At 41.8% G+C, this 110,920-nt stretch overlaps 5 protein-coding genes and 1 non-coding gene across 11 annotated transcripts; 3 read left to right on the plus strand and 3 right to left on the minus strand.

The window, feature by feature from the left end:
* Positions 1 to 1,642: 1,642 nt before the first annotated feature.
* Positions 1,643 to 8,223, minus strand: znf346 (zinc finger protein 346). Of its 2 annotated transcripts, none has more exons than XM_061703185.1 (7): positions 8,138 to 8,223; positions 6,611 to 6,714; positions 6,403 to 6,498; positions 5,822 to 5,969; positions 4,636 to 4,875; positions 4,461 to 4,560; positions 1,643 to 4,217 (listed from the first exon to the last, which is right to left on the minus strand). In XM_061703185.1, exons 1-7 carry the CDS (start codon positions 8,196 to 8,198, stop codon positions 3,944 to 3,946), a joined length of 1,023 nt encoding a protein of 340 aa, XP_061559169.1. In that variant the 5' UTR covers positions 8,199 to 8,223; the 3' UTR covers positions 1,643 to 3,943. The 2 variants fall into 2 exon arrangements, with proteins under 2 accessions (XP_061559169.1, XP_061559168.1); XM_061703184.1 differs by having other exon boundaries at positions 4,636 to 4,878.
* Positions 8,224 to 8,841: 618 nt separating this feature from the next.
* Positions 8,842 to 8,914, plus strand: trnav-aac (transfer RNA valine (anticodon AAC)). The gene has a single exon. It is a non-coding gene; the product is annotated as a tRNA-Val (tRNA).
* Positions 8,915 to 9,400: 486 nt separating this feature from the next.
* zgc:56585 (uncharacterized protein LOC393297 homolog) lies at positions 9,401 to 16,438 on the minus strand. The gene is made up of 7 exons (XM_061702679.1): positions 16,286 to 16,438; positions 15,093 to 15,216; positions 11,731 to 11,837; positions 11,478 to 11,574; positions 10,566 to 10,642; positions 10,303 to 10,460; positions 9,401 to 9,651 (listed from the first exon to the last, which is right to left on the minus strand). The coding sequence occupies exons 1-7, from the start codon at positions 16,376 to 16,378 to the stop codon at positions 9,522 to 9,524; spliced, it is 786 nt and encodes a 261-aa protein (XP_061558663.1). The 5' UTR covers positions 16,379 to 16,438; the 3' UTR covers positions 9,401 to 9,521.
* A 6,064-nt stretch (positions 16,439 to 22,502) lies between these two features.
* Positions 22,503 to 58,822, plus strand: larp1 (La ribonucleoprotein 1, translational regulator). Of its 3 annotated transcripts, none has more exons than XM_061702202.1 (21): positions 22,503 to 23,104; positions 37,734 to 37,798; positions 38,752 to 38,817; positions 40,696 to 40,767; positions 45,021 to 45,174; positions 46,888 to 47,010; positions 47,114 to 47,260; positions 48,171 to 48,333; positions 48,562 to 48,706; positions 49,507 to 49,675; positions 49,861 to 50,030; positions 50,198 to 50,296; positions 50,390 to 50,716; positions 52,942 to 53,065; positions 53,173 to 53,378; positions 53,493 to 53,599; positions 53,879 to 54,036; positions 54,116 to 54,260; positions 54,383 to 54,492; positions 54,572 to 54,699; positions 54,851 to 58,822. In XM_061702202.1, exons 1-21 carry the CDS (start codon positions 22,786 to 22,788, stop codon positions 55,019 to 55,021), a joined length of 3,168 nt encoding a protein of 1,055 aa, XP_061558186.1. In that variant the 5' UTR covers positions 22,503 to 22,785; the 3' UTR covers positions 55,022 to 58,822. The 3 variants fall into 3 exon arrangements, with proteins under 3 accessions (XP_061558186.1, XP_061558187.1, XP_061558185.1); XM_061702201.1 differs by having other exon boundaries at positions 22,504 to 23,104; positions 49,861 to 50,045; XM_061702203.1 differs by lacking the exon at positions 40,696 to 40,767 and having other exon boundaries at positions 49,861 to 50,045.
* faxdc2 (fatty acid hydroxylase domain containing 2) lies at positions 57,320 to 66,781 on the minus strand. The gene is made up of 9 exons (XM_061702207.1): positions 66,705 to 66,781; positions 65,642 to 65,673; positions 64,412 to 64,509; positions 63,993 to 64,096; positions 62,544 to 62,665; positions 59,775 to 59,980; positions 59,178 to 59,283; positions 58,672 to 58,838; positions 57,320 to 58,457 (listed from the first exon to the last, which is right to left on the minus strand). Exons 2-9 carry the CDS (start codon positions 65,669 to 65,671, stop codon positions 58,301 to 58,303), a joined length of 990 nt encoding a protein of 329 aa, XP_061558191.1. The 5' UTR covers positions 65,672 to 65,673; positions 66,705 to 66,781; the 3' UTR covers positions 57,320 to 58,300.
* Positions 66,782 to 69,934: 3,153 nt separating this feature from the next.
* Positions 69,935 to 79,950, plus strand: LOC133415797 (core histone macro-H2A.1). Of its 3 annotated transcripts, none has more exons than XM_061702204.1 (9): positions 69,935 to 70,374; positions 72,035 to 72,243; positions 73,404 to 73,510; positions 74,273 to 74,464; positions 74,523 to 74,630; positions 76,121 to 76,220; positions 78,072 to 78,161; positions 78,515 to 78,689; positions 79,026 to 79,950. In XM_061702204.1, the coding sequence occupies exons 2-9, from the start codon at positions 72,072 to 72,074 to the stop codon at positions 79,189 to 79,191; spliced, it is 1,110 nt and encodes a 369-aa protein (XP_061558188.1). In that variant the 5' UTR covers positions 69,935 to 70,374; positions 72,035 to 72,071; the 3' UTR covers positions 79,192 to 79,950. The 3 variants fall into 3 exon arrangements, with proteins under 3 accessions (XP_061558188.1, XP_061558189.1, XP_061558190.1); XM_061702205.1 differs by lacking the exon at positions 76,121 to 76,220 and adding an exon at positions 76,667 to 76,757 and having other exon boundaries at positions 70,170 to 70,374; XM_061702206.1 differs by lacking the exons at positions 78,515 to 78,689; positions 79,026 to 79,950 and adding an exon at positions 76,667 to 76,757 and having other exon boundaries at positions 70,170 to 70,374.
* Positions 79,951 to 110,920: the final 30,970 nt, after the last annotated feature.

The raw sequence follows: 110,920 nt of genomic DNA on the forward strand, positions 1-110,920 counted from the left end.
GCCTATTACGTTTTTTTTTTTTTTTGGTCAGGAACACCAATACTGTTGCTGGGTCATTTTGACCCGGCATATTTTTAATAAAATAAACTGCCAGAAAATCCCAATGAATATTGTTTATATCTAATTATTAGCCTTCCTGTTAAGTTTATTTCTCAGCAACAACAGTAATGTCCCTGGGTCAGTTTGACCCGAGCATGTTGAATTAGCTTTGTATTGAGGATTTGTATTGAAGTGTTGTTGTTTTTGACAAAAAAATAAATAAATAAATAAATAAATTACAGTTAATTAAGTATACCAGAGGTTTCGCACCTAAAAAACTTTTTTGGGGTCGTTAAACTGGGTCAGTTTGACCCACAACGCCACAGGAGGGTTAAGTCAGGAAAATTGGCATTGACATCATTGCACACATATTGCAGCTAACCAGAGGATTACAAACACTCACTTAGGAATTCATTACTGACTTTTAAGAGCAATTTGTGTCTTTGGTTGGGTGGGGGGGAATAAGAGGGGAACAAACCACCTTTCTATTCGATTAGTGACTTTGTATCCTGTCTCCTCTACAGGACAGCATAGTGTAACCATTGTGTGTGCGTGTGTGTGTTCTGTGTGGAATTTAGCCCAAAGCTTTCCATTCCGGGGGTCAGCCTGGGAGATTTAAAGCTGTCATGGTGGGGGGGGGGGTGTCAAGAGACATGAAACCTCAGCCAGTAAATTTACTGCCGCCGAAGTGAACCTGCGTCAACACCCACTGTGTTTGTGTTTGCGTAACACAGACATTCAAGCTTTAGCGTTACACTTTTAAAACTCATTCATCTCTCTGCCGTTTAGTTAATAGTGCAGTGGTGATGCATTCCTGTCTGCAGTTATTTTCAGTGTCCACAACAAGCGTTAAAGTAGACTTGCCATTGTCTTTGATCGCTTCTGGGGAGGTGCGAGGACGCCACCGTGTGGTTCTCATAGTCTCAGCTCTATGTACTACTACTGTATTTATTACACGAGGGGAATTAATCATACTAAGTCATGATATGACATCACATCATAATGCTACGAAACTACAAATAAGCAATGATCAAAACATTTGAGGAAATCTGACCTGACTACAAAAAGTCAGACATCCCTCACCATTTTACAGTTAAAAATAGACACATGCTTCTCAATACAAATATAGTAGAAAGGTTCAGTAGCGCATTTATAAAAAAAAAAAAAAAAAAAAAAAAAAAAAAAAAAAAAAAGATATATACTGTTTTACAATAATACTTAATATTATTCATAATTTGATTATGTACCTATGGCCAAAAAGTGAAGCTTGGCGTCTCTGTCAACAAAATGTACGAACGCAGTCAAATACAGCCTCTTAAATATCCACAATCTCCTTTATTTCTCGCCCGTTTACTCTTTTTCTTTTTTTTTTTTTTTTGTATAATAAGACAGCTACAGCGATCACGGCAATCAGCATCTTCCTTGGCAGTCGCGCCAGGCCGTTTGTTGTTCGGCAAAAATACAAAAAAATACAGTTCAGTGCGTGAAGCCTCACAATGTTGTTTCCCAGAAGAACTTTAGGAAGTCAGTTTTTCCAATGGAAAACCCAAAACGTACATTTTCAAGAATTACATAAGGGACAATCAAAACGATTTGATTATAATTGGCCTTTTGAAAAGTATTTTCCTTTGCGTTTAATGAATCGGTATAGTTTGAGTTTCACTTTGTAACTGAAATAAAAAAAACAATTCCACCATAGTTTAATGTATTGCGATGCAACTGTATATACAGAACCTTTCCAAAAATAATGAACATCATGGAAAAGTTTACTTTTGAATGGAATTATGGATATAAAATTTTCCATATTACATTTTTTTGGAAAGGGTCTGTATAATTATCAGTACACTGATATTCTTATCACATAAGTGGGAAAACCTATAATATATTCCAACGAAATCAAGTCAGGCCAGCAAACTGTGAGAAAGGATGTATTTTTTTTTTTTTAATGTAACGGATGCACAACTTGCAACTTTGCAGAAAGTAAGAGGACCAAAATATCACTACCAACGAGGATGACAACAACCTGTACAGCAGGGGGTGGGGGGGCACTTTTTGTTTTTTTGTATAAAGCAAACATTCGATAATAAAATATTCAACCAGTCGATGACAGATAAGACTTACTTGAATGATACTCACTGACATCACTTGTCTATTTTGACATCACTTGAAGACGCTATGAAACGCAGGACTCTGTGTTATTGACCGCCATTTACTGCAAAAGCGGAATTAAAACAAGTCAACGGTCCAGGAAAAACTACAGTAGAAGAGGAGCTGCTTCAAACTACTTTTCTTCTCAGTGACAACGATACTTCCAGTGTGAGGAAATTACAATTGACAGCAGGACGCGCCATGATCTATACCACCTGACATCTTTCGGCGATTCCCACGCGAGAGTGCTCGAAAGCACGAGTGGTTAATGCTGCTTCTCCACTGCCCCAATCCCCGTTGATGCTTTTCCACTGGGAAAAGCTGGTACTAGAAATAGTACCTGCTCAGCCAGGGTTCCGAGCATGTTCGCGCAAGCCGCAGTCTCTTTAAGCGGTGGTTCGCACATACCGATATTCGGAATGATTATCCTGTGGTGTGTGCCAAGTGAGATTTTTCCTCCCCAATCTGCTCACAAACCAGTCAAGGTCAACAATCGCCAATGTTAAAGCGGTGTACATCCATACCGATATTAAGGGCCAATTTGAGCAATCCAACCCCTTCACCAATCAGTTTGGACAGAGTACACACTGCATGTGTACTGATAATCAGGCAGAACGAGCAAAGTCAGCAAAATCCCGATTATTGCTGAAAGATTATCCGATGGTGTGTGTGAAGAGCCACTGGTTGTGTTGAGTGTTCGTTACAACTTCCAAGCTGCTTCCATTTCTTCTTCGTATTTTCCAGCAATCCGGATGCCCTGTGGCACTGTGCTGCCTTTCACAGGTCACTCTAGGTACTACAACAGACATCATTATTATGCCCTGCTTTGTTTCACTCGTCTGTTGCCAGGTCAGCATTGCAAATGAGAATCTGTTGCCTTACCTGGTTGAATAAAGGTCAAATAAAAATCAATCTGTGTTGCAGATTTTGTTCACCATGTGTGGAGTTTCTCACACTTTAAGAAATCCATCGAGGTGTTAAAAATCAGTGTGTGTATCCCACTTTAACAATATAGAGAAGACCCTTGTCTTGTCGCGACTGATTCATTCAGTGCAGCGTGGTTTTTGCAGTTTCCCACAATCTGAGGGGGGGGGAGCAAGTTGATAGAGTGGAGTGGAAAAGCAGCATTCAAGTGTAGTCGCGTGACCTAGTAGGGAAGTTGTAAATGTTTGTTTTGTTTCTTAACTGAATTGGTTAACTGAAAAGTTTACAAAATAATAATAATTTTTATTTTTGCATTTTAGCGAAGATTCTCAAGCACTGTTAAAAAAATGTGTAAGATGGATAAAAGCATTCCACAACTATAAATCCAAGCTATGCTGTGGTACGACGACAGTAGCCGCTTTGGTAAAAGTAACAACTTCCACCAAGTTTAGCGTTTGATATGTGTGGATTTTTGGGTTCCTCACTGAAGCTCTTGTGATTTTTCAAGGGCAATGTTTCTAAATTCATCGCATGCTGAAAGACAGTCGCAGCTGTCAGAAGCTTTTTTTATTTTTGGGCTCGAAAAGGGAAAGAGGTTTTAAAGAATTAGGATTTAAAACGATGAAACTTCACATTGGGGTTCAGCCTCCTATTGTAAGAAAAAGCTGCTTTTGTGTGTGTGCGAGTGTGTGTGTGTGTGTGTGTGTGGTGGTGGGGCGTGGGGTCTTGTGGTGGGGTTAGGTTTTGCTATTGTTCTGGGTCCTGACTGAATCCTCCATAGTCCGGCGCTAAACCCAGTCTCCTGGTTCTAGTACTTGTTAGTAGTGGCGTACTAGCTGCTTTCGTTGTATTGGTCGTCTGCAGCGGGAAACGTGTTGCCTCCGATCCCGAAGAAGTTCTCTTCCGTCTCGAAAAGGTTTTCTTCCGTCACAAACTGGTCCTCCCCCGACGCCAACTGCTCGCTCGATGAGCGGAACTGGTATGCGCCGTTGTCGGGCTGCTCGTCGTAGTTGTTTTCGGCAAGCTCTTCGTCTTCGTCAGCGCTCTTGTTCTGGGGAGCCGATGACTGCTGGCTGTCGGACGGGCTCTGGCCAGATTTCTTCATTCTGTAACCAAGTTAGGAGGAGTGTAATTTGGAAGGAACCATCTGCAATTGTTGACATTATTCTTACTACGAGTAGTAGTAGCACGTATGGTTGAAATTTAAGTTAAATTTTGATTGTGTGCGATACAATCAAAATGCAATACATTTGAATAGAATCAATATTTTTTTGTTTTTTTCCCCCCAATATTTAAGTTGGGTGTTAATGTTTAAACTGTGCATAGTGTTCCATTGGTGGTGTACATACTGGTTCTTATGTTTGGCCCCGCTGATGTGAGACTGGTACTGATCCACAGAGTTGAGCTCAATGTTGCAGAGGGTACACGGCAAGCCCTTTGCTGTGGACGCTGCAATTAAAAAAAAATAATGATGCGAAGTTATATAAAGAGGTGATAATGGGGACACTGAGTTCCGGCACTGACCCGGTGTGGCGGGCGCGCCGTAGATCTTCATCAGGTCCTGCTTGGTCAGTTGCTTCTTGTGCTTCTTGCCCGAGTAGTGCTGCTGGGCCATCAGCGCGTTGTTGAAGGACGCCTGGCAGATGGAGCAGAAGCGGTTGGGGTCTTTGTCGCTCCCCTCGCCGCCCTCCCCAGTCGCCGTCGCCGCCGCCGCCTCGGCCGCCGCTGCTTTCTTCTTGGATGGAGCCGGTGCGGCCTGTTGGCCTACTGTCCAAGAATGGCAAAGCCGCAAGTCAATGAGAAAGCTTACCAATAAGTTATTCAACTCCAGAGAGGCCCAGGTGTCTTTTCGGGATGGGCCATTTCTTACGTTTTTACAAATGTATCTGATAAAACAAAATCATATTTCCAATATTTTTTGTTGATTTTTTTGAACAAAACATTTTTTAGACATAAACTTAAAAATATGTAAAAAAAAAAAAAAAAAAAAATTATATTTATTTTATTTATTAATAACATTGCTGAAAATAAACTCATTTACTACCGTGGATGTTTATATTTGTCAACTGGAATCCAACTGTTAAATGCCACCCACATATACACTGGTCAAAAAACGGTCAAAAGTTTTAGAACACCCCAATTTCGCCAGCTTTTTTTCTTTTCTTTTTTTATTGAAATGTATGCAGTTCAATGTCTTATTCACTCTGAAATGAAAGCACAGCACAACTATTAAAGTTACATAAGAAATCATGGACTCAATCTACACACAAAAATGAATTCTAAACCTTTGACTCATTAAAGTCAAACTTATAACCGCTAACACACTTGTGGTAGTATCTCTAAAATGGAAATCAAATATTCTTTAGAAAGCTCTTCCCAACTCAATTGTAGAAGTTCCCATTTCTGTGTGGCTATTCATTGGACTTGAACTACGTGACTTTCAAACGTTCTGTTTTTTTTAACTGGAAAAAATCTCGTGTTCTAAATTTTTTGTCCGGTAGCCCTTAGCAGTCATGTCGGTGTCAAGGTAATTGGACAGTTCAGTGGCACCACGCATTGTGTTTTTAGTAGGCCACCACTTGGAGTACGGCGTCTAGTTGAGTGGAGTGCAGTTTGAGGAAAAATATAGTCTAACACTAACGCTGTATTAAATTCATAATTACAGTAAATGTTTGAAAAACACTTCTTGACCTAAACTCAGTGTACGTACGCATCAGAGGATCCACCGATTTGAGTTTCAGGTTCTTGGCGTGGATCTTTCCCTGGTAGTGAGAGTGCGCCATGACAGCGGACGTAAAGGTCATCTTGCAGGTGTCACAAATCTTCATCGGGTCCGACTCGCCATTGTTGGCGTCGTACTGACAGATGAACACACACAGAAACAACAGTCACTCACCATCCACAGCCAACGCCTTAGCCCTATGACGGCAACATGACAAGCCTAGCATGTTTGATTATTTTCATGGGGGGACATCTTGCGTGTAGCGTGACATTACGAACGGCAACCCTCCGACATAGCATCTTGAGGTCGACCAATAATAGGATTGCGTCTCGCAACACATCGCACGCAAACCGATGTTTACCGAAGCTTTAAGAGCACGAATCGACAGAACGTCGGCACTGTTTACTACCGATATTAAAAAGTATGCAAACATTACCTCTAGCTCTCCTTGAAGAATAAACACGACACATGTTTTTGCCTCTTTGTTTTCCCTATCTTAACTCTCAATGGAAATTTTCCGGCCCTTGGCAACCTCGTGTCAACTAAAGGTATGGGGTGGCTTGACTTACACTGTCAGAGGATGTAGACTTGAGCTTTTTTGAGTCTGGCTCCTTCTCGTTTTGGATCGAAAGGTAACGTCGCACCTTGTTGCCATGTTTCTTGCTCTAAAAGAGACAGAAAACAAAAGCAAAAACTATACAACAATACCAGCAATAAAATACGACAAAAAGCAACGAGTGACCATTGAGTCCGCCGAGCAAAAAAAACAATACCAACCTGATAGTGAGCCAACTTCTGCGACTCAGAGATGAGGACAGCATTGCAGACACTGCACAGGTTATCTGTGAACAGGTCGCCGTGCTCCTTGATCATCTTATTGACTGTGGCAGGGAGGACAAAATAGAGTGAAATTAAACATCAAGACAATTTCATTGATTGAACATGCCATCTCTGACAAAATGGCTTTTTGATTCACCTTTGCAGTAAATTCACATCTGCAAATGACGGTTTTGGCTGTCGGGTCAACCGATCGCCATTAACACCAATCACATGGCAGATATTGACAACAACAACAAAAACACCCCACTTCAGGAGTGTCCGTGGGGATGGAGAACACATGAACTGCCATTAAAAAAAGCAACTATTGTTGCTAATTTTGTCCACTTACCACTGAAATGACATTTTGAACTTGGCTGCGACTCACAATTTGACACGTGATATAAATGGCACTGGTGAAGGCTAAACGATGCCAAAATTCATAAGTACATTAAGCCTACGTCATATAAAATGCTGTGTCACCTTTGCACTGTGAAGAAGACAGTTCCTGGAAAATGAATACCTCAGGTGGAAATATTTTAAGAGCCTGAAAATTGCTAAATATCAGTCAACAGTTTCAGTTTAAATGAGGTTGGTTTGGTTGAATCCTTTTGTGTTTTGTTTTTAGCCAGGCACTGTACCATTGAGTATAAATTTACTAAGTTGGTGGATAACTACAGCCTCTCCCTGAATAGTTATCACTTTATTATGTACGGTGCGATGAGTCAGTATAAGTCAAGATTTCCAGATGGATGCGGAAATTTTTTATTTATTATGATTTCTGTATCGAAGCAAGTTGTCTTGTAAACGGTACATATATAGATCGACTTTGATCTCAAGTTTCACGTGTAAATTAAAAAACTGATCATAATACTGTTGACATTGTAGTCGTTTTTTTTTTTTTTAGAATGTTCAGATTGCTCATATGATTTGATATGAACGTGTAATTTTTCAGAATGTACTTGTAATTATTTCCCCCAAAACAATGGGAACAATTCAGATTAGTCGTTATTTATAGCTTATCGGTCCACTTGAGATCAAATTGGAGTGAATGCGGCCTTGCGAACTAAAATGAGTTTGACACCCCTGCTCCAAAATATCCGTAAACGTGAATTTGAATGTGAATAGTTGCATTGCACCAAAGGTAATCTAGGCTAAATCCAGCGTGCCCGCTAGCTCCGAGCTAACGAGTTCAACGTGGGGGGAAGCTAACCCGTGCAATCGGCCCACAAGTAGCACGTCACTTGGGAGCACATGTTTAAAACGCCAATGTGAGTGGACGCCGAAGCCCCACCGGCAACGTCATTCATTATCATTGTGCAAAAAGGTGCAACGCGGACGAGCTTTCGTCGACCTTGGAGACGACTCGGCGGCCGTTAGCTTAGCCTAAGTTAGCAACTAGCTACGCGTGTTCTTTCGGAAGCCGATAAAAAAAATCGCAGTATAGGGAAGGTGTTCCCTCCCCATTTTAAACAAGAAAGTACGTACCTTGATCAAGCCCAGAAGGCAAGTAAGGGAATTGTTCAGTCTCCATCGCGACCGCCATCATACCTTCGTCTCTAGCTTCAGCTTTCTTTTTTTTTTTTTTTTTTTTTTTTTTTTTGCCGCCAGTGCGCATGCCCATTCGCTTACTTTGGCAGCGCCGGGGGAAGTTTGAAAAGGGGGCGGAGTTTCGGATGAGAGCTCACTCTGTTTGAAATTTCGCATACCGAGCCATCATCCTGCCACCCGCCCACAACAGACGATCTTTGTGCCTCAACAGAACATCTTTGTGCGACGTCAGACGATCTTTGTGCGACGTCAGACGATCTTTGTGCCACTAGACCTAAACACCTCGAATTCGCAAGAGTTAAGTTTTTCTCTTCGAGCCACATTCTCGTTAGACTTCCGTTATGTGTGTGGCCCTCTGTGTTTTTTCCAACTAGTTGACACGTCATTTGTTGCGGAAAAAACACATTCCGCAGGAACACCCACAATCCTTTGCGCATGCAGCAAAATGCTTTTAAAAATTAGAGCTGCAGGTGTCACCGTTGTCAGACTTGGCTGCGGTCTGTGTAAATCGAACTAACGCACTCTAAATCCTATTTGAAACGGCAATTTACGATCAGAAATGTGCTGCTCGGGGAATCATTGTCACGTATATATTGATTGTTTATTAAAATGTAAATACCTTAACCTGGCTATTAAGACCAGTTTCCGTAGTGTAGTGGTTATCACGTTCGCCTAACACGCGAAAGGTCCCCGGTTCGAAACCGGGCGGAAACATTTTTTCCCACCCCCAATCTTGTGCTTCATTCTTGTTTAAAAAAAATGTTTTAGGAAACTGAGTCACAAAAAAAAATACATTAAAAACAATTTTAAAAAACATCAACTCAGGAAATGGATGGATGAATCCTATATATTCAATGACTTGACACAACAGCAACTCAAACACACACACAAAAACACAGTCCAATTGGAGTGCAAAAAAATAAATAAAATAACTACCTCCATAATTCCTTTTATAGTCCACTTACTGCATGCATACTCTCTCACATCTGTATGTAGTCATATCCTGTACATACCTTGATGAAAATCTAAAACTTTTCAACAATGGGTTGTTGAAAATCTAAAACTTTTCAACAATGGGTTGTATTTTGAATAGAAGAGGCAAAAATATATATTTGAACCTTTACCATAAAACGTCTTTTTGCACAACAGCACTAAAGGTTGAAGTTGTGTTGAGTGAAATTAAAATCCAATGATGCGCGCTGTCCGGTTAAGCTTTATTTGATACAGCATTTGAATACATTTAACATCCATTAAACTTGAAAGCCATGTGCGGATATATTGTACAGTACTCAAGCAGACAAATCCAGATCAGATGAGAAAACTATTTGGGCTCCTGTTCGATGGAAGGGAACGTGGTGTACAGCTTTCCTTTGGAGGACACCATGAGGGCCTCACCATTCTTGCTCTCATCTGTCACCAGCTCCAGAAGGCACTCTGCGACCTCTGAGGCGCTGAAAACGAAAAGTGGCATTTGGTTGTGGAAAAATGGTGATTTGAGGCACCCACCCCCAAACACACTTTATCCCCACTTTTTTTGTCAGCAAATTGGAGGAGCATGCAAATGAGCTACTGATCATGTCGAACGAATGTTACCATGATTACTGAGATGAGGGTAGCGAGGGTGTTGCAACTAAGCTAACTAAACTAACATTCAAGTGCACGTGTCACTTACCGGAAGAAAACATTAACACTGTCACCCAATTACACTTAGTTTCACGTATCAGTGAATGCGGCAAAAGCAGCAGACACGTCGACAAATAAAACATTGGAACATTGAGTATGTGCCCGTTTATCAGAAGCTGTGTGCGAATGCTAATCTGTGCTAACACCGCAGTTCTGCTTAGCCTTGAGACCATCAGAACAGAATGACTGTCACTTAAAAATGGCTCTGGATCTTTGCCCAACTTAGCTGTCAAGTCATGTAAATTGGTCCAATTGTGACATAATTCAGAACGACGTCACTTTTCTTTTTTTTTTTTAAATAGGCAGCTCAAAAAAGCTCAGTTTTGCTCATCTTTGACATGATAGCGTTTTTATGTAGTTGCTTGAAAATTGTGGATATTCACACAGCCTAGCAAAAAAAAAAAAATCCTGTCACTCACTTTAACACGCCATGCTTGTCTAGAAGTTGCCGGGTGGGCTCCTCCAGTAGGGTGAATTGGCCCAGTTTTTCACTTAAGCTTGCAAGCAACTCAGTTTGCACCAAAGTTGGGCAGAGGGCATTAAAGCGAATGCCGAAGCCCGCCATGGTGGAAGCACCCTAGCACACACACACACACACACACACACAGACACACACACAAAATGTAGAATTGCACATTCATTGTAGAGCGTTTCACATTTTGTGTCGTCGAAACAAGCTCACCGCCATGGCTCTGGAGAAGCCGATCACTGCGCTCTTGGTGGCGCTGTAGACCGGGCAGCTCAGCAGAGGTTTGATACCTATGATAAAGTGTAACACATTGTGATTTGACACTTTCATTCGACAAGGAAACATTTCTGGAAATTAATGGCCGATATAAATTGTACATCGAAATATTCTATTCTACTGCAGCGCCTCCAACGTGTCGTAATCCAAACTGTTACAGTCTTAGGTTGGCCAGAGGAGGGAGGTGAAACGACATTGTGGAATCTTCATGCCAAGGAACTATGTTGAATTGAGGGTCTTCATTTAGACCAAGGTAGTGCTTTGCTGCCATCTTGTGAGGAACTATGTTGGAGTTAAAGAGCTTCATTTGGCCAAAAGTAGGGCTTCGTTACCATCTTGGTGACAAGGAACTCAGAAGTGATTTGAGGAGCTTCATTCGACAAAAGTAATAATTTGCCGCCACCTTGTGGCATCTATAGGCAATTCCAAACCCTTTTTCGGTGGGCTTCGCAGGGCTCTATCCATTTGGATATACTTAAAATATTTAGACTAATTAGCTTTGTTATTTATGATACAATCTGATACAGTATATTAAGATAATGTTAGATTTTAGTCATTTTCATAGTGATTTAATCATAATCACTGAGCTGGACCTTATGCAAGGTGTTACATAAAGTTCTAAAATGTCTAAATGACATGTGGCTTTTATTTCATAACTAAAAAAAAAAAAGACTATCTTGGAGGAACAGAATATGCAATGGCAACAAGTATGCGTTCATTTTTATTTGTTCATAACCTGAATGTTAAGCCGCAATTGGCTGGCATCTAAAGTTCCAAAGTCATCATCATGCATTATGATGATGAACATATATATATATTTTTTTCATAAAATCAAGTCTGCGCCTTCACCTGCCATGGAAGCAGTGTTGATAATGACTCCTCCTCGACCACCGTTCAACTTGTTCATGTGCTCCAGGGCTGCGTAAGTCCCCTTGATGACACCTACCTATCGCAATCAAAAGGCAACAACAGTTATTTGACATAAAGCACGCGTTGTTTTTTTTTTTCTTTTGGGAGCGGGGGGGAATACAGAAGCCTGACGCAACCTCATCTTGACAAAAATCACATGAAGGCCAGCAGACCCATCTCGCTGTGTTCTTACAAGGTTGATGGCCACCGTTCGCTCCCAGTCACACTCATTCAGGATGCCGGCGTTGTTGCACAGGATGTCTATACCTCCAAAGGTGTCAACGGTCGTCTTGAAAGCAGCTTGGCCGCGTGGAAGGGGGGTGGGGGGGGGAGAGAAGTGGTATTCAGTAGATGTTTTTTTTTTAAACCCTTTCAAATTGTGAAGTGGAAGGTTTTAGACAGACCAAGTCAATTTCCAGACTTAGTCTCTATAGAAGAGTGATTCCAACCACAATGTGTCATAAGAGATCAGTTTGAATGTCATTAAGCACTAACAATACCAAAACTCTGCAAGTTACAGTATACTGCATGTGCTTCCTGTATTAAAAGGCAGTGATGCATCTAGAAAAATTACAAGTCCATTTCAAAGTCACTAGTTTTGGCTAAGATCCTAGAAATACTTGAAAGCAACAAGTTAAGGAATTCTTTGTCATACATTGGATTCTCACATCAATCTGGTTTCAGAAAGCGTACCACATTCACAGCTACCATGAAAGTGTTAAAATATATCTTGGTCCTTTTGAATAAAAGGCAGAACTGTGCGACACTATTAAGTTTGTCACATCTAAAATAGCTCAATTTAGAGTTCCTCTGGGCTCAATCTTAAACCCACTACTATTTTCTATATACTGCATGTTGAATTAGGTCTCATGGTTTGAGACAATATATTTTATGCAGATACTGTATTTTATTGCCCCGTCCCCTCCGGCTCAGAAGCTTTTGCCAACTTGAAGGATGTTAGTGATTTTTCAGAATCAGCTCTCTCGGCTAAATTTGACTAATAATGTTAAAACAAAGGTGATTCTTCTCTGTCATGCCAAGAGGCGGCCTGAGATTCTTCCTGTAGAGGGGAAGAATTCAATATGTGTTTTGTTGAAAGTATGACAGTGTTTGGCTTGATAATTCCATCATTTAAACCACACGTCAATTAGCTTTAAAAACTGAGGTTGAAATTTGGATTTAATTTCAGAAGTCTTTGAAACCAAAAAGATACCTGGGCTTGGATAAAAAAAAATTGTTTTATTTGAATAACTTTATGGTGACCTTTTGGACGAATGCACCTGCCCATTGTTTTATCACCAATTTTAAAACTTACACCACCGTTTATTATATCAGAATCATCTTTATTTTGCCAAGTATGTCCAAAAAAAACAAGGAATTTCCCTCTGGTAGTTGGAGCTGCTCAAGTATGACAACAGACAGTCAATTGACAGAATACTTTTGAGAAAAAGACATTGAGGGAAAAAATGTCACTGAGCAATAAAAGGTGGCTCTTTCTCGCTGTACAGAGCCGAAACCACTGTCACACTATTAATCTAGGAGGCCATCATAAGTATGAAGTTTAGGTATATTTAACATAGTTGAGGGAGGCCGTGTGAACAGTGGCTCATCTGCATGAGACATGACCACCCACTCAAAACGAGCGGAGTTCGGTTAGACTGCAAAGTGTGCTGTAATTCTTGGGGTCATTTGACCAAAGCAAATTTTAAGAAACCTGTAAACTGTTAAACAGTGAAAAATGCAGTGTCATTAATAATTTACAACCCCAATTCCAATGAAGTTGGGACATTGTGTTAAACAAATAAAAACAGAATACAATGATTTGCAAATCATGTTCAACCTATATGTAATTGACTACACTACAAAGAGTGGAGATTTAATGTTCAAACTGCTAAACTTGATTGTTTTAGCAAATAATCGTTAACGTAGAATTTTATGGGTGCAACACGTTCCAAAACAGATGGGACACGTGGCAAAAAAACTGAGAAAGTTGAGGAATGCTCATCAAACACCTGGTTGGAACATCCCACAGGTGAACAGGCTAATTGGGAACAGGTGGGTGCCATGATTGGGTTGAAAAGGAGCTTCCCGGAATTGCTCAGTCATTCACAAGCAAAGATGGGGCGAGGTTGACCTCTTTGGGAACAAGTGCGTGAGGAAATAGTCGAACACTTGAAGGACAATGTTCCTAAAGGTACAATTGCTATGGGGCTCTGTTAGTGCCAATAGCATGAGTAAGTTACACATCTCTGAAGGCACCATTAATGCTGAACGGTACATACAGGTTTTGGAGAAACATATGCTGCCATCCAAGCAACGTCTTTTTCATGGACGCCCCTGCTTATGTCAGCAAGACAATGGCAAACCACATTCCGCACACGTTACAACAGCGTGCCTGCAGTCCAGACCTGTCTCCCATTGAAAATGTGTGGCGCATTATGAAGCGTAAAATACGACAACGGAGACCCCGGACTGTTGAACAGCTGAAGCTGTACATCAAGCAACAATGGGAAAGAATTCCACCGACAAAGCTTCAACAGTTAGTGTCCTCAGTTCACAAAGGCTTATTGAAAGTTGTTAAGAGAAAAGGTGATGTAACACAGTGGTAAACATGACCCTTTCCCAGGTTTTTTGGAATGTGTTGCAGCCATAAAATTCTTAGTTAATGTTTATTTTCTAAAAACAATACAGTTTATCAGTTTGAACATTACATATCTTGTCATTGTAGTGTATTCAATTAAATATAGGTTGAACATTGATTTGCAAATCATTGTATTCTGTTTTTATTTATGTTCAACACAACGTCCCAACTTCATTGGAATTGGGGTTGTAGACGGCAAAGGCCTGCAATCCGGACCTGTCTCCCATTGAAAATGTGTGGCGCATTATGAAGCGTAAAATACGACAACGGAGACCCCGGACTGTTGAACAGCTGAAGCTGTACATCAAGCAAGAATGGGAAAGAATTACACCTACTAAACCGTCAACAATTATTGTCCTCAGTTCACAAACGCTTATTGAATGCTGTTAAAAGAAAAGGTGATGTAACACAGTGGTAAACATGACCCTGTCCCAGCTGTGTTGGAACGTGTTGCAGCCATAAAATTCTAAGTTAATGATTATTTGCTAAAAACAAAGTTTATCGGTTTGAACATTAAATATCATGTCTTTGTAGTGTATTCAGTTAAATGTAGGTCGAACATGATTTGCAAATCATTGTATTCTGTTTAACACAACATCCCAACTTCATTGGAATTGGGGTTGAACATTGAAATGTTATATACAAAAGAATCCAGACTAAATATGCCTTCAGATTTGTTTGTTTTTGAATGCTAATCACTGACTCACAAGGCGCTCTTTCTGCAGACTGCATGGTTGGTTTAATACAACATGGGTAAAATTTGGCAGGCAGGTTTAGACAAGGGGAAGAATGCAAACCAATCAAACGGACTCTTTTCATTCCATTCTAACACAATAGACCGTTGACATACACGTCCTACGGCCGGTCATGCAGCTACGTACTTCCTTTCGCAATGCAAAGTGCGTGGACGTTACCTTTCAGCTGCTCCTCTGATTGGACGTCGCAGCTCAGGAAAAGAGTTCGTTCTTGCCCATCCTCCTTGTTGAGAGCTTCCATCAAACTCTTTCCTGCGCTTTCGTTCACATCCAGCAGAACAACCTGTAGCACAAATATGTGGTGGGAAAAATACTGTAATTTTCCAGTGACATATGCATCTCTGGACACAGCCACCATGCGGTCTATGCATTGATTTGTTGTGGTGCTTTGAGTGCTTGAATATATTCATAGAAGATTTGAATTCTGGAATCAGGGCGAGAAGACTGAACATTTGTCAACAAAAAGTGAGATCGTGGCTTCCATGAATCAGAGCCGTTCTTCATTTCAGCCTTCACGCCATTTACTACCCCGGGTCATCAAGTGAAACAGATTTCCACTCATCTTCACAAACAGGCAGTGAAAGATGTTTGAATTGCGTAGGGATCGTAGTTGTTTATGATGGCCCAATTGTCAACGCGTCTTTGTCTCAGCATCCAAAGTTCCTCCGTACTTTTTAGGCCTCAAAGAAGATTGGAAAATGTATAACATAGCTGATATTAACCGGCCAAGGTTAAACAAACTACATTTTGCAACTTAAAACTAAAAACAACAAATGACATTTAATCACAAGTCAAACGATGAAAGTATTCACAGCGCACATTTTGCTCATCTTATTTCCTCAAAATTCAACACAACTCCCCATAAAAAAAAAAAACACTTTTTCGCTTTACAACCAATAAAAACGAAGACATCACCTCATATAAATACTATACAAGGTTTCACAAAAATATAGCGTTTAGTGATCATAATCATCCCTTTGTGGTCTTCAGGAAGTGGAACGTTCAAAGAGAGCGAGAGGAGAGAGAGCGCGAGAGAGAGAGAGAGAGAGAGAGAGAGAGAGAGAGAGAGAGAGAGAGAGAGAGAGAGAAGGGGGTAAAAAGGGTTTCCCCATCTAAAAAGGGCCATTTCTGTTGTTGTGAAGTCCTCAGAGGGAAGAATATTCCATTTCGTTGCCTTAAACTTTTACTCGACTTGGGGAGGTCGATATTACTTCTTTGTTGCATTTTAGTGAAAAGTTACAGAAAAGCTGTTAACTTTTTTTTTTTAAATTAGTCGCTTTACGCAAGTCGAGTAGCTGCAGTCTAAAACCCCCCCCAAAAAACGAAAGCTCTTATTTTTTTTGGACGCTTACCTTTGCTCCATTCTTGAAGAGAATCTCGCTGAATGCTTTGCCAATTCCTGCTGCAGCGCCTGTCACCACAGCCACTTTTCCCTTGAGTGACATTTTACGTGGCTCTGGTAGAAAGTGTATTTCTGACTTGTCTGTCTTAAGGTGTGCGCGTTAATGATTGGATGCTTGCATGTGTGTGCATATAAGTATGTACGCTAGGCACCACCCACAAGGCCAAACATGTTGGTTTGATGATTGCTCAATAGGAATTTTTTTTTTTTTTTTTTTTTTTTTTTGGGGTAGAAAATGAGCTAATTACTGTATAGGTTGCAGAGTTCAGGAGGTAGGACTTAGGTTTGACCAGCTGTACTTATGCCGAATTTAGGATATTTTTTTACGTTTGAGGAATATTGTAAAATCATGAAATAATATCAAGCAGTGTGGTGTACAGCGTTGAAACATGTGATCTTTCCAATGGAGTTTGGTTCGTCTTGTGGGGTCACTGGATGCTATTCCACGAGCGGACCCTAGAGGGTAATAGAGCGTCGCAACGGATTACACATTGTGGACTTGAAATGACCACGAAGCTCAGCCTTGGGAAAGTCTGTTTAGTTTTATTAACAAACAATACAAAACCCCATAGACGGGCTAACAAATAGCATCGGTGTCACACTGTTATTACTCTTTCAGCAACAGATATTTGAACAGAGCAACACATGCGGAAAGATAATATAAGAATTCTCAGAGGCATATCATCTTTATTCTGTGGAAAGAATGACGAATATTACTGCAACTGGCTGGACAACTGGTTAGCACATCTGCCTCACAGTTCTGAGGACCCGGTTTCAAATCTGTGTAGAGTTTGCATGTTCTCCACTTTATGGGTTTTCTCCAGGTATTTCGGTTTCCTCCCACATTGCAAAAACATGCATGGTAGGTTAATTGACGAGTCAAAATTGGCCATAGGTGTGCATGTGTGTGTGAATGATTGTTTGTCTACATGTGCCTTGCGATTGGCCGGCGACCAGTTCAGGGCGTACTCCGCCTCTCGCCCAGAGTCAGCTGAGATGGGCGCCAGCACGCCCGCGACCGCTTATCCTCATAACTGGGGAAAATGGATGCATAGATGCATTATACTGCCCCCAGGTGGCCAAGGCGCACACACAAGATGGAGCAGCACAATGTCCATTGAATTGAAGGCATCACTCTAACAAAAATAAAAATTGTACCTAGAAAAATGTTTAAAAACAAATAATTCTTAAATATGAAATGTAAATGTATTGAACCTCAAAGTTAAATACAACAGAACTGTACTTAGGCAGTGAGCCTTTGGCGTACCACTAGAGAGAGTCCATGTACCACAAGTGGTACGCTCACCACTCTTTGAGAATGGTCTATGGTCCACGGGTGCCAACCACAGGGCAAAAGAGAAATGAAAAGTCATTGAATTCATAGAGTGCTTTTCTGTGTGAGGTCACACCATGGCGTCTGTGTGGGGAGTTGGACCTGAACTCCTATCAGCTGCTCTCAGGGAGGACACGCCCTGTTCCAACGCTCCCTCGATGTTGCACATCACTTTAACTCAGTTTGACGATACAACTTGCAACGGCGATGTGCTTGCAAAAAGTGTGGGTGTTGAACATTTTCACTGGGAAACGTGCGGGTGTTAAGACACCCAGCCACAACCCGCAGGCGGAACGAAAAGTCTAGGTGTTGAAACAAACACAACCTCCAGAGGTGTGACGAGAAATGCGGGTGCTGAACCTTTTCACCGAGAAATATCTGGGTGTTGAACCATTTCACCGAGAAAAGTGTGGGTGTTCAAACAACCATATCCTGTGGGTGTGATGAAAAGTGTGTACGTTGAAAACCCACATCCCCTGCAGGTGTGACAAAGTGTCGGTGTTGAAACCTTTCACTGACAGATGTGTGGGTGTTGAAACACCATATACCCACAGATGTGACAAAAAAGGTGTGGATGTGACAAAATGTGGGGGTGTTGAAAACCTCCACCAGAAAAAGTATTGGTGTTCAACCACAACCTCCACGCGTGTGAGAAAAAAATCTTTGTTGAAACATTTTACTGGCAAAGGTGTGGATGTTAAAACACCCACATCCCCCGTGGGTGTGGTGAAAAGTGTGATTGGTGGAACCTTTCACCGACGGATGTATGGGTGTTCAAACACCATATTACCCGCCGGTGCGTTCAAATGGGTGGGTATTGAAACCTTTCACCGGGAAGAGCTAAAAAGTGTGACAAAAAGTGTGGGTGCTCAACACGTTCACCAAGATAAGTGAGAGTGTCCAAACACCCACATTTCCTGCATGTGTGACAAAAAGTGTGGGTGCTCAACACGTTCACCAAGATAAGTGAGAGTGTCCAAACACCCACATTTCCTGCATGTGGGACGAAAATTGTGGATGTTGTCGCGAGCTTGCAAGCAACTTTTTGTGTGCGAACTCTGCCGAGGACGAGTGGCTTCGAAGGCCCCGGAGAAACATACTTGGCAAGACCGCACACGACCGCGGCAGTAGAGCCGCGCGGCGTCGTGGAAGCGCGGCCAACTTTTAGCACAGCTCCAATATGACAGGTCACATGTCCTCTTCATCGGAGGGTGTGGAACAAAACCTGCTGGCCAATCACAATGCTGTTCATCTGCATCTGCAGGGTGTGACTTGTTTCTTGATGAATTCATCATTTTACATGCCAGGCCGCAACAATCACTTCGAGGTGCTTTTCATAGCTGGACGACCACTCAAACGCGCAACAATGCCTTCAAACCCTGACAGGGAACATCGTTGAAATACATGATTTGTAGGAATGTATGGAAAGGTGCAGATGCAGGAATTTATTTTCACTGTATAGTCATTTTCCACTTCAAAACACTGTAAATACCACACTGCATTGAACGCATCAGTTGGAATGAGACGTATTACTGTTGAAACCTTTCACGAGCAAAAGTGAAGGTGTTGAACCACCCGCACCCGCCGCAAGGGTGACATAATGAAATTCTTACCCTGGAAAAAGTATGGATATTGAAGCATCCACATCTCCCGTGGATGTGACTGTTGTAACATATTGCTGAGAAAAGAATGGGTGTTGAAACAGCCATATTCCACGCAGGTGCGACCAAAAGTGCGGGTGTTGAAACCTTTTGCTGTGAAAAGCGTGGGTGTTTCCAAAGGCGCAAATACAAGTGTGGGTGTTAAAACCTGTCACTGGGAAAACTGTGGGTCTCGAACACCCACATCCTGCGCAGGTGTGACAAAAAGTGCAGGTGTTGACACCTTTCGCTGTGAAAACCGTGTTTCCTATTGAAGCATCCACACCTCCCGTGGATGTGTGTTGTAAACCTTCACTGAGAAAAGAGTGGGTGTTGAAACACCCATATACTGCGCAGGTGCGACCAAAAGTGCGCGTGTTGAAACCTTTTGCTGTGACAAGTGTGGGTGTTTCCAAAGGCGCAAATAAAAGTGTGGGTGTTAAAACATGTCACTGGGAAAACTGTGGGTCTTGAAACGCCCACATCAGGTGTGACAAAAAGTGTGGGTGTTGACACCGTCCATTGACAAAGGTGTGTGACTAAAAAGTGTGGCTTGGCCTTGGCTTTTTGTCCATAAAGATGAGACAAAGTTACCCACCATCCATGCCCACCCAAATGGGCACATATACGTACCCCCCCCCCGAGCTGGTCCTGCTTACAGGGCAAATGTTCCATTTAGTGGCTTTCAACTGTGACTTGCTGACCAGCTGCTGACTTGTTGTGTTTTCACTGGTGATTACGGCGCCAAAAGGGTGCGGCTCGATGGACAATAGCGCGGAGATTTACGTGTCCCCGGTGCAGTCGCACACAAAGAGTATAGCCCGCCGCCATTGAGGCCGACGGCGACCTGTTTACAGTTCGGGGGGCCTCAGTGGGCCGCGGTGGGAGAAGGAACAAACTGGAGGATAAGTGGAGAATAAGTGTGTCTGCAATGTAAGGGTGATTATTGATTATCTCAGATCAGCTGTCTTTATTATCCTCAATGCGCCATTCGTAGTGAAACAGAACAATGGCATGGACAATACTGACAGAAAATAAGGATCAACAATAAATCACTACATGTGGGTACGCATTGTCTATAAAAAGAAAGGGTAATTGATTTTTTATTTTTTTTTTAAAGTGCACACGAATGAACCAACAAAAGAGAAAATGCTGCCGGTACATGAATGCATCACCATCATGTGACTTCTATTGTAAGGGCTGTGGAGGATTGATGTATTCTGTGTATAGATACCCACATTTAAGAAAAAAAATTCACCCCCAAAAAAAAAAAAGATTCCCCTGGAAAAGCGTGGGTGTTGACACGCTCACAACTGCCTCTGGTTCGCCCTAAAGTGTGGGTATTGTAAGTGTTGAAACCTTTCACCGGGAAAAGTGTAGGTGTTGAAACACCCACAGCCCTTGCGACAAAACGTGTATTCCTCGGTAGAAAACTGTATGTCGAAACCATTCACCGGCAAAAGTGAGGGTTGTTGAAACACCCGCACACCTAGAGATGGAATAAATGTGGGTGTTGAAACATTTCAACGGGAAAATCTCGGGTTTTGAAACACTCCAATTCCTCAAGGAAGAAATGAAAGGTGTGGCTGTTGAAACCTTTCACCGTGAAATTGTGGGCGTTTTTGTGGGTGTGATTGTATTCCCCACAGGTGCCACGAAAAGTGTTAATGAAACCTTTCATCAGGCAAAGTGTGGGTATTGAAACACCCAAATTCATTTATGTTATGTGTAAGTGTTGAAACTTTTCACCGGCAAAAGTGGGAGTTGTTAAACACCCACAAGCGCACGGATGCAACAAAATGTTGAGTGTTGAAACCTTTTACCGGGAAAACTGTGGGTGTTCAAACAACAGCGTGACTTATTTTGACACCTGTGTGACTTTTCTGTCAAACTGTTACTCAAGACATTGTACGGCTAATATGTCCCCATATCATTGGCCTAACGTGCAACACCTGCCTTTCTTTATTTAATGATAATTTGCGGTACAGGTCGGACGAAACGCGTCCTAGATGGATTCACGCACTCCACCCAGATACTGTGTGACACCCTCTCTCCTAATCCAACAGTTACTGACTCAGCCGGAGGCAAACGAGGCAGTCTTGAACAACTTTCCTCCAGCTACCATGCTGCATTCCACATTAAATCTACTTTAATAACAGTGGGGGGGGGGGAAACAACAAAAAATATGTTCTACTTTATCACTTCCCGAGTCAGACTTGTAACCTCTCTGCACATTATACATATTACATAATCACCTGACTTCTCACTGAATTACGCTTTTTAACGCCGAAACACTCTTTACATTGAATACATATGGCAGTGCTTTGTTGCCATTATATTACTGGTGATTACTCCATGCAAGTACATCAAAAACATCACAACGATAATAATACTATTACTTTTAGAGACATGCGCACACGGCGTGGACACGTGCAGGGGGAGGGGGTCGCAAAAGATGCATTCAAGGGCACGCTACTTCCAGATAGGCCAACTCAAGTCACGTCTGTTTCCCACTGTGCTATGCACATTAGTGAGAAGTGTGTATTATGCGATGAAAGTTTAAAGAGTTCAAGTAATTTAAAGGCGACGTGAGGTTGAAAAACGAAGGTTTGGTGCTCCGTTTAAAACAACGGGAAAATACAAAGTTAAATAAATTACGATTAGTTTTAACACGATTACATGCCACTACTTTCACGTTACTGGAATTAATTATAATATACGATGTAAATTGTGATTTGAAATTACAGTTACGGTATTCATAAAACGGTGTGACTAATTGGAATCGAAACTTCCAGTAAAAAGGGTCGCTATTCGAAATGGAAAACAGGTTCATCTTTTTGCCTGAAGACACTGAATGCAGCATTACTATGACGTACAGAAGATTTTGTGCTACATTCACGCTATCGGGATAATACAAAGTCAAACCAACTACGATTGGTTTAACACGATTACGAGTCAATAAGTATATTGTTTAATCGCAATTCGAAATTATTGGTGCACTATTCATGAAACAGTGTTTGAAATTGGAATCGAAACTCTCTGTATAAAGGCTCAATGTTCGAAATGGAAAATACGTTCACTTTTTGCCTGAAGACCTAAACGCAGCATGACTCTGACGTGCCACGGATGCGCGCTCCCGATTGTACGTGCCTACCCTCTACGTCGTACGTGCGCGCCCCCTCGCATCGCGTGGTGGAGAGCGACCATATTGCTGCTAGTGGCGGAGGTAGGGTTGTTCTCCCCCCCGCCCCCCCACCGTAAAGGCCAATCGAACGCCGTTCTTTTTACATTTTTGTTTTATATGTTTAAACCAAACGTGGACGTCTGTGCCTTGGGCGGAAGCTCGTTTGGAATTTAAGCGACAGAGGAGCGGGCGAACAACTTCACTTTTCCCCATTCGAGCGAATTCAGACCGGGGGGGAAGAAGGCGGAGGACTGGTAATCCCGAAGGGGGTGGGAGAACGACGGAGGTTGGAAATGGCCACTCAGGTGGAGGCTCCTCTCCTGCCGGGCAACTCGCTTATCCAAGCGGAAGAGCACGGCAAAGTGATCCGCGGCCAGCCAGAGCTGGAGGTCGACGGGGCCAAGCGGGGCCAGGCGGCGGGTGTCGCCGGGGAGGAGGAGGAGTGCTTCGGGAGCCCGACGGAGGCGGACTGTGACAGCGAGGCCAAGTCCGACGACGAGAGCGTTAAAAGCCGGAAGGAGTTTACCGACGCTCCCCCGCCCAAGGTGAACCCGTGGACTAGGAAAATGAACGCGGTGACCGTGGTCAGCGTCAACGGACAAGCACATCACGGTGGGTACCCCCCTTGCCCTTTCTCCTCCTTCTCGCCCCCTCCCCCCACGTTTGTTCCTCGGTGGGTCCGTCCAGCAGCTGCAGCTGTCTGTCTGTCAGGTGGGCCAGGTAGCGTTCATTTTGTCCAAATGTCAAGCCATGCCGGATCTATTCGGAGTCCATAAATGCACCCCTCCTCCACCTCCCCTGCTCGGGCAGGCTATTCCTGGAATCCAGGGTGGCCACGAGTGTCTCGTTGCACACGCACCCTTTGAGTAGTGACATTTTCTTTTTCGCGTTAAAAAGTTGTGATGCACGAAAGTGCAACGTCACATCAGTGCATGGGGGGGAAAAAATCGATAAAGCGCCGATTCCGCTGGTCATTTGGGGTGTTAAACGTACACGTCACGGGACTTTTAAAATGTCCACCACGTTGAGTTTTCGTAACTGATACACCGGCCGAGCTAAAAGTGTCTGTTGGTGCGCATACACCTTCTTCAAAGTGGCATTTAGCCAAAAAAAAAAAAGTGGAGACGCCCGCCCAGCGTCTCACATATCAAGCCGAAAAGCTAGCCGGCTAACAATAGCACGGGCCTAGCTCACCGCCCCGGCCTTTTCTTTCGTTTCTACATTCTACTTTAAAAAAAAACAACAACAAAAAACGCCCTCCGTCTTTAAACGCACACAATTCTGTGTAAGTCTTTCGAAACATTCGCTTTAAAAATGCGAGCAGGTTTGTTATGAGACGTCACGTGTTCACTCCACGTGTAGAAGGCATGGTTAGCCTAGCTCGCCGGCTAATTGTAACGCTGGTCAAATCAAATCACGCCCTTGTTACGTTCCTTGTGGCATCCCCCAGTGTTTTGTTTAGCCGGTTGTCATGTCGCCCGTGCGTCGTCAACCGCTTCTCGTGCTACCAGTTAGCCGTGGAAGATAACCAGGCTGCGTGCAAGTCATCGTGCTTTCGCCCTTAAACGCACCAAGTTCTGCTTGATGTTTTTGTCATCGGGAGTAACGTTAATCAAAAAAAAAAAAAAAAGAAAATGATGTTGTGCAGATCGAGATTAGGCGTTTTTAAACCCGCCCAAGAGGGCCTGGTGAGTGGAACGACAACGTGTCTTTCAGCCATTTGTGACCCCCCCCCCCCCCATCGCCATGGTGCTTGTTGTGTTTTAAATTGCACAGCTGTTTCACGAAGCTTCTGGAAGTTTGGTGTACGTTTAACTCTAAAATGACATTGGACCGAACTGTTGCAACATCAGCAAGTAAAGCTGATTTATTCACGTGGTGTATTCCACTGTGATAAACAACTATGCTGACTGTGTTTTGACACCAGCAACCCCCCTCCCTACTCCTTGGGCCACTGTTTCTCAACTGGTTGATCGGGATCCAAAAGTGGAATTAAATGTACAGATTCATTCACATTCGGATGTTAGTAAAACTTTTGTTTGCCTTACGTACACGCCTCTACTAGCTTTCTGAAATACTAACAGATCGCAGTGTGCGTAAAATTAGTTAGTTATACAGATACTACCGAACTTGCGAACATTTGGACATACAGACTGCTGTGGTTGTTAAAATTCTGTTTGCAAGACCAACACGAGCCTACTTATGAACATTCAAGTTCAGAATATTTGGATTTAACAAATACACTGCCACGTTAGTGAAAATCATGTTTGCTACACGGACACAACCTTGTGTAGGAACATTCAGACATGTTATTTAACATTTTGTTCGCAATACAGTACAGACACAATATACGAACATTTGAGTAGAGATGTCATAGTTAATCGATAATCAACAATCAATCGACAACTATTTTGACCGATTAATCGCTTAGAGCCATTGTTTAACTGATAATTTTCCAAATTGTCTGATTTCAGCCTTTCAACAGTAAATATTCTCTGATTTCTGAAGTCCTTCATTAAAGCAGACTGATTATCTTTAGTGTTTAATCAAAATAAGGCATTTGCAAACATTACTTTGGAAAACAATGGTCAACAATTTTCCATGTTTTTTGGATGTTGGGGACCAAGCAAGTAACTGAATAATTTATGGGGAAACAATATTAGTCACTTTAATGTATGATGGAAATTAACCTTATTTGAAGCCATAATATGAATAATCTGTAATTGACATGGAGTTGACCCTGAATCACTGTCAGAAGTGTGTATCAAACTAGTAGCCCTTTACATAAGTACCCAAGAAGTAGCTCTCCGTTTCAAAAAGGTTGCTTAGTACTTCACTCGCTCTCATATAATATTGTTTAATCATTAAACATTACCAAATAAACAATAATCAGTTCATAAACTGTAATCAAAAAAGATTTTGTTTTTTTATTCGATTGATATTTTTATAATCTATACTATAGTCTATTATAAAAATATTCAATACTGACAGCCCTAATGCTGACCGTATGTTTTGACACCTAGCTGTTGTTAACATTTGTTTTGTCGAGTGTACCAAAGTTGGCAATCTTCCAGGGCGTGGCGTGTCAAAATAACGACTTGCAAACAATTCAAGATGTGAACAGCGTTCGGGAACATCACTTGTTAATAAGTAGGGAATCGTCTTCTGTGAGTTTGTATATTGAGTTGCGCGCCTTCGGTGTTGTACGATGTTTTTCTGAAACACATGCTGTGCAGCACCGTCTACTCCGCCAAATCCCGCACCACAGCATCATCATAGTGTCAGTTTAGTAAGAGGTTTTTACCTGTTTGTACCATTTATTTGTGTTTCAACTAAGTCCCAAGATAGTGTTATGGCAAAAAAAACAAGCCAGTCCCCACTAAATTTAAAGCAACACATAGTCTAGCACAGTTACAACGTATATCCGCAGATTAGCCGCTTTGCAGTCAGTATCTGTATACTTGCGTTAGTTTGCTGTACTTAACATGTTGAGATTCACAATCGCATAGTTTTTGAATGGTTCTAAAACCAGCCTCTGCACGCCGTGTATTTGTGGGTTGCCACTTTGTTTGGCTTGCGCTCACTCTGTCGATTCTCATGAATAACAAGTCTTCCACAAGTTCAAGCAAAGCAAGTCCTAAAACTGTCGACTTATGTCATACTCGAGTCCCCCACCTCGGCATACGATAGATGGGTGGAAATGTCTTTGGGGGTTTAAAGGTTAAGGCTGGGGACGACGACACTGTCGATGAAACCTTTTCAGCAAGTTATGGCTGGTGTCATCGGCTGAGAAACTTGTCGGTTTGCACCACATGTCGGTTAGTGGTGAGGATAAAAAAAAAAAATAGCAAAACTGATAATGTTCCTACCAATAGAAAATTTGCTAAATATCGACTTTCAACCAATTCAAGATACGAACAGCCTTCCGGAAGGTAACTTGTTTGTAACCAGGGTAACGTCTGTATTTGTAATCAGATTTTTTTTGTAACGTACAAAAGCGTACCGAGTTCCCACACGTAACATTAGGTAAGGGACATGAATTAGTAACTGGTACTTGGTAAACAAATGGCCTCGTGATGTGCTTTTGACGGTTCGTCAAACTCATTTGAAACATATCACCGCAGCACGAATGAAATGTAGCGAGGCGATGAAAACACAAGGCGGAGCAGCATTTGAACAGCCTCTCGTGGACTCGTCAGTTGACACAAATGGGGGGATAACTAATGCTGTTGGTGTTTTTTTATTGCACAGTCATTCAGACTCATAAAACTATTAACTGTTGCACTTGTTGACATCGTTGATGTTTCTGATCGGTAAGACTCAATTGTGCGTTTATTAAAAAAAAAAAAAAAGTGACACACTTCTGCCATTTAACTTTTGGGAACATTAGGCCTGACAACGTTTCCCCCCCACTCCCTACCAAAGTAAAGGGGTGGTAGTGGACATAAAAGCGATGATGCGGCGACATTGCATCAAAGCACTCAGTTCGCATCCAATCTGATTGCGTCTACTGCGTCCACACAGAAACGGAGCTGATCTAAACGGAATCATTTCAAGAATTGTGTGCGTCCACACGAAAACGCTGAAACGTTGTGGTGTGTGTGTATATGTGTGTGTATATATATATATATATATATATATGTGTGTGTGTGTGTGTGTATGTATATATATATATATATATATATATATATATATATATATATATATGTAGATATATCTATATATATCTCTCTCTATATATATATCTCTCTATATATATCTCTATATCTATATATCTCTATATATACATCTATATATCTCTCTCTCTCTCTCTATATATATATATAGATATATATATATATAGATATATATATATCTATATATCTCAGACCTGTGTGGCACTCTTTAACGCTGCCACGTGAAGTAATCAAAAACAAAGAAGTAGAAGCCGCGTTGCCATATCATATCTGTTGCTCCCGCGTCCATCCTTTGACTGCATCCGATTTAGCATCTTAGTTTGCTCGACGGCCGGTTTATTTCTGGTGCTGCCACATCACAAAGCAGATCTCCCAAGTTAAAAAAAATATATAAAGAATATATGGAGGGACAAAAGTTGAGTAAAAGAACGCGTTCAAAAGAAAACACGGAAGTCAACCACAAGTAGTCCGACACAGCAAAAACTAACGTGTGGAACACATGAGTTGGCCCTTAGTTCTGTACGGGAATTACGTCAACCCACCACCACAGTACTTTCATTCCAATGTGATCAGGAATGTCTAATGTTACAAATGTGTATATACAGTAATACGGTAACTTTTTGCTGCACACAATCATGACATCCTCGCATCACTGCCATATCAATATTTTATCTCTCTGGATGGACCTCTGGGTCAAGGACGGAGTGGGATGTCATTGCCACGCCGCTCGCTAGCTACTTTTTCCCAATATGTCTGGTAAATTACAGCTTATTTTCCACCGCAGGTTAGTTACCTCTTAAATGTTTCACTCTGAACTAATTCCTCCTTGCTTCGCTACTCTTTGTTGCTACATAAGCTTGCTAGCTCCTGCCGCTAGCTCCCACGGCTAGCTGACTGCTCGCAGCAAATAGATGGTTCGCATTATAGATAGAAGAGAGGGTTTTCCTGATATTTAGAGTTAATTTTGGTGTTGCGCATTATACTCGAGTGTAGTATACACGAGGAATTACAGTAAGCAGGGATCTGATAAAAAATAGTGTGAATACGGGGGTTTCCGCGAATAACTGATAATGTTCCCCCCAAAAATAAGCAAATAGATGAACCTGTGAATGCCAAACTGCGAGTATGCAGGGGTCCACTATTATTTGTTTTATGTTTGATTTTGATCTATGTAAAGCACTTTGTTTTAGCTGTTTTTCTTGTTTTAAAAAAAAAAAAAATTGCTCTATAAATTGAGTTGAGCGTTCCGTTACTACGGCCGCGGCATAACCCGAATTTGCAGCCTAGTTGATCACACCGTAGTCCATCACGGCAGGGTAAAGCAGTAGTAAGGTCGTGATTACAGTAAATATGAAAAACTCTTGTAGGTAGGGCTGGGCTAGTTATCATTTTAATTGATAAATCATTTTAAGGGTCACATCGCTATAGTCCACGTGCCTTAGGTCAGTGTTTCGAATGGAACTCATCTTTGAAAGAAGTGAGTCATTCCAGACAGTAAGTAGAGCTACATATGGGTAAAACAAGAAACCAAAGAACCCACAAAATTTCCCAGTTTTCCAACTAATGCCAGTGCAAGTTTGGGAGTTTTGACTTGAGCATAAGGTTAAATTTAACTCTTATCAGTTTTGGATGTAATCCAGTCGTGGATAAGTGGACTCCATAAAGAGTGGAAATGTATTTCAACATCCCAGGTGGCCTGTTTTAAGGATTTCAGCGCCAATATGTTGTAGGATGTGACCACCACTACACCCAAGCATTCTTATTTAGAATGTGAACTTTATGTACAGTTTACATTATTTTTTTATTTAAACGCGTTGCATAGTCATGCTCTACCTCCCAAAAAAGGGTGCAACCAAATCATGTGCTGGTGCGACCAACTGAAAAAGTTGGTTGCACCAGTGCAACAAAAGTTAGTGTAGAGCCCTGAGTGCGTATTATACATAGATATAAGGAAAATGATATATATATTTTTTTATGTCGCATTGTATGGACTTATATCGGTACGAAGGGGTTGTGAAAAAGGTTTGCTTTTATTCCAATATGATATGTAATGTTTAATGTTACAAATTACATGTATTTAATATGGTAACATTTTCACTGCTCACCCGAGAATCATGTTGTCCTACGAGATTACCCTAGCTCAGTGATTCCCAACCATTATTGAGCCAAGGCATATATTTTACATTTGAAAAATCTTCATGGCACACCAACAAACAAAAATGTCACTGAAAGTGGATACACAAGTCAATTGTACACTTTCTGCCATCTAATAGAATAGCATTTATTTGTTCTGTCTGTCTTTATATGCCGCTGGCATAGTTAATGAACAAAGATGCATTTGTTATAAAAAAAAAAAAATATTTTGACCAATTAAGTGAAATTTGATAATTTCCCGCGGCACACCAGAAGCGCTCTCACGGCACACTAATGTGTCACAGCACACTGGTTGGGAATCACTACCCAAGGTGCACACCAGAAGGAGCAGCACAATGTCCATTGAATTGAAGCAAAAAATCTGGTTTAAACAGTTTCTTTACATTTTATGTAGTTATGCCGTTATTGTATGTTTTTGTAAAGTACAATGTTATAGAGTGATTTTTTTTTTTTAATTTTTATTTATTTTTTTAAATTAAAAAAACACATTCCAAACATTTTTTGGGGGGGGTTAAGGCTGGAAAGGTTCCATGGCATTTCCATTCGTTTCCATGGGGAAAGATGATTTATGAGACGTTTTGAATTACGTGTGTGGTCAAAGAACAAATGAAACTTGGATCTCAAGGCACTGTTGTATGTAGTAATATTGGCACTAAATAAGAATTGGCCTGCAGTGTGACTGCCTCTTTAGCATTCGTGCTAACTCCAAACGCTTTCATTCCATTTAGAAAATGTCACTCGACTCCACCTTTGCCTACACACCCACTCGACACACACACACACACACACACACACACACACGCATACGCATACGCATAGTGACACGCACATACTATCAGCTGTTTGAGATGAGCCACTTGTCTTGAGCGAGCCAGCTCGGGATGCTTTATCTCGGGCTGCGTCTGCGCTCGGTGATAGAGCTCGGCAGGGTGTGGACCCTTCACACCGACGGCGTGTCCAGTCGGCGCTGTATCAGTGTCAAGGAGCCTCGAGGGCTCTCTCTTTAGAGACCTCATGTCCAAAACAAGCCAAACTTTGCAATAGCAGGGTTTGTCCTTTTTGACCGAACTGCAAGGTGATTGGATTAGCCTGTGAGTCATTCTCAATACAGTGAACACCCGCTATATTGTGGTTCATCTTCGTTTTGCAGATTTTCTCTTTTTGTATGTTTCACACTCCATGTATGTTAAGTAACAGTTGTTTGAAGGTTTGTAATTAACGTAAAAGCTATACCAGAGGTCACCAACATGGTGCCCCCCAAGGGCCACATGAGGAGCCTGCGGGCTTGTGTTAAAAATTAGCTCACCAGTGGTAGTACCATGTGATTTCCTAGGAATATGGTCGAAGCGATCATTTGAAAATGTAAATACTTGGAGAGAATTATTGAAATAAATTGTTATACATTGATGTTATGTTTCCTACATTGTTAAATCAGTATTAATTATTGAGAAATAACGTGATCAGTGCCTTGACAAAAATGAATATTATAAATTAGTGATAAAATAATTAGTTAATTTGAGCAAATTTGTTATTCCAGAAGTGTGCATCAAACTGGTAACTTTGCATTATTGATCACTCACGTTTAAAACGGTTGGTGACTCCGATCTATCCTCATTTATGTTAGCCCGTCATGGTATTTTGCCTTATATGTGAGCATAAAGCTAGCAGACTTTTTGCTACACAAAATTATATGGTTTGGTTAAACATTTTGGTGTTTAAATATACAATGTTTACTTCTCTTTTGTTTTTATATCTCCGTTTTACAAATGGGAGTGAAAAACAGCTTTAGCCAAGCACGTTGGGACTCTTATTTGGAGAACTGTGCCTCCCAGTCTTTTCATTTACTCAGTGATGCTATACAATAGTCTCCTATTTTTTGACAGCGAGAACGTGTGAATGGAACCCAAGGAATAGTTTCAAGTTTGTTTTAATAAGTATTAGTTTGTTATAAAAAGTTTGTGTTAAAAGGCTGTGGGGTAGGGTAACCCCCCCCCCCCCCACACACACACACACACCTGTCAGGTGTGGTTGTGAATGGTTCCCCCGTGATAAACGGGGTGAACACGCACAACTGTTGAAGTCCATGCGTCTTCGTCACTGTCGTTTGACGCACCCCGCTTTTGGAAATGACTTGAATGGCTACTGCTACTGAGCATCAAATTCATCAATATGTTGGCGCAGTTTCACATGGAAGCCTTGCAGCCAAAGCCGTTGTCACCAAAGCCTGCATTGCCAGCTGGGATTTGTCTCGCGTGACCCCCCCCCCCCCTCCCCCCTCCCCCACCACCTCAAACAACTCTCAGCTTGCCGTTGAATCTTTGCGCCACATTTGTACACAAAAGGCAGACGAGAAGTGATGAGGTGATGTCGTCATGTGACTCTGGCGTAACAGCCTGCAGTAGCTCGTTGACCGTTTCCTCCATATTTGGATCTTGCAAGGCAGGGAGAGCGGCTTCCCTCCTGTCGTCACTCGGGTAGAGTCTGTCATTGCGGCGCCTGCTCACTTAAATTCAGTTTTAAATTCACACTCTTGTTTGCCTTAAATCCGGCCCACAAACAAGTCTGGCACGTTTGCGTGTTAACGCTGGGTAGCATAACGTCAGTGTAAACCTGGCTGATATAGCTTGACGGTCCCATCTTGTTTTGGGGCTGCTTATTACATCCAGCATGCCACAAAACATTTAGGGGCCCTTTCAAACTTTACAGCCTGAAAACGTTTTCCCAACAGTGTTCAGTGCAGACATCAGAACCGAAAATACAGTGACGGACCGCAGTGCTGTTCTGTTGCTTGTGTGTAGAATGCTTATCCAACAAAGCTTAGTGTAGGGTTGCAGCTATCGAATATTCTGAGAATAAATTATTACTGACTCATGCCAGCAGACTGTGTTGGGTACAATTATTTCCCTGGCTACAATTTACATCCAGTTTGCATACAGACATCAACAAAAAGCCAACATTAAACACGGGTTTCCCAAAGATGTAGTTGGAGCCATAGATCGCACCCACATTTCAATTAAAGCGCCGTCATACAATAATTTCAGCTACGTGAGCAGGAAAGGATTTCATTCAGTCAATGCACAAATCTGCTATCCAGATCGTCTGGAGGAATTAGCGCTCGATTAATTCATTCTACAGAATAGCTCTTCCGCAGGAGCTGCCTTGGAGGATGGATGGCTGTACCTACAATGAAGTGTCCTCAATAATGCTTACAAGTATCCATAATTGTTTTTCCTCCTCCTGGGTAATTAAATATAATTCTCATCTGTGTCTCGCTCACATTTTTTAGCATTGAGTTTGATGTCAACCCATTTATTTGTATTACAGAGACTGCTCTTTTCTCTGATTGATAGAACAGCAGCGGTTAAATTCTACCAATGTCATTGTTTTCTTTTTGTTTGTAACGCCTCCTAACTTCTCAGACAAGTTCCTCAATGTAGGTCTCAGAGGTAATACTTTTGTCCACCCTCCTTGCCATGACTTTGGAGTTAGTCCATCCACATATTTTTAAAGCCTTGTCATAATTCGCCGAGCCGATCAAAGACGTCATTGATCGGCTCCGCAAAAGACATTTACTCGGCGTCGCTGCGTGGACAGTATATTTGAATCCAAAAGCTAGTTTATTTTTAGCCTTGTCGCATGTCTTTTGACATATTACTGTAAATATCTGACGGCCAAAAAAATTATTCCAAAGAAATAAAATAAATAAATTCATTAAACAAACTTGGCGGTGTGGGACAGACAACACGTCGGCGACAGGCAACACGTAATTCCCCGCTCAGACTAAAAGACAAATTTGCTCTTTCATGATTGCACTGTCAGACTACTGCAATAAAATCTTGTATTTCGCATCCTGTTTTTTATGATCATTGGGCTTTATCTTGTCAACTCAAATGTGACCGGTACACTCGTTACGATGGCGACGACAACAAGAGTGGAGCGAGCCGACGTTATTATAAGGACAAAATGGGGGAAAATCCTGATCGTGTAAAGCCTACTGATAAATGAGCCCCCTGATCTTTACCATAGCATTCAGAACAGTTGTGTGGTACTTAGAAGGTAAGCTAGATAGTTGATTGGTGGATTTTCCATTTCCAGGACAGAAGCCACATCAGCATTTACTGTTTCCAACTGTTTCGTGGTGAAGTGAACTGGATTGTTGCACTTCATTCCCAACACTGATTTATCTAAGACCGCGAACTCAAAAGCCGATGTGGCACCAGCGATTACCCACATGGCCCTGGAGTCATTTTCGGCAATGGAGGTGGGGGGCTTTGCAGGTCACCTTGGCAGCATGTTCCTGCCGCTCCGTAGATGAGCTGGGGATAATGCTAAGTAGATGATGAATGGAATATTGCTACAAACGGTAGGGGGGGAGAGGGAGTGGCTGAATTGAATTGCCGACGGGATGGTGCTAACAAATGGTAATGGTCGCCTCTGGTTTATGACAACTAGCTCTTGCTGTGCTGCGGAGACAGCCCAAAGCCAGTTAAAGGCAGCATGAGGAAGACGAGAGTGATGGAGTAAGCCAGTACAAGCTTGTGTCTGTGATATTAGCGACATAGGTCATAGATGTACCCGTATCAATCATCTAATGAGATCCAATACTATAACTGTATTAAAAGCTTTTTTTTTCCTACAAGAACATTTGGCACCTTGATACACGGGTTTAATTTGTTCCGTGACCCAGCTCCTAACTCAAGTTTACTGGGCTATCAAAAAAAAATTCCATATGGAAACGTTCATCCTTTTCAGCCTCTGAAAACATTTTTTAATCGAGAAGTGGTTCTGTGTAGTATGAAAACATGATAAACAAGAATGTCAGTAAATAAACTGGTTTTATGAAGTGTAATTACTGTTCATAGTGTCGTATTCGTTAATTTGATGTGGGTCTTTAAGGGGCGTGGCCTGGTGAGTGACATCAGGAGCTGGACTCTGGTTGGCTAGGTACACCCTCTATGTGAGTGTCTGGGCGTGAGTTGTGGAACAAAGCAGCTCTTTGCGAGTGTTCTCATTTGCATGTTAATGAGTTTGACTGGTTTTTCGATTCAGTATTGCATCAGCGACTTTCTATCCTTGCCCACATGCTTTAAAGTAACTTTAACTCATTGACTGCCGGCCATTTTGAAAGCAGAGTTCCTCATGTTCCCGGCTATTTTAGAGCATTTTGATTGATCTTTCAAGACCTACACGTTGTTCTGTGTCATTAAGCACCAAACCTACCAAAAATAAAGAGTAGACTCTTCTTTCACCAGAAAACAGTTTGTTTTAGCTTTTCTGTTCTTTCGTAATCAGTAGTAAATGTGGGGTATACCATGCAGTACCTGCGTTTCTATGACTGAGATGTCTAAACCTGCTCGACTTCCAGCGTGTTGGCATTTCTCGCCCTCATTATCGACATGAGCTGAAATTCACGCCCGAATCTTGATCTTCTACTCAAAAGCCATGATCATCTCATCTGGCAACTTCCTTGTCACCCTCTTGTTTCGTCAAATTTTAGTCTTGCTTTGCATGACTGAAAGCCGTGTTGCAGGTAAGGCAAGTGCCACCTCTATTTGTTTAAAACTGTCCCTGTTTGCAGCGTGGTTTACTGGAGGAACTAACCCTGAGTTAACAGCTCATTAACAACACATCATCATACCGCTCGTTGGGAGAAAAAAAAATATTTAACAGGACCTCACAAGGCTGTGCGAAAACTAATTAGACTTGTCGTTGCATAGCCGGATTGTGCTACTAAAAACAAGCACTTCATTAGTTTATCATTTTAAAACCCAGTGGCCCTTTACATGTGAACTTCTGGCAACGGCCTGAGAGAATTGTGCATAATAGTGGGCCGAGTTTATTTGGCGGGTTTATGAAAAAGATCATTCCAGTGTTTCTAAGCTGAGACCTGCGGGGATTCGGTGACACAAAGCTCTCGTTTGTTAACCGCTGCGTTGTGGAATGTGCGCTTGTTGCCAGCAGCCGGCATTTAATACTTTGACGTGGATGCGTAGCTCTGACGTCACGTTTTTAGCTGCGTCGCCCTGTAGTTTTGTAATGTCACCTGTTGTTCTTTCGAATGAGCTACAAATAGGGCATAGCGCCATTTATGGTCGTGGAAGCGAACATGCTATACGGCGGCCAATAATCAGATTCTCCGCCTGTGCGTGTACGCCACCGACCTTGCAAGCAATCCCTGAAGTCCCAAAGAGTCAGAGCATCATATGCTGCTCTGCCACAGGAGGTCCGAGTTTGTCCGACATGCTGACCGTTTGACCTTAAAGCCGCCGTCATCCGATCTGAGCGGCCAACGTCAGCGGAGTACAGTCTCCCTCCGGCTAGTCAATTAGTTTAATGATGCAGACAGTCAACAAGGCTGTATACATATTTCATATGACGGCTCACACAAAGCACTCTTAAGGTGTAGTCAGGCTACTTTTTACAGGAACCTATTTTCACTAAACAGCAATGGATTAAAAAAAGCTTGTGGAATCTGAGACTGATAATGGATAATAATGGATTCTCAACAGTAAATATTCTCAGTTTTCTGCAGTCCTTCATGAAAACAGACTGATTTAAGATATTTGCATATATTTGTGTTTACGTTTGAAAATAATGATCAACATTGTTGCCCATTTTCTGAAATGCTACGGACCAAACCATGAACTTAATTGTAATCAATTTGTTTGTCCATTTTCTCCACTGTTTTTTTTGCCAAGAAAGGCATTATGTAGACTTAATTCCATCTGTGAGGGCGGGATTCCATTTAAAAAAAAAAAAAAAAAAAAGTTTTAAAGTGATGTTTGTGATGTCACTCGTGGTTAAGTCAACACCTTTCAGGAATTGACAGAGGTGAAAGTCACGATCTTTGACCCGGTGATGAATGATGCTCAAACACCTTTGATTTCCACCACAATAAACGTTGAGCGATTCTCAATGTGACCTGCATTACTCATTCTGTCAGGGCGTTTGTAACAAACAAATCACCGTTTCCTGCTATTTAAATGTGTGTTGCAGCACATTTAATTTTCGCTGTCACATCCTTAAAAGTTCATTCAATGTTTCCTCCCACTTGCCTTCACAGGCGCCTTTGTAATTTAACTCTTTATGGAAATCCACAAAACGAGACTCGTATACTCTGAAAACCTGCAACTGTTTGAAGTTGTCAAATGTAAACACACTTGACATAAAGCCCCGTTTGTCCGTGCCTCATTCTCCGTGTCAGGAAAATGAGTTTCCTGTTATTCGCATCTGGATTATTGAAACGGCAGTGACAGCATCTTTAACCGGCCTGCCCTTTATTTCATGTTTTGCGCTGGAATGTGAGGAATGATTGAGCCCAATATGCTGATGAAGAAACAAGTGTACTCTTAAAACTGCAAACCTAGTCATGTTGCAGCTAAATGTGTTTTTATACATCAACCTTCCAAAGAATTTGATTGTGTTTCTTTGTAATAGTCATATTTTGAGAGCTATTATGAATTACTCTGTCGCCCCTTCGTCAGTGCAAAAACCAGACCCATATCCAACACATCTCGTCTGAGATCGGCCTGTAATATTTGAGGCCAAAGAGCATATTTGTACATTTTCTCTGTAGCCAGAACAGACTTTCAGCCTAAAGCTAGTACGTCAGCGGGAACTGAGCCGCTTTTGTATTTTATTTTATCTTGTCTTGTAAAATTGGCAGCGGAAAAAACCCCAAACATTTCAGGGATTTCCCAAAATGTCAATACTAGTAACATTTGCAGGTCCTTTGTGTGTTTGTATCATTAAACTTTTATCGGATCCAAAAGAAGACCCTGCTATGGTTGTAGTACTTTATAGAGGGCAAAGAACCAGAAATATAATCGGCACGCCGAAAACATAATTAGAGCCGTTTAGTTCCAGGACCTACAAGTACGAAGAACTCACAGTTCCTGGAACTTGTACAGTTTATTGTATTTCCCAAAATTGATTGGATTTGTTGTTCAGTTTTATATGGAATAACTTATGTTTGTAAAAGTACTTTCCAAATTGAAATGAATTGAAATGCCATTAACAATATAATAAAATACAGCTGCTTCTTTTTTTTTTTTTTTTTTTTTTGTCAAAGCCTTTGAAAAGCTGAGGAAAATCTCCCCACTTTGTAGCTCATTGTGGTCATGCATTTCTGGTTATAGACCATGTTGAATTGCAGCAAAAAAAAAATTTTACACTCAAACTTGACATCTGTGTTAATGCATTTTGTGCATTCATTGCATTGAAATTTGCAACTGAAAGCCATCGTATTATTTTCTGATTCCAAGTTTCAGGTATTTTTGTCTACGCTTGTGTGGAACGAGAAAGCCAGATCGTTTCGTGGGTTATATGTGTCCTCTTCTGACTGTGTTCTGCTGTCATCAGCTGATTTCACATTTCAGCTGAATTGTTTTATTTATTTTTTGTCTCCACAGAGTCTACGGGTCTCGCCAAGGTGGTGAAAGCAGGCAACCCCCCCAAGGCCAGACGTGGAGGAAAGGTAAATGCTCTTTATTTATTTGTTTATTTATTTATTTTTAATTGTACAAGGCTGTTCTAAGTCCTCTGTAGTCTGCATGCCATGCAAGTATGTGGTGTTTTAAGTGGTAACTATACTACAGAATGGCACAAAATTAATTTTTTCCATCGCTTTTTTTTTCTGTAGAAACAAATGCTTTGTAACCGCCAATCACATTACTTCAATGGCCATAATGTAAGCCAAGACTCTTAACTGCCAAAATTAAGAACCAAATTACATTTAGCATTGTAAATATAGTGAAGTATTGTTGTTAACCACAGCACATTTATGCTTTTATATGCTGCATTTATTTGTATGGCTTGGCGGCCGCTGCCCAGCTGGATCGCTTGCGCCGAACCTGGAAATGCACTTCCAGCAGTGTTGAAAACTTATGTTTACAAAGTCGTCCTCCACGAAATGGGCCCAAACACAGCACAATTCTGGTTCCGAATGTTTAGGAATATCTCTCAAAATAAATTGAAGCCATTTATTTCTCCTTTTCAAACATGTGAACGAATACAATTCACATAAGACGGTCTACAGTCTTCATAAAACTTGCTAGTTGTTAGCGAGGGATGGGGTCCCAAAATACGAAAACACATTGTGAGGGTTTGTAAAAGTATTGACTTTATGGTTTTCTTCCACATTTCTTGAGGCACAATTCTAATTTCAGCTGCTAAACTGAAGCATTAAAATTTGAAGACATGAAAGTCAAATTGTCATTCTCGTTTCCACCGAATTGCAGGTTTTACCAAAGGTTGTACAGGTGTTAATTTGTAAACACTAAGATTACATACTGTACTAAACTACACCTAACGGGATGTGGACTGTGTTGAAACTTAAAAAGGTGTGATCTTCGGAGCTTATCCTCACTGGATGCTTCGTTACCACCCATTAACGATGCATTCAGGCCCCGCTCTGCTGTGTTTGCTCAGGTCGGGGACTTTTGCGACGCCAATAGCTGGCCCACCCCGGGGGAGATCGCAACTAAAGACATGCAGGTAGGTGTGTTTTGTCTGAATGTGGTGTCGAGGAGATGCGGTTTATTGGGCGAGATAAGGGGGGCGAGGAACACCAGACGGGCTAGTGTCTGATGGGTTTTACTGTCCTTGCCAAAACATTGGTGGAAGGAGATCCAAACAACCACCTTCTGTTTCAGCTTGTATTGAAAGGGCCCAGTACATCACTTTACTCTTCTCTTTACAGCTCTGCATCAACGTTGAATGCTTAAAGTCGACTAATCGTGAAACACTTGTTTGTGGTATCGTGTCTTCTAAACTGCCTTTTTACAGAGGATTTTCGATGTGCAGATCTACTGCCATCACCAGAATATAACGCCCTGTGGAGCAGCAAATGTCCGGCCAACAAGGCGACACAGTCGTAATACATCTGCGCAAGTTTGAGAGTACGAAAATGAGCGTGTTAGGCGTGAGAATAGCGGTTAGGCTCAGTAGCGTTGACTATTCTAATCGCTAGTTTTGAAATATTCATACAAGCGGGTGTGAGGACCGATGGCAAGAAACGAGGGCAGCGGGGTGAAATGAAATCTCGAAACACATGAAACCATCCTCCTCGTGACAATGTTTTTTAATAATGCGCAGACGGACATAGTTGTTTGATACAACACATTCCAACATCGCGACAGACCGGTAGCAAGTCCCAGCCTCCAGTACCACAAAAACATAAGTCAACTTGAAACAGAGAAAATGCTGAATTTTCTCGGGAGCCTGCCTACGATATCATGTCTTACAAGATAAAGACCGACCGGTTGGTTGAGAGAAACAAAGAACTATCTCGACTTTAATCATATTATAGTCAACTACAAAACAACTTTGTAGTTGTTCAATCCCTAGTTCTGTGTCCTATTGCTGAACATATTTGCTGGAACGGACTTAAGGTATGCATCTACATTCATTAAGTGCTTCTGTTGCATAATAAACACGTAAAAGATGACCTCAAAAGCCCTCTCTCAGCACCAAGCACCTGTCGTGTCAAAGCTGCTCGGTTCGTTCGAGCACACGTCACGACACAGTGACCCCGACCCCCCTCCTTTCCCCGAGCAGCTTCAGAGCTGTCGGCTATTTCTGATCCCTGTATTGGCTAATGTGTCACCAGCCGCATGGCCCGCTAACCTCCCCTAATTTAGACACCCGGATCCCTCCGAACACAATGGAGCGCATACGTTGCTCAGCAGGAAAATGTGGGTCAACGTCATCAGAGACTGGAATAAATTGCACGATAGGGAGGGCTGGACTTTTGGATGTGGTGGCCAGTGCCTGGGAAGGGAGGTCCTTTTAGGGATCCCCTTTTGGTAATCCGGCCCCTGGATCGGTGATGCTGCTGTTGCTGCTGCTGCTATTCTTGGGGGACTGTCCAGCATCATGTAATACGAGTCGACACTTTCTGTGATTTTAAAATGTTGATCTTAGGAATCTCAACTCATGTTTTCCGTATTGGCTATTGGACTGGCTGTGTTGTCTTTGTCTGGAGAGTCAGAGTCCAGAGTTTGGTCTTTGGATTGTTGTGGCAAGTTAATATTGTTCCGTCACCACCAAAGAATTCAGGATTCCCTCTCCTTTTTGTCAACAGTTTCTCTACCATCCCACCGCATACATTCACCAACAGCGTACTTGCATACCTTGCATATCTTAATCCCCAGCAGTTGTCCTAATCACCATTTCCAAACAGTGTCCCATAACAATCAGGCTTAGGCTTATTCTCCCCCCCCCCCTCCACACCCCCCCCCATCTCATTTATGTCTGTGAACTGTTTTTTTTAAATTTTTTTAATTTTGCGTTTTCATCTCTGTCCACGTCACTGTCTCCGCTAAACTGCTCTGCCCTCCCTCCCTCCCTCCCTCCCTCCCTCCCTGTGTTCAGATCGAGGCAGTGACACGGACCGTGTCCTGCCCACCGACTGTCAGGCAGGTCAAAGACACGTGGAGATCCACTGTAAGTTTCATCTGGCAGCCCCGTAATATGCCCTGAATGCCTGCTACTCGCCTGCCTGGTCGCTGTATTCGATTAGTATGCCAGTATTAGACTCAAGTGGGGCTGCAACAACGAATCAATGTCAATACAAATTGCCAATTAAAAGTGTTGGCAACGAATTTCATAATGGATTCGTTGTCGCGCGATTATTACATCAGTCACCTGCTGTGTTCCGCGGTTATTACGAGTGTTAATACACTGGTCAGTAAAACACCGCAGAAGAAGAGCAGCGTGTGGCAGAAGTACTGTATACCCGGTGGATAGAGCGGAGCATTTTTTTTTCTTTCAACGTGACTGGGGCAGAGAGAGTCATCTAATGTGTTTGCGCATTTCGTTCTACACAATGCTAGATAATGTGTTGCTTGCAAGCTTTGCGATAAATGTCGGAGTCACTGAGGAGGCGAGCACTAGGGGAAGTCACACGGTTGATGTGTGCAGTCTGATAGCGATAGAAACACATCGATCAATTCTCCAAACAGGCAAAACTTTCTTGCTTGAAGCTATTTTTCACTTCCAGTTGTAGTTTATTGTAAAACGGGCACGTAAAACAAAATGAAACATCCACTACCGTTGCTAATAGAGATACCTATGCTTACAAAACATTTGTACCAATGCTACAGTAACTATAGGGGGCGCGGGGGTGGGTGACGACGGCATTTAGGAAGAGACAAACTTAATATGTACCACAATGTGTCACATTACCTAATGGAGATAATTATGCATTTTATCCTAAAATGTGTATAAAAAAACTGATTGATCAAATTAAAAGAAATGATTCGTGTTAAGAATGTACTAATTGCTGTGCGTACTGCAATATAACTGGGCATGAAAAGTATTTTTACTTGAAGTCTGGTATGATTGGTATTGAGCAGTTTAACCTGCTCAGTTTTTGTGCAATTTAATTAAAAAATATATAGATTTGGCAGATTTGTGTGGCCTATTGTAAAGCATTTTGACATTTAGTGGTTTAGAAAAAAATAACTTTAGATCTGGAAACCAGTAGTGTAGCTAGCTTGTTAGCTGTGCTGAGTCACCGACGAGACATCCCTCTTCTACTTGAATGTTTCGACAGCATTTATAGTCATAAAAACCCATTCACTGTTTCTCCTCACCCTCATTACATCTATGTACCATATGTCATTGAAAGCCTGAACAGTTACAGCTGGGTTAAATGGATTAGGTATAATGGACACGTGCTGCAGTTAATCTGTGTTTTGTTGGGAAATAAGACTGACAGAGTGCTAATCCTGCTTGTTCGGTTTTCACTTCAGGCCTCCAGTTTAGTGAAAATGGTGTTTGACTAGATCATAAAATAAACTTTTCGTTAGTATGGTTGTTGATGGATGGAAAAAAAGGGAAGTGTTTTCAAATTTTGGTGAAAATACATTTGTCACGCGATGATGTGTTGAATGTTATTTCTGGAAGTGGATATTTGACTTTAGTTTTTTTAATACAATGAGGTTTGTGTACGTTCAGTGGCATGGAACACTGTTCTTGAATCCACTTGTTGCAAATGCTTTGCATGATTTCCTGTGCGAAAAACTCTCAGCATTGTCGTGTTTCTGGTGACTTTCGCTTTATTTTCATCCTGAATGGATTCATCCAAATACAACCCCAATTCCAATTAAGTTGGGACGTTGTGTTAAACAAAAATAAAAACAGAATACAATGATTTGCAAATCATGTTCAACCTATATTTCATTCAATACACTACAAAGACAAGCTATTTAATGTTCAAATTGATAATCTTGATTGTTTTTAGCAAATAATCATTAACTTGGAATTTTATGGCTGCAACACGTTCCAAAAAAAGCTGGGACAGGTGGCATAAAAGACTGAGAAAGTTGAGGAATGCTCATCAAACACCTGTTTGGAACATCCCACAGGTGAACAGGCTAATTGGGAACAGGTGCATGCCATGATTGGGTAGAAAAGGAGCTTCCCTGAATTGCTCAGTCATTCACAAGCAAAGATGGAGCGAGGTTCACCTCTTTGTGAACAAGTGCGTGAGAAAATAGTCCAACAGTTTAAGGACAATGTTCCTCAATGTAAAATTGCAAGGAATTGAAGGATTTCATCATCTACGATCCATAATATCATCAAAAGGTCCAGAGAATCTGGAGAAATCACTGCATGTAAGCGGCAAGGCCGAAAACCAACATTGAATGCCCGTGACCTTCGATTCCTCAGGCGGCAATGCATAAAAAAACGACATCAATTTGTAAAGGATATCACCACATGGACTCAGGAACACTTCAGAAAACCGATGTCAGTCAATACAGTTCGGCGCTATATTCGTAAGTGCAACTTGAAACTCTACTATGCAAAGCAAAAGCCATTTATCAACAACACCCAGAAACGCCGCCGGCTTTTCTGGGCCCGAACTCCTCTACGATGGACTGATGCAAAGTGGAAAAGTGTTCTGTGGTCCGACGAGTCCACATTTCAAATTGTGTTTGGAAATTGTGGACGTCGTGTCCTCCGGGCCAAAGAGGAAAAGAGACATCCAGACTGTTATGGATGTAAAGTTAAAAAGCCAGCATCTGTGATGGTATGGGGCTGTGTTCGTGCCAATGGCATGGGTAGTAACTTACATGTCTGTGAAGGCACCATTAATGCTGAAGGGTACATACAGGTTTTGGAGAAACATATGCTGCCATCCAAGCAATGTCTTTTTCATGGGCGCCCCTGCTTATTTCAGCAAGACAATGCCAAACCATATTCTGCACGTGTTACAACACCGTGGCTTCGTCGTAAAAGAGTGATGGTACTAGACTGGCCTGCCTGCAGTCCAGACCTGTTTCCCATTGAAAATGTGTGGCCCATTATGAAGCGTAAAATACGACAACGGAGACCCCGGAATGTTGAACAGCTGAAGCTGTACATCAAGCAACAATGGGAAAGAATTCCACCTACAAAGCTTCAACAATTAGTGTCCTCAGTTCCCAAACGTTTATTGAATGTTGTTAAAAGAAAAGATGATGTCACACAGTGGTAAGCTTTTTTGGAATGTGTTGCAGCCGTAACATTCTAAGTTAATGATTATTTGCTAAAAACAATACAGTGTATCAGTTTGAACATTAAATATCTTTGTAGTGTATTCAATTAAATATAGGTTGAACATGATTTGCAAATCATTGTATTCTGTTTTTATTTAACACAGCGTCCCAACTTCATTGGAATTGGGGTTGTATTATAAAACATATTTTGTTTTTTTGTTTTTCCTGATCAATTAACCTGTTATGTTTCTTTGCTACACCATGAAATAATCACACTGCATGTAATTTTTCCTTTATAAAATGAAAATTAAAGCAGACACACTTATCCATGCGTTGTGTATGACATATGAAATGCACAGTGAAATAGGCCTATAATAATCAAAAGAATTTGATCACAGAAAAGGTCAACGCAAAATCTCCGCAGGGTAATTTTTCCGCACAGACTAGCGTTGCTGCAGACACACGCGCCACTGCGTGTAGATAAAGATTGGTGAGATGGCAGCGAGCCAGGAGGAAAGAGTGTGGCGCGTAAAAGTCTTGGGATTATTTCACATCTGCTGCAAAGGAGAAATGTCTTAAACAACAGCATGTCTACACTTGGTAAATATCGCTCCTTTTGTTTGCCTGATGGTCACTCACCAGGCCAGGCCCTTTTAAAGCCATACACACTTAAAGTCAATGGTGCTACAGTGTAAAATGTGCGAATGATGACCCCAAGTGAACAATAATAATCATACCTGCACCTCACATGCAGAATACATTTTTATCGAATTAAGGGATGGGATGGTTGTTTGCTTCTATGTGCGCTGCGATTGGCTGCCGACCAGTTCAGGGTGTACCCCGCCTCTCGCCCAAAGATAGCTGGGATAGGCTCCAGCACGCCTGCGACTCTACTGAGGAGAAGCGGTACAGAAAACGGATGGATGGATAGGCGATGGGATAATCGGTATAATGATCAATTCTTAAAAATATTGACTAGCCCAAAAAAAATCTCCTTGCATTTTATATATTATTTTTCGAGGTTTTTATGTTTAATTTTTATTATATATATTTTTTTAACTTGAACATAACAGGAGGGTCAATCCATAAATTCTGGTGTTGGTTCTGTTCGTACCGTCAACTTACTAACACACCAGCACACGCCAATATTTGATGACTAGCAGCATGCTTGGTGGTCAGTGTCTCTCTTGTCATGTCAACGCGTCATGCGGTTAGGCCTACAAGAGGACGTCCACCAAGAAGGATACGAAGGAGAAGCGCGAGAGCAACGAGGAGAGCAAGGAGAACCTGAAGACCAGCAAGTCGGACGACTCTGGAGAGGAGAAGAACGGAGACGACGACTCCCAGAAGAACGGGCAGAAGAAAAAAGGTGAAATTGCTGTTTCGTTTTCTGTTCTGGGGTCAAATTTCTATTGTACCTTTTGGAAGAATATTCCATAGTCAACATGATGACATTCTGATGAAATACCAACTGACATAAATTTCTGATTCCGGCTTTCGCTTTTTTTTTTTTGTCACTACGTGGTGAACCGCAGACTCTCAGGCCAACTTCCTGTTCCGTTATGTCCTCTTGACTTTCACCTCATTCCCGTGCCTGCTGGCTTCGTAGACAAACGGAGCGCCACGTCACTTTAAAGTAGCTGTGTCATTTCCCCATGCACAGTCATTCACATTTGTCCTCAAACAAGCCCGCAGCGCACAGCACAGCAGATCACTAACGCTGCCTGCTGGCCATCAGAGTTACTGCAGCCAAATAAATGCTTGTTTTTTTTTCTAGTCCAGTCTGTCTGGTGTCAACTAATCCATGCATCCATTTTCTATACCGCTTATCCTCACCAGGGTCACAGGTCAGCTGGAGCCTATCCGTTAGTTTTCTGTTTGATTTTCCAAAATAAGACTTTTGATTGAGTGAATGCTGAGAAGCCTCAAACAGCACCCAAAATCTTTATTTTTATTCCGTGCACTTTTTTACTGCGCTTTCGCCTTCCACATTTCTCAACAGGTACAAACTTCAAAAGATTCCCCAAAATTTTGTAAATACGAGGAATTACTTTCCACATTCCAAAAATTACCCACTTTTCTCAGAATTCCACATTTCCACACCAAAATCCCATTCAAGTGAATAACAAAAAGTTTTCAATTTTCCCGTTCTAAATTTCAAACTGTTCAGCTCATTCAGGCCTACTTTCCACATTGCCATTATTCCCACATTTCACACAATAAAATCCCCAAATTTAAGAGATTTTACATTTTTACCTCTTCCTTCCGCATTTCTTGACCGATTCAAACCATTCCAACTTCAAAATATTCAACTCATTCAGGACATCCTGGAAACTATTTATCACATATCCAAAATTCCTTAATTTTCACCAAATTAAGAGATTTTATGTATTTCTCCTTCCACTTTTCTTGACCGATTCAAACCATTCTAATTTCAAGTTTCACTTTCGACATTTCAACAATTCAATTAAAATTTCAACAGCATTTCATTTCACGGTAACTCTTAAGCATTCAGTCATTTCTACACAAATTAAAATCTCTAGTTATCCTTAAAAATAACCTCAAAAAGGCACACTCCTCTACCACTGTACTCACTGGTTTTCTCTTTGGGTGTTCTATATTTATGGCCCAGAAGTGATTTTCATGCAAATATTTCTGTAATTAACAAATTTCAAAGTTACCACTGGCGGGCCATGAACTAATTTGCTAAACGGCGCAAGACATCATCATCACACAGCTCAAGACGTTATGTTCATGGCCTAATTTTTCATACAAATTTTTGCTGTAATTATGACTTCATCGTTGAAATTCGGGTTACGTGACCACCATAGAAACGGAACTCTTCTGTCAACTCAGGACCAGCTGTATTATTGATGCCAGACAACGCACTCGTATTGGTCACATTTGATGATCGAAGTGGCCTTAAAACTTCTTAGTTTTACATTTTTCATTTTCCATGGTATGCCCGACAGTTATTACAGCAGGAGTTGAACATAAACCATGTTAACGGTGAAAGAAAATTGCTTTTTGTCACCAAATCAGTAATTCTTCATTCATCGTTCACCTCTGTGATCACAAACAGGAAACAAACAAAAGTGGGTTCCCCTGATGATCGAAGGTCCCCGGGAGCGCTCGGCCTCCCGGAATAACAGCAGGCAGAATGAAAATCCACGCCTGCCGCCCAACGCCAGGAACGACCTCCGAGGTGAGCGCTCAGCCGTGCATTTGAAACTCCGCAGCGAGACTAAAATGAAATTGAACTTGCGAGAAAGTTTAGCACACGATGGTCATTTGTCTTGTTGTTTCAGACTGGCACAGTCAAAAGTACGAGCGGGAGTGGCGCGACGACCACGACGAGGTGTCGAGCGTGAAGAGCGAGGGGGCGCCATTCCGCGGCGGCTTCAGGGGCCGCGGGCGCGGACGTGGAAGAGGCCGAGGCCGAGGACGAGGCCGAGGTACGAGAAGTGCGATGCAAGGATATAAATATATTTTTATAACCACCAGTTTGCTGACCTCAACATTTTTCTACGTAGTTTCTTTTCTTAGCGTCTCTTGTGTGGTTTATTTAGTCTAAAACAAATACTCTTTTTTTTGTATTCATGCCTCAGTTTCATACTTGAGGGGGCGGGGGGGGGGGAGTTCAGGGCTGGAATGGCGCTTGAAGCAGCAACTTCAAGTTTTTACTACATTTACAGATATGCTGTGGATATGATGAGATGTTCATGTCTCTTCTCTGACTAAAAATCAATGGAGAGGACTTTAACAACTCTGAACTCCGTATTGAAGCTGCGACACACACACAAATGATTTTTGTTGTTGTTGTTGTTGTTTTTTTAAAAAAAGGTTATTGGAGCAAAGCACATAATGTGCACATCTCAGTAAAATAGTAAAATAAATGTTTTCACAATGTTGAACAGGTGAACAATCTCGAAATGTGATTGAAATAATAGGAAAAAACGAAATAATCATGAATATGTGAAAAGAACAATTCTATTAGTGGACATATCATGCTTAATAGTGCTATTCGTTGCAAAAATGCGAATATCTTGCCCTAAATAAAGCTCTTTGCGAGGTGAAAGGACAAATTGGCTTCAGAACAATTATTTTGTAATAACATATACTATTTTGTTTATAAAATTCAAGTAACTTCCAAAAATGTATTACATTTTCACAATAACACAATGTAGGAAACCACATGGCCTCTTTTATAAGTCAAAATCCCTAGTTTTGAGGTTACACTGAATTTCTAGGCTGCTCCATTCAATGTAGTTTTACCCCCCTTGTAATTGGACTTTTTGTTTGTTTGTTTTAGTAAATTTATTGAACACAAAGAATGTGATTCAGGGGCTTTCTCTGCCCCCTCAGGCCACTACGACTACCACCAAAGCTACAAGTTCTACGATATGAAAGACGGACCCTACGGCCAGAAGTACAGCAATTCTGTCACCTACTACTACGACAACATGAGCAGCAGCGACCTGTACTCTGTGGACCAGCACCTGCTCAAGGACTACATCAAGAGGCAGATGTGAGTTTTGACCAGCCGACGCTTTAGAGCTACGGAGATGATGAGCCTTTCATGTCTCTTCTCTGATGAAAGCAAAATGGAGAGAACTTGTTCGACTCTGATCTCAGAATGACACAACAGAGAATACATTTTATTTAGCAAACAAGCATCACAACTTCAGCTTTAATTATGAATATTTTCTGCGGTATGTAATCATGTTTTGTCCATTCTCATTTGGTTTTCCTGCAGTGAGTATTACTTCAGCCTAGACAACCTGGAGCGCGACTTCTTCCTGCGCCGGAAGATGGATCAAGAAGGCTTCCTGCCTATCGGACTGATCGCCAGCTTCCACAGAGTGCAGGCCCTCACCACCGACGTCAACATCATTCTGGAAGTACGGACACTTTTCCTCTTCTTCCTCTGTTCGTTTTCTCTCCGGTGGGCCTTCAGTTGGAATAGCAAAAGTGGATGTTGCGAGCCCTTTATGGTGCGCAGCCTGTCAGTTTACACGCTTGAAGAACTGATGAGATGTTCATGTCTCTTCTCTGACATCACTGGAGAGAACTTACACAACTCTGATCTCAGCATGGCAACAAAAACGGCAAGCTGCCATTGATAATTCTGTGCAAATTATAGTTGTCTGTTTTTCGAGTAGCTATACAGTGGTGCCTTGAGCGATACGAGTGACCGAACTTCAGATTTTTTTGAGATGCGTTCCATCAATTGGCTGATTTATTGATTCATTTGTTTTTTTTCTTTGCCTTCTGAGCAAGATATTTGGATGCGAGTGTTCTATGGTGAATGCTGCTCACTTCATAACAAGCAAACAAGCTGTGTATTGCCGCTCCTAGTTAGATTTACTCTCAAACGAGGCATAAAACAGAATTACACATTGTGTATTTAAAACGACCACATAATTTTGCCTTAGAAAAGTCAGTTTAGCTTACTGCTAACAAACAATGCAAAACGCCATAGACGGGCTAATGAATACAATCGGTCTCGGGCGTTAAACCCTTTATGCAAGGGATATTTGAACACAAATGGTGCAGCAACACACGTAAACAGTTTAATTTAGCCTGTGAAGAATCACTACGAAGAAACATCAATTTCTCATAAGTTGATGAGTTAAGTTGCGACGTTCGTGTCGCGAAGGCTGTTCCTCCCTGAAACACCTCTGTCCCTCGCTCCCGGCAGGCTCTGAAGGACAGCAAGGAAGTGGAAGTGATCGACATGAAGATCCGTCGGAAGGTGGAGCCCGAGAAGTGGCCTCTGCCGGGCCTCACTGTGCCCAACCACACCGACTTCTCCCAACTCATCAACTGCCCCGAGTTCGTCCCCAGGCAGCCCACCGAGGAGCCTACAGGTGAGGATGCCTGCCACCACGTTATTAGGACAGTCACCATTATTGATCAGGCATTACTTTAGCTTTGTTACCGGAATAATTTCAATAGTTGGATTTGGATTCAATTTAGTGTTGATGTCGATATTTCCCATTTTAAAAGATTAATGCAGAAATGAATCTCAATGAATCTTGCAATTGTCTTTCAGGGTCTCGCAGGGCCTCGACACAGACGCAACACCCACCCAAGCCCGAATCCGACACGCCCTCCAACCTGAAGACAATGCCCAAGGGCCTCTCCGCCAGCCTCCCTGACCTAGACTCTGAGTCCTGGATCGAGGTCAAGAAGAGGCCCAGACCTTCGCCAGCTAGGCCCAAGGTCAGCCCAGAGAAGGTGACATCATTCATTCATTCATACCGTGACACCAACTATCATCTTGTTTTACTTTTGACATTGATGAACAAACATTCCATCATTCTGCATCGTCCTGCCACCGCACCGCCATCCTCATCTTCCTCCTCAATCGCGGCGGTGCACTAACGCAGGCGCCCTCCTCACAGCAGCAGAGGGAAAAAGACGACGCCAGCCGCTCGCCACTCCCTCAGTCTGGCTCCTCGCCCTCTCCCGCCACCCCAGGAAACAAGGTAAAGATGTCACACGCTCACCTAGGCTTGAGCGGTACTAGAAAAGTACCGATACCTCATCGTCAAAAATTAAACGACGCCACGTATATTTAGGAGGGCGGCGAGCAGGACGAACCCGAGGAGCTGGACTTCATGTTCGACGAGGAGATGGAGCAGATGGACGGTCGGCGCAACACCTTCACCGACTGGTCGGACGAGGACACGGACGGCGAGATCAACGACCACGACGTCAACAAGATCCTGATCGTGACGCAGACGCCGCCCTACCTGCGCAAGCATCCCGGCGGCGACCGCACGGGCCACCACACGTCGCGCGCTAAGCTCTCCAGCGAGCTGGTCAAGGTGATCAATGACGGCCTCTTCTACTACGAGCAGGACCTGTGGGACGACACGTATGAGCCCGAGTACGCCACCATCAAGGTAAGGCCATTTTGTGTACACCGCTTCTGAACCAGATATGGTCATGTGTATGGAATCCCAGAAGAAGCTTGAATACTTTTTAAGTATTACGTGTCGTGTTTCACATAGCTAACTCAATTCCCAGTCAGTCCAGAGTGTAGTGTGACATTCCCATCCTGGTGATGGATTTTGATCATGTTTGACCACCCACATTAACACAGCACCAAATATACTCGGGGTTGAAGTGGAACATTTTGGGCTGGGATATGAAGTAAAGAATTTGTTGTAACTTCTCACAGCTCTGCACGAGGGAGACATTCGTTGCTTGAAGTTCTCTGTGTCGCTTAAAGGAGCCGTACAGTGCAGTAGTGGTGCCTTGAGATGCGCGTTTAATACGGCCCGTGACCACGCTCATAACTCAAATAGTCTTTTTGATTGACCCCGCCAAAAAAAAACCCAACACAAATATTTGTAATGTTTTTTGTAAAGAAAATGGCACTCTATAATACTTATATTATACTGCCCCCAAGTGTCCAAGGTGTGTACACCAGAAGGTGTGTTTTTTCTTATTAAAAACCACATTACAAACATTTGTTTTTTGAGGAGGCTGGAACGGATTAATGATATTAAGATACATTTCAATGGGAAAAAGATGATTTCTGACATTAGAGCCTTTTGGGTCAGCAGTGTGGTCAACAGAATGAATTAAACTTGTATCTCAAGACACCACTGCAATGCCATATGAAGCAAAGTAGGCCTGATTCTGTCAGCCCTGAACCGCACAAGTCACATGGACAGACACTTTGGTTATGTTAAAAAAATACTTCTAGTTGTGGGGAAAACATCCCCACAAATCTAGTAAAAATGTGTTTTTACCAAAATGGAATGCGTTGTTTTTGTTTCAGCGCTTCTGTGCTGCGTTCTAGTCAAACCCAAACAAAGCAAAGCCCACGTCAAGGTAGCTTCTGCGCAATTCCACGTTGTCACCGCCGCATTGGAGACGATTCTGCCCTAAATTCGAACGTTGGAGCAGAAAGATTCTCCTTCGTTTTGGGCCGTTTCTGGATGCAGAAACAGAGACTTTTGTTTTGGGCCGCTTTCCTTTTGTTGTCGGGCTCTTTTGTGAGGCCTTCACGTGCTCATCCAGTGCCGTGTGGAACAGTTAGTTTGAGTAAATAAAGCACACGTCTGAGGCCTGAGCTGACCGGGGCTGACGGGGGGCTAGGCAAAGATGGACGCTCAACAACCTGAAGCCACTTGCGGCGGAGCATCAAGCGTGAGTTCTTCTTGTTTGTGACGCTGTCACGAGCGGCCGTGCTTGTGAGCCAGGCTTGTTTTTTTGGGTTTTTTTTTTTTAAAGGACCGGCAGCTATTGTTGTCGTTATTGAAGGTTCATGTTTGAGTGTTGATGCGTGTTGGCCGGTCGACGGTCCAGTACACGCTAGGAGCACCGAGGCGACAAGGTGAAGCGAGCGTTTCTGGCAGCCATGTTATTTTGCTGCGGTTCCATCTCCAGACTCCGACAGATCAGTCGGAGTCGTGTAGGCGCGTTTGTAGTTTGGATTACTGTTGGCACCTTTCTTTTCTCTTTGGTGACGTAAGAGCTGAGACTGAAATTTTGCATAGTATTAGATGTGTAGTTATTCAGCCATCGCTCTAGAAATTGGAACATCCTTTGTTTTAATAACAGTTATTGACATCTCAACTTAAAAGTAGGAAAATAGCTTATCGAGCCCACTTTGGGCATTTTCATTCAAGGGTGTGCACACTTTTGTTGCCAGCAGTTTATTTGAACATTCTTTGTCCTGATAACTGTAATTTAGAGCTCAATTTTAGGCTCAAGTCGGAAAATCGCTAATTGGGCCCACCTGGGACATTTTCACTTTGGGGTGCTGTCACTTTCGTGGCTAGCATTTGAGACATTAATGGCTCTGTGCTGAATTATTCTGAATAATAAATAGTTGTACAAGCTGCACACAGACTAATTTACATTGTGGAGTAATTTATTCCATGTTGTCCTATGAAAAGATACTGTATATTTATGAAAATGAAGGGTGTACTCACTTTTGTGGGATACTGTAGGGACCACAGTGTTCTGTTTAACAACTTTAATGTACATAATGTATCATAAATAATTATGATACATTAAGGACGTCCAGTTGCATATACATTTGTGAGTTAGAAAGCTGGCTGGCAGGATGTAATGTTTTTTAACATCCTTGTTCTATTTTTCTTATCCCCTGCAGCAAGAGGTGGAGAACTTCAAGAAGGTTCACCTGATCAGCCGCGAACAGTTTGACTGCCTGACCCCCGAACCTCCCGTCGACCCCAACCAGGAAGTGCCCCCCGGCCCCCCGCAACCCCAGCAGAGTAAGGACTAATATTATCATGATATTGAAAAGTGCTACTGCTACTAGCCTGATTATCGGTATGTGCATATGCCCGCTTAACTCGACTTCCGTCTCATTCGTCCTCAGTCCCTACAGACGCCTTGGCAAACAAACTCTTCGGTGCCCCCGAGCCCTCGTCGATAGCGCGGTCACTCCCCACGACCGTGCCCGAGTCGCCCAACTACCGCAGTGCCCGCACGCCCCGGACGCCGCGCACCCCTCACCGGAAGGACGCCACCATGACGCCGCGCTTCTACCCAGTGGTCAAGGAAAGTCGGCCTGTTGACGCTAAGGTGAGATGGCGGGTTATGTTCGCACCCACTAAAATTCCTGCTCTTTATCCTCCACTCTCCTCGCGCCCCCAATTTCGTTTTATAAACATGCTTGTTTCATTCCATTGATTCCAGACCCCAAGGAAGCGAAAGACCCGGCACAGCTCCAACCCGCCCATGGAGTGTCACGTCGGCTGGGTGATGGATTCCAGGGAGCATCGTTCCAGAACTGCATCCGTCAGGTGAGACTCACACTTCCGCTATATCGCTGATTATTTTATTTTGTGGAACAAATCTACTTGTCTGTTGTGGAACCGTTAGCTGCGATATTATATCGCAGCTAACGGTTAGCCATTCAACAGGCCAGGCCCAACTTTTTTAAGATACACAACACTAGAGTGTAGACCGTGAGGATGGCGACCCCAAGTGGACATAAATAATACCCGACCCTCACTTGCATAATGTATTGGTCTTCTGCGAACTAACTAACTAACTGCTCTCCCCGTTCGCCACCTCCTCAGCTCCAACGCCAGCCCGTCCGAGGGCACCCCTGCCTTGGGTAACGTGGTCTGCACGCCGCAGTCTCTCCCCAAGTTCCAGCATCCATCCCACGAGCTGCTCAAGGAGAACGGCTTCACGCAACACGTCTACCACAAGTACCGCCGGCGCTGCCTAAACGGTAACGGCGACTTCATTCTCGGTCTGGCGTTTTAGTTGCAGCGTCCTGTTTGACTAAAACTTACTGGGAACAATCGCAGAGCGGAAGCGGCTCGGAATCGGCCAGTCCCAAGAGATGAACACGCTGTTCCGATTCTGGTCTTTTTTCCTGCGGGATCACTTCAACAGAAAGATGTACGAGGAATTCCGGCAGCTGGTGGTGGAGGATGGCAAAGAAGGATACAGGTGAGAGGGAGAGTCGTGCCAGGGAAGAGTTTTTTTTCTTTCCCCAATGCACAAACAAGGTCAATAAATGCATGTGTGGATGACTTTGGTATGGAATAACTGCCCACTTGTTGGTATTCCAGGTACGGTTTGGAGTGCCTGTTCAGATACTACAGCTACGGTTTGGAGAAGAAGTTCCGGCCGGATATCTTCAAGGACTTCCAGGAGGAGACCATGAAAGACTACGAGGCTGGTGAGAGCCGAAGCCGCCGTGAGAGCGTGTTGATTATCGTTGTCAAACTTTAACTCGGGCTGCGTTTCTGGACTCGCAGGTCAGCTGTACGGACTGGAGAAGTTCTGGGCCTTCCTCAAATATTCCAAAGCCAAGGCCTTGGAGATCGACCCCAAGCTGCAGGAGTGTCTGAGCAAGTTCAAGCGTCTGGAGGACTTCAGAATTGACGTGAGTCAAATACTCCTGACGCTTAATCATCGTGGAAATCCCTTTGTATTGATTTGGGATTGGGGAAGGAGTGAATTATTCCGAACGCAGTATAACTTCTGAATCGTTTTAGTGTTTGTGAAATATGCGTCTTCTATCTCGCTCCCCACAGCCGCCAATGGAGGAAGGAGGTCGCCGAAGACACTCGTCCAGCGGGGACAGCCGCCGCCGCCACCCCTCCCACCCTTCCAGTCGGCCCCACAGTCAGAACAGCTCCGGCTCCAGCCCCGTGGGCGCCACCGCCAAGGACGATGTCAAACCCGACGCCAAGACGCTCAAGTAAAAACGCAACCGGGGCCCACACACGGATATCAAGTCACATGCCGCCGGTTCTGGAGGGAGGCGAGGGCCACCACATAAGCTCTCCTTTGACGCATCACTATCCTGGTTTTTTTTTTTTTTTTTTTCCCGATGATGACATGCTTGACGGATGAGTGTTAAATTCTGAATATTTTTTTTTTTTTATTCTTTTTTTTAAATGAGGCAAGCAAGGAATGAGGTGTCAAACACGTTTTGTTTTTTTCTTTGCAGATCATTGCCAGTCCACCAGGTGGACTTTTTTTTTTTTTACGGTTCTTTTACCATCCACTAATTGTTTCATTATCTCTCGATTTTTATTTTTTTTTGTTTGTTTTTGTTTTTTGTTTTGTTTTTTAAATGGTGTAGCGGCATCCGGAGACAATTTTCCGATGAGCATGTGTGACGGACGACGGCCCTGCTGACGTGAGCGGACCAAAGCGCCTTCAAAACGATATTTGATTTGCTGGATTTTTTTTTTTTTTTTTTTTTTTTGGTGAGGAGGAGAAGAAAAAAAACAAATGCTTAAAAAAATAATAGAGGAGGAGAAACAGACTTGGTTGAGAGTTGCCTTACTTTTAATGGTTTTCCCGTTATTTTTCGGAGCACGTTTTGCCAAACTGCTTGAACTGTCTTCCAAATGTCATTCGGGTCCTGTTACGAGTCCTGTGAGTCCCACCTTCGCTTTTGTCGTGTGGCTTTGTTCGTGCTTAAGCGCACCCGCGTCCCATTGGAGGAGATTCCCGGACCTTTTAGGGAGGGGCCGGGAATCCTGACATTGTTTTTGTGTGTCCCATCCATCATCTTCATCCATCCATCAAGGACTGGAAGAATCAATAATCCGGATTACTTGAAGAAGCAGGAAGGTGCCAAGTGCTCTGGGTGGAGATCGGGGATTTTTTTTTTGGGGTGGTGGGGTTTGCTCTTTCTGATTGACCGCCCCACACAAACACATGCAGCTCGGCTCCTCGTGGACGTCCTCCCTTCGAAAATGTAAATGTGAACTCGACCGATGAAGAAGAGAACTTTTCGCCGGACGTATTTCTGCCTTACACGTGTATGTACTCATTAACATGTTAATGCTTCTGGATTTTGGCGGTATCGTTAGTGTGACGGAGGCGGAATTATTTTTTTCCTGTTCCTTTTCCCTTTTCCAATTGACGTCTGGAACATCGAATGTGTATTTAAAGTGACAAAAGGGAACGAAAAAAAAGCTCAAGCGAATCTTGTTTCATGTTGAAATTTGTTAACCACCCCCACCTTTTTCTTTCGTCGATTGGCGCCTACCCCCACAGTTGGATTTAAATTTTTGGGGAACGCACAGTCTTAAAACAAATCAGTCTACTTTCTACTTTTTTTCTTTTTTTTTTGGAGCCTTCCTGTCACGCATTGGAAAAAGACTGCATTTCTTTGCCTTCTGTTTTTTTGTGTACGTTCGTTGGATGTTTTTGATCTTCCAGTGCAAGCGGAGCCGGATATTCCCCCCCCCGCCCCCCCTTTCTTCTTCTTCAGGGAGACTTGGATGAGTTTTACGAGGCTTACGATGGATACATCAGTGTTTTGCGGAGGCTTGACAACAAATGAGAGCCGGGAGAGGGGAGAAAAAAAAGGATATATAGATAAGTGAAAACTGCGTGGTTGGCTGCAGATGCGCTCACTCCTCCTCCACCTGTCGGGACATTTGGAGGATTTCGGGGACCTTGCGGGAGTTGTTCACCCCCTTGAACAAACTCTAGGGGGCGCCGCACCCTCAACGCGAGCTGGCTGCAAAATGGTGAAGTGGTGCTGAAGATGCAACTCGGAAAAACAATTTAAAAAGAGTGCAGCGGCGTGTGAGGAATATGGCTGGTTATGATGTCTGCAGAATGAAAAAGTACAAAAATGTCATAAAGCCATATGAAATATAACAAAACAAACAAAAAAAACTGTATATGAAGCGTTGAAATTGTTCACTGCATCACTCGAAAATATCTTTAGGCTTGTTCATGAGGAAAAAAATGTGAAAACGACCAAAAAAAAGTGAGAAAAAAAGTATAAAATGGAAAAAATGTAAACTACTTGAATGAGATCTTGTATTATAACATTTAATATTCACTATCCGCTTTGTAGGCTGATGTGATTCGCTATTATTATTAGTGTTATTTGTAATTTGTAGTAATTATGCTTTTTCCTTTAATAAAGAAAAAAAAAAACACAAAACGGACAAAAAAAACCTCAAAAACTTCGCCTGCCGAGTCATCATTTCCAAGCACGTGGTTTCAAAATGAACACATCTGTTGAGAGATTTCTCATTACAATCAATTTTTTTAATGGTTTGGGACACGTGAACATAAAATACGCAAATGGTTCATTATAATTACAATTTCTACACGGTTACACATGAAGTACATGGAGGTTTTTTTTTCCACCTCTTCCAATCAAAGTCTGCAAAGTTCTGATTGGATGGCTCTAAATCATTTTTTGTAGGGTGTATTAACACTGATAGTTTTTTTCCCGATCTTGGAAAACCGGATGTCAATCGGGAATGTTAAAGCGGAGTTTGTGCATACCGACAATTTGAGCCACATTCTTCAATCAAAGTCAGTAAAGGTCTGATTGTTGGATGTCTCAGATTATCCTGAGTAAATTATTCTTGTGGTGTGGGGTATTTAACCTCAATGATCTGCAGGCAAAACAATTGGGGCTGACTGTCGTAAATCTTAAAGCGGGGTATACAGATGCTAACAAATGGGCCAAACTTAAGCGTTTTTCCTTCCTTCCGATAAAGTCGGTAATTCCGATTATCAGTTGTCTCAAAGTGTATCCCAGTGGTGTGGGGTGTGTTCAGTGAAAATTTTCCTCCCTGATCTGCTTTGAAAATAGTTGGGCACTCGTAAATGTTAAACTTGTTCAATATTTACGATAACTGCCTATTTTCTACTTTTCACAGCAGTCTGGAGGCCCTGTGGAACTGTGTTGCCTCTCACAGGTCAGTCTTGGTACAACAACAGACATCTGGTCTGTTGAGTAAACTCATGATTGTGGTGTGCTGTGTTGGTCATTTTAAATACACACCACACGATAAGAGCAGTGGTGTCTCTCAGGGCTACTAAGGGGCACGGTCGTGGGCAGATTTCACAGGAAGTTACCAGAACCAAACTGTGAATGGCCGTCAGTAAAAACAAAGTGCAAACCGTAATTAAGTTACAAAAAGTCTAAAACTGATCAACAGGTTTTACAAAAAAAAAAAAAGAATTAAGATGGCTTCAAGTGACGCGTTGGGCAGTCACTGGCCCTTCTTGGGGGTGTCGGGGATGCTCTCGGTGAGCGGGGTGAGTCCGGTGAGCAAGGTGTGGCGCTCGTACTGCTTGGTCTGCCGGAACTTGGCGTCGGTGCCGTGGAGGCGGTCCAGCACGCCGAACACGCCGAAACACTGGTTGTACCTGGAACAAATGCTGTGAGTTAAAACCAAGCTACGCTGCCTCCGCTTTAAAAGACGCTGTACTGTGATTACGGTGTAGTTAAGGAGTGACGTGAGAACACCCCTCGACCACAGTCTGAATTTACAGTTAGCTAGTTTCTCTCATTTTCAAGCAGATTCTACTATTCAATAACATCACATATCTACCAGGAATGTTCTGCAGAAGGCTGACTGACCTGAGGTGGTGGAAGTCGTGGTATTCTGGTGAGGGCAGGAAGGGCAGGTGGTAACCGCAGTGGGAGATGGTGGTGCTGACCAGCGCCAGGCAGTACCACATGCACGTGCTGGACACGTGCGAGCCCAGCAGCACGGGCCCCATCACCACCGGCAGCAGGTTGGAAAACTAATGGCAATACAATATAACAAGTGGTCTAACAAGGAGAGGAACGGCAAAATTCGCAACATTTCCAAGGATGCCAATTTTATGGCTTTCTGTGACTCGTCCAGTCTCTCTGTAGCTCTGTTGCAATCTGCTCATGACACCATAAGCACCTGGAATCTGGATTTTGCCCTGTTTTATTGCTGCCACGCAGGTCGGAGAGGAGGGTGGGGAAGAGAAGCGACAGTAAAACAGGTTAAATTCCAGACGGTGTATAGTGTCATCAGCAGGTTGCAACAGAGACACAGGAGGAGTCACAGAAAGGCACGGAGGACATGGCTAGTGGATAAAGTGTGCATTTACCACGTACTCCAGCGGGTGAGCGTAGGTGGCGACCACGCCGATGGGGGCGGTCCACTCGTGGTGCTGCTTGTGGAAGCGCTTGTAGAGGCTGGGTTGGTGGAACAGTCTGATAGCAAGCAAGACAACCATGTGTAACTTAAACTTCTGTTGAAATATTTTGTTTTACAAAGGCAATTTTTTAAAAAGTCACATTTTGTGAGATAAATTAGGGAAAAAATAAAAACAATTTTGGAAACAATATTTGCCGATAAGGGCATTTTTGTTAAATAACATATATATATATATATATATATATATATATATATATTGTGCAATGTAAACTGTTGCAAATATGTTGAGTTTCCAAAAATAAAAAAAATCTCTTTTCAGATGAATCTAAAACCCAAAATTTGGAGATACGTCCTCTTTGTTCAAGGGTTTTTGTTTTTATCTGAAACAAAGAAGTTTATTCAAATTTTTAAGAAATCACTGAATTTCAAGAGACTGCATTTTTATGGGTTTTTTTTAGTTAGTCCAAACATTTGTAGATACAAGCTTTTTGTCGGCTGGGCCATAGATGGCATTCGGCGACTGTAGGTGCTAGTCACTGTTTCCTACCTGTGAGAATAGTAAAACAAAACTTCCTCAAGGATGGAGAAGATGGTCAGCTCGGTGAGGGCCCAGTGGAAGGTGGGCAGCTCGGGGCCGCACGGATTTCCCCTCCACCAGGTCAGGTGGTAGGCGGCCACCACCATGGGCACGGAAATGAACACCTGGTTGAACAGCACCGTCTTTAGAGCGTGACGCAGCTTCTCCGGGTCCACCTGCGCAGAGAATTTTTTTCAAATACACCATTCAGAAATAATCTAATATTATAGGAATCTCTTCTGCAAATTTTTTTTATTTTCTTCAAAAAGATGTTTTTTACTTTTTTTTTTTTTTTTACATTATGCCCACGTCGCTACCTTTTTATTTTATGTTTCAAAGTGAAACAACAATCATATTACTTCTTTAGAAGTTATGGTTAAACATTTTTACAATTTAGCAAAAATTTGGATCCACAAATTAAACTGACTTTTAAAAATTACAATTTAAATCACATTTGACATCTGTTTGAAATATAAAACTTCATTTAAAAGAAATTGTTAAATATAATGCCTGCACAATTTCGTGTTTTACTTTGCAGACGCTGTTACAATTATGCAATTAATTTACTTGTTTATACTTGGCAGACAATGTTTATTATTATTATTCAATTATGTATTTTGTGACAATGTTATTAAATATCAATTGTAGCATTTTTTACAACGTAATAAAAGCTACCCTATTTTAAAACAATTTGCTGAAAGGGATTTTTTTTTCCGAGTTATTTTATCAATTTAATAAATGCAACTACGCCATTTCTTTTAAACAATTTATTTCAAGAAAATACCCATATTTTACAACTGAATCAAAAACTATACATTGCTTTATTTTTTAGACAATGTAATAAAAACACTGCACACATACAAAAAACTTTTCAACATGTTTGGCCTGGAAATAAACAGATGGACTTGACCTTTTACCTTTGAACTCCAACTGTGAACACACGACTGGACAGGTTACAATCTTTGTATGTGAACTATTAAACACACAAGAATGTTTTGTAATCGGAGGCGTGTGAAGAGACAAGTATCTGGCAATCTGACAATCGATTTGTTTTGCCTGAATAGCGACCGCGAAACTAAAGTAAACAAGCAAGCGACGGACTTTATTCTCGCATGTGTGCTCGACAACGCGCATTCATTGGCCATTGCTTTATCGTTGATAACCAACTATTACTCTCAACTTTATAGGCAACGTCGAAATGTTGACGCTATGGGTGAAAGTAAGGTCGTAAATCGGAGCTAAAAGAGTGCTATCAAGGCTAGCATCTCCGGGTTTGTTTCCCTCGCAGGGCAAATACGCCATTGCTATAGTAGCACGTCGCCCCCTGTTGAAAAGGAGTGTCACTACCGGTACTACACCAGTTGCTTTTTTGTTTTTAACTGCATCCTGCTTCATTTAGAGATGAAAAATAACTTGCTTTGATTTTATCAGCGAGTTCAACATGCTCAGTGTTGGCAAAAAACATAAACAAAACACAATCAATACTTTGATAACACTTGGGAGATTAATTTCCAGCAATCGTTATCAGCTATCTATCGTGAAAATTGCCCGTTATCTTGTCGGCATGTTCAATATCAGCAGCTGTGTTAGTCAAACATAAGCCAGCGGACTTTGAGCCACACACACACAATGATAAATAATATATCTGAGCATGCTCAACTATATGGCAATATACAGTATGTAAAAATATACTATTTCTATGTATTTCATGTTTGCATTTTGTAATGTCTTCTGTGGACCTGTTGTGTCCTTGAAGTTTATTATTATTATAATACTATTCACATAAATGCACAGTGAAAAGTAACAAACAGTAATCCAAATATTTGTTTTTAATTATTTTTCATTTATTCATGAACATTCATTGGTCCTTTTTTCGCAAAACATCTTAATTTCTAAAATTAAAAAAATTGTCTTTTAATTTTGTATTTTATATTTTCTGCACTTTTAGTTTTTGTTTTTAATCAAATTTTTGAATTTATTTATTTTTATTATTTTTGTATTAAAAAGCTCATTCTCACTCTTACATCACAACTGTTTCATAATCCATCCATTCTCAATACCGCTTATCCTGTTTAGGGTCACGGGACGCTGGAGCCTATCCCAGCTGAGTTTGGGCGAAAGGCGGACTACACCCTGAATTGGTCGCCAGTCAGTACCAGGGCACATATAGACACGGACAACCATTTGCACTTACATTTACACCGTCACTGAGGTGAGAACTGAACGCACGCTGCCCGCACCAAAGCCAGGCGAATGTACAACTACAACATCTCTGTTCCCCATCAGTTTCATTATTTCTACCTTTTTAAATATTTTTTTTTCTCTTATTTTCACTTACAACAAAAATTATAATTATATCTATATTTTAATTAAAGGTACTTAATTATATTTTTAGTTTCACTTTTCCTCCAGTATTTACTGACTTTGTAAACCAGTGATTTTAGCACTAACTTTGTTCTATCGTTTCAAAATTAACAATAGAAAAAAGTACATGCCGACACAATGGAGGCCAAGAATAACCTACTCCTGCAACTCTATAGCGAGCCTCTCAGCAGTGGCGTCCTGTGACTGACTGTCTTTATCAGGAGGTTACAAACGGTCATAAAGTGACCAATTTCAACTTTTTCTATCTATTTTATCACTCTCCATCTGATCCAAGCAAACATGAGCTGATAACGGCGGGGTACTGTTGCATCAGATTCACAGAAAATAGTTTAAAAAGAGACATTGAAAGCCTACCGGGTTGTTCTTGTCCACTTGGATGCGGTAGCGAGTGATGAAGGACGGCCTCCCGGTGGTGTCCACCAATAGCAGCAGCCCGTTGAACGCCCAGAACACCACCGCGGGCACCAGCAACGTGCCTGTGGACATTATATATTTGATACATATTGAGACTTCACATTTACACTAATAATCCCTGTAATAAGATTGAGCCTTCTGAATCCTGCCTAGCAACAAGTGGTCCGAGCTATTCTATTGGTTGACATTATTTTGGATTTTATTACACGTGAAGTTTTTATATTTAATACACAGCGATATTTCCCACATATAACAATGATTGCTCTTATTGGAGGAATTGATATTGGATTTAGGCTTGAGCCTTCAGAATACTGCCTAGCAACAGGTGATCCGAGCCATTCTAGAGGTCAATGTTGCTGTGTCTCATTTCACTTATGAAGTATTTATATTTAATACAAAGTGAGACTTCACATGTATGATAATAACCCCATGCTGTTATTGGTGTGATTAGCACTGGATTTAGGCATGAGCCTTCTGAATTCTGCCGAGCAACAAGTAGTCGGAACCATTCCGTTCGTCGATGTTGCTGCATTAGTCTTATTCCACTTCTGAAGTGTTTAAATTTAATACAGAGCAACATTTCACGTGTATAATAATCCCCATTGTGCTGTTATTGGTGTAATTAAGACTACATTTAGGTTTTGAGCCCCTCTAAATTCTGCCGAGCAACAAGCGGTCCAAGCCATTCTATTGGTCGATGTTGTGCGACTGGCTCTATGTATTAATACTTAAGTGGTGGATGGTTAGCACATCTGCCTTGCAGTTCTGAGGACCGGGGTTCAAATCCTGGCCCCGCCTGTGTGGAGTTTGCATGTTCTCCCCGTGCCTGCGTGGGTTTTCTCCGGGCACTCCGGTTTCCTCCCACATCCCAAAAACATGCATGGTAAATCGATTGAGGACTCTAAATTGCCCTTAGGTGTGAATGTGTGCACGAATGGTCGTTTGTTTTATATGTGCCCTGCGATTGGCTGGCGACCAGTTCAGGGTGTACCCCGCCTGTCGCCCGAAGTTAGCTGGGACAGGCTCCGGCAAGCCCGCCACCCTTGTGAGGATTAAGCGGGACAGAAAATGGATGGATGGATAGTTGGTGCCCTGCCATATTTTTTTCTACATGAAAAGGTCTCCGGTTCATTTGCGCTGAATCAAACATGTCACCATCAAATCAAATTACTTTTCAATCTATTATGCAACGCAATCGAGGGCAATTCACTTTATGATCAGCGTAAAGATGACATTGTTGCTTACAATGGCTCCTCCATAGATAACCACTGATTAAAGGATACATTCCATGCCAGTTCTTTGATGCATTTGCGTACATGCATGAATTGCAAAGGCCATCAAGTCAACGCACTCTGTCCAACCAAAAATAATCCAACTGGTGCTCCTCACCCATGTAGAATAAAGCCTCGTTGTGGCCCTCATACATCACGTAGAGTTTGGTCCACAAGTTCTGCCAAAAGTCTCCCGAGGCTCCCCAAAACCTCTGAAGATGCCTGGGGGGAAGCAAACTTGTTGTACACTGGACAAAAGTAAAGGGGCACTCTTAATCAGTAATTAATCGTTCTGGGATGGACGAGACCCCCTTGGGAAAAAGGTCCTTTTCTGTTCTTAGTGTACAAAAAAAAGTCAATCACGGTATGGTTGGAGGAGTTTGGTGTGCAAGAAAAAGCCCGCCATGTTGGTGGAATTCGATATACTGTGTTGGTATACAATACTTTTTCACGTTAGGCATGTGAAAAAGCCCGATTATTATTTTTTCTCACATAGAAACAGACAGAGCAGCGTGTGTTTATGTAAGTGGGTCGTACCAAGTCAGCGAATTACCAAACGCCGCCAGGATCAAGATTCCAGATCCGATGACAACGGCGGCTTTCTTCACGGAATCCCACAGTCTTCCTGAGGCCTCCTGTAGGGAGGGGGGGGGAAAGCAATCTACATTGTAAAATGAAGTGCCTAAATCTCGACTTGAGACTTATTTCTACACTCGACGGCTAGGTGCTGATGAGCAAATTGAGGCTGGCTGTTACTGTTGGCGATTCGGTCACGTCCGACAACGCCTGAGGAAGAACCACTTGCCCGGAGTCTTCTACCTGCGGCGCTTCATTTCATGAAATGGACTCTCATGCTCCTTAATCCATCATATCATGTGATTAATGTGCCTGGTCGTCCTAGAAGGGGGATCCCTCCATCTGTGATTCCTTCTCAAGGTTCCTTCCTTTTCCCCAGATGGATTTTCTTGCCCAGATTGAGGCTTTAGACCAGGGGATGTTATTGATTTTCGTGAACTCTGGCCTGGTGAAACCCTTCGAGACTCTATATAAATAAACTTGACTTGATGTTGCTGTGCAACTGTGTCTATTACTTCATCCGGCGAGGTTTCTCCGTGCAGGAAGAGTCCAAGCCAAGGAAGGAAAACTCACTTGGCCGAGCTATTGTGTCGAAAACAAAAAGATTGTTTGTCGGGATGTTGCGCTCCAATAACTGCTCAATGTGTTGAAACACTACTCACAAAAAGTTTGGGGTCTTGGGCTTTGAGGGGGAAATTTCCAGAGATGAAGCTAAAATGCACTGAAACCTTTACAGGTGAACTTGATTTGACCTTTTGTACACTTTTGAATGGGCAACTGTTCAATGTTTTAGTAGTTTTTGCGCAACTTGTTGTTCTCTAAGGAGCTGAATGTCAAATTTCCCAACAGATGTTTGACCCATTAAAATGTCAAATCTGGATCGCGCCCTGTTTTACTGAACCCCCAGCCCCCTGTCCCCCAAGTCTCTCTGACGATGACACTACAAGCGTCAATGGATGTCGGCCTGTTTTACCGGCCCCTCTCCTCAAACACCCCTTTGTGAGTCGGTGTGCTGGTTGAATGAGAGACTGTGACGCCACATTTTTGCTTCACTTCCACACAAAGAGTAAAACATAGTGATGAAACCCAACAAACCAGACCGTCCAGACAAGAAGCCGTGTACTCGCACAATAGACCACGTGCGAGCATGTGTGTGTGAGGCGGTGCTAGAGTGTGTGAAGAAGTTCTTACCTGCCTCGTGCTTGTTTGTGCTCCACTCATGTCTGTAAACACCAATAAATAATTCATCATGGTCTAGTTTGGGCATTCCTAAATAATGAATGCCTTGAGGCATAATGTCTAAACTTGCTTCTTTTTTCCCCCCTGCTCCACTGATTATCAAAGTACATTTGACATCGGAGGGATTAGTACCAAATCCTTTGTAGTCCAAATCTACAGCACATTTTTCAAGGTGAATCGTTTCTTCATCGGCACTCGCATTGCAACTCATTAAAGATATTAAACATTTATGTGAGTATCCACTAACTGGACACTTCTACCATCTCTTGAGATTCTTTCTGCTTCCAGAAAGATGCTCAGTGAGGTTTTTTTTTAACAATATGTTCGCTTATTGCGGGTGGCGTTTCTGCGTTGCATCGCACCGAGAGCAGTTCTTAATATTTTGACCAAGGCATACATTCGGTCACATTAAAAGACGCACACACACTTTTGATTTCCCCATTAGTTATTGTTATGCATCCTGAGGTCTCTTGAAAGATGCGATATAATTCAAAGTTATCATTATTAACAAATGTACACTTTAGAAAACCATTTCATTTCTTTACATTATCTTGGCTTGTTTGATTATGTTTTTATACAATACATTATCGTTTTTTTCTTTATTGTAAACCAACACGTCACAAAACAATTGCGGTTTTTCTGGGGTGGGTTAGAACGGATAAATGGCATTTTGACTCATTTCAACGGTGAACACTGATTTAGCTATACGACAGTTTAAATATGAATGTGTGGCACAATTTCCCTTATATTTAGTCCATATTAAACTTGAGTATTAAAGTACTGTCACCGAAGAGTAACTTTTACTTTTTTTTTTAATTTTTTTAATTGAAACATTGAGAGTATTTGACACTATCAACAACCATAAAACTTTTAGATATTTGGCAATTAAAAGGTACAACATCGCGACTGACTGTCTACTTATTGCTCTATGACTATATTAATAAGTGTGTTGCGTTCGAAGCGACATCTAAGGCCAAGTGGACGACAAAGCCCGTTTTGAAGTTCAGTCGCTCACCTGCGTGCTGCTCGTGGACGCTGGTGTCGTCACGTGTCTTGAGAGTCAGACGCGCAGCTGGCTTTTAACGCGCTTTGTTGACAGCCGAGCCGCACTCTGATTGGCTCGGTGCGGGTCAGCTGACCAGCGCTGTACCCGGAAGTAGGGGGCGCCCCTCTCACAATCTTGTTATGGTTTCCTTCAAAAACGATGCCGCCAACAAACAACAATATGCTAAAAAAAAAATACACGTTTGTTGTTACACTTGTAGGCACCGTTGGTTTATCTTATGGATGTAAATAAGGGTAACTGGCAGTGGTGGGAAGTACTGAAGCACAAATACTTAAGTTATTCTATTGTTAGCACGAGCATTATGCAAGTTAATAAAAGAGGGAAAACTTTCATATTCCTATATTCATTGTGCCAAGTTATCAAAACGGGGTATCGTATGTAATTGACAGTTAAAATTAGTTTTTTACTTTTGTACCTACTTAAATTTCAGAGCTGTTACTTTTTTGCTTGTAAAGGAGTCTTTGTTTGTTTCTTTTTCCTTTTATTTTTAACATAAGTACAAGTATAAGTAGTTTCTGTGATATCCCAAAAATTCCAGGAAAAGAAAATGAAATGTTTTCAAGAGCGTAATGGGAAATAATATTAAGTGGGTGTCAGGACACAGCTATCTGATTAACCCAAATGAAGTTAAGATGTTCGAGTAGGCTTTTCCTGCTGTGTGGTGACTTCCATTAATTAAACAACTTCATTTTTGATAGCACCTTTAAAAATATGTATACAATGTCGTTAACAGACAGAATAGTACATTAAACATAATGAATAAGATGCCAATCATCATGCTCATTTATTGTATACAACCCAGCAACCAAAATAAAAACTAACAACGATTAAGAAAAAGTTAACTCATTTAACATGAATGTTATTGAATATTGTTTGAAAGTCATTTGTTATCCTGTTATAAGAGGGTGTGCACACTTTTGCAACCTCATTATGTCAGCTGTTTACTTTTACAACCCCAATTCCAATGAAGTTGGGATGTTGTTAAACATAAATAACAACAGACTACAATGATTTGCAAATCATGTTCGACCTATATTCAATGGAATACACTACAAAGACATTTAATGTTCAAACTGATCATTTGATGGCTGCAACACGTTCCAAAAAAGCTGGCACAGGTGGCAAAAAAGACTGAGAAAGTTGAGGGATGCTCATCAAACACCTGTTTGGAACATCCCACAGGTGAACAGGCTAATTGGGAACAGGTGGGTGCCGTGATTGGGTAGAAAAGGAGCTTCCCTACATTGCTGAGTCATTCACAAGCAAAGATGGGGTGAAGTTCACCTCTTTGTGTACCTTTCAGCATTAATGGTACCTTCACACATGTGTAAGTTACCCGTGCCATTGGCACTAACACAGCCCCATACCATCACAGATGCTGGCTTTTGAACTTTGCGTCCATAACGGTCCGGATGGTTCTTTTCCATTTTGGCCCGGAGGACACGACGTCCACAATTTCCAAAAACAATTTGAAATGTGGACTCGTCAGACCACAGAACACTTTTCCACTTTGCATCTGTCCATCTTTGATGAGCTCGGCCGCCGGAGAAGCCGGCGGCGTTTCTGGGTGTTGCTGATAAACGGCTTTTGCTTTGCATAGTAGAGTTTCAAGTCGCACTTACGGATGTAGCGCCGAACTCTATTGACTGACGTTGGTTTTCTGAAGTGTTCTTGAGCCCATGTGGTGATATCCTTTACACATTGATGTCGGTTTTTGATGCAGTGCCGCCTGAGGGATCGAAGGTCACGGGTATTCAATGTTGGTTTTCGGCCTTGCCGCTTACATGCAGTGATTTCTCCAGATTCTCTGAACCTTTTGATGATATTATGGACCGTAGATGATGAAATCCCTAAATTCCTTGCAATTGTACCTTTAGGAACATTGTCCTTCAAGTGTTCGACTATTTTCTCACGCACTTGTTCACAAAGAAGTGAACCTCGCCCCATCTTTGCTTGTGAATGACTGAGCAATGCAGGGAAGCTCCAACTTGGGCTTGTACTTCCCCTCTCAAATATATATATATATATTTTCCCAATTGAGTTGTACAGGTTTTAGGATATTAATGGTGGGGAAAGTTTTGAAATGATTTGGTCTCATCTTTTCTCTTACAAACAAAAAACAGCATTTGAACAGGGGTGTGTAGACTTTTTATATCAGTACTTTGACTTAAGTACAGAGTGAGTACTTTTCCCACCTCTGGTAACTAGAAAACATGGGTGGAGTAGAATCTGTCATATCAGATTATATGTTCCTTTATCATTGCGTTAAAATAAAAAAAATTTAAAAAGTGTTGTCATGACACATTTCATAACAAAGGTTTTCGTCCAAAGCATCTTCAATTGTGTTGCTTTACGCTGTGGGAGGGGTGAAGTGTCACTCGTGCTATGAGTTTCAAGAAAAACAAGTTAATGACACACTTCCTCGCCAAATGTGAGGAAATATTAATCGTATGAGGTCATGGGATTTTCTGGGTGCCACACGTGTGCTTTGCCATGTGATGTACAGTATTTACATTTAATAACATTATGTACAGTTTCAACATTATTACTGTGGGTAAATCACTTTAAATCTTAATCTTATCATCTTATCATTTCCACACTGAAAACAAGCCTGCAACCTTCGTGTGCTAGCCGAAGGCTGCATTCAGTCACTGCCCACTTGTAGTGTTGGTAGTGAGCTGCTCAGGTCTGCGTCTGACCCACAGTGGTGATATGCTGCAACTGCAGCCGCCAGATTTCTTAATAGAAACGGACATCATTATTTTGGAACAAGATAAAGAATTCGAGTACAGTTACTATCCGCTTATTGCTTGGCTTTTGCTACGATGACAACCGGGAGCAGCGCAAGGGTGTTGCGACAAAGCGAGCGACGACTAAGTGTTGCCAATTTAGCCACTTTGCCTCTATATTTAGTGACTTAAAAAAAAGGTTGTGTCCACAACTGGATAATTCATTTTATACACTATGGTAGGTATAGGATTTTATATTTTATAGTTTTTTGTAAGACTAATTGCATAATTTCTTCAGTAATTTTTTGAATTTTTTTTATTTTTTTATAAATAACAAAAAATGTAACACACAAGAACAGTCCAATTGCCTTGATTCAAATTTGAAGGGGGGGCGGGGGGCTCTGTACGCAGGGCTTCTATAAACGCCCCTGCTTAAACAGCTCACAGCCACCGTGCATCACGCACAATTTTTTACTTTATTGAAGGGAAAATTGGCAAGTTTCAATTACAGTATTTCCAGAACTCCTCAGCTGAATTTTACCATGGAAATTTACTGGCAACAATCTGGAAATTTACTGAAGATTACAGCATGCACACACATTATGACATGAACACTGCATACTGAATTTCATGCAAATGTACTCGAACAGACAAGTATGTCCATTTTTTTTTTTTTTTTTTGCAGTGACATTGTTGTGCTGGTGGTGGTTCATCGGTGCCACAGGGGCACGTTGAGCCGGCTGCTCCCCCGCTGAGTGGCGTCGTTGGGCGGCCGGCAGCTCTCAGCTCGTCTCGCTGTGGATTGTGGGAGTCGACGGAGCAAGCGACGGAGCATTCCTCGTCACTCACCGGGAGACATTTGACGCCCTTGTCTCGGCCTTTTATTTCACGTAAGTCCGCCGCGGCCGCTCGCCTTTCGACGTTAACACTGTCGCGGTTGGTTGTTGTGTTTCTTTCTTACCGAGCGAAGGCCGGAATTGGCGAGCTCTCCTCCGGGCACGGAGGGCCGGGCGAGACGCCGCCACCTCGGCTGACAATGTTGCGGAAACGCTTCGACGGAGCGTGCGCGTTCGTCGCCGCCACGTTCCGAACGCGGCGGCCCGTACAAACAACAACAAAAAAAGCCACCTCCACCTGGCACCGGACGACACGAAGCGTCTTTTAATAACCTTTCCGTTCGACTTTGGCGACCAAAATGGAGCACGATACACAACACGGCTCGTTGGCGTTCACAGCTGCCTCGAGCACACATTGATTACGTGCCATAACATTCCCACTATGGCCGGAAAATAACACATTATTCGCTCAGAATGGCATATTACCCCAATTTAAGAATCGTAAACCGAAGTATGTTCATATTAGGAAACTGGTGACGTTCGGGCTTCATTTGAATATTGGCTAATTACTGTGTCAACACGCCTAATGAATATGAATAAAGACATCATAATGACATATGACCAATCCATAGAGGGCATACTGTAAAGCTGACGTCCACTATGGCCGAATGGAAAATAGTTCATGGTTAAAGGAAAGCTAATGTAAAACGCACACGTGTGATGTTAATGAAGATGTCATTGAAAATGACAGGATGGTTCAATAAACCAATGTTTCCCAACCTTTATTGAACCAAAGCAGGAGTTCGTGGATACATGCCTAATTACGTTAGCCTAATAGAATAGTTGCCTTTGTCATTTTGAACTTACTGTTACCAATATATTTGCTAAAAAAATGTTGTCTTTTTTTGGTTTTTGGTTTCCAAAAACGTTCAAACACGTCTTGACAAATGGCAAAAATGCTATTAGGCCAACGGCATGCAGTGAAGACTTATTATATCTTCCACTAACAACCCAGGCTGAACTTGGCCCCTCCCCTTCATGCAAAGCTGTTCGTCTCTCAGTTGAGATGCATCACGTCAACATACGTCCTCGGCACCGAATGTTACTTTCAAGTCTTCGTTGGCATCCTGGAGCATTATAGAAAGAGCACAAACACTGCAAATAGGCAAGTTTTTCAGGAAATACTGCAGCTGGGTTCCACAGAAAAAAAACCGCAAACATGAATTAGCGGGGGGCGTCACTGTGTTGTTATTACTAAATTGATATTAAATATTAACATTCAAGTAAGTGTGCTCAATCAGTAACATGTCATATTATGTTAACCTTTACGTTCACCTCGGTTTCACGATCCAAAATGGTACCACTGTACCACGCGCAGATCAGCTGCCTTGAGGACACAAGATTACATGTCATAACTTTCCCATTATTGCCCAGAAATGGGGCATATTCACTTAGAATGGCTTTTCTTTTTTTTTTTCATATTAGAAACAGCTCTGTCCATGCAATGATAGACCAAATATTATCCATATATAATATCCTAAACACTTTCCTGTCATTTAAAACTGTTGATACAATTCTTGTCTAACAAGGAGCTGGAGAGCATTAACATTTTTTTTTTAATGGAACTTCCACGGAAGTCCACTTCTATGCCTTTCTGTGACTCTTCCAGTCTCTGCGTGTGCTCCATTTTGACGCCATTTCCGTGTCCCTGCAGGAGGCCCCCAGGAGTGGCACCGCACCCGTTGCCAAGCATGTCGAGTCGAGGAGGCAAGAAGAAGCTGACCAAGACGTCGCGCTCCACCAAGGCGGGCGTCATCTTCCCGGTGGGCCGCATGCTGCGCTACATCAAGCGCGGCCTGCCCAAGTACCGCATCGGCGTGGGCGCGCCCGTCTACCTGGCGGCCGTGCTCGAGTACCTGACTGGTGAGTTTGGACTTCGGATACTGGGAATGTGGTCATGATGCCGTAAACCAAGCATTAGAAAGGTTCTTATTGATTGGGGTGCGCCAGCATCAGCTTACTGTCTGTGAATGCTGATGATGAAGCACTTTTAGTCGTATCGCACAACCGAGGTTGGACTTCGGTAATTGGTAGTGGTGATTTGGCATCATTATCATTATTATTTTCTTGGAGTTGTCTGATTTTGCTATGAAATGACATCAACACATTTTTGAAAGATCTTTTCAATAAAAGTTAGATTTACATTTTTTATTTTTTTTTAACGAATGAACCTCTTAATTACCGAATATACACTGTATTAACATAAAATACCCTAAATGAAAATGATCTGTAGGCTGGAACCAGAAATAAAATAAATATTTTACTCAGCTCGCCAAAAAATTTTGCATTTTGAATTCTTGAGTTATTTTGAAGTTTGTGGAATGAATTTGAATATTTAACTGGAGGTAAGCAAGCTGAGCTGCAGGTGGCAGTTTTGTGCTCGTTCTGAAAGGCCACAAGATGTCGCCAAAGCTCTCTCTAATTACAAAAGCGGTGTCAAGGAAGTATATCGAAGTGATACATCTCAACTGAGGAACCAGATCCATCAAATATACTATGTCTCGTTTGTGCAGCTTACTTCTTTGCTGTTTGAGGAGACATTTTAGGAATGTAATATAATGTACAATTAAAAAAAATGGATCTCTGAGTTATGCGTGTTTTTAAATAAAACAAATTTCGATAAAGAAAAAAATGTACACAATTTTACAAGATGCATGCTTTTCGCCGTTCGGCAACGATATGGATCACCACCGTTCTTTGCGCTGTGCTTAAAGCATAATAATAAAAGCATCGATTTTTAATTTATAGTATTATGACGGTCTGTAACAAAAACAAACAGCAGAGTGTAAATAGAATTTTTCTTTGTGTGATGAACACAAACTTGGATTTTTTTGTATTCATTAATTAATTATTATTAATTTAGATGTTCCCTTTGGTGACTTTTTTTTTTTGTCCCGGAGAAGTGATGAGAGCGAACGGTGATAAGTGAAGCCTGCGGTGAAATAAGCCAGAAGGCACTCAAATATCAGCTGTCCGGCGCCACTTATGCATTTATTGATTACTCTCCTCTTCCTCCGATGCAGCCGAAATCCTGGAGCTGGCGGGAAATGCGGCCCGAGACAACAAGAAGGGACGCGTCACACCGCGACACATCCTGCTCGCCATCGCCAACGACGAGGAACTCAACCAGGTAAAGTAGTTCCGTGACAAAAGTCTTTTGAGTCAATCCTTCGCAGGCCCTTTGTTCTCCCTGAATATCAATTCTTCATTTTAGCTAAACATCTTAGACACATGTACACAATTTTGGGATGCAAGGTGGGTGAATTTGGTGTGGCAGAAGTTGACCAACGTCACGATAGGACAAGAATTGCCGCAGACACACTCCCAAGTTCTTGTAAGCAGTCTTCCCCGATGAGTGGAGGCTGTTATAGCTGCGAAAGGGGGAGGAACACATTTGTGTCCGCTTTTAAATTCTCGTAAGCAGCATGTGTCCCAATATCTTTGTCCATATCTCGACTCCCACGGCATGTGTTCTTTATCCTCTGCGAAGAACGACTAAAATTACAGCTGAGGAGTTGTGACGTCTCCTCCGTCTCCATGTATAATCGTGTGTCTGTATGATGCTGCACACCAGAGGGAGCAGCACAATATCCATGGAATTGAAGCTAAAAATTGTGGCAAAAACTGTTTCCTTCTTTATGTTCTATTGAAATGTCATTACTGTGTTTTACATACAGTAGTACAAAGTACCGTACAATATTATAGTGCTATTTTTCTCATTGGGGGAAGGATGGAACAGATTAATGATATATTTAATTTAAATTGGGAAAGATGATTTAAGATAGATCTCAAGTTTCACTTTTTGAACCTGAACTACCGAACTAAATGAAGCTTTTGACACGATTGTAAATTATTGAAATGGTCCTAAACCTTTTCCCGTCTCTCGTACAAGCTACTAAAGGGCGTGACCATCGCGGCGGGCGGCGTCCTGCCCAACATCCACCCCGAGCTCTTGGCCAAGAAGCGCGGCGCCAAAGGCAAGCTGGAGACGCCCCTCTCGCCCGCCCCAGAGAAGAAAGCCAAGCCGGCCAAGAAGACACCGAGCAAGAAGATGAGCGGCAAGAAGGGCGCGGGCAAGGCCAAGGTACGTCCGCGACGTCGCCTCCTTGTCACGATAGGAGTGACGTTTTGTCGCTCTGCAGAAACAGGGCGAGGCGAGCAAGACGGCGTCGGCGGACAGCACCACCGAGGGCTCGCCGGCAGACAGCTTCACCGTGCTCTCCACCAAGAGCCTCTTCCTGGGTCAAAAAGTCAGTCACACTTTTCAACTCTTGGGCGTCCTTCCTCCGCAAATGGGATGATGCATTTTGTCCCTTTTTACTCTGCTCTGCTAAAGCATGATCATTCATTTGCGATTTGATTTTGTTTGGTAACAACACAATGGGAAAAGCTCGGCTGGCCTACGGACTGATTTAATTTCCTGGAATTGCTCTTTTAGCAGCTCTGTGTGCAATAATACGCTTCACGGCTAACCTTTAATCCTCTAATGTTGTTTTGGGGATGCTCTGATTATACAGATCGATAAACACTTTCACATTTTATTAGATGTACAATTGTAAAACATATTTTTAAAATTCGTGTTGTTCAGGAATTATTGCCGTAAGATGCCACTAAGGTAAAGTGATTTTATTAGATTTTGCTTTGTAGTTTTATTAAGTGCAAATTGTATATCGTACATTTTAAAAATACTTCTTTAAACAGACTTCTCTTCCAATTTAATTGTATAGACTGGAGCTCAATTTATTAAAAATATTTTTCATGGTGTCATTTTTATACACCACAAAAAAAGGTATTCGAACAAGTGTATGTTCCCTTTCTACATCCACTTTATATGGATTTTATTAATTACATGAGTTCAGTTAAAGCAGCTATTGTTTCTTCAAAAAACTCAAATTGTTCATTTTGAAAAGTCCAAATTGTCCGCTTAGTTGTCACCATCAGCGCATTCCAGATTAAAAAACATGAATACTAACCTGATATCCTAATAAGATGAGGCCTGAGCCTTTATGAAAAAAAATAGACACCTATTAATAATAACAATAATCATAAACAGACACCTGGACTCTTTCCATTTAAATTACTTAAAGTACACAACAGATGAACGTACATACACGTGCGTTGAAGACTCCGTAACGTCCACTAACAATCCTGGCTAAATTTAGTCCTCCACGTACAAAAGTCTTCCTTGACACCAATTACTATTTTTCCATGAGCCAGGGCTTTTTAGCCATCTTGTGTCAGTTTTGGGAATTGCAGTAAGACAGCAAAATCGGGGGGCGGGACAAAAAGGCTTTTGGGTTCTTAAGATAAGATATGTTTATAATAACGAACTGGCAAGTCATGCTATTTTATACGTAAGTGAATTATAATGAATCATCCAATTATTAATAAAATACAATCATTCATATAATGTTGTTTATTGTCCATTTTGTAGTCACAGCAAAGCAAATCAATAATAAAAATACAAATGAATAAATACATTGAAGCAATTTTAGGAAGAAACACGGCTAACTTAATGCAACACATGGTCCAGATTCCAATTTTCAAATCCAACTTGTAAATGAAGGTACCAATGTGTTAGAAGACGCAACAAGTGTCCAGGTGTCCTTTGAGGCTCAGGCGGTGTCCATTTGATTTTAACGGCTTTGCTTCCTTCCTCCTTCCTTGTCGCTCTTCCTCGGCATGCCTCCTCATCCTCCTCCTCCTCCTCCCCTCCTCGACCTCGTCCCCGCCTCCGCAGCTCAACCTCATCCACAGCGAGGTCAGCAACTTGGCTGGCTTTGACGTGGAGGGGGTCATCAACCCCACCAACGCCGAACTCGAGCTAAAAGACGATCTAGGTGAGACACCCCGACACCCCTTCCTGGCCGAGCCCTTCCTCCGACCTTCCTCCGGCCACGACGGGGCTTTGAAACGTGAACACGTCAAAGGCCGCTGGCCGTGTTTGCGCCTCCACCTTTCGGGTGACTCCCTGTCAGGCGGCCCCTTTCTCGGTTGAGCTCCGCCTCCTGCCTGACAGGAAGTTGACTGCCTGCTTTTCACGACAAACTCACTTAGTCAGAAGCCGGAATGTATAATGTACATACACAAGTATTCAAGAAACCCATCTAATTCAGTCTTTAGATGCCATTAAATTGATAAATAAAATGCGTTTGGTATTCTGACTAAATGAGCTCCCCGCTTCCGTCCTTACCCACGATGTCGTTTCCTGTGATGTCATCAGCCGGTGTGTGTGGTGTGGTCGCCGTCTTGTTTGACCGCCGTGTTGTTTGTCGTTCATCCGTAGTTGCAAGTTGTCCAAGCCGACATTTCCGTAGTGGAGAGCGACGCTGTTGTTCACCCGACCAGCTCGGCCTTCTATACGGGCGGTGAAGTAGGTAAAGGAACCAGCCAGCCTCCATCGCTTCAGGCTGCCGAGTGGTCTTCGGAAAGCCGCTGCTACTGCTGCTGATGCTTCTTGTCGCTGTTTTTTGCCACAAATTCAATGACTCACATTCATTTAATGTGACCTGCTAAACACCAATACAAGAGTTGTGTCAAAAATCACGCCTGTTTTGTTGCCCTTTTCTCGCTAGAAAATATAACTACAACCACAATAATAATATTTTGACATTGCTCTTGTATTGGACCTTTGGCTGGATTAACACTACAGGTCCAAGTGCCCAATTACGATTTGTCTGTACAAGGAATCACGAGCTTTCGCAGCGATAGGACCCGCCCACGTTGGGTGAATATCGACGATATAGAGAGACCATATAAAGAAACATGTTTTTTCAAAATAGTTGTACTGCTCCCACATTCCTTAAGTGCCGCCTGAACAACACTGGATTGTTAATGATTACATGAAAATGTGTTGTACGACGGCGGCACGGTGCAAATCCGTAGGTGTGAATGTGAGTGCGATCGGGCGCTGCGATTGGCTGGTGGGTGTACCCCGCCTCTCGCCCAGTGTCGGCTGGGATATGCTCCAGCACGCCCGCGACCCTAGTGAGGATAAGCGGTATGGAAAATGGATGCATGGATAGGATTGTACGACAGTACAAAGTTAAATACAACTGACTGACAGTGATTTCCCCCCGTGCTCGCTCCACTGGAGGAAGCATGCGTCCCACTACCACACTTTGAGACTCACTGGTCAATGCTTTCTATGTAGTTTAGATAAACAGTTGGTGTTTTTAAACGCGTTTATTTCAACAGGGAATTGGTGGTGATGATCCGATCTGTACATTTACTCTGCACTGACAGTATCCATTACGTATCCGATTCTTTGTCAGTATTGTTTCGTTTGAACCACAAAGTGTACTGTGAATCCAGCCTTAGAGCGCGCAGGCTTTTGTTTTAGTTTAATATCCAATATGACGCCAAATCCGCTTGCCTCTCTTAGCTTTGACTGCTCCAGTCACCTGACTTAGTTTGTCTAGTGATACCGCAGCCAGATCGTGACATCTTGTGGTGTTGATTCTTTTCCGGCGTCTCTCTCTAACATTGCACTTGAGCTCCAAATGTGACATCACAGTTGAACGTGTCCTGAGTCTCAGGAACGAGTGACAATCACAAGCTCACAGATCTAGAGAGAGACAACGTCAGATGATTGACAGCATCCGTCCACCCTCCTGCCTGCCTGCATGGCTGCCGCCGCCTCTTTGTCCTGTCTTTTTAAGGTGTGTGTGTGATCGCTTTCTCCCTCCTAGGTTCTGCCCTAGAAAAGAAGGGCGGCAAGGAGTTAGCTGAAGCGGTGCTGGAAATGAAGAAAAAGAACGGGCCCCTCGTTGTGGCGGGAGGTAAGTGGGGATGGAGCCTGTAGCTAATTCAAATAAAGTGTGGGGGAAAAAAATGTCAAATATTTTCTAGATGCCCTAGAATCGTGCCCTGAGGAACACCAATGTTGGTAGTTGACAGAAATTTTCCCTGTTAACATGCATGTTAGGTTCATTGAAGAGTCTAAATTGTCCGTAGGTGTGAGTGTGAATTGTTGTCTGTCCTTATGTGCCCTGACGACCAGTCCAGGGTGTGTCAGCTGGGACAGACACCAGCTCACCCGTGGTACTAACAAGCACTGGGGCTGTAGAACACGATTGACAGACGAACCTTATCTCACCCCCCCCCCCCCCCCCCCCCCCCCGTCTCTCCTCAGCGGTGTTGACCGCCGGCTTCGGCCTGCCCGCCAAATACGTCATTCACTGCAACAGTCCGGTATGGGGGTCGGACAAGTGCGAGGAGATGCTGGAAAAGACTGTGAAGAACTGCCTGGCTCTGGCCGACGAGAAGAAGCTCAAGTCGGTGGCCTTCCCATCCATCGGCAGCGGAAGGTGAGGCAAAAAAATCTTATTTCTTGGTCGTTATTATTCTTTTCTCAATAAATCACCCTTTCGAATGCTTTCTAATACCCAAAATATCACCACATATTCCGGGCATGTTCATCCCGGTTTCTACCCACCCCCTGAAAACAGTTATACTTAACAATACAAAATTTAGCAGGCATGTTTATCAGGAGTAGACCCACAGAAAAGTCTCCAGAACCCATGCCCGAAGAGACACAGGAAGTCTGCCGCTTGGGTTTGAAGTAGCCAGGGTTCTAAAGTTGGCGAGCTTGACGCTTACCATTGGTGTAGTTGGCTGCTGCTAACGCTCCGCCCGTTATCCAGGAACGGCTTTCCGAAGCAGACGGCGGCCCAGGTGATCCTGAAGGCAATCTCCAGCTACTTCGTGGCCACCATGTCGTCCACCATTAAGACGGTTTACTTCGTGCTGTTCGACAGTGAGAGCATCGGCATCTACGTGCAGGAAATGGCCAAACTGGAGGCCAGTTAAAGCTTTGCTAATCATTTTTTGTTTCAATCTTTCTAAACGGCCGGGAACTTGTTTTTGCATTACATTTGTATTCTTTCCTATGTGGGTTTTAATTTCCTAAAAAATTGTTTTCCAAACAAAGTTGTGCACTGAGTTGACCTTTTAATGCAAACAGTGTCGAATAAATAAAAGAGGGTTTAATTTTCTGTAAAGAAAAAAGAAACGGGTATATGCATGTCAACAGCAGTATTGATAGTTTAAAAACATCTTTTCACCTTAGTTTTCATTTCTGTAGCGCTCTCTCTGTTGCCTTTTTTTCTGTCAAAAAAACTTTTACGTTAGCTTTTTGTGTGTGTGTGTGTTGTGTCGTGTTTGTTCCCTTCGTGCCCTGCAGAGAATTTTGTTTTTATTTTTTAATTGAAAATGTTTGTTTTTAAGTTTCACCCCCCCCAAAAAAAGGGTAAAATTAATAATCACGTTTATGGCCATTAAAAGAGAAAAAAAATAGTTTTTGTTGTTTTTTTTGGGGGGGCGGGGCACTGCTGGTTTTTAAAGATGTTTCTATGGATGTTTCTAGATGGAGTACTTGTGGAAAAGTTCTAGTTGAAAGTAACAGTTGATTATGTTGTATGTTTAATTTGCACATGTTCAAAAGGCACTGTTTGATTTGGAAACCAACACTGGCGCACGTTGTTCTTTATGTATGCGTGTGTGTGCGTGTTTTGTCCTCATTTAAACGTATATAAAAAAAAAAAACTAAAAAAAACTTTTAAGGTGGAGGTGGTGTAACTGTTGTGGCCGCTAGATGGCGCACTGTGATCGGTCAGGTCCTCCTCACTTTGGATTTGGGTTTGATGGACGTTAAGAGTCAAGAATTTTCAACTTTCTTATGATTATTAAAGTTAAAAAGAAATGCTTTCTAAAGAATTATTACATACATTTGCTGACTACACAGACAAAAAAAAATCTGTACACACTCGGATAATAAACTATCTTTGAAAACAAAAATTGGAGGATTGTGTTATCTTATGGGTTAGTCTTAAACTAGGTATTTCCCAAAATGGAGTGCAAAAACGTGGAATTTAAAAAAATATTTTGTCAATTTAGGAACAAATGTAATCTGGCTTCTCTTTTTTTTGTTTCTTTTCCCCCCCTTTTTTTTGGTAGAATATCATTTGATAAAACATTCTGTACTTTACCTGCAGGGCATTTTAATTAATTTTATAAATTCTTTAGAAAATCTAGTAAAAAAAAAAAAAACTGTTCCTATTGAAGTAAAAAATAAAGCTAACAATTTACTTGTTTTTCTTTTGCTTATCCCCAGGGCTGCAAATAGTTTTTTATTCATCCATCCCTTTTCTGTACTGCTCATCCTCATATTAATTCAAATAAATTTTGTCAAATTCTTTGAAAATTTACTTCAGCCCTGCAAAAATGTGGATTCAATTTTAATTTTTAAATTATTGCTTTATTTGCAAATTAATAACAAAAAAAAGCGCAAAAGGAAACGGGCTACTTTTCTACTATTTTATATACAAATTAATAAGTACTTTAAAAAAACCTACCTCATTACCCTCAGTGGTGAAAAAACTAAATATAAAAATACTAAAATATATATATATATAATATATAAATATATATAAATATATAATACTAAAAAATATATAATACTAAAACTATTTTTTTTAATTAATTTTAACGAATCTTTAGGGTCTGATTTTATTTTTATTTAGTCGTAAGAAGCCCCCAAAATGTCAGTAATTTGTATTATATTTAAACGAATATGAATTTCCGTTGCAGTGTTCTCTGAAAAAAAAAAAAAAAAAAAAAAAAGTCAGACCCAATATTGAAATATTTTTATGGCCTATTGTCAGTTACTAAAGTGCTTTTGTTGCTGTGTACGAGAAGGCTGTCAATCAGTGACAGCAGGCTTCACTTCACCCCTGTTGAACTTTAGGCCATGATTTGTCCCTTATCCTCCAGTTTATTGATTAAAGCTGCCTGTTTAAATTAGTGTGGTGACATAATTCATCAACCCTGTAATCATGGAATGTTACAGCAACATGAATTTCTCTTTGGTTGCAAAATTCTGTGAATATTCAAAATCGGTGACTCTCTATGGAAATGAACAGGAATTAAATGGATTTTGCGGGGAAGAAACTACAAATGTACTCAAGTGAAGGTTGGGTCTTAATACAGAATTTAAATATAACTGGGGGAAATAGATTTGAGCAACCCTGCCAAATTTGAATGATTAAATAAACAAAATTAAAAAAAACAAGTATAAAAAAAATGAGGCTTCAAAATCGTGAAAACTCAGATTCGCACCATGAATCACTGATGTGAACGAAGCCTTTCAATTTCTTCTATAGTGGGGGAGGGGGAAACTCGTGCCCGAGCCGAAGTGCGTCACTCGTCACCATTTTAACCACGCCACAAAAATCACAAAAACTGCAATGGTGAAAAATCTTAACGCTATATCTCCACAATTCAGTACAACATAGTTGTCAGTCTTTGCACGTGTTTTCAGCAATTATCTTTAAACGTATTTAGAAACAGATCTCGAACGTAACTTTACAGGGATGCTGAATAAATTCAATTGGAACGTCCACACCAGGACACAAGGGAAGGAACAGCGGGTGGTTCCACGGAGTCAATTGGGGGTCATTTTCCCAGCCATCCAGGGAGGCCGGGACCTGAGACCCCCTCCGAGGGCAGCCCATCTGAGGCCTAATCCCCAGGAAATACATCCAGGTTTCACCCACTATTCCCCCCTTCCCGTCCACCCCGCATCCATCGTTCCCTTGCATCCCACCATCCAACCATCCCGCAAAAAAAAAAAAAAAAAAAAAAAAGCTACGTAAATTCAAAGCATGTGTCCCGGGCAAGGGCCAATCCAAGGGCTGCGTTTCCCAGAGCCCGTGCTGATGAAATTTTATTCTTTGCACGAAAAATTGAGTGAGGGCGGAGGGAAAACATGGAATAAAATAAAGCAAACATTGGAGAGAAGATCAAGGAGGAGGAGGAGGAAGAGGCGGAGGAGAGGGTAAGAAGCTGGTCAATGCTTGGAAAAAAAAAAAATCTTCATAAGTTTCTTTATGAGTGCGTTCATGGGTCTGATCTCCAGATATCCACGAAATACAATTTTCCCAGATGACAACAAAGTGACCTTGTTATCCTGGGAAAAAAACAGACTCGTCCATTCGACAACTCAAGATTGACAATTTGCGTGAAGCACATTTGTTTTTTTGAAGCATCTATCGATATTTCGATCTCGTGTGACTTTTGGCAAGAGAAACGAGATACACCCTAGATTGTTCCCTAGTCTATCGTGGGGTACTTGCACACAAACAATGATTCGCACTCATATTATGGAACATTTAGACTGTAAATTGTCAGTGTAAAAAGAAAATGGAAGAGGCCCTAAAACGGTGCCTTGAGGAACACCAGCGTTGATAGCGGACCAATAATGAATTATCTTAGCCGATCAACATGGGTGAATACTGGATGATCTAAATTTTAGAGCCTTCAATGAGCGTAACATGTTTGTAGAATGTGGTAGCAAATCAAGAGATTCACATCCAGAACCTTACGACTGTCAGGTCTAAGGGCCACATTTCCCCCCTCCGTTCTCATCAGCCTTTGTCCCAATCAGGGTTGTGGGTGAGCTGGGGCCCAATCCTAGCAGATTTCGTGCATTCTCTTACACTATATATATAGTCATGAGTAACAGGGGAACGTTTTCTTTACACACCAAAATCAAGTTTTGTGCAGCCCCGACAAGTAGAATGAGGTCTTTGCGAGAGCGTGGACCTCCTCAATCCCTGATTTTGCGCATCATTTGATTCCCACCACTTTTATAGGTCAGACGTATTTCATGAGACTCTTTAGACGTTCACTGGATTCATTGTACAGTCTACAGGATGTGACATCCGTATTTCCTGCTGTTGTAAACTGAGAAAAGTCAAAATTGCTGGATTGATCCAATTATTATTCTTTATTTTTTTGCATAATTCACAAACAAAACATTGATGGCAACATGATACAAGCAAACAAACAAAACAGTATTGGACGGTTTTGTTTTTTGGGGGGTGGGGGTGCACAAACGAGGAGTACGACCGGCGTCCCTTAATAATCTCCCGATTCTGATTAAAGCAGACCCCCCCACCTTCTGTCCCCCTGACACCCGCAAAAGGGTTAAACCCGTCCCCGGGCTGGCCTCCTCACACTTAGCGCAGGCAACCCGATAGCCGGCCGCCTTTTGATGGCCTGATTCCCCAGCTTAGGAGAATAAATTAAAAGCAACCCTCCTCCTCGGAGCGCACCGCGGCTGCTGATTTTGGATTTTCATCTGGAATGGGAGCTTTTCCCAGCCCTCCTTAACCTCCTTCCCTCCCGCCTGTTTCGGGGCTGTACATATTTGGATCAAATATGCTCCTAATGGAAGGCCGGTGCGGCTGTCAATCAAACAAAGGGTGGATCGAGCTTCCAAATATTGTGTCCTGATCCCGTGTTCTCGGGGTGAGGAGCTTTGAGCTGAGCCCCCCCCCCCCCCCCCCCGCGCGCCTCCACCTTTGTTTTTTTTAAATGGTGGAGGGCGACTCCGGAATGCTGATGTGCGAGTCCGCTCCATCGCTAAAAGCAACAGCGTTCGTGATTGCTCGTCCAAAATTCAACTACCGCGTTTGCACATTTTTGGGGAAGCCGTTCTCTGTTATTCACTGAAAAACTCAACCATTCGCTGTTTTTGTGTTTGTGCTCTCCGAAATGCCACAAGACGGCGGCAAATTTGTCTTGGTACCAAGGAACTATTGAACTCAGAGGCCGGAGTCAATTACTTGCAGTTTTTCGCCATTCACAGCAGTAGTCGTGTAGTAGTATGGTTTAGAATACACATCGCCGTTCACTTTTAACAAATGTATCTTTTCACGTTTTTTTTTATCCTGTGGAACTTATCCTAAGCTATTCAATTATAGACACTACCTGTTTTAATAATAATAATAACAACCAATGTATTTGCACTTTGTTACATCCCACGGCTGCTAGTTCCTTGGACTTCATTGACAAAAAGTTCTCAGAAAAAGAAATACTCAAGTACAGACACATGAGAAATCTACTTCGGTACAGTAATAAATGATTTGTACTTTGTTACATCTCAGCACTACTAGTTACCCTTACATACTTGTAATGATGTCTGTGTTTTTTTTAATCTACAAAATGAAAAATCTACTTTCGTACTGTGAGTTACCTTTATTTACATACATGAGATAAATATAGCAACGTAAAGTACTCAAGTATACTCAAGTAAAGTGCAGATATCTGGAAAAACAAAAATCTTCTTTCGTACAGTAACAAAGTACTTGTACTGTTACTTCCTACTCTTATTGCATTGTGCCTGAGGTGTACCTAATTAGGTGTCCTTTGAGTGTATATGTCATTTTGGGAGGAGACACAGAGACAAAAGGTCCTCGAACGCATCACCGCAGCTGTAAATTGCCTTTTATTGGTGTTGGCCAGGTCTCGGGGGTTATAGTGAGGTTATCCAAGGCCGCGCACACACACACATATTCCCACACCAGATAGCATGTTGCTACACACACCCACACACACTTTGCGCGTGTATGTGTTTGTGCGCAGGGTTAATCTGAGGGCCAGATCCGCCGGGGTCAAGCCCGCTAGATAAACTCCGGCCCTGGAGGTTCCCGCCTCTCGGCGGATCTGCAAATCATTAAGCTCAAGGTGATTCACGGCGGGTTCGCACCCAGAGGATTGCGGGCCGCGTCCGGGAGGGACCCCGCCCGCCCCGCCGCCCCCGATCTCTCCGCCCTCTGTGGTAGCTGACGAGAGCCACTCAAGGCACCTGCGGAGATAAAAGAGGGCTCGCCGGTGACAGGCCGGGGATCCCCATGCAAATCACGCCTCCTCCTCCGCATATCGGATCCCGTGCGAGGCTTTGCGGGTCAAAAAGCCGAAAGAACTCGTCCCTGCTTGAGTTTGAACGCTGACGGCGCTTGAAAACTGGCGACGTGAACAGCGCCAAAGAAGAAAAAAAAAAAAAAAAAAAAAAAAAGAAGAAGAAGGTCTATTTGTCCAGCTGGTTTGGAAAACTGTACAATGATGAAATAAGTGTATAGCTTCAAATGGTGGCCTCAGCTCGGCTAGACGCCGTCCCTCAATTAACAGCTGGCGGTGATGCGCACCTGAAGAAATAAATGCCTCACCTCAAATACACACAGCAGGAAATAAGAGACAGCTGGTGGCTGGAATGCATTTTTATTGGAGAATTACGTTGAAAGGATTGAACGCATCCAAAAATAAATGCCTCACCTCAAATAGACACATACATTTTGACCCCAGAAAAAAATAATTGTGGTGGATTAGCTGGTTGTTATTCAATCTTACCATAGAACTGGTTCAAAAAGCAATTAGAAAATGGAGAATGAAATAAAATAAACACCCCACTTCAAATATATGCATCCTTTTTTGCACCACAAAACAAAACAAAAATGGTGATGCTGTAATCAACATTTACTACAAGTATTAAAATTACGTGATCACAAGTAAACACCTCACCTCATATAAACCTACTTTTCTGTCTCAAGATCGAAACAACAGGCGGTGCCATTAGGAGTTGGTAAGAATATTTTACCATATAACTGTGTTGAAGCTAAAAAACTAAATTTTCATAATAAATAAACACCTCACCTCAAATAATTTTTTCTTTTTTTTTTCCCTTTAGGAAAATAACGGGCGGTGCCATTTGTAATTTATATTTCCTATAAATCTGGGTTGGATAAATGCCTCACCTCATCTAAATGCCTCCTTGTCACCCTTGAGGGAAGACTTGTCTTTTGTGTGTGTGTGTGTGTGGGGGGGGGGGGGGGGGCGTGGGGTGGTGGTTCTGCCCACCTGTCAGTCCACACATTGCCAGTCAGCCGGCGGCTAATTGGGATCCCAACCTTCTTAACGGAGTTGCGCACCTTAAAGCTTTTTGATGTCATCACAGACGGAGGCCGCATCCCACCCACTCCCCAAATACCCCCCGCCCCCACCCCACCCACCCGGGAAGAACAGGAGGATGACGGCTCACCCCAAGGGCGAGCTTTGCTGACTCTGGGAGGCTTCTTCCTCTCCTTGCAAATACAGGTCAGCTGACTCAGCATTTCTGTGTCCGTGAGCTCCCACGTCATCGTCACTTTACGGCGATTTTTTTTTTTTTTTATGCCTTTGCTGTTTGGGGGGGGTCACAGACGACTCCGCCTCCCCCACCCCAGCCCGACTGACGCCAGCTGACCTTCTCGCAGGCTTAGCGTCACGACACGAGGCTTTGAAGCGATCTCCGTGGAGACTGTGTCAATCCCCCCCGAAATGCAGTGATACTTTGACTTAATTTTGATTTGTAATTCGAATCAATTCTCCTCATTTAAAATGTACATCAATCGAAATGACATTAATCTCTTCCAGCACCCCACCCGCCCCCAATTTTTTTGAATTGACGAGAAATACCACTGTATCGTAGAAAAACACAAAACATTATACAATGTAAAGAAATTGTGTAATTACTGTAGTGCTGTAGCATCTGTGTTCTATGTGTGCCTATAAGGGGTGTGGCCTAGCGAGTGACACCAGGAGCCGGAGTCGGATTGGTCTCTTAGTCTGCGTGTGAGCATCTGGGTGTGAGTCATGGCCCACAGCAGCTCCTTCCGAGTGTTAGCACTATTTGCCGGGCGTGCAAATTTACCCAAAAACTTCCGATGGAGACAGTTTGACCCCGGAACAGATTATTTCCATAGAATTATTTCCAATGGGGAAAAACATCAGACATGATGACAGATGAAAGGGAGATGGATAGGATGGATTTGGGGGCTTCTGTTAAAATGCCTGGATGCAAAATGTGTTTGCCTGTGTGCGCTGCGTGTGTGTGCATGTGTACGTGTGTGTGTGTGTGTGTGTGTGTGTGTGTGTGTTATCACGCCTACGTGGGCCACACATGCACATCTTTTCTCCCTTGTGTTTTGGGTGTCTGGGTCTCGATGCGTTAAGCCGTCACCCTTTCTACTTCCAGGAAGACAGGACCTCCAGCCCGGACCTGTCTCTCAAACACACTCAAACACACACACACACACACACACAGAGTCAGCTGTCCGCCATTTTGAGTTCAAAGTCCATGAGGACAATGCGGCCCAATTAGGAGCTTACAGGCGGATTTTGGGCCTTTGGCCGCCGGCTTCGCGCACATTAACACGCGTTATTCGTATGTGTGTGCGTGCGTGTTCCTTTGTCTTTTTCTTTTGCAACAAAATCCAAAGAAGATTTACAATTGACTGAAATAATGATTCTTTTCTTCCTTTTTTGCAGATTATTTGTTATACTGAATAAAGATAGTAGTAGCTTGACTCAAGAGTGCCCCAATTTATGAGTATATGGAAAGAAAATACCATTGTTGTAATGTTCTTCTTCTATTTTGACTTCATTGTCTTATTACGTCATCATATTATAACTTTTTTCCTCATCATTTTAAAACTTTATTCTTACAATAATTATCGAAAAAAACACCTCTTGTAACTTTTTTCTCATAAAGTCGCTACCTTGTCCACCTACAATTACAATTTTACTCTATAATATTTTTGGCTTTATTCTCTGATTTATTCATTTGTATATTAAGACTTTTTGCGCCGCTGATATTAAAACTGTATTTTAATAAAACTTACTTTAAAATGTTTGATTTTTTATGTATTATTTCTGTCCATTTTTTCTTCATAATATTATAAATATATTTATATGTATAATGTTTTGTTACTTGATTCTCTTATGCTCACATCATATTAAAAATGTATTCTCATTGTAATTTGGTTTTCTTGTAACTTTTTCCTGTGAAATAAAATTTAGAAAAATACCATAGGAAAATTGGAATCAATTTCAACCATTTTACACCAAGTACAACCTCAACGATGACTAACTAAACAGAATTTATCCCTAAAATCTGTACAGTGCTTAATAATATTCTAAGCCTTTTCCACAGTTGCCACGTTAACACTGCACTATAGCAATAACTATTTATTGAAAACATATTGCACATAAGCTCAATAGAAAATGTATCTAAATAAAGTAAAAACAAAACGGTCCTTAAAGATTACATGCAAATGTATTGTACTCAAAAGTGAAAAACAACTGAACTGTACTTAGGCGGTAATTTCACATAGCGCACTTTGATGATTATGTTATCATATGAAATACATAATATGAGGACACGTTTTCTTGCGTGGGTCTGGAACGCGCGCGACGATCCTCCGTGACCATTCAAGGCCCACGGCATCCCATAATAAGCTTCATTGTGCATCCAGCGTAACTGGAGATGAGTCGGGAGTCCAGACAGAGCGGCTGCCGCCGCTAATCCTCCCGAACGTGCCGACGCCCCCGATCCATCGGAAACCGGAACAGGCCGAGCCCATTTTAGCCCGCGTTGATGTTACGCGACGACAACAAACAAACAAACAAACAAACACACGATGAACATGCTGACGTCGCTGCTCAGCTGTGCTTGGATGAGTTTGGTGTGGAGGAACAAGCCCTAAAATGATGCCTTTATTGTATTAGATAATTACATCATATTCATTTTTTCCCAGTATATTATTTCAATTGTATTGTTATAATCACTTCAAATAAAGACAATTCTTGTAGCTTTTTTTTCCTCATAAATGTTTTACTTTATTCTCTTTTACAGGTTGTCATATAATCTTATAACATTTTCCCCTCATACAATTCAAACTTTATTCTCATAATATGTAAATATCATTCTTGTAACATTTTCCACTTTGAATGACGACTTCATTCTTGTACTACTGCAGCTTGAATCTGTTATTATATTATACAATTATAATTACAACTTATCCTCATACGTTCGAAACCTTATTCTCACAATATTTATTGAGAAAAAATATTCTTGTAACGTTTGTTAAATGACAACTTCTGTAAAATTATGAGTTGACTCTTGTAATATTTGACTGTATCATATACAATAGTTATCTAACTTTTCCCCCTTATAATATTCAAAAAACCTCTCATGATATCTATGCAAAATAAATACTATTATCATAACATTTTCTACTTCAAATGACGTTTTTTTTTACACGTAATAATGTTTACTTAAATGTGTTATTGTTATACTTTATAATTATATATTACAAATATTTATTGAGAAAAAAAATCTATATTTTCTTGTGACTTTTCCACTTTTTCCTCTTAAGACCTTTTTCCTTATAAAACCTCATTCTCAGAATATGCATTGAAAAATGACTGACTATTGTAACTTTTCCTCATAAACCCATAACTTCAATTTTCTATTTTTTTCATGTCTTTATATTGACTTTTTTTTAATATTCTCACCCAAAAAAGGCAAGCTTAGATGTGTTCGGCGTAGAAGAACAAATGTATTACCGCCCCAGTCGAGCGGACGTTGACAACAAAACCGTGACGAGCGGCAACAAATGGCGCCGAGACCCCCGTGTGAGACCCCCACGTGACCCTTCCGGGGGACATCGATGCCAGAAACACAGAAAAATATCAAATACGTCAACGTGGACATCATTTATCTTGCCTGACTTTGATTATTAACGTCGCTCCAAGTGAGTAGAGGATCATTAGTTTGTAACTAAACCACTCAGAAGAAGAAGACGACGATGACGACGAGCTTTTCAGTGACATCGAGACGCACCAAGGCCTAAAGAGGAGCTTCAAGCTACAATAGCATTAGCTTGTTCCAATCAAAATACATTTTAAACACAATTAAATAAGTTTTATTGAAATGTCGGGGTTTTTTTTGTTGTTGTTTTTTTGCTCTCCTAGAGGGGAGGCCTCGTTTAAAATTCAACAGGATGCTAACATTAGCATGCTAAATAAGGCAAAAAGTAAAATGAGATTGGAGGTGCATGCTTTTCACTGCAACAATCACAGTTTCACAGTAACAATTCATTTTTACTGTTGCTGTCTAATTAAAAGCGGGTAACGGCTGTTTTTTTTTTCTCTCAATGAAAAATATGCCTTTTAACGCTTATGACGAAAGAACTGGAAATAGATGCTTTTCATCAGACAGTGACAATGAACTTTTGTGGGCAATCAAAAATTAATTAGAGATATGTTTTTTCATTGGGTAGTCATGGCTCAGTTTATTGTTCGCGACGCAATGAAAGACATGTAACGCTAAACTTTTTGATTCCCAAACAACAGCAGCAAAAATACTACTTCTCAACACTGATTTTTACATTTTTTGGATTTGACATCACAAAATGGAGATGCATGATTTTACACTTTCATGGCCTCTGTGAAATGAAAAGTATGTAACGCTTAGATCATGGTCACTTTACAAATAAAAACATCCAAATTCCAACGTGTTTTCTTTTACACTATTTTCTTTCTTTGTCTTTTGGATGAAAAGTGGCGAAAACAAAATTATTAAGGTAAAAATTATTATAAGGTATTTTTCATTGCCATGTGACCATAAACGATAAACCAAAAAGATAAACCATCCCCAGCGCCATCAGCGCTCCCTTCTTTCCAGCTCCTAATGACTCGGCTCCACTATTCATTACTTCCGACGTACATTTGGTGGACACTTTTGATTTAGCTCTGTAATGCAGTGAACCCCGTTTACCGCGGGGTGCCTGATCCACGGTCGCAATAGGCGAAAATCCACGATATGGAGAGACCATTCAACTTATGAAAACAAACTTTTTAGACATTCATTAGTTCCTGTTCTCGCTCGCTTGCTGTCAAGAAATGGGAAACTGTCGTATAACATCACTTTGAAGAGATGAAAAGAAGACTCACTCGCACAGTTCTTCAAATTAGAGGCAAAGCGTGCTTGCTCCAAAGCTGTTTTTTTTTTTTTTTGGTCACTACCAGTTGAGGTTTACTGTAAAACCAACATATAAAACAAACAAATATGTAAAAATTGTTTATATAAACGCTAAAATGTTCAACCAAAGCGTGTAATTTCACCTAACGAAGGTCTGCTAGCTCAACGCTAACACATAATGCCAAACGCCATATATGGGCTAAAATAAATTAGCATCGATGTTGCAGTAATTATGAACCAATGCTAACATATAATGAGAAAGGACATAGATGGGCTAACGTAAATTTGCATTCATGTTATGGTAATTGTAAACTTTCAAACAGTTGCTACTTAAACACACGGAGCACCAACAAATACAAACAGAGCGTACAACAATACTTACAGGCGTATATTTATTCTACTGTGTGGGAACATCGGGTACAGTATTACCGGAGCTTACTTCTTCTGCTTTAGTAGAGCTCAGTGCTGCCCAGCAACATTGTGGCAGAACGTGGTACTACAAGGAAGGTGACGTTGAAACTGGCCTTTGTACTTACTGCAAAAACCCATACAAAATGAGTATTTCAAAATCTGCGATATAGCGGGGGCACGACAGACGAACCCCGATATAGAGGGGGGGTTCACTATATTCCCAAATACATGTGTATATTTTGCTTAACAGCGAGGAAGTGGAAATTGTAAACATCGTGGTTGTTACAGGAAATCAGCCAAAATGAGACAACAAAGAGAGCAATCTAAAAAAATCAGGGTCCCCGTAATCGCACCGCAGTCCATTTTTTAGGGGGGAAATTGCGCTATTTGTAATTAATGCTCAATTAAACTCAACGCGGTCACCCCCAAATCCCTTGCGAGGTACCACATGAGCCCCCACAGCTGGTCCACATTGGCCCGCAGAGCTCTGGTTACCTAGTTAAGGTGCACTGGCTTCCTCGCTGATCCCGGACAGCAGATTGGCTTGGAAAAAAGAAAAAAAGACAAAACAAATCTGCAGTGTGATTGCCGTAGGCAGGAGAAACATATTTGCGGTACCAATCTTTTCACACCAAATACCTACCACCTAAAACAAATATTGACCCCTCCAAATTGTACTGAAATAAATGTTTGGAAACAAGGAGTTTCCAACAAAGATTGAATACCACTGTATAGTTAAATACAACTGAACTGCACTTAACGAATGGACTCGATTGAAAACAAATTGAAGTCTCTGTGGCACAGTTTGAACATTTAATTCGGCGATTCTTTCACATACCACGAGAGGGAGCCTGCAAGCCATATTTTATATATATACGCATGTAAAGGTGTATAAAAAACGATGATGGTAAAAATATTGGAACGATCCCTAGGACAATACAACAATGTGATTTAAAATAAGAATAATAATGATAATAATAATGACACGCTATGGTTAAATACAGTAGATTACAGTAGTTATCCTGGTATATCATGATTAATACTACAAAAAAAATACTCAAAATACTTGATTGTTACATTTTATTCATCTAGCATGGGAAAATGTAGATAGTATTTCGGGACTATGTTGAAAAAAATAATGGAATTAAAAAGAAAATAATATTTACGTGTGGTGAATGTTATTTCTCCTTGATTGAATAGATTTTCCTTCTTTCTGTACTGTAAAAAAAAAGTGAGATTTTCATTTCTTTTGAGAAGCAACATTGAGTAAAATGCGCACGTGTTGTTCATGAAAATGAACATGAATATACATATAATAATATACGGATACTCAGATTTGAACCCACAACCTCCGTACTGTCAGTCAGATGCACGAACCGATCCGCCAGCACGTCGCTGTCACACTACCAGAAAGATTCCATTTTGCTGTTAATTAGCGACACTAAAATAATGCCGAGCGGCCTCTGAAGGGTTAAAGAATCAACGAGATTGCATGGAGACATTCCAGTGTGTCGTTGCGCTCTGTTGACTCGGAGCGAAAGGTTACGCGAACGGCACCTGGTGGCCGCCTTTGTGTTGTGACAGGAGTTGCGTCCCAACGCCGCTAGCTTATCAACCCCACCAAAAACGAGCCGCGCGGCATTCCACTCAGACGGGGGAAGCGGCCGCTGTCGTCGCCATCATCGTCATCATCGTCATCGCCAATGGAGAGGTCACACGTGTTATTTATTGAGCCATTGAATTAGTCCAGGAGGGAAATCATTGATACACTTGTGGGACCTTGGCTTATATAGCGATACAAAAACTTACATCCTTCAATAGTTCAGTTGGTAGAGTGGAGGGCTGTAGCCGGTATAGCAGAGATCCTTAGGTCGCTGGTTCAAGTCCGGCTCGAAGGAGAGTAGCACCTATTTAACTTGTACTGGGGGAATCCTTGTGTTTCTAACAGTTTCGAGTAACAAAATGAAAAAAAAAATATGAGGCATAAAGGTGAACCTTGGGGGATCCCACATTTCATCTTATAGCTCTCTGATGAGCATTGCCCAACTACCTAACTACAGTACCTCTGACCATTCATTCAGGTAGGTGGACCTTGTGCCTTCCTTATAGATTGATACAAAAGGATAATGCGCAACAATGACAAAATATCCTTTGAAAGCTCAGTTGAAAGATTTTTAGGGCGTGATACAGACATGGACAGGTGGGATCCAAAGGTAAACCTTGAGGGACCCCGAATTTCATCTTATGGATCTTTGATCATAAGTTTGGAATAGTTTATTATAAGGTGCATTTTCAAAAGCAACACTCCCACACTTGTCACAAGAAAAAAAACAGCAACCTATGACCCTTAAATTGAGGCGTAACCCAGTTTAACTCATATTCACTGCCCTGTAAATAACTACACAACTATTCTACTTCCCATGTGGATTACGCCACGCTAAGAAAGCGGTCGTCTTTACGGCTAGGTTAGCGGTGAGGTCATCGGAGGCCGTCTGTCAGCTGCACCGCCGATTTCACTCTGGCTCTCACGCCCACATCCCGCCCGAGGTGTTAACACGGCGCTGACGCCGGGTGACACGTTTACATGACACTGGGTGACACGTCAGCGGCGTCAGCAGGGAGACGGGCAGACGGCAGCTCGGGGGCGTGCGGCTCAACGTCTGGAACCCGCGAGGCGGACGCTGGAGCCGCTTTGGTCATTGTTCACCAGTGACAGAGAGAGAGAGATTTGGACGCGTTTGTCCATCATCGGCCACTCGAGGCAGCACGAACTCTGTCCTCAAAGAAGAGAGCGCTATGCAAGTTGATATCTGTGCACACGAAATTCAACTTTTTTTCATTGTACCAAATTACCAAAACAGGTATTGCATGTAATTGGCAGTGGAAAAAAAAAATATATATAATTTTGACTTTTGTACTGAAGTGCAATTCAGAGGTTGTACCTCTGTTCCTTTTTTTACGGAAGGATTTGAACTTGTACTTCTACTTTTACCGTACAATATCTGTACTTAAATACAGCGCTTGCCACCTGCGCCGATATCGGACAAACGCATCTGCAGCGAGCGGCCAAAGCTTTTTAGCCCATCCGTTAAAACCCGCTAAGCCCGCTCTGTACACAAACTGACACGTCCTCTCACCTGATTTGCACAAGCCGTCACTGACAGTCCCCAGTTTCCTCCGCATACTCGGCGCATCAGATAAGGACAACATTCTGGCCCCCGCTAAGAGCCGGGAAGACAACAACCTTACAGATCCGTCCACTCAGGTTGCGCCTTACAATCTAGCTCATCTTCAACTCTTACATAGATTGTACACTGCATGCATTATATGCATTTTTATATAAACGTCTTCATGAGGCCTTATCAGCCAGTTTGCTTAGTGATCGTAAGAACCTCAGCACTTGCGTATAGATATGAGATATTACATAGTTATTAGACTACTCATACCTCTTATTTGACACTATTAGACATTAAGTATGCACCTGGTGTATGATTAGAAACCAGGACACATTTATTACCCGAGTGTATGATATTACACTGTTGGACATTTCGGACACACTTGGTACATGAGGTGACTATTACACATTTATTGTACAGTTATAACACTTTTGTTATTATAGCATATATTTACATTATACAATTATACACTTATTACACTAGTAAACATGTAAAATGTGATGACACTATACTATTACAGTATATGTTTATTGCACACTATTACATTTTGAACCAGTGATGGTGTAGCGGTGCACTCGCCAGACTTTGGTGCGGGCAGGGGTGGGTTCACTTCCCACTCAGTGACGGTATGAATGTGAGTGCGAATGGTTGTCCGTGTCTATATGTGCCCTGCGACTGACTGGCGTTCCAGTTCAGGGTGTAGTCCGCCTTTCGCCCGAAGTCAGCTGGGATAGGCTCCGGCGCCCCGCGACCCTAACCGGGATAAGCGGTGTTGAAAATGGACGGATATTACATTTTGTTGACGAATGATAGCCAAAACAATGTTCTTATGTAAATGGCTTTGGCCTGAGCGCAAAACGAGCGAATTGGCAAATTTGTGAATGTCGAACCACAAATACGAGGGGCTCCACGGTCCGATATCCACCGCTGCATATCGGACTCAAACATTTGAGTGTTTCGTCGACATTTCGGGTCAGCGACCTCCTCCGGTATTGAGACGCAATTCTCCGACAGAGTTGCCACTTGGTAGCGGAAATGAAAGTTTGTACGATAGCTGTAATTCCAACAAGCCCGGACGAGGCCACGCGGGTCGCGGCGAACAAAAGACGGGCCGCCTCCGTGGGTGACGCACCATCCCTCGCGAGGAGAAAAAGAACGCTGGGAGCACTTGGGTGGCTTCTGGTGCACAAACAGTGGCCGCTTGATGCTGTGTACACGCGGCTTAGCATGCGTGCAGGTCCGCGCACGAGAGCCGCGCTGAATGACAAATGCCGCTTTGTGCTGCCTAACGCATGCGCCACCAAGCCTTTATATATATTAGGCCTTACTTTATGTGATACGCTCATAAATTTTCCATTCCATTCTATTCATTATTATGCTATAAGCCTCCTTATTATTTCCATCACCCCCGCGAATTGTGGTACGAGAAAAGATTACAGTCAGAACGTCATGAGACTAGAGTTGTAATGTGACCAGGAAAGTTGTAATAATAGAATTTTTTATTTATTTTTTTAAATGTTACAAGAAAGTCGTGTTTTAATTTTGCAAAACTAAAGTTGTGCTATTACAACGACAAAAAACAAAATATCAAAAAAAAATTGTTACAAGACTAATTTTAAGATCTCCAGAAAAAAAATTGAAAAAAGATTGTTATAATCAAAGAACAAAAGTTGAAATGTTATGAAAATAAATCCATAATATGAGGCTAATTCCTTCGTACTGTTAAGAGACTACAGTGCGATTTTAATGTCACCAGAATATCATATTGAAAGGAAAAAAGTAGAAAAAAAACAGAAAAAAACTATCATCAAAAGAAAATAGTCATGTTGCAATAATAGTCATAATATGAGAAAAGTCAGTACGTTAGAAGATTGAAGTCGTAACTTTACAACATGCAGTATTTTCACCCACAAAAGTTGCAATATTACAAGAAAAAAGTTCTGTTGAGAGAAAATAGTTGGAGTCGTACGACTGAATGAAGTTGCACTACATCCCTGTGATATGATAATTAAGTCAATGTTACAAGTCCAAATTCGGAATATTATGGGAATAAAGTTGTGCTATTGCAAGAATAAGGTGGCCATTTTCAAAAAATCTCGTTTGCAGAAAAAAGAAAAAAAAACAAGTCATAAAGCCACAATTTGCTAGAAAAAAAACAAAATCAGCGATTAAAAGAACGTGCCATTATGAGACAAACGTTTCAATGTTATAAGAATATAATTGTAATGTCACAAGCAAAAAGTAGAATTATTATGAGAGGGGAAAAAAAAAGTCGTAACTTTACGATGAAAAAACAGGAATAAAATTAGATTGTAAACGTCACCAGAAAGAAATACTGCGATGCTAATGAGCGGCTAATGCTAATAGCTAAGTGCTATGAGACAGGCTTGTGTGTGTGCGCGCGCGCGCGTGTGCGTTTCCTGAGGAGAAGCTCTTGGGTAATCCGTGTTGACCAGAGGGCTCCGCGCTCCATTACAGGTCACAGCTCGACACGGAGGATCAACAAATTCCTAACTAACGAGGGACAGGAGGAAGAGGCCATCACACCTTCCTCTTCATCGAATGAGTGTTACTGAATTGTGTGTAGATGAAAAGAAATAAAATGTCATTGTGGCCGTTTTACAGATAAGAAAAAAAGTCCGCTTGAATTTCTTTTGTCATTTTATTCCCCCAACTGTACAACTTTTTCCTCATAATTACGACTGTCCAAAAGGTGTGGGAGAAAATATTAATATTGTGACATCGCGATCTCTTTGTGATAGAGGAGGGTCAAATATTGATATAGTTTCTCTTGCAATGCAGTATCGGTACACAAGTGTAAAATGTTGATAGCGTCAATGTCCAAAAAGGGTGGTGGAGCATATCGTTTCCTCTTGGGATTGAAAGACGATACACAAGTGTCAAACATCGATATCATGATTGTCCGAAAGGGGTGGGACCAAATATTGATAACTGGATGTAATTTATTGTGTACATACACAAATGTCAAATATCCAGATCATATCTGTTTGAAATGAGCGGGACAAAATGTCGACTTTCTGACGCACCGTATCATTTTACGTTGTGACGCATTGTCAAATGTCAAAATTATGAACGTTCGAAAGGGGTAGGACAAAATATCGATATTGTGATGTACCGTATCATGTTCTCTTTGGAATACAGGAGCAGCAAATATTGATATTGATCCTCTTGCAATAAAGTATCAGTACCAAAATGGGTGGGACGAAAACTCAATTTCGTGATGAATCGTAACATTTTCTCTTCCAGGACTAAAAAAAAAAAAAAAAAGCATTTGTCAATATGACTGTCCAAAGTGGGCGGGGACGAAAAGTCAATATCGTGATGCATCATATCGTTTTCATGACTCGCCATCATTTTCTCTCAAGATACACAAGTTTCAAACATCGGTATTATCGCTGTCCCAAACACACTGGACAAAGTACGGATACTGTAACGCACCATATCGTTATTTCCTGTAATACAGGAGGGTCAAATGTCGATATCATGACCGTCCGAAAGAGATACGACAAAATCTCTCCATGAACGTGTGTGCTGTAAAGTATCGGGTTTCGTTTGCAGTACCAAACGCAGCGGGGGCAGACGTCCCAAACTTAAGTCGAGATCTTTGTGTGCGGGCCGTCGCCACCTCGGGCGCCATTAGGGGACTTCTGTGTTAATCCCGCAGGGATTGGGCTTCCGACGACCGCCGCCGCGTGCACGGGGAGCGCGCCGCATACGGGGAGGCCCACGCCCACCACCCCACCCCTCAAAAAAAAAAAAAAAAAAAAAACAGAGCGCTTAAAACAACCTCTCCTTTTTGTGTGTGTGCAAAGACAACACGGCGCATACCTGCTTGATGAATGGCACTTTCTGCACGGTTTACTCTGCAGGGAAAACGCCTTGGAGTGACTCATTTTTCATGCTGAAAGAAGACGGGGAAAAATGGGCACGGTTGGAATACATCACAAATATTAGCCGGCCGTTTGAAGGAGCCACTATGAAAAACTCCCGTTGATTCAAAGTGGGCTCTTTGTGTTATGTTTTGTTAGTTTTGGCTTCTTCAAATGCACTTTTCATAAACTTTAAAAAAGAAAGAAAAACAACAACAACAACAACTTAAGATGTCAATAAAGCCCTGAAAGGAGGGCAAATTCACATTTTATCTTTAAGACTAACCGTCAAATTGGCAAAATTAAACTTAAATGCACTTACCGTCTTCTTCATTTGGTATATATATTGTGTATAAAGGTTTTTTTTTTTTTGGGCGGGGGGGGGGGGGGGTGAATGTTGAAACAATTTTTATTTTGGGAGTGAAGTATTAACCTAGCGATGCTTTTATTTGTGTGTTTCTAATATTGTGACCTCCTTATTTAGCTGAAGAAATGGGTCAAAATAATAGAAAAAGCAGGTGTAGCTAATAAAGTGTTTAAGAATTTTGCAGTTTCTGGACCTCGAGGCCCGAATGATTTATTTATTTAAAAAAAAAAAGCGTGTGTGGCAAAGGCTGCAAGACTGCGTGGGAATACCTGACGACGAGAGAACCTGTCGGATGACAAGACAAGCGGAACAGATGAATTAGCCTTCCATGCAGGTGGCATCAAACTTTTTTTTTTCCCAAGAATCAACTCGTGGGAGGGAAGCTGGTTGGAAATTGCATATAGTGGAAGATGTGCACGGAATGCAGTAGACAAGCTCTTCTGACTGTCACTTTTACTAAACATTGTTAGTTACAAAAACAGAGTGTACAAACACAACCTTGGGCAATGAGCCACATGCTGCTTCACCAAGACACTATCTAGTAGGAATGAGTAGTTATTAAAGGTTTAATCAGTGCATGTCGGGTGGGCCAACTCCCTGTACAAAGGCAGTGTGTGTGTGTGTGTGTGTGTGTGTGTGTGCGTGAGTTGCCATGTTTATTGAATGATTGACTGATTTATTTTTTTCTTCTCTCTCTTTATGTCAACACACTTCCCATTTTATTTATTCGCCTGCCACCATGACAACAGTGCGCATACTTTAGCACTTGCTAGAGTAGAATTGTTTGGGTAAAAAATTTTTTAACGAGTATCTGTCATATATTGGTATTTAAACATTCATTTTGAACTGAAAACCTTTTTTGTGAAAAAGTAGCGTGTCAAAGATTTTTCCCGAACGAGGAATTATCGTGATTAATAATCATGATTATTTTGTTGCCCTACTCACAGGCGTATATTTTTTATCCTCCGTGAAGAACGACTCATATTACTGCGTCATGCCCCCACATGACCAAGTAGGAAAAGCACAAAGTCCACTGAATTGAAGCAACAAATGTGGAAATACACTTTGGATTCTATACATTCTATTTAGTTATGTCAATGTACCTTTTTATACAATATTGTTTTTCTTAATATAAAAGGCATTACAAACATTTTGTAGGTTTTTTGGGAGGCTGGAATAGATTAATGCCATTTCCATTCATTTCAATGGGCAAAGATATTTTGAGATTCTCCCCCCCCAAAAAAAGACACTTGTAGATGACTACATGAGCCACATTCTGCTTCACCAGGTCTTAAACAAAAAAAACAAAAAAGGGCAATTTGTCTTTTGTGCGTGATAAAGTAAGTTCAACAACAGCAAGTCCTGGTAGTGTGTGGCGGGCGCGCACACACGCGCACGCACGCACACACACACACACACACTTGGCGGCGCTTCATCACTGTACTCGTTTGCTTAGAGAGATGCTGATGAAGGGCCTCATCAGGCTTGTAAAGAGGAGCTCCTCAACTTTGAAGTTGGCCTAACACTGTCCAGACACGTGTGTGTGTGTGTGTGTGTGTGTGTGTGTGTATGTATACACTACTTAGCTCGTCCATGTCTGTGTTTGTCATTCCAGAGTTATAAACGTGGATGTAAACACAGAGCAAAAGAAAGCGAGGGAGAGAGAGAGAGCGAGCGAGAGGGGCCTGGACACGTAAGCGGCAATATGCTCAGCTCCTTCCCAGCGTGCATGCTGAGCTGGCACGTTGGCGCTGATTTACGGTACCAAGTCAGTCGGACTCACGTTCTGAGCAGAGAAGAGGGCTCGTGGCCTTCGATTTGTATAGCGAGCGGACTTAATGTTTCGAAGCTACGTTTGGCTGTGGAGAATTGACACTGCAGATATCGCCAATGTCTTTCTGACTCGTCGGAATTAGTTTTTCCAACAGCCGTCAAAATATCAGACAGAGATATCCGGAATTAATTAAAAAAAAAATTTAACTTTTGCTGAGTCCAAACCGAATCGATGACATCACTTTTACACACGTCTACAATTCAGTTAGTGAATTACGGATTTTTCGTTTTGAGTCAAGAGTGTGAGCTGAGGGAACAAATGAAACTTGTATCTCAAAGCACCACTGCGAAGCGAAGTAAAACTAAATCCAATTTAAAATTCAGTCGTTCAAGTTTGTTTGTCAGTTTACATTCCGGCATGCAACTCCGGCGTAAAATCTCGGTCGTGATAGCGGCTAATAGCTAATCTCGCTGCGTCCACATTAGCCGACTGACACGCTGACCCCTTCACGTAAGCGTAATCAGCTCAAACAAAGATAACCGGCCCTTGCGACACCGAACGACTGTTAGCTTAGCCATTAAAACGAGGAAAAGACAGAAATCGTGTTGAAACGCTGCTCGGAGCGGCGCGTGCTGGCTCGGATCCCCCTGCCCCTCCCCCCCAACCCGTTTGACGGTTATGGAAGAGGCAAATGTCAGCGCGCGGCGGATCACTTCGTAACTCTTGTCGCGTCTTCCTGCGAAAGGCCTTAATGCATCCTGTTTGACCTTCCACGCTGTAAATCACACGGCGGGCCTCAGATCTTGAAAGTGTGTGCGCGCCCGTGTGTGTGTATGTATGTATGTGTATATATATATATATATATACGCATGTGTAAAAGGATTACATATATATATATATATATATATATATATATATATATATAAATGAAACAAATTGAATGTAAAGAATTAAACAATTTGGGCTTCATGATTTCATGCATTCGTTCAACAGGCATTTTGTGACTGGTGTATGCATCTTGGCCACAGGGGGCAGTAGAGTACAAACGGTAGATGTACGACAGGTAAATTTGATGACAGAAGAAGACCGTAGCAATTAAACTGTAATAACAGTTTTTCACAGATTATAGAGAATACGGAATAACAAAAACAAAGACTGCCTATCATAATAAAAATCATTACAGACAAAAGAAAAAAAAAGTCACTTCCAGAAAAGTTGTAATAGCAAACAACAGTAACTCAAATTTATACTTGCAGTCCTTAATTGACAACTTACTTGGTCAATTAAATGATAAATATTAAAAACTAAATACTGGTCGTTGTGCAGCACACTAGTAGAATTGTGTATGTATGAAAAAAAAAAAATAATCTGCCAATCCGAAACAAGAAGAAAGTCACTTCTGGAAAAGTCAATAGAAAACAATGTATTATTATTTCCTTCAGTTATTTATTTTTATTTTTTATTTATTATATATATATATATATATATATATATATATATATATATATATATTTAAAGTTGTATATTTCCCCCCTTCCATTTGGATTTTAGCATTTCACCATCCCAAAATATTTTTTGCGCTTCCTGTCCATGCATGTAGAGGTTGTATTATAACAGCAAGGATTTGCCGGCGCTAACCCAACAACAACAACGTGGATATAAAAAGTACATCCAGGCTCCATTGAAAAGCATCAGCAGCATCCCGACGATCACAAGGCGGGAAGCCCTTCTGCCGACATTCCCGGCATTCCCGTGCAGCTCTTAACCCCCCGGCAGCCTTAAATAATTAACGTTCCCATGCGGGGCTTACGGCCGCTGATCGCCGCTCGCAGCGACAGAGTTTTTCTTCTTTTTGGCTTTTATTAGCGCCGCCGCCGTCCTAATTCGCATGTTTGCGCCAAAGCGCTACTGTCGATTTAATTTGCTGCATGGGAAAAAGTTGCAGCTTCGGGGGCCTCGAGCTTACTTGGGGATGGAGTGCACGCTCAGTAGGAGGCACTAGTGGGCCTCTGTGACATGTGCGCGCCTGAACGTCTACGTGTGACTGAGATCCAAAAAACAAAAAAACAAAAATGGATGAATCTAAATTTGGATTTAAATAAAAAAAAAAAAAAAAAAAACAACAACAAAAAAACAGAATTGTTTGGTTTAAAAACAGCATTGGGGGTAAAATGGGGGGGGAGTCAGAAATTGTCTCAGTAAAAATAAAAAAAATTTGACAGGAGAAAATTCACATGCAATGGAAAGGTTAAAAAAAATTGGAGATTAAAAGCAATTTGTTTTTGGAATAGAACCATCAAAAAATATACATTACATAAACAGCAGTTTGGAAATTAATGAACCCACCCAAACAAAAATAGAAAAAATACAAAACTTAAGTAAAAATCTATTTTTTTTAGATGTTTAAAAAAGGATTAAAGCATTGAATGATGAACCACACAAAAAAATGGATATGTATATTTAAAAAAAACAAATGCACCCATTAAAGTAGAAAAAACACACCTAGATTAAAAAACAACCAAAATATGTGTCTGTGTGCAGCTGCCATTCATCTCAACTAATCAGTGGGCAAAACCAATAGTGTGTCACGGGGGAACGACAGTGTCGTCGTTACAATGACGGAACACTCACATTGGGATTTCTTTGAAGACTTTTTCATGGTATTGCTATGTTTGTGGTCACCTACTGAGAGCGCAGTTTGTGTCGAAACCACATTTTGAAAAGCTAATTAAGGGCCTTTTCTCAACAAGCCACTTGAACCACATGCAAGGCGTGGAATGAAAATGATAGAAATGATGTAAATGGTGTGGAAAGATTGACACGTTTTGCCCAAAATGAAGCCGCCGACGCGCACGGATATTTTATAACACGACGAGCAGGGGTGGGAAAAGTAAGTCTTTGTGGATAAAAGTGTCAATAGATCACATTAAAGTGAAAATGAAAAAACAATAGAAGTAATCATTGCCTTTATAAATTAAAATAAATCTCCCAGATTTTATTGGAACGATAAAACCTCACATCATTCTGTATCATGACAAAAATGGCGTTAGACCACTGTAGTTCTCAGCGGCTCATATATGATATGTCGAATCAAATCTCAATTTATGAGGGACTACTGTCCTGTTTTAAAATATATAGTATAAAATAAATGGTCCGTCTTTTGGGGAAAAAAATGGTGCATAAATGGTCCTCCCATTCTGGAATGACCCTCAAATTGCAACCAGACTTTATAAAAGAGACATAAACATCAAGTCTCCAAAAAGCAAACTCTTCAGAAAAAAAAAAAAAATAAAGAGCACATAATCATCATCATCATCATCATCATTTTTGGAGTTGCTGTGGGGGCAACCAAAACAAACATGGCAGAGCTCCTGAAGTCACTTGTGACCCAACATGCGGCCATTATTCACCACCATCGCATTACGTCCCTCTTTAAAAATAGTGCAAGGGGAATGGAAGGAACAGGGAGGCTTCGGGTCAAAGGTCAAATCTACAGAGGGATTTAAGGGCCTTAACTTTATCACGGAACAGCAGAGGCAAGCCACCGCCTTGAGAGAAAAAAAAACAAATAAGATGAAAAGTGGTGATGTTATTTTTCAAGTGAGGTTCGTGTCACGGAAACCTAAAATAAGTGTGTGAAATCTTTCTACTACAAGCCACATGTAGTCGCTAAATGAAAAACATTTAATAAGTGTCAACAATAATTATTAAAAAGACAAATTGTGGATTTTCGGATTTTTTTCACTCTCACAAAAATCTTACAAAATAATAATTGTATTATCACAATTATTCTGATATGTAAGATGTATATATTTTTAATATATATAATACAGTGGTGCCTTGAAATTTGAGTTCTTATTTAGCTTGTTTATAACACAGTAATTACAATGTAATAAGGACAATTAGCTGTCTCAATTTTGTTCAAGCAGGCAATTGTTTAAGAAGTCAAAGTAGTGCACAAAATAAATTATAGTAAAATGAAAACCCTTTTCTAATTATGATTTGCAATGTATGTATTCCATGTGATTGTTTTTTATTTGTCATTCAGTTTATTTTAATGGGGAAAATAGCCTTACTATATATATATATATATATATATATATATATATATATATATATATTATTATTATTTTTTTTTTTTTCTCATATTGAAGGTATTGTAATTACTCCAGCAGCTATTTATCCACCCAAATAAAAAATATGACAGACAGGTCAAGTTGCTACGAGAACTCAAACGTAGCAAAAGTCATAAATCTCCACGTGGGATATATGAAGCGGCCGCGCGAGATGAAAGATGCTCTCGTTTGGTTCTCACGGACAAACGAAGACGAGAAAGAGGACGACGGCGGGAGCGTCCGCATATCGGCCATAAGCGATCGTGGAACAGGAGTCGCAACCAGTGTCACCTGATAGGATGAACGCGGATCACTTTGCAGCCTTTAGACGCCAACCTCGTGCACGCCGAGCACCCGAAATGGATAAGCGTGTGTACTTGTATTCCTTCTTTGTGAGATACCATCCTTGACATACTACTTTTATGATGGGGATTTATTTATTTTTCCTTTTTTTTTTCGTGGGGACATTTTGGCTGAGCTGCGCAAAACTAATGCTATGATGAGTGTATGTACATTCTGGGATGGCAGCCAGGAAGTTCAATCCCTAATCAAGCCATTTGAAATCTGCATAGGTGTGACTGTTATTCACTCTCAATTCAGAGTGAACCTCAGTTCCACTTTTGCCAGGTACTAGACAATAACTGAAAGCCACCCAGAACGTTTGATGTCACATTTAATCCGAATCTGGGCATTAGCTTTTCATCATAAAAGCCTGATGAAATCTGTATGTATAACTGTCAAGTGACAAATCTAATCTCCGCTGATATCGCGCAACCATTCCACTTTTATGAGGTACCAGACCATCCGAGGAAGGTTGCCAACTTGCTAGCCCAGGAAGTTTGAAATTTGTATAAATCACCATGAATAATGACAAAGTCAGAGTGACAAAACGAATCCCTCTGTTGTCATTGAACAGTGCCACGTTTGCCAGGTACTAGACCATCCAAGAACGGTTCATCCAAATCTGATAGAGCAGTTCATAACACAACCGTTTTTAAATATGTATGAATAAATGTCCAGTGACAAAACTAGTCCCTCTGTATTGCTCACCTATTCCATTTTTTTTGCCAGGTACTAGACCATCCCAGGAAAGATGTCACCCAGGAAGTTCAACATCATTCCCAACTGCTATGTCAAAGGCCAGTGGGAACCAGCGCAAGCTAAGATAAATTGCTAATTATGGACAAAGCAAACGCGTATTGTGGCCTTTGGCAGCGTCAACGTGCAGCCACACAACCCAGTCAAACACAATTAGAAGTCATTAGAGGAGTTCAAGATAACCGTCGCAACGGGCTTTAGTCGATCAGGAAGTTCAATCTATTCTGGCGACAATTGTAAGCATTAAAAAGACCACTCTGCTCTCACAAGGATTTAGTAGGATATAGCACCAAAAAAAACAAAGGCATTACAATTTGTAGAAAACGCATTATTTGTGGTTTACTTCATAAAGCTTGTGAAAAATGAATACACAAAAACTGTTTTGATATAATAGGGGAAAAAAAATACTGCATTTTTGTGGGTTAAAAGTGTCTTGGTCAGTGCCACGACGACGACATGCGCTGGGGAAGGGATACGAACCGGCAACCCTTCAATACCGTTTTGTTTTTTTGCGGTATTTCAAACGAAATTCATTTTGCCTTTTGCCATTTTAACTCGGGTTAAGGTTATACATTTGTATAAATGTAACCACAAATTATACATGCATTTTGTAATTCATTTATTAGCATTCCATTTTTCCAACTGGATCTTTGATAGACTTAAAGTAAACAGATTTTCATAGATGTTATTTAATAATGCACACATACCTTTAATAGTCACTATTATTAATGTGTTGCTGCTCCACATTTTTCAAAATGGCATCCAGCAGAAAGATAAACGACAAAGTGGGATGTCGCTGTGTAACCCTATCTGCGTAATACTCCAAAGTGCTTACAGACAAAGTTGCTGAGCCTGACCTCATGTCTGCTGCTTGTACTTGGGCTACTTCATTCATTGGCAATTTCTAAACCCAAGGACGGACGACAATTTGTCCACCTCCGTTTCCTTCCGTCATTTTGCTACGACAGGCGCACACACACTTGAAACAACAACAACAACAACAAGAAAGAGCAAAATGCTTGGTGAGATCTTTCTTTTCTAGCAGCCCAGCCACCTTTAATCCCTGCGGGGGGGGGGGGGGGGATTTAGACAGCAGTTGTGGGAGAGAGGGAAGAAGGGATTGGGGCGCGGGGGGATGGGGGAAAGCGGGCCGACCTGAGGTGTTCTGAGCCCAGGAGCCTAATTGGAGGCCCGCAGGTTCCGGCGGAGCCCTGGCCTGCAGTGGGCTCCGAGCGTCTTCATCCGCTAGACTTTGGGAGCGCAAAAAGTACACCAAAGGGCAAAATGATGACGCACTTTCAAATACAGTCCGAAAAACATTTTGGGATTTCAATTTTCATAAATTGTTGCTGTCCAGAAAAGCGTGCATCGCCAGAAAATAGAAAACTTTGGTTGTTGTTGTTTCGCTGTATCTGTATCTTTGTATCCCTTCAAGAACAAAATCTTCCTAAATTTGGGAGAGAACACACTCCCTTGTGTCAAATGGGGAAAAAGATGAGCACAGTATAGACATATTTTGTATAAAAAATGAGTCATTGTAATTAGTAGGAAATGTACAATACTGCATATTTTTCCATCTTTTTAGTGAATTGTTGGGGGTGAAAAAACATTTTAAAAGAAAGTATTAACCGGGTGTTTTCTTTTGTTGATAGACTGCATGTTTGACATTATTGGTGCCATTTTTGTTTTCCCCGCTGTGGAAATGAAAACTGATTTCCTATCCTACATTGCAAGATCTGTTTTCAACAAAACACACTTGACAAGAATAAATAATTCTACCATGTTTGTGTCATTTACACAGAATGATTAAATTCCATAAACTCACGTAAAAGTTTTCCACCTGGTTCTTTTATGAACTAAAACAAAAATGATTGATGAATTGATTTACACGGCACGATTTTCGTGAGTTACAAAACAAAAAGATAACATTGGAGACGCATGGTTTTCATAGGACGCCCAAACATGTTGCTAAAATACATTTATACGGACAGTACTAGCTGGTCCGAGCCACATTCTTACAATCCAAGCCTAATCTTTCACTGCTTTCTTTACGTTTGTTAAAACTTACTTCTCCGTGATTTTTGGAGTTTTGAGCGAAGAGTAACGGTAGTCACATGTCGTATGTACCGTGTGCAGTTTGAGGCTCGTTTAACGGCGCCGTGTGCTTTTGTGTGCATCAGGATGAGTCAGCATCCGCTCATTAAAGGATTAGATGCGCCTGCACACAGCCAAAATATCTTCTCATCTTTTTATAAGACTTCTTGCTCGGATAAGACTTAAGATTTCAAATCTCATATCGGTTTAGCGACTGTCATAATCGCCCAACGTTTATGTTATAAAGACTTTGCTCCACGCAACGTGGACGCTCGCTGCCGTGATGTGGTAATGTGGGCGGGGCTACAGAGCGACAGGTGAGTCTATCGAGTAATTGGTTTCCTGGAGAGGATTAACTTGTCTGCCTCGGGCCTCTCCCTTAAACAATATACAGGTAGTGTGTATCCCAGTTACCATGCCAACGAGAATCTTTTTGCACACTCTTCGTCCCCATCGCACAACAAACCTTTCAGCGATATATTATACGCATGTTAATGTATAGAGCACAAGACTTAAATGGCGATGTGATGCTTGGATTGAGTACCTGAGTGAGTTAGCGCCGCATTAGCATGTCTGGCTAATACTATAAGGTACTGTTTGCCCTGCCGTTTGTTAGCAGGATAACCAATTCTGGACAAAAAGCAAATAAAGGAATTTCTCTCTTTTCAAGATGGAAGCAGTCGATACCGTATCACTCCGGACCTGAAGATTGTCGTCACGCGCATTACAAACTCATTTTCAACTGCCACGAAAAAGGAAGTGGAATTTGATACTTTTTGAGAAATTGATTATGCATTCATTTTGCAAAATTCTTTTTTTTACGGCCAATTGCACCATCTTGAACGAATTCTCTCGTAGAAGTTCTAAGTTTTCTGGCATGGTGAGGCCCCCCCAAAAAAGCAAGTATCAGCATTACCTCCTTGGTGAAAGAAATAAAACAGGGATGGGCCCGAGACGCATCCCTTTCCTTTTATCAAGGGATTTACATTTGATTGACACCTCGAAAGCATCATGACACATCCACAAAATAGTAGCTAGCCGCAGGGCAAACCCAAAGCGAGCGCGCGAGATTCCCACCGTGCGGCTGTAGGACAACGCAGGAGAGGAAGTAACACCCTGACGACACACGCCTTCGTCCCGCAGTCGTGTCTGAACAAACACCAGACGAGAACGGACCGCTTTCGTACGGACAATGCGAGAGTGCGGGCAGAACCAGTGAATACACAAGGGCTTCCCAACCTTTATCTGACCCACGGAAAATACTGTATTTAACTCGAGAGAACTGTCACGGCTCACCACCAAACACAAATGTCACAAAAAACTGATATTGGGCTGTGGGGTCAAATTTCAACCAGCTGGTGAGACTGTGGGGGCCTCTTCGGAACATCAAATCTCTTAACCTTTACACAGTCCGCCTTTCCTTAACCTTTGTAGAAAATTCAATATCGGATCAAAGAGAAATTAAAAAAAAAAAAAAAAAAAAAAAAAAAAAAAAAAAGTGCTTGCTTTCGAACATACAGTAGGAAAGACCAGCACTGTTTAAAATGAATCGGACTCCACTTTTCCTAACCGACGTCATCATACGACGGCGGGTATTGCTGATGCAACTCGCTATAGTGTGAAACTACAATTTTCTGAAGATGGACTATAAAAAGCGCTCCTTTGATCCATGCGTGCTTGTCATTCAATACTTGCCCCCAGTTGTCTCTTAAATGTGAAGCTGGCCTTTTATTTTCTTAGGGCGTAACTTATGAACTTAAATGATTGTGATGCTGACCAATATAAACATTGTAAGTCATTGTTTTTATTTATCATAACGGTACCTCACTAAAAACGTCGCTTCTTCCGATCCGAGTGATTGGGAATCACCGGCCTACACAGTGCGGGTTAGGTTTCACACCTGCATTGTGTGCAGCCAGTTTGCCGATCACCGTGATTGGTCGATGGTTTATTATGATGAGAATAAAGCCACGATGGTCTGATTTACTCCAGCGCTGATGCGTCACAGGAATGTGACACAGTTGGTTTTGGCCTGCACGCCGACGCCCCGAAAGACGAGCGAGCGCTCCGGCGGCGCGGATTGACGGCAAGCCGCCCGTGAACGTCCCGACATTGATGCGCCAGATCAACTTAAGAGGCTTCGATCAACAGTGAAAGTCAGGCTTAGGGGATAGTCAAAATATTAGAAAGCACTCTTTGTGATGCAGTGCAGAAACAACAAGCACAATGAGACATTTGTTCAATGAATACCTCTCTGAGAGGGTCAATCAAAACCGAGCATTACCTTCACACAATTTTTCATACTGATGTCGTGCAGCGGTACCTAATCAAGTGACCAGGGTGTGCAAGTTTAGAGGATTGGACAAAGAAAATCACCATCCGCAAACATGGCCGACCCTCTCACAGGACACGGTTGACACGCAGCGAGATATTAGAGCAATAAGGCCGACACAATGAAATACTTTCCGCAAACATGGCTGACACGCTGCAACACACTCCGATAACAGAGCCGCGTTGGTACGACAGACTCCGTTGACATGGCAGACAGGCTGCAACACACTCCACAAATACGGCCGCCGCACTCTGCAACACTATCCACGAAGATGACCGACAAGATGCTCCGAATATCAATACGATGCATTGGATTTTCATCAGACTGTGTGCAGAACGGCTTAACAATCATTTCCTTCGTTTAACCAGGTGAGGCAATTTCGCATTTACTATTCCGAGCTGGGGGAAATGAAGGGTTCAGAGTCTTGCCCAAGGACACTTCGGAGCCGGGATTCGTACCGTCGACCCTTCGGTCAGTGGACGACCCGCTCTACTAACAGATTCACAGCCACCGCCGATGCTTATTGTTTGCTTTTCCTGAGCAAGAAAATCCCCAATTCACCCACCAAATCGGATCCATGATGCTCGTGTGGATCACGCATGCGCACCGTGTACGTAAGCTCTCAAGCGGTTTGGCCCC

The sequence above is a fragment of the Phycodurus eques genome, chromosome 17 (assembly GCF_024500275.1).
Source record: "Phycodurus eques isolate BA_2022a chromosome 17, UOR_Pequ_1.1, whole genome shotgun sequence".
Taxonomy (NCBI): domain Eukaryota; kingdom Metazoa; phylum Chordata; class Actinopteri; order Syngnathiformes; family Syngnathidae; genus Phycodurus; species Phycodurus eques.

Excerpts from the sequence above, each read along its gene's own strand:
- znf346 (XM_061703184.1), bottom strand. The coding sequence starts at position 8,198 with ATGATGGCGGTCGCGATGGAGACTGAACAATTCCCTTACTTGCCTTCT. Across the intron at positions 6,715-8,137 it reads GCCTTCTGGGCTTGATCAAG|TCAATAAGATGATCAAGGAG; the intron begins GTACGTACTTTC and ends TCCCTGCCACAG. Across the intron at positions 6,499-6,610 it reads AGAAGTTGGCTCACTATCAG|AGCAAGAAACATGGCAACAA; the intron begins GTTGGTATTGTT and ends TGTCTCTTTTAG.
- larp1 (XM_061702201.1), top strand. The coding sequence starts at position 22,786 with ATGGCCACTCAGGTGGAGGCTCCTCTCCTGCCGGGCAACTCGCTTATC. Across the intron at positions 47,261-48,170 it reads AGGCCGAGGACGAGGCCGAG|GCCACTACGACTACCACCAA; the intron begins GTACGAGAAGTG and ends CTGCCCCCTCAG. Across the intron at positions 48,707-49,506 it reads ACGTCAACATCATTCTGGAA|GCTCTGAAGGACAGCAAGGA; the intron begins GTACGGACACTT and ends CGCTCCCGGCAG.
- LOC133415797 (XM_061702204.1), top strand. The coding sequence starts at position 72,072 with ATGTCGAGTCGAGGAGGCAAGAAGAAGCTGACCAAGACGTCGCGCTCC. Across the intron at positions 72,244-73,403 it reads CGTGCTCGAGTACCTGACTG|CCGAAATCCTGGAGCTGGCG; the intron begins GTGAGTTTGGAC and ends CCTCCGATGCAG. Across the intron at positions 74,465-74,522 it reads AGGGCGCGGGCAAGGCCAAG|AAACAGGGCGAGGCGAGCAA; the intron begins GTACGTCCGCGA and ends GTCGCTCTGCAG.
- faxdc2 (XM_061702207.1), bottom strand. The coding sequence starts at position 65,671 with ATGAGTGGAGCACAAACAAGCACGAGGCAG. Across the intron at positions 64,510-65,641 it reads CACAAACAAGCACGAGGCAG|GAGGCCTCAGGAAGACTGTG; the intron begins GTAAGAACTTCT and ends CCCTCCCTACAG. Across the intron at positions 62,666-63,992 it reads CGAGGCTTTATTCTACATGG|GCACGTTGCTGGTGCCCGCG; the intron begins GTGAGGAGCACC and ends TAATGTCCACAG.
- zgc:56585 (XM_061702679.1), bottom strand. The coding sequence starts at position 16,378 with ATGTCACTCAAGGGAAAAGTGGCTGTGGTGACAGGCGCTGCAGCAGGA. Across the intron at positions 11,575-11,730 it reads GAACGGTGGCCATCAACCTT|GTAGGTGTCATCAAGGGGAC; the intron begins GTAAGAACACAG and ends TGATTGCGATAG. Across the intron at positions 9,652-10,302 it reads GACAAGCATGGCGTGTTAAA|CGCCTCAGAGGTCGCAGAGT; the intron begins GTGAGTGACAGG and ends TTTCGTTTTCAG.